At 40.0% G+C, this 117692-nt stretch overlaps 2 protein-coding genes across 4 annotated transcripts; one reads left to right on the top strand and one right to left on the bottom strand.

Moving 5' to 3' along the window:
* The first annotated feature begins 33328 nt into the window (after positions 1-33328).
* On the top strand, positions 33329-90717 carry LOC127454335 (histone-lysine N-methyltransferase SETD2-like). Of its 3 annotated transcripts, XM_051721459.1 has the most exons (23): positions 33329-35986; positions 37455-37487; positions 41773-41895; positions 44114-44135; positions 44317-48344; positions 48533-48664; positions 48849-48977; positions 49082-49205; positions 49353-49430; positions 49671-49768; positions 49860-50004; positions 50623-50757; positions 53190-53318; positions 53885-55636; positions 55724-55772; positions 56230-56485; positions 66654-67467; positions 81601-81726; positions 83480-83616; positions 83828-83939; positions 87404-87478; positions 87582-87683; positions 89080-90717. In XM_051721459.1, exons 3-23 carry the CDS (start codon positions 41867-41869, stop codon positions 89239-89241), a joined length of 8634 nt encoding a protein of 2877 aa, XP_051577419.1. In that variant the 5' UTR covers positions 33329-35986; positions 37455-37487; positions 41773-41866; the 3' UTR covers positions 89242-90717. The 3 variants fall into 3 exon arrangements, with proteins under 3 accessions (XP_051577419.1, XP_051577418.1, XP_051577420.1); XM_051721458.1 differs by lacking the exon at positions 37455-37487; XM_051721460.1 differs by lacking the exon at positions 37455-37487 and having other exon boundaries at positions 66669-67467.
* A 4577-nt stretch (positions 90718-95294) lies between these two features.
* On the bottom strand, positions 95295-115066 carry nradd (neurotrophin receptor associated death domain). The gene is made up of 6 exons (XM_051721490.1): positions 114627-115066; positions 108003-108135; positions 107103-107471; positions 103467-103680; positions 101437-101579; positions 95295-97800 (listed from the first exon to the last, which is right to left on the bottom strand). Exons 1-6 carry the CDS (start codon positions 114678-114680, stop codon positions 97487-97489), a joined length of 1227 nt encoding a protein of 408 aa, XP_051577450.1. The 5' UTR covers positions 114681-115066; the 3' UTR covers positions 95295-97486.
* Between the last annotated feature and the right edge of the window lie 2626 nt (positions 115067-117692).

The following is a 117692-nucleotide window of genomic DNA, read 5'->3' on the forward strand; positions in this document are numbered from 1 at the left end:
CATCGCCGCCAATGCCCGGCCAATAGAAACGGGCTATTAGACGGTTCAGTGTCTTCCTTTCTCCTAAGTGACCTGCCATGGGATTATAATGAGCCGCCTGGAATACCATTTCCCGACGGCTCCTTGGAATCAAAAGTTGGGTTGTATCCTCTTTGGTCCGAGTGTCCTGTGTCACTCTATACAACCGCTCATTTATAATTGCAAAATAGGGGTATGAAAGGGCGATGTTAGGCTGGAGTCGTTGACCATCGATGACTCTCACTTGGTCAAAGGCGTGTTTGAGGGTTTCGTCTCGTGACTGCTCCAAAGGGAAATCCCCCTCAGGGAATTCCCTGAGAAGGGGAGGGGCTGCAGTCTCTCCCCCTCTCTCATCATTATGACGTGGAGCTGTCGAGGATGGCCCCGGCTCCGCCTCCCCTGCCAGAGCATCGCACATTGCACATCTCCCTAACTTCATACAGGACCCATCCGCGACTTTCTTCCGGACTCCGACCAACCCGTTGCAGGATGGCTTTTTTTAAGTCTCCGTAGGCCAGGAGGCTCATCACTGGTAGTTGTTGAGCCGCGAGTTGGGCTTCCCCGGACAGTAGCGGTATGAGTCGGGCCGCCCACTGGTCGAGCGGCCAGCCCCAGATCTCGGCGGTGCGTTCAAAGAGATCCAGGAACGCCTCTGGGTCATCCGCCGCCCCCATCTTTTGTAACGCAGGCGGGGGTAACGGCGTGTGGGTGTCCGGGGTCGTGGCTGGGGATGCCTCCTGGCTGAGAAGGCTCCGGATCGCCTGTTGGTCCTCTGCTTGAGCGCGCATGAGCTCCACAAACCGGCGGTCTTGATCTTGCTGGAGCTCAAGCAGGGATTGCTGGTGGCTCCGATGTAGGCCAGTGAGGGCTTGGAGGATCTCCGCCAATTGGGAGGACTCTACGGGGCAACTTCCATCCCTCTTCAACCAAACTTCAGTTCCCAGGTTTTGGCACCAGTGTAGCACTTCTCAGTGGAAGGAGGAGGCGAGAAGCAGATTTCCTGATTCAGGTAGGCGTTTTTATTTTCCTCACTGCAGCACATACACACTCTCAGGGCTTTACGTTGTTGGATAACACAGTCTAAAAAACATCCACAAACTAGCTTACAAAATACACTCTCCACTTTGTAATAATAATAACTTTTGACTTCACAGTCCGTGCCCAGGCTCTCTCTCTCGTCTAACTGCTGTGTGGCTCTATTTATGCCGCTCTCCCCGTGCTCACTGAAATTAGAGACAGGTGTTAGACATAATTTAACTCAGGTGTAAGCGCCCTTACCGCTTTCTCTCTCTCCGGAGAGATGCTTGACCACGCCCCCGCTGCCACACTTGCCCATTTACATCTGTCACTAAACCCCCCATAAAGTGCTCTGTGCATTAAAATCCCCACACCAAATCACCCTATTTCTACTTTGACTCTCTATTTGCTCTAGTTCACTCTTTAATATCTTCTGACAAGGATTGTAAAAGTTTATTATTACATAATTTTTCCCCTCTACCCATACTTCCACAACCACATACTCCCTATCTACTCCTCTACCTACCACTCTATAAGGTAATCCTTCTTTAATCAAAGTGATACAACCTCCACCATTACCCTTCTCGCGATCCCTTCTCTCACTCACATAACCTTTTATAACAAAATCAAACCTGGGCTTAAGCCATGTCTTTTGTATACATAACACATCTGGTTTAATTTCCATATCATTAATGAAACCTTTAAACTCCAGCCCATTAGCCAAAAGACTCCTCGCATCATTACAACTATTAACCAAACCACAGTTCTTGACTTGCCTGTGTATCCGTCACCAGGCCATCCCTAACAGTTTCATACCCTTTCACTCCTAATAATTCCTCAGCTGCTCTTTCTTTTTGGTATTAACAATTTTTTATTGATTCCAATCATAAAACATACAAACACAATATAAAATATGGAATCAATTATTCACATTAAACCCCTCCCCCAGAACATCCACCACCCCCACCCTACACAAACACGCACTACTGTGGTCACCAACAACTAGAACATAAAAATAATTACAAAATAATTAAAAAAAAAAAAAAATATATATATATATATATATATATATATATATATATATATATATATATATATATATATATATATATATATATAATAAAAATAAATTAAAAAAAACATAAAAAAAATATACACTTTAAAACAACATCAGTAATACACATACCCAACTAAACTACAAATCTCTCTCCACAGCCCCTCCCCGAGAACCCTCCAAAAAAGCTAAATAACTCCCCCACTTCCTGACAAACACATCCCATTTCCCCAGCCTTTTAAAAATCATTTCTTCAAACGCCGCCACCCGCCCATCTCCCCGCACCACTCCCTAAACGAGGGTGCCCCAGCCGAATTCCGTCCCCAAGGATGACTTTCCTGCCAATCATGACTCCGGCTAAGACCCAACTTTTTAAATGTCTATCCCCAATGTTGACAACCATCCCATCACTCAGGATACAGAGTCTGGGGCAAAATGAAAATTGAGTGTCCCAAAATTCAAAAATTCTTGGATTTTAACACATCCCCAAAAAACATGTGTTGTGTCCCCGTCTTCTGATTGGCACTGCCAGCAGATAGGTGTGTCTTTAAAACCTAACCTATACAATCTAGTGGGGGTCCAATAGAATCGATGCAAAATCTTAAATTGCATCAGACGGACCCTTGCATCTCTAGATGTAGACTTGATGCTTTTTAGAATCCTAGCCTACACTCCCTCCTCCAATACCAAATTTAAGTCTTTCTCCCATAATCTCTTGAGAGTTGACGAAGCTCCTTCCCCCAAACTCTGAATTAACAGGGAGTAATACATCGATGCCTCATGACCTTTTCCAAGAGCAGCAATCACCACTTCCAGAGTATCTGCCGCTTTAGGGGGGTGTATTCTACTCCCAAAAATAATACAGGTGGCACAGCTATAAATACCTAAAGAACTGAGATCTAGGAATCTTAAAATGTTGAACCAAATTTTCAAACGATCTCAACACTCCTTCATATAGGTCACCGAGTGTAGTAACCCCCCTCACAATCCATTCTGACCAACAGAAAGGGGACTTATTAATGCATAATTTTGGGTTCAGCCATATACTCGAGACTACATTTAAATAAATGTCCGAATTAAACACTCTGGACACTTTTGTCCAAACCGCGTACAAATGTGAGGTAACAGGGTGTGACTTAACTTCTCCTGTTAGTTTAATAGAAAGGCTTTGCAATGGCGAAATAGGGGCAAGGACCAGGGAGGGGCTCTCTCAGGTGGAAGCAACCAATGAGCCAAATATCTGAGACCGAATGCATAATAATAAAACAAAATCTTGGGTAGGTCTAGCCAACCTTTGTCAATCAGCCTATGTATCTAGTTGATTATGTAATCTGGGAAGTTTACCATTACAAATAAAGGTCTTCACTATGCTATCAAATTGCTTGACGTAAGAGAGGGGGACATGTACAGGGATAGACTATAGCAGGTAGTTGAATTTTGGAATACAATTCATTTTAATAACATTAACCTTCCCAATCATTGATAAATATAATGAAGCCCACCTACTCACATCACTTGAAAACTTTTTATTAAAGGGTCAAAATTAACTAAATAAACCACACAAATTTGATGGGAATAAAATGCCCAAATACTTAATGCCCTGTTTGGGCCACTGGAAGGCACCCGGTTGAAAAGCCGTTACTGCGCAGTACGCTGTCACAGCCAAAGCTTCGGATTTAGACCAATTGACTCTGTTTCCTGAGAACTTAGAGACGGAATTAATAATCCTGTGGAGGAAAGGCATAGATCTAATGGGGTCAGAGACAAATAATAAAATATCATCTGCGTAAAGCAAAAGCTTATGCGCCACACCTCCCGCCATCACCCCTGGAAAATCATCTTCCTTTCTTATCGCGGCTGCTAATGGTTTCAGGGCAAGACAGAACAATAATGGGGAAAGAGGGCAAGCCTGCTGGGTGCCCCTACCCAGAGTAAAATAATCTGAAATGAATCCATTTGTTTGTACCGCCACTACCGGGTGTCTATAAAGTAACTTAATCCATTCAATAAAAGTATTTCCAAACCCATACATTTCCAAAATCTTAAAAAGATAATCCTATTCTACCATATCAAATGCCTTTTCGGCATCAAGTGAGAAGGCAACGACCGGAGTCTAATCATTCGCCACTGACCACATGATATTGATGAAACACCTAATGTTATCAGAAGAGCTGTGGCCCCAAATAAACCCCACCTGATCTATATGTATAAGAGAAGTCATAACTTTACTTAATCGATTATCCAAAATTTTTGACAACATTTTAACATCTAGCTGGATCAGGGAAATTGGACGGTAACTCTTACTCTCACTTGGACATTTGTCCTTTTTAAGAATCAGACTGATCCGGGCTTGTGTCATGGTCAGCAGAAGCTTTCCATTCTTCAATGATTCCGTATGAACTTCTAACAAAAGTGGAGCCAGTTCTGTAGCATAAGATCTAAAAAAAATTCAGCGGCAAAACCATCTGGCCCAGGAGCCTTGCCTGTAGGTAAGGCCTTAATTACCTCGTCAAGCTCCTCCAAGGTTATCTCAGAATCAAGAGAATTTTTTTGCTCAGTCGTCAATTTAGGGAGTTCTAAAGGTTCCACAAAGTTTCTAAAATGTTCATCAGTAGAAAAAGATGTGGTACTATAAAGATCAAGATAGAATTATTTTATTAATATCAATGGCCGAGGTAAATATTTCACCATAAGCAGTTTTCACTGAGGGAATGGCAGAAAAAGACTCTCTCTGCTTTATATATCTAGCCAAAAGCTTCCCTCTTTATCTCCTGACTCAAAGTATGACTGTCTTGCCCTGAACAGCCAAAACTCCACCTTCCGAGACAAAATAGTATTATATCTGTATTTCAATCGGGTCAATACTCTGAGGCCATCAGATAACATTTGGCGCTTCAGCTCTGCCTTGGCACTTTTAACATTTCCTTCTGGTGTGGACGTGACGCCATGCAAGAAGCAGACGTGTGAGCGATGAGCTCTGTGCACTTTGCTAAATTTTTAATTATTTTTATGTTATAATCTGGTGAAATTTGATAACACCCAGTTACACATTTGCCCTTTGAGGCAAAACTTGGCAAAAAAGTCAAAATCCTCGGGCTCTGGAGACATTAAAAGACACTTACGTGTTCAGGATAAAAGCCCCGACAGGCTTACAGACCAGGGACTCGATTTGGATGGCGTGGCAGGAGAGGAGATCCAGCGTCAGTTGTCCAACATGTCAGTGATGTTGACGAAGGTTCTTGCTGACTTGGAGGATCTCGCTGTAATACGTCGATCGATTATGGCAATGGAAATAAAATTCTCTGAGATAGTTACAAGAGTGACTGATGTTGAGAGACAAATCGATTTTCTGGAATCTTCGGAGTGGGAATTAACCGCTAATCTGCCCGCGACCAAAGTTGATTTGGAACATCTCCTTGAAAAGCTTGAAGATCTTGAGAATAGAAGCCGCAGGGATAATGTTCGAATTGTTGGAATTCCTGAGCATGAGGAGGGCAGAGATATGGTGAAATTCCTAGACAAGCTTTTCACGAGTCTGCTCGACATAACAGGCCTCAAGCTGGAAATCGAGTAAGCTCACAGAGTCCCAGCTCACAGATTTGCTGAGGGAGACAGGCCCCGATCGATTCTGGCCAGATTTCTGAGATCATCCGATAAAGATCTTGTGTTGTGCCAGGCGAGGAGCAAAGGGAAGCTTTCTTGGAAGAACCAAAATATTTTCATGTTCCCGGACTTTGCGAGTTCGACAAGAGAGAAACACGATCGGTTCAAGGAATGTAAGAAACTCTTACATCAGCGAAAGATCATTTTTGCTCTGATGTTTCCAGCCAAATTGAGAATAGAAACGAAGGTTGGTCGCAAAGTATTTACATGTCCCAATCAGGCAAAGTCTTTTATTGAATCAATGGGTGAGTAAACCATTGGGTGTTTCTCATGTGAGTGGGTCGACTCGCTGGACTTACTCTGGCTTTTGAGGAGGCTGGGCATCATTTTGGTTTCTTTTTTCTTTTTGCGTTGGCTCCGCCGAGCGGCTGGAGCTTGTTTTGTGAATAACACTTTTCCTTAAAAAAACTTTTACATTGACGAAAGATTACTTTTGCATTGAAGTTCCCGGCCAGTTTGAGAGTGGACACTACGGATGACCGCAAAATATCTACATGCTCACACAAAGGATGTGTCTTTTATAAAGTTGACGGATTGTGTAAGTCATGGTGTACACTTTTATGCGGCCTCCGAGTGAATTGACTAGGATGCTGGTTTTGTTTCTTTTTGTATTGGTTCCGCCTAATGGCTGGAGCTTGTTCTGTTGAATAACACTCCTTTGGAACAGCTGTGGATTAATCTGTTCGTTCTTCGTGCTTATTCCTCCTGCTGGCTGTAGTTTGTTTTGTTGAGTATTTTTACAGGACATTGAAATGATTACATCATCCGTTGAACTCATAACAGCTGGCTCACTGAACATATCTGAACGGTTTTATATCAGCTAGAATTTGTTTTGTGGAAGATCACACCTTTGAGACAGTTCTGTGAATTAATCTACACAATCTTTGTGTTCATTCTTCCTATTGGCTGGGGTTTATTTTACAAAGTATTTTCTGTTATGTAATTTTGCCTCACAAATTTGTGAGGCAAAATTGAGCAATCCAATGGCAAAGTTGTTGTGGGGGCTCGTGGGCATTCATGGACCTTTTGAGTTTAGAGGGATTGTCGCCGGTTGGCACTTTCATGCGCAGGGTTAATGCGCATGTTTTTCTTTTTTCTGTTTGTTTTGTTGGGGGGGAAATTCGGGGTTTGATTGTTTCACTAATGGGGAATTTGGTCTGTATAATTTTGTTTTTTACACACAATTTATATTTTCTACTATATCAAAATGTCAGATGTTAATATGAGTGTACTATCTCTCTCCACATGGAATGTAAATGGGTTGGGGCATCCCATAAAAAGAAGGAAGGTTATTACTTTTCTTAAACGTAAGAAATATGATATAGTGTTTCTTCAAGAAACACATCTCTCACCGCAGGCAGCTGAAAAATTTGTGAAGATATGGGGTGGACATGTTTTTTTTAGTGCTGGCTCAAGTAAGAGCAAGGGAGTCATTATATTGATTAATAAACATCTACAATTCAAATGTCTCAAACAGACTAAAGATAAATTAGGGAGAGTCATTATTGTTCTAGCTGAAATTCAAGGGCAAAGGTTGATTTAGGCTAATATTTACGCACCTAACGCTGATGATCAGGGCTTTTTTATAGATCTTGAAGGGATGCTGCAAACCGCTGCCACCCCTCATGATATAATATTGGGAGGAGACTTTAATCTTTTGATGGACTCAGTCCTTGATTACAGTGAAGCAAAAGTGTGTAAACCTCCTAGAGCAACATCGACGCTTCACAGGATGTGTAAAAATCCTGTTTTTTTTATATCCAAATCCCTCATTTCATCTGTTGTTGATTGTTCAGCTGGAAACATCTTAGTCTCAGATCATGCCCTGGTGAGTTTAGAGATGTTATCATATACAGAGAAAAATAAATCATATAGTTGGCGCCTTAATGTGTCCCTTTTGCAAAATCCTGAATTCCAACAAATGTTAAAGACTGAAATCAGTGTTTACATGGAGACCAACTGGTCCTCAGTATCCTCTGTGGGTGTGGCTTGGGAGGCACTTAAGGCTGTTCTTAGGGATCGGATCATACAGTATGCCTCATTCATCAAAAAAATCCAAAGCACGAGAACTCGTGGAGTTGGAAGGAAATATTAAAAGTGCCGAGGCAGAGCTGAAGCGCCGTATGTCAGCTGATGACCTCAGAGAATTGACCCGATTGAAATATAGATATAATACTATTTTGTCACTGAAAGTGGAGTTTTGGTTAGTCAGGGCAAGTCAGTCATACTTTGAGTCAGGTGACAAAGCAGGGAAGCTTTTGGCTAGATATATAAAGCAGAGAGAGACTCTTTCTATCATTCCCTCAGTGAAATCTGCTGGTGGTGAAATTTTTACCTCAGCCATTGATATTAATAATGCCTTTAAAGAGTTCTATCTTGATCTTTATAGTTCCACGTCTTCATCTACTGATGAAGATATTAGAAACTTTGTGGAACCATTAGATATTCCTAAACTGACGATTGTGCAAAAAAATTCTCTTGATTCTGAAATAACCTTGGAGGAGCTTGACGAGGTAATTAAGTCCCTACCTACTGGCAAGGCTCCGGGGCCAGATGGTTTTGACGCAAAAGTTTTTAGATCCTATGCTACAGAACTGGCTCCACTTTTGTTAGAAGTTTATACTGAATCATTAAAGAATGGAAAGCTTCCTCCAACCATAACACAAGCCTGGATCAGTTTGATTCTTAAAAAGGACAAAGATCCATGCGAGTGTAAAAGTTACCATCCAATCTCCCTGATCCAACTAGATGTAAAAATGTTGTCAAAAATTTTGGCTAATCGATTAAGTAACGTTATGACATCGGGAGTACATTTATTGGTTGGATTAAGTTACTTTATAGATACCCTGTAGCAGCGGTACAAACAAATGGATTAATTTCAGATTATTTTACTCTGAATAGGGGCACTCAGCAGGGCTGCCCTCTTTCCCCATTATTGTTCTGTCTTGCCCTGGAACCATTAGCATCCGCGATAAGAAAGGAGGATGATTTTCCAGGGGTAGTTGCGGGAGGTGTGATTTTACGCAGATTATATTTTATTATTTGTCTCTGAACCTACTAGATCTATGCCTTGCCTCCACAGAATTATTAATTCCTTTTCCAAGTTCTCAGGATACAAAGTCAATTGGTCTAAATCCGAAGCTTTGGCTCTGACAGCGTACTGTCCACTAACGGCTTTCCAGCCAGGCACCTTCCAGTGGCCCAAACAGGGCATTAAGTATTTGGGGATTTTATTCCCAGCAAATTTGTCTGATTTAGTTAGTGTTAATTTTGACCCTTTAATAAAAAGATTTTCGAACGATGTGGGCAGGTGGGCTTCATTACATATATCGATGATTGGGAAGGTTAATGTTATTAAAATGAATTGTATTCCAAAATTTAACTACCTGCTACAATCTCTCCCTGTAGATGTCCCCCTCTCTAATTTCAAGCAATTTGATAGCATAGCAAAGTCCTTCATTTGGAATGGTAAATGTCCCAGATTGCATTTTAATAAGTTACATTGGCCAATTGACAAAGGAGGGTTAGGCCTACCCAAGATTTTGTTTTATTACTATGCGTTCAGTCTCAGACATTTGGCTCATTGGTCACTTCCACCTGAGAGAGCCCTCCCAGGTTCTGTATAGAACAGGAAGTTCTTGCCCCTATTTCGCCACTGCAGAGCCTTTCTGTCAAATTAATCGGAGAAGCTAAATTACATCCTGTTATCTCGCACTTGAACTCGGTATGGACTAAAGTGTCCAGACTGTTTAATTCTGACATTTTTTTAAATGTTGCCTCGAGCATATGGCTGAACCCCAATATATGCATCAACAAGTCCCCTTTTTGCTGGTCAGAGTGGACTGGGAGGGGGGTTACTACACTCAGTGACCTGTATGAGAATGGAGTGTTGAGATCCTTTCAAAATTTGGTTCAACTTTTTGGGATTCCTAGATCTCAGTTCTACAAGTATTTACAGCTGCGTCACCTGCTCTGTACTGTTTTTAGGAGTGGTTTACACCCTCCTAAAGCGGCAGATACTCTGGGAGAGGTGATTACTGCTTTTGGAAAAGGTCACGAGGCATCTGTGTATTACTCCCTACTAATTCAGAGTCTGGGAGATGGAACTTCAACTTCTCTTAAGAGATTATGGGAGAAAGATCTAAATTTGTTATTGGAGGAGGGACAGTGGGCTGGGATTCTAAAAAATGTCAAATCTGCATCCAGAGACGCAAGGGTTCGCCTCATGCAATTTAAGATTTTACATAGGGTCTATTGGACCCCCTCTAGATTGCATAGGCTTGGTCTTAAAGACACACCCACCTGCTGGCAACGTCAATTAGAAGATGGAGACACAACCCATGTCTTTTGGGGATGTGTTAAGATGCAGGAATTTTGGATGAGGATTCAGAGTTTTATGTGCGAGGTTTTGGCCTCTCAAATTTTATTTTGCCCCAGATTCTGTATCTTGGGAGATGGGGCAGTCATTAATTTGGAGTATAAGCACGTGAAAAACTGGGTCCTGTCTAGTGTTATGATCGCCAGACAGATCACTTTGAGGAGTTGGAAGTCGGCTGGAGCGCCCCCTTTTCAGGAGTGGTGTTCAGAGATGGCCAGAGTGGCAGCTCTTGAGGAGGGGGTATCCAGAAGACTGGGGAGTCTGGACATGTTTGCGAAGAAGTGGGGCAGATATCTGTCTTTTTTGGAGGGCTCTCGGGGAGGGACAGTGGAGAGAGAGGTGTAGGGGTTTTATGTGTGTGATTTGTTTTATTTATTTTATTTTTATTTTTTTATTAATTTATTTATTTTTGTTGTGTGTCTATGGTTGTGTGACCACTGGGGTGTTGTTGGGGGTCGGGTGGGGGATTGGGGGGGGGGTGTAGTGGGTGTTGTATATTGAATCTGTATATGTGTGTTCTGCTATGTATATATATTTAATGGTTGAATCAATAAAAAAAAATGTTAATCGAAAAAGATTAAAGTCTCCTCCCAATATTATATCATGAGGGGTGCCAGCGGCTTGCAACATCCCTTCAAGATCTATAAAAAATCAAATCAAAATCAAATCACTTTATTGCCACACAGCCATATACACAAGTGCAATGGTGTGAAATTCTTGGGTGCAGTTCCGATCAACATAGCAGACGTGACAGTGATGAGACAGTACCAATTTACAATAACATCAAATTAACACAGCACAATTTAAACATCTGATATACATATAATTACACTCAACAATATACAAATAATAACATACACTGTACAGTATACAATACGCACTATATAGATAAAAATTATTCAATAAAAATAAAAAATAAAAATATAAAAAAGTATATATAGTAGTATATATAGAATGTACAGTATTGTACTGTATTGACATTCAGGCTGTCGGTTGATAGTCAGTTGTTAAGAGAGAATATAATATAATAATAATATAATTTATGACAGTCCGGTGTGAGATATAAGAGTAAGGGTAATAAAGTGCAGTGCTGATGTATTTTGATCGTGGGAGATCAAGAGTTCAGAAGTCTGATTGCTTGGGGGAAGAAGCTGTCATGGAGTCGGCTGGTGCGGGTCCTGATGCTGCGATACCGCCTACATGATGGTAGCAGTGAGAACAGCCCATGGCTCGGGTGGCTGAAGTTTCTGATGATCCTCTGAGCTTTTTTCACACACCGCCTTGTATATATTTCCTGGAGGGAGGGAAGTTCACCTCCGATGATGTGTCTGGCAGTTCGCACCACCCTTTGCAGTGCTTTGCGGTTGTGGGCGGTGCTATTGCCGTACCAGGCGGAGATGCAGCCAGTCAGGATGCTTTCTACAGTGCAGGTGTAGAACCGTGTGAGGATGTGACGGTTCATTCCAAACTTCCTCAGCCGTCTCAGGAAGAAGAGGCGCTGATGAGCCTTCTTCACAACGACTTCAGTGTGGATGGACCATGTGAGTTCCTCAGTGATGTGGACACCCAGGAACTTGAAGATGCTGACTCTCTCCACTGGTGCTCCATTGATGGTGATGGGACTGTGTTCTCTGTCTTTTCTTCTGAAGTCCACCACAAGCTCCTTTGTCTTACTGACTTTGAGGGAGAGGTTGTGCTCCTGACACCAGTGTGTCAGAGTGTGCACCTCCTCTCTATAGGCTGTTTCATCATTGTCAGTGATCAGACCTACCACCGTCGTGTCATCTGCAAACTTAATGATGGCATTGGAGCTATGTGTTGCCACACAGGGGGAGATGTTGCTGCCTGTTCTAACCACCTGGCATCTGCTTGACAGGAAGTCCAGGATCCAGCTGCACAGCGAGCTGTTTAAGCCCAGAGCCCGGAGTTTCTCATCTAGCTTGGAAGGCACTATGGTGTTGAATGCTGAGCTATAGTCTACAAACAGCATTCTCACATAAGTGTTCTTTTTTTCCAGGTGGGAGAGAGCAGTGTGTATTGTAGATGCAATGGCATCATCAGTGGAGCGGTTGTTGCGGTAAGCAAACTGCAACGGGTCAAGAGAGAGAGGCAGCACAGAGCAGATGTAATCTCTGATTAGTCTCTCAAAGCATTTGCTGATGATGGGGGTCAGAGCAACAGGACGCCAGTCATTTAAGCAAGTTATTTTTGATTGCTTTGGAACAGGCACAATGGTGGATGTTTTAAAGCATGTGGGGACTACAGACAAAGAGAGGGAAAGGTTGAAAATGTCCGTAAAAACACCAGCTGGTTCGCACACGCTCTGATGACGTGGCCCGGAATGCCGTCTGGGCCCGTGGCTTTGCAGATATTCACCCGTCGGAAGGATCGGGTTACATCCGCTACAGAGACGGAGAGTGAACTAACCTCTGTAGCTTCAGCCGTGAGAGCTCTCTCCGCGAGGGTGGTGTTATTTCCCTCAAAACGAGCATAAAAAGTATTTAGCTCATCCGGGAGAGAGGCAGCGGTGTTCATGGTGGAGTTTTTATTCCCTTTAATGTCCGTGATGATGTTAATTCCCTGCCACATGCTTCTAGAGTTGGTAGTGTTAAACTGTTCTTCAATCTTGCTCCTGTACTGGCGTCTTGCGTTCTGTTTTTCGGAGGGCATAACTGGCTTGTTTATGCTCCTCCACGTTCCCGGAATTAAAAGCGGAGGTCCGCACATTAAGTGCCGTGCGAACATCGTTATTTATCCATGGTTTCTGATTCGGATAGATCCGTATTGTTCTGGTCGGAACCACGTCCTCCACGCACTTTTTGATGAAACACATTACGCTATCAGCGTAAAGCTCGATGTCGTCATCAGAGGTGGACCGGAACATCTCCCAGTCCGTGTGATCAAAACAGTCTTGTAGCGAAGAGTCTGATTGGTCCGACCAGCACTGGATCGTTCTGAGGGTGGGTGCTTCCTGTTTCAGTTTCTGCCTGTAAGCGGGCAGAAGCAGAATAGAAGAGTGGTCCGATTTGCCAAATGGTGGGCGGGGGAGGGATTTGTAGCCATCCCGGAAGGGAGAGTAGCAATGGTCCAAAACCTGGTCCCCTCGTGTGTTGAAACTAATGTGCTGGTGGTATTTTGGTGTGACTGATTTTAAACTGGCTTTATTAAAGTCACAATGAACGCGGCCTCAGGGTGCGCGGTTTCCTGCTCACTTATAATCCCATACAGATCCTTGAGTGCCCGGTCTGTGTCGGCTTGTGGCGGGATGTACACAGCAGTGATAACGACTGCTGTGAATTCCCTCGGTAGCCAGAATGGTCGACACAGAAGCATGAGAAATTCCAGATCAGGAGAGCAGAAAGACTTGATAGAATGTACGTTCCTCTGATCACACCAGGATTTGTTGATCATAAAACATACTCCACCACCTCTGCTTTTACCTGAGAGGTCTTTCGCTCGTTCCGCTCGGTGCACAGAGAACCCCGCGGGTTCAATGGCTGAGTCTGGAATCTCCGCAGACATCCAAGTTTCCGTAAGGCAGATAATGCAGCAGTCCCTCGTCTCTCGTTGGAAAGAGATCCGCGCTTTCAGCTCGCAGAGCTTGTTATCCAGAGCCTGAACATTTGCCAGTAGAATAGTGGGTAGCGGGGGTCAATTTGCGCAGCGTCTTACTCTGATGAGAACGCCGGCTCTGTTTCCCCTTTTCCTTTTGCGTTTCCGCGGCTGTGCTGCCCAGACAAAGGGCTCCACTTGCGTGTTTGTAAACAGCGGGTCGGCATTGAGAAATTTGAAGTCCGGTTTACGGTGTAAAATTGCTGAACCAATGTCCAAAAGTGTTTGTCTGTCGTAGACAATAAGGCAGACAACATCCAAGACAAAAAAACATAAGAATTGTGAACAAAACAAACAAAACACTACTATGTTGTGTCGGAGCTCGCAACGCAGCAGCCATACTCGGCGCCATCTTGAGTCCTTATAAAAGCCCTGATCATCGACGTTAGGTGCATAAATATTTGCCAAAATCAACCTTTGCCCCAGAATTTCTGCTAAAACAATAATGACGCTTCCTAATTTATCTTTACTCTGTTTGAGACATTTAAATTGTAGATGTTTACTTATCATTGTAATGACTCCCCTGCTCTTACTCGAGCCAGCACTAAAGAAAACATGCCCACCCCATATCTTCCCAAAATTTTCAGCTTCCTGTGGGGAAAGATGCATTTCTTGAAGAAACACTATATCATATTTCTCACATTTAAGAAAAGAAATAACCATCCTTCTTTTTATGGGGTGCCCCAACCCATTCACATTCCACGTGCAGAGAGATAATTCACTCATATTAACATCTGACATATTAGAAAAAATAGATTGTGTGGCAAAAATAAGATTATAAAGACCACATTCCAACATTAGTGCGACAAACAAACCCTGAACTTACCGCTGAACAAAAAAAAAAAACGGAAAAAAAGAAAAACGTGCATTAATCCTATTCACGACAGCGCCAACCATCGTCCAACCCTCTAAACTCGGGGGGGGGTCACGTGACGCACTTTGCTAGTTTTTTAATTATTTTCATGTTATAACTGGTGAGATTCAATACACCCAGTTACATATTTGCTCTTTGAGGCAAACATGGCAAAGAAGTCAAAATTCTCAGACTCTGGAGACATTAAAAGTCACTTACGTGTTCAGGCTGAGGCCTCTGATGGGCCTGCGATCCGGGGACTCGATTTGGAAGGCACGTCGGGAGAAGAAATCCAGCGTCAACTGTCCAACATCTTGGTGATGCTGATGAAGGTTGTCGCTGACTTGGAGGATCTCGCTGTAATACGTCGATTGATTACGGCGAAGGAAGCAAAGGTCTCTGAGTTGGTTACAAGAGTGTTGGATGTTGAGAAAAGGATTGATTATCTGGAGTCATTGGAAAGGGAATTATCCGCTAATCCACCCGCGTTCAAAACAGACCTGTAACACATTTTGGAAAAACTGGAATATCTTGAAAATATGAGCCGAAGGAACAATATACGGATTGTTGGAATTCCTGAGCATGAAGTGGGCAGAGATATGGTGAAATTCCTAGACGAGCTCTTCCCGAGTCTGCTCGACATAACTGGCCATAAACTGGAAATCGAGCGAGCTCACAGAGTCCCGGCTCGTGGATCTACTGAGGGAGACAGGCCCCGATCAATCCTGGCCAAATTTCTGAGATCATCCGATAAAGATCTCCTGTTGGGCCAGACGAGGAGCAAAGGAAAACTTTCTTGGAAGAATCACAATATTTTCTTGTTCCCGGATTTTGTGAATTCGACAAGAGAGAAACGCGATCGGTTCAAGGAATGTAAGAAACTCTTACATCAAAGGAAGATCACTTTTGCACTGATTTTCCGGCCAAACTGAGAATAGACACCAAGGACAGCAGCAAAGTATTTTTATGCCCCAAAAAGGCACTGGCCTTCATACAAACTATGGGTGAGTAAACCATCGGGCGTTTCTTATGTGAGTGGACTGACTTGCTGTTCAGTGAATCGACTGTCTAAGGAAGCTGAGCGCCATTTTTTGTTTCTTTTTGCGTTAGCTCCGCCTAGCGGCTGGAGTTTGTTTGGTAGCATGACATTCCAAGAAACTTTTGCATTGACGGAAGATCGTTTTTACACTGAAGTTCCTGGCCAGATTGAGAATGGACACTATGGATGACTGCAAAATATCTACATGCTCACATAAAGGACGTCTTTTATAAAGTTGACAGCCTGAGTAAGTCATGGTGTATTCTTTTTACATGGCCTCCGAGTGAATTTGACTCGCTCAATACACACTTGATCATCCAAGGAACCGGGATGCCTGTTTTGTTTCTTTTCGTGCTGGTTCCACCTAGCAGCTGGAGTTTGTTTTGTGGAGTAACACTGCTTGTGGACAGTGTTGTGGATGAATCTGTTCGTTCTTTGTGCTTATGCCTGCTGTTGGCTGGAGTTTGTTTTTGTGGAGTATTTTTAAGGGACATTAGAATGATTACGTCATCTGCTGCACTCATAACAGCTGGCTCACTGAACAATTGTTTGTCTGTCCGAGGAAACTGAATGGCTTTATATTGGCTGGAATTTGTTTTGTGGAGGAACACACCTTCAAGACAGTTCTGTGAATGAATCTACGTTCTTTGTGTTTATTCTGCCTGTTGGCTGGGGTCTGTTGTACAAAGTATTCTCTGTTATGTAATTTTGCCTCACAAAAGTTGTATAGAAACACCAGGCTTGAGCAATCCGATGGCAAAGTTGTTGCGGGGGCTCTTTGAGTTCAGAGGGATGGACGCCGGTTGGCACTGTTGTGCGCGGGGTTAATGCGCACGTTTTTCTTTTTTCTGTTTGTTTTGTTCGGGGGGAAGTTTGGGGTTTGATTGTTGCATTAATGGAGAATGTGGTCTGCATAATCTTGCTTTTGACACACAATTTATTTTTTTTATTATGTCAGTATGTCAAATGTTAATGTGAATGGATTATCTCTCTCCACATGGAATGTGAATGGGTTGGGGCACCCCATAAAAAGAAGGAACGTTATTTCTTTTCTTAAGTGTAAGAAATATGATGTAGTCTTTCTTCAAGAAACGCATCTTTCCCCGCAGAAAGCTGAAAAATTTGGGAAGATATGGGGTGGGCATGTTTTCTTTAGTTCTGGCTCGAGTAAGAGTAGGGGATTCATTACATTGATAAGTAAACATCTACAATTCAAATTTCTCAAACAGTTTAATGATAAATTAGGAAGAGTCATTATTGTTTTAGCAGACATTCAGGGGCAAAGGTTGATTTTGACTAATATTTACACACCTAATGCTGATGATTAGGGCTTTTTTATAGATCTTGAAGGGATGTTGCAAGCCGCTGGCACCCCTCATGATATAATATTGGGAGGAGACTTTAATTTATTGATGGACTCAGTCCTTGATCATAGTGAAGCAAAAGTGTGTAAGCCCCCTAGAGCAACACTGACACTTCACAGGATGTGTAAAAGTCTTGGTCTTGTAGATATTTGGCGACTTTTGAAACCATCTCGTCGGGACTATACATTTTTTTCATCAGTCCATAAGATTTATTCTAGAATTGATTTTTTTAATATATATATCTAAGTCACTCATTTCATCTGTTGTTGATTGCTCAATTGGAAACATTTTAGTCTCAGATCACGCCCTGGTGAGTTTAGGGATGTTGCCACACAAAGAGAAAAATAAATCATATAGTTGGCGCTTTAATGTATACCTTTTGCAAAATCCTGATTTCCAACAAATGTTAAAGACTGAAATCAGTGTCTATATGGAGACCAGCTGGTCCTCAGTATCCTCTGTGGGCATGGCTTGGGAGGCACTTAAGGTGGTTCTTAGGGGTTGGATCATACAGTATGCCTCATTCACCAAAAAATCCAAAGCACAAGAACTTGTGGAGTTGGAAGAAAATATTAAAAGTGCCGAGGCAGAGCTGAAGCGCCATATGTCATCTGATGGGCTCAGAGAATTGACCCAATTGAAATACAGATATAATACTATTTTGTCACGGAAAGTGGAGTTTTGGTTATTCAGGGCAAGACAGTCATACTTTGAGTCGGGGGACAAAGCAGGAAAACTTTTGGCTAGATATGTAAAGCAGAGAGAGTCTTTCTCTACCATTCCCTCAGTGAAATCTGCTGGTGGTGAAATATTTACCTCGGCCATTGATATTAATAATGCTTTTAAAGAATTCTATTTTGATCTCTATAGTTCCACGTCTTCGTCTACTGATGAAGATATTAGGAACTTTGTGGAACCATTAGATCTCCCTAAACTGACGACTGAGCAAAAAAATTCTCTTGATTCTGAGATAACCTTGGAGGAGCTTGACGAGGTAATTAAGGCCTTGCCTACAGGCAAGGCTCCGGGGCCTGACGGCTTCTCCTCTGAGTTTTTCAAATCTTATGCTACAGAACTGGCTCCACTTTTGTTAGAAGTTTATACGGAATCAATAAAGAACGGAAATCTTCCTCCAACCATGATGCAAGCCCAGATCAGTCTGATTCTTAAATTGGACAAAGATCCAAGCGAGTGTAAAAGTTACCACCCAATTTCCCTGATCCAGTTAGATGTAAAAAAAGATTTTGGAAAGGTATGGTTTCGGGAGTACATTTATTGGTTTGATTAAGTTACTTTATAGATACCCTGTAGCAGCGGTGCAAACAAACGGGTTAAATTCAGATTATTTTACTCTGGATAGGGGCACCTGGCAGGGTTGCCCTCTTTCCCCATTATTGTTCTGTCTTGCCGTGGAACCATTAGCAGCCGCAATAAGAAAGGAGGAGGATTTTCCAGGGGTGACGGCGGGAGGTGTGGCGCATAAGCTTCTGCTTTACGCAGATGATATTTTATTATTCGTCTCCAACCCTACTAGATCTATGCCTTGCCTCCACAGAATTATTAACTCCTTTTCCAAATTCTCAGGATACAAAGTCAGTTGGTCTAAATCCAAAGCTTTGGCTTTGACAGCGTATTGTCCAGTAATGGCCTTCCAGCCAGGGAATTAAGTATTTGGGAATTTTATTCCCAACAAATTTGTCTGATTTAGTCAGAGTTAATTTTGTTCCCTTAATAAAAAGGTTTTCGAATGATGTGGACAGGTGGGCTTCATTACACTTATCGATGATTGGGAAGGTTAATGTTATTATAATGAATTGTATTCCAAAATTCAATTACCTGCTACAGTCTCTCCTTGTAGATGTCCCCTTCTCTTATTTCAAACAATTTGATAGCATAGCGAAGTCCTTTATTTGGAATGGTAAGCATCCCAGGTTAAATTTCAATGTTACATGTTACGATTGACAAAGGTGGGTTAGGCCTACCCAAGATTTTGTTTTATTATTATGCATTCGGTCTTAGACATTTGGCTCATTGGTTGCTTCCACCTGAGAGAGCTCCTCCCTGGTTTTGTATTGAAAAGGAAGTTCTTGCCCCTATCCAAAAAATCACTTATACATATATATCAGGTTGGGTTTATTCGGGGCCACAGCTCTTCTGATAACATCAGGCGTCTAATCAGTATCATGTGGTCAGTGGCGAATGATCAGACTCCGATCGCTGCCATCTCACTTGACGCTGAAAAGGCATTTGATATGGTAGAATGGGATTATCTTTTTAAGATTTTGGAAATATATGGGTTCAGGAATACTTTTATTGGATGGATTAAGTTACTTTATAGACACCCGGTAGCGGTGGTACAAACAAATGGATTCATTTCAGATTATTTTACTCTGGATAGGGGCACCCGGCAAGGTTGCCCTCTTTCCCCATTATTGTTCTGTCTTGCCCTGGAACCATTAGCAGCCGCGATAATAAAAGAGGATGATTTTCCAGGGGTGATGGTGGGAGGAGTAGCGCATAAGCTTTTGCTTTACGCAGATGATATTTTATTATTTGTCTCCGACCCCACTAAATCTGTGCCTTGCCTCCACATAATTATCAATTCCTTTTCTAAATTTTCGGGATACAGAGTTAATTGGTCTAAATCTGAAGCTTTAGCTCTGACTGCTTACTGCCCAGTAACGACTTCTCAGCCGGGCAACTTCCAGTGGCCCAAACAGGGCATTAAGTATTTGGGCATTTTATTCCCAGCAAATTTATGTGATTTATTTTGAGCCTTCGAGGTTTTCGAGTGATGTGTGTAGGTGGGCTTCATTACATTTATCGATGACTGGGAAGGTTAATGTTATTAAAATGAACTGCATTCCAAAATTTAACTACCTGCTGCAGTCTCTCCCTGTAGATGTTCCCCTCTCTTATTTCAAACAATTTGATAGCATAGCGAAGTCCTTCATTTGGAATAGTAAGCGTCCCAGGTTACATTTCAATAAGTTACATAGGCTGATTGACAAAGGTGGGCTAGGCCTACCCAAGATTTTGTTTTATTATTATGCGTTCGGTCTCAGACATTTGGCCCATTGGTCGCTCCTTCCTGAGAGAGCCCCTCCCTGTTTCTATATTGAACAGGAAGTTCTTGCCCCTATTTCGCCATTGCAAAGCCTTTCGATCAAACTAATCGGAGAAGTTAAGTCACACCCCGTTATCTCGCATCTACACCTGGTTTGGACGAAAGTGTCCAGAGTGTTTAATTCGGACATTTATTTAAGTGTTGCCTCAAGCATATGGCTGAACCCTAAATTACACATTAATAAGTCCCCTTTCTGTTGGTCAGAGTGGATTGGGAGGGGGGTTACTACACTCGGTGACCTATATGAGAGTGGAGTACTGAGATCTTTTGATAATTTGGTTCAACATTTTAAGATTCCTAGATCCACAGATTACATCCCTAGATCCCTAGATTACAGCTGTGCCACTTGCTTTGTACTATTCTTGGGAGTAGTGTACACCCCCCTAATGCAGCAGATACTCTGGAAATGGTGATTACTGCTTTTGGGAAAGGTCATGAAGCATCAGTGTATTACTCCCTGCTAATTCAGAGTCTGGGGGATGGAGCTTCATCTTCTCTCAAGAGATTATGGGAGAAGGATTTAAATCTGGTATTGGAGGAGGGAGTGTGGGCCAGGATCATAAAAAGCATCAAGTCTGCATCTAGAGAGGCAAGGGTCCGTCTGATGCAATTTAAGATTTTGCATCGGTTCTACTGGACCCCCTCTAGATTGTATAGTTTGAGTCTTAAAGACACACCCACCTGCTGGCGGTGCCAATCAGAAGACGGGGACACAATACATGTATTTTGGGGATGTGTAAAGATCCAAGAATTTTGGTTGAGGGTTCAGAACTTTATGAATGAGGTGTTGAACACTGAACTTTCATTTAGCCCCAGACTGGGTGTATCCTGGGTGATGGGATGACTCTGGATACTGGGGACAGTTATTTAAAAAGTTGGGTCCTAGCCGGAGTCATAATTGGAAAAAAAATCATCCTCAGGGGATGGAAGTTGGCTGGGGCACCCTCATTTAGGGAATGGTGCAGGGAGATGGGCGAGGTGGCGGCGTTTGAGGAGATTTGGGGAAACGGGATTTGTTCGTCAGGAAGTGGGGGGGGGGTGTTATTTGGCTTTTTTGGATGTTTCTCAGAGAATGGCTGTGGAGAGGGATTTTGTAGTTTAGTTGGGTATGTGTTTTATTGATTTTGTTTGAATGTATGTCTTGTTTTTTTTTTTATTATTATTATTATTATTTTTTATTTTTTTTGATGATCTAATTGTTGGTGACCACAGTACTGCATGTTTGTGTGTGTGTGTGTGGGGGGGGGGGGGGGATAATGTGAACAATTGATTCCATTTTTTATGTTGTGTTTGTATGTTTTATTTTTGGAATCAATAAAATTGTTAATAACAAGCAGATTCATCCACAAGCTGTCCCGAAGAAATTATATGACACAAAACAAACTCCAGCCGATAGGTGGAACCAGCACAAAAGAAACAAAGAAGGCGCCCACCTTCCTCGGGCAGTCGAGTGTATGTTCAGTGAGTTAGGCCCACTAGGCAGCAACATGAAAATCACCAATTGGCTTACTTACTCCAATGTCTTTATGAAGGACAATGCTTGCTGTGGGAATGTAAATTCTCTACAGCCATCCTTAGTATCTATTCTCAATTTGGCCGGAAACATCAGTGCAAAAGCTACATTTCGCTGATGTAAGAAATTCTTGCATTCCTTGCATTGATCACGTTTCTCTCTTGTCGAATTCACAAAGTCTGGAAACAAGAAAATGCTGTGGTTCTTCCAAGAAAGCTTTCCTTTACTCCTCACCTCGTGTAACACGAAATCTTTATCGGATGATCTCAGAAATTTGGCCAGAATTGATTGGGGCCTGTCTCCCTCAGTGGATCTCCGAACCGGGACATTGTGAGCTCGCTCTATTTCCAGCTTATGGTCTGTTATGTTGAGCAGACTCGGAAAGAGCTCATCTAGGAATTTTACCATATCTCGGCTTTCCTCATGCTCAGGAATTCCAACAATTTGGACGTTGTTTTTCGATTATGATTCTCCAAATCCTCCAGTTTGCCCCCAAATGTGCTGCAAGTCTGTCTTGGTCGCTAGCGAGTTAGTAGCTAATTCCCTCTCCGATGACTCCAGATAATCAATCCGTTTCTCGACGTCCTGATTCTTGTAAACAACTCAGTGAATTTTGTCTCCATGGAAGTGATCAATCGACGTATTACGGCCAGATCCTCCAAGTCTGCGACGACATTCTTTGCAGACATACTCAACAGCTGATGCTGAATTTCTTCCGCCACACCATCCAAACTGAGTCCCTGGTCTGCGGCCTTGTCAGGGGTATCAGCTTAAGCACGTAAGTGTCTTTTCATGTCTCCAGAGCCCGAGGATTTTGAATTCTTTGACATATTGTCTTCATAAAACAGTTAAGGATCAGGGTGTATCGAATCTCACCAGTTTATGACATAAAAGTATTAAAAATTAGCAAAGTGCGCAGAGCTCGCCATTCACACGTCCGAACCTGCTCTTTATGTAATCTGAATCTTAACCGTCTTCCTTTCTGTCTGGGCTGTACAATTGATTACTTCTGCCATGAACATCAAAAAATAAATTTTACTCACAATCATCATACCTTCCAAGTCTCTTCCCTCCAGCCTTGAATTTCTTAACGCTTCATTAACTCCCCTTTGCACTACTCTCTCCTTTGTCTTATCTTTGGATCTTGCCTCAACTGCATTCACTGCTTCTGCATACGTTTTATTATTCCATGCTCTCTCTTTCTGTACCTCCACTGCTCTTTTCCTTACCTCACATCCTCCATACACAACACTATGAGCTCCACCACAATTGCAATATTTAACCCCCACTCTCTCTCCACATTTCCCATAATCGTGTTCACCTCCACATCGCACACATCTTTTCTTGGATATAGATACTACTGCTTCATGTCCATATTTTATTTGTATTTTTTTTATTTTTTTTATTAACATTTTTTATTGATTCCAGGACAGACAAAAATACATTTAACCACAAAATTATACATTAGGAATCAACTTAAAACCCTTTATAACCCCCCACCCCCACCCCCCGCCCGCACAATATAAAATAACTAAATACCCACATATAAACAGACACACAAATAGTACATAAAAAAAGACAAAGTTCAACATACAGGGAAAAAATTATAATAATAATAAATAAATAAATACATTAAAAAATGTGTCTCCCTCCACTGCCCCACACTAGGACCTCTCCAAATGAGACAAATAACTGCCCCATTTTCTGCCATAACTCGACAGGTTCCCCAGCCGTCTGGAAGTCATCTCCTCGAAAGCTGCCACTTTACCCAACTCGGTGCACCACTCACGAAATGAGGGTGCATCAGTTGACTTCCAACCCCTGAGGATTAGCTGTCTGCCAATCATCACGCTGGTTAGGACCCAGCTTTTCATATATTTATCTGCTATATTCAGGACCCCTCCATCACCTAAAATACAAAGTCTGGGGCAAAATGAAAACTGAGTGTCCAGTACATCACACACAAAATGCTGGATCCTCAACCAAAATTCCTGAATCTTAATACAACCCCAAAAAACATGGGTTCTGTCTTCTGACTGGCATCACCAGCAGGTAGGTGAGTCTTTAAGACCAAGACTGTACAATCTAGAGAGGGTCCCGTAGAACCGATGCAAAATCTTAAATTGCATCAGACGGATCCTTGCATCTCTAGATGCAGACCTGATGCTTTTTAGGATCCTAGCCCACTCTGCCACTCTAGGGGGGTGTATGCTACTCCCAAAAACAGAGCAGAGCAGGTGGCGCAGCTGTAAATACTTATTAAATTGAGATCTGGGAATCCCAAAATGTTTAATCAAATTTTCAAAAGATCTCAATACTCCACTCTCATATAGGTCACCAAGTGTATTAACCCCCCTCACAATCCAATCTGACCAACAGAAAGGGGACTTATTAATACATATTTTAGGGTTCAGCCATATGCTCGAGGCTACGTTAAAATAAATATCAGAATTAAACACTCTGGACACTTTTGTCCATATCGAGTGCAAATGCAAAATAACGGGATGCATCTTAACCTCTCATGCTAGTTTAATCGAAAGGCTTTGCAGTGGTGAGATAGGGGCAAGAACTTCCTTTTCAATACAAAACCAGGGAGGAGCTCTCTCAGGTGGGAGTGACCAATGAGTCAAATGTCTAAGACTGAATGCATAATAATAAAACAAAATCTTGGGTAGGCCTAACCCACCTTTGTCAATCGGTCTATGTAACTTATTGAAATTTAACCTGGGACGTTTACCATTCCAAATAAAGGACTTCGCTATGCATCAAATTGCTTGAAATAAGAGAGGGGGACATCTACAGGGAGAGACTGCAGTAAGTAATTGAATTTTGGAATACAATTAATTTTAATAACATTAACCTTCCCAATCATCGATAAGTATAATGAAGCCCACCTGTCCAAATCATTCGAAAACCTTTTTATTAAGGGGTCAAAATTAACTCTAACTAAATCAGACAAATTTGCTGGGAATAAAATCCACAAATACTTAATGCACTGTTTGGGCCACTGGAAGGCACCCGGCTGGATGTCCATTACTGGACAGTATGCTGCCAAAGCCAAAGCTTCGGATTTAGACCAATTGACTTCATATCCTGAGAATTTGGAAAAGGAATTAATAATTCTGTGGAGGCAAGGCATAGATCTAGTAGGGTCAGAGACGAATAATAAAATATCATCTGCGTAATGCAGAAGCTTATGCGCCACACCTCCCGCCGTCACCCCTGGAAAATCATCCTCCTTCCTTATCGCGGCTGCTAATGGTTCCAGGGCAAGACAGAACAATAATGGGGAAAGAGGGCACCTGCCGGGTGCCCCTTTCCAGAGTAAAATAATTTGAAATTAACACATTTGTTTGTACCGCTGCTAAAGGGTGTCTATAAAGTAACTTAATCCAACCAATAAATGTGCTCCCGAACCCATACCTTTCCAAAATCTTAAAAAGATAATCCCTTTCTACAATATCAAATGCCTTTTCGGCATCAAGAGAGATGGCAGTGACCGGTGACTGATCATTCGCTACTGACCACATGATATTGATGAGATGCCTAATATTATCAGAAGAGCTACGGCCTAGAATAAACCCCACCTGATCTATATGTATAAGTGATGTCATAACTTTACTTAATCGATTAGCCAGAATCTAACTGGATCAGGGAAATTGGGCGGTAACTTTTACACTCATTTGGATCTTTGTCCTTTCTTAGAATCAAACTAATCCGAGCTTGCGTCATGGTTGGAGGAAGCTTTCCATTCTTTAATGATTCTGTATAAACTTCTAACAAAAGTGGAGCCAGTTCTGTAGCATAGGATCTAAAAACCTCAGAGGAAAAGCCGTCAGGCCCCAGAGACTTGCCTGTAGGCAAGGCCTTAATTACCTTATCAAGCTCCTCCAAGGTTATCTCAGAATCGAGAGAGTTTTTTTGCACAGTCGTCAGTTTAGGGAGATCTAATGGTTCCACAAAGTTCCTAATATCTTCATCAGTGGATGAAGACCTGGAACTATAGAGATCAAAATAGAATTCTTTAAAAGCATTATTAATATCAATGGCCGAGGTAAATATTTCACCACCAGCAGATTTCACTGAGGGAATGGTAGAGAAAGACTCTCTCTGCTTTATATATCTAGCCAAAAGTTTTCCTGTTTTGTCACCCGACTCAAAGTATGACTGTCTTGCCCTGAATAACCAAAACTCCACTTTCCGTGACAAAATAGTATCTATATTTCAATCGGGTCAATTCTCTGAGGCCATCAGATGACATACGGCGCTTCAGCTCAGCCTCGGCACTTTTAATATTTCCTTCCAACTCCACAAGTTCTTGTGCTTTCGATTTTTTAATGAATGAGGCATACTGTATGATCCGACCCCTAAGAACCACCTTAAGTGCCTCCCAAGCCACGCCCACAGAGGATACTGAGGACCAGTTGGTCTCCATATAAACACTGATTTCAGTCTTTAACATTTGTTGGAAATCAGGATTTTGCAAAAGGGACACATTAAGGCGCCAACTACATGATTTCTTTTTCTCTGTATATGGCAACACCTCTAAACTCACCAGAGCGTGATCTGAGACTAAGATATTTCCAATTGAGCAATCAACAACAGATGAAATGAGGGACCTGGACACCAAGAAAAAATCTATTCTAGAATAAATCTTATGGACTGATGAAAAAAATTTATAGTCCCTACCGGATGGGTTCAAAAGTCTCCAAATATCTGGGGGTTTACACACTTTTGCTTCACTATGATCAAGGACTGAGTCCATCAAAAGATTAAAGTCTCCTCCCAATATTATATCATGAAGGGTGCCAGCGGCTTGCAACATCCCTTCAAGATCTATAAAAAAGCCCTGATCATCAGCGTTAGGTGCATAAATATTAGCCAAAATCAACCTTTGCCCTTGAATTTCAGCTAAAACAACAATGACTCTCCCTAATTTATCCTTAATCTGTTTGAGACATTTGAACTGCAGATGTTTATTTACCAATAATGACTCCTTTGCCCTTCCTTGAGCCAGCACTAAAAAAAACATGTCCACCCCATATCTTCCCAAATTTTTCAGCTTCCTGTCAAGCAGATGTGTTTCTTGAAGAAACACTATATAATTTTTCTTACTTTTAAGAAAAGTAATAACCTTCCTTCTTTTTATGGGGTGCCCCAGCCCATTCACATTCCACGTGTAGAGAGACAATCCACTCATATTAACATTTGACATTTGACATATTATAAAAAATAGATTGTGTGTCAAAAACAAAATTATACAGCCCACATTCCCTATTAGTGAAACAATCAAACCCTGAACTTCCCCCCCGAACAAAACAAACAGAAAAAAGAAAAACGTGCGCATTAACCCCGCGCACGACAGCGCCAACCAGCGACAATCCCTCTAAACTCAAAAGGTCCGTGAACGCACACGAGTCCCCACGACAACTTTGCCATCGGATTGCTCAATTTTGCCTCACAAATTTGTGAGGCAAAATTACATAACAGAAAATACTTTGTAAAATAAACCCCAGCCAATAGGAAGAATGAACACAAAGAACGTGTAGATTCATTCACAGAACTGTCTCAAGGATGTGATCTTCCACAAAACAAATTCCAGCTGATATAAAACCGTTCAGATTCCTCGGACAGACAAATGAATGTTCAGTGAGCCAGCTGTTATGAGTTCAGCGGATGACGTAATCATTCCAATGTCCCGTAAAAATACTCAACAAAACAAACTACAGCCAGCAGGAGGAATAAGCATGAAGAATGAACAGACTAATCCACAGCTGTTCCAAAGGAGTATTATTCAATAGAACAAGCTCCAGCTGCTATGCGGAACCAATACAAAAGAAACAAAACCGGCATCCCGGTTCCCCGGATGATCGAGTCAATTCACTCGGAGGCCGCATAAACATATATTCCATGACTTACACAATCTGTCAACTTTATAAAGACATCCTTTGTGTGAGCATGTAGATATTTTGCGGTCATCCGTAGTGTCTATTCTCAATCTGTCCAGGAACTTCAATGCGAAAGTAATCTTTTCATCAATGCAAAAGTTTCTTTAAGGAAAGTGTTATTCACAAAAAAAGCTCCAGTCGCTCGGCGGAGCCAACGCAGTTTACTCAGTCACTGATTCTATAAAAGACATTGCCAGATTTGGACACGTAAATACTTTGCTATTTGGCCGGAAATTGGCATACTATTTTCAGTTTGGACGGAAACATTAGAGCAAACGAGATCTTTTTCTGATGTAAGAGTTTCTTGCATTCCTTGAACCGATCGCATTTCTCTCTTGTCGAGTTCGCAAAGTCCGGGAACAAGAAAATATTATGGTTCTTCCAAGAAAGCTTCCCTTTGCTCCTCGCCTGGCGCAACACAAGATCTTTATCGGATGATCTCAGAAATCTGGCCAGGATTGATCGGGGCCTGTCTCTCTCAGCAGATCTGTGAGCAGGGACTCTGTGAGCTCACTCGATTTCCAGCTTGTGGCCTGTTATGGAAAAGCTTGTCTAGAAATTTCACCATATCTCTGCCCTCCTCATGCTCAGGAATTCCAACAATTCGAACGTTATTCCTGCGGCTTCTATTCTCAAGATCTTCAAGTTTTTCAAGATGTTCCAAATCAACTTTTGTCGCGGGCGGATTAGCGGTTAATTCGCTCTCCGGAGATTCCAGAAAATTGATTCGTCTCTCAACATCTGACACTCTTGTAACTATCTCAGAGAATTTTATTTCCATCGCCGTAATCGATCGACGTATTACAACGAGATCCTACAAGTCAGCAAGAACCTTCGTCAACATCACCGACATGTTGGACAACTGACGCTGGATCACCTCTCCCGCCGCGCCATCCAAAACGAGTCCTCGGTCTGTAGTCCTGTCAGGGCTTTCATCCTGAACATGTAAGTGTCTTTTAATGTCTCCAGAGCCCGAGGATTTTGACTTCTTTGCCATGTTTTACCTCAAAGAGCAAATGTGTAACTGGGTGTACCAAATTTCACCAAATTATAACATGAAAATAATCAAAAATTTAGCAAAGTGCGCAGAGCTGGTCGCTCACACGTCTGCTTCTTGCATGGCGTCACGTGACCCTACATGTCCATATTTTTGGCAATTATAACATCTTAATTGAGGGGGCTCATAGAGCCTCACTGGGTAGCTGATATTGCCAAGCTTGACCTTTTCCGGCAAAATTTCACCTTCGAATCTCAATTCCATGAAAAAAAATTCTACTACTCAATAAGACTTTCCACTCTATTTCCTTCTTTATTCATCAACAAACGTCTTGCATCAACTATAGCCCCTCCATTCAAATTACTTTTTAACTCTTCCATAGACACTCCCAACAGCACTCCAGTAATCACTCCACTTACCCATTGTTTATACCCTACTGGTTTACTGCTCACCACTTCCTGTTTACAAATGGACTTGATTCTCATTGCTTTGTCTTTCTATGCTTCATTGCAACATGCCACCATTAACGCTCCATCCTGTAACACTTTGGCAAATCTAATTTCTCCCACCATTTTTTTCAACTCCCTTGTTAGTGCAGTTGGACTCACCTTTTGCATGCCACACCCCTCCCTAAATCTCAATATCGTATTATACTCATCAGAATTCTCTCTCCTCCCTTCTCCTTCATTCCCACTTTCACCAGAACTACTTGACACTCCTTCCTGATGAGTTTTCTTCCTTTTGTTTATCCCTTTCCCTGCTGTTTTATCTCTATCACCCTCTTCTCTTGTCCATTCTACCTCCATTTGATCCTCAATCTCATCCGACTCATCTGCACTCACTTGTGTCTCTGGTCCAGTACTACCTCTTTTCTTCCTATGTTTTGTCATTTCCCACCGGTTCCTCACACATCTCTGCCGTCCTGTGTGTGCCTCAGAGCTTCCGTCAGCGCGGCAGTGTTTCCTATCGACTGAGGAAGCATAAAAAAACACCTCATCTGACTGATCTTTCTAGATCCAGAAAGTCTGCTAGTGATTAAAGGAATATTCAAGGTTCAATACAAGTTAAGCTCAATTGTAGCGTAATGTTGAGTACCACAAAAATGATTTTGAATCATCCCAAATTCTCTTATTTATCCCCTTTTCTCCCAATTTGGAGAAAATTCGGCACTTCTGAGACCGTCAATCTGCGCATCTTATCACATGGCTTGCTGTGCATGACACCGCGGAGACTCACAACATGTGGAGGCTCATGCTATTCTCCGCGATCCACACACCTTACCATGTGCTCCATTGTGGGCGAGAACCACTTAATTGTGACCACGAGGAGGTTACCCCATGTGACTCTACCCTCCCTAGCAACCAGGCCAATTTGGTTGCTTAGGAGACCTGGTTGGATTTGAACTCATGACTCCAGTGGTGGTAGTCAGCGTCAATACTCACTGAGCTACCCAGGACCCCCATCCCTCCTATTCTTTAAAAAAAAGCAAAAGTCTGGGTTCCAGTAAGGTTTCTTCCAATGGAAGTGAATGGGGCCAAATTTAAGAGGGTTTATAGGCAGAAATGTGAAGCTTATAATTTTATAAAAGCACTTACATTAATTCTACTGTTAAAACTCATGTATTATTTGAGCTGTAAAGTTGTTTAAATCATCTTTTTTTACAGTCGTTTTAGGGTTTGTTGACATCACATCGTCATGGCAATGGAGTTGTAAAAATGGCTATAACTTTAAACAGAAAAGGTTAGTAAGTGATTTTATCACACTAAAATCATGTTCACACACATATTGTTTACGTCTTGTGGCTATACCTTTGAAACAGTATTTGAGTATTTTAACATTTACGTTCACTTTCATTGTAAGTGCCTCACTGTAACCCAGATTTTTTTTTTTATTTTTTTTTTAATTAAAGGAGGGGCAAGTCAAAATAATTTTCATGATAATCAATATTATGCCACAAATGCTGTCGATTGAGCTTAACTTAGATTGAACCCAGAATATTATTTTAACTAAAGTCCCGTTTATTTCGAATCAATTCTACAACTCGATGATAAATGGATCATCTTATTCATACTGTTACAGAATATCAAATATGTGCTGCACTTTTGGGATATTTCTACATTCACTCGAAATTTTATGAACTAAGACCTTATCTATTTCTGCCTTGGTTATAATGGACACTCACATTTTAATGTCATTCATATTTGGAAAAACTTAATGAGTAGTTGAAATAAAACATTTATTGAATTCTTTTATTCAAAATCAAGACTTTAGGTTAAAATCTACATCATAATTGTCAAAATCTACATAAGGCTAAAGGTCCTGAGGCTGGACACTATTTCAGTCACCTTTTCCTTTAATTTCAGTGATGCTGTGTGAGACAAATACATTACATTTGATTTATTTTAATAAAATAATATATAAATAGCATGTTTAGTACCTAACTATAGAGGAATAGGGGGAAATAGTTTTAAATAGTTCTAGATGAATTATAACACATTACACCTCAGGACACTGCTCAAAGGGATAGTTCACCCAAAAATAACAATATTCTCATCTTTTACTCACCCTCATGCCATCCCAGATATGTATGACTTTCTTTCTTCTGCTGAACACAAAGATATTTAGAAGAATATCTCAGCTCTGTAGGTCCATACAATGTAAGTGAATAGTGACCAAAAGTTTTGAAGCTTCAAAAAGCACATAAAGGCAGTTATCCATAAGACTCCAGTGGTTAAATCTATATCTTCAGAAGCGATATGATAGCTGTGGATGAAAAACAGAAATATTTAAGTCCTTTTTTACCATAAATTCTCCTCCCTGCCCAGTAGATGCTGATATGCTTGAAGAATGTTAATTGCCAAAAACAAAAAAAGGATGTGACAGTTAAAGTGGAGATTGTTGGTAAAAAGGACTTAAATATTTATGTTTCTCACCCACACTTATATCGCTTCTGAAATATGGATTTAACCACTGGAGTCTTATGCTGCCTTTAAGCTTTTTGGACCTTAAAAATTTGGGACCCATTCACTTGCATTGTGAGGACCTACAGAGCTAAGATATTCTTCTAAAAATCTTTGTTTGTGTTCAGCAGAAGAAAGTCGTACACATCTGGGATGGCATGAGGGTGAGTAAATGATGAGAGAATTTTCATTTCATGTGTTCAAAGGAACACATATGTGAGAATGTTGTTTGTAGACTACAGCTCAGCATTCAACACTATAGTGCTCTCCAAGCTTGATGAAAAACTCCGGGCTCTGGGCTTAAACAGCTCGCTGTGTAGCTGGATACTGGACTTCCTGTCAAGCAGATGCAAGGTGGTTAGGATGGGCAGCAACATCTCCTCATCACTGACCCTCAACACTGGAGCCCCGCAGTGCTCTGTTCTCAGCCCACTCCTGTATTCCCTGTACACACATGACTGTGTGGTAACACATAGCTCCAGTGCCTTCATTAAGTTTGCTGATGATCTGACAGTAGTAGGTCTGATCACTGACAATGATGAAACAGCCTACAGAGAGGAGGTGCACACTCTGACACGCTGGTGTCAGGAGCACAACCTCTCCCTCAACGTCAGCAAGACCAAGGAGCTTGTGGTGGACTTCAGGAGAAAATACAGAGAACACAGTCCCATCACCATCAATGGAGCAACTGTGGAGAGAGTCAGCAGCTTCAAGTTCCTCGGTGTCCACATCACTGAGGAACTCACATGGTCCGTCCACACTGAAGCCGTTGTTAAGAAGGCTCACAGCACCTCTTCTTCTGAGATGGCTGAGGAAATTTGGAATGAACCACCACATCCTCACATGGTTCTACACCTGCACTGTAGAGAGCATCCTGACTGGCTGCATCACTGCCTGGTACGGCAACAGCACTGCCCTCAACCACAAAGCCCTGCAAAGGGTGGTGCGAACTGCCAGACACATCATCGGAGGTGAGCTTCCCTCCCTCCAGGGCATATATACCAGGCGGTGTGTGAAAAAAGCTCAGAGGATCATCAGAGACTCCAGCCACCCGAGCCATGGGCTGCACTAATTGCTACCATCAGGCAGGTGATATCGCAGCATCAGGACCCGCACCAGCCGACTCCATGACAGCTTCTTCCCCCAAGCAATCAGACTTTTGAACTCTTGATCTCTTACAATCAAAGTACATCAGCACTGCACTTAATTAATCTTACACTGGACTGTCATAAATTATATTCGCTCTTAACAACACACTGGCAACTGACTATCAACTGACAGCCTGAATGTCAATATAACACAATACAACCTACTGTATATTTTATATATACTATTTTTATTGTATACTGTGTATTCTATATTGTGTGTATTGTATACTGTACATTGTATATTATTATTGTATATTGTGTTGTGTGTAATTATGTGTATATTAGATATGTAAATTGTGTTGTGTAAATCTGATGTTTATTGTAAATTGGTATATGTCTCATCACTGTCATGACTGCTATGTTGCTCGGAACTGCGCCCAAGACTTTCACCCACCATTGCACTTGTGTATATGGTTGAGTGACAGTAAAGGGATTTGATTTGATTTGATTTTCATTTGTGGGTGGACTATTCCTTTAATATTTCATATCAAATATCCTTATATGCCATGTTTGCAAAAGTGCAATAAATTATGGTACAACCCACATTTTTTCAACCACATGGCTTTGAAAACTGGATACTTTATTGTGTCTGGAAAATAAATGGCAAGGAGGCAAGAGGATGGAAAGATGATGCCAATTTTATTAAATGGAACTATGTTGTAGAAATAAAAGTGTAGCCTAAACAAAGAAAAAATAAGATTTTTGACTAAGTTTATAAATGTCTGCAAAGAAAAGTTAACTAATGCATACATGGACAGAGCCCTGTATTCAGAGATACAACAAGAGATTACTGGCTTAGTGGTCAACTGTAAAGTGATTATTGTGAATACATTGTTGTCCTCATTTAAACCTCTTTGGGGCTTTAGACATGATAAAAGAGTTGTCCTGGTAATTATGGCCAACTGCCAACACTTCCCAGTAATTATACTGAGCTAAGATTCTGAGATGCTATATTCACAAAGATCAGTCAAAATGTTATAAGAAAGTATAGATCAAAATACATAAGAATAAACTAAAGCCAAAATAAAAATAAAGTACACTGATGACGTCAGTCCTTCAGCTAAAGATACAGGTTCGTCATCAAGTGGTAAATATTGAAGTATTCTGCTTACTGTCCCACTGTGAAATCTCACGAGGAAAGACCGAATGCAACATGACAGACATCCACATTTGAAGATATTATCCTGAAAAATCACACATAATTAATTTAGATTTACCAAACATAACAGGTTAAAAACCTACAAGCAAATGTGAAGTATCAAAACATATAAACAGAATTATAGTTTGATTTGCATTAAGCCACCAGATGGTACTGAGGCTCTGATCATAAAGTTATGTTATATAGTTATATGTGCATACATAATTGAGAACAAGAACAAAGAGATAAAAGAAGTCACTATCATTCTGAAATGGCAACATACCTGAGAAAAAATCATTATACAGACCAACTTGATAGGATTTATCAAGTGTGGAAAGAAAATAGACCTGCATAAAGCAGCTGGACTCAGCAGGGTGTTGCATAGTGTTATACAGTAGTTATGTAAAAGGCTCTCTCCACTTTCATGAGGAACCACTTGGAACAGTCAGGATGTTATTCATTGGACAGAACAGTGAGATAAAGACATAAAAACAGCTAACCTAAAACAGGCAGTTCACACTAGACATTTAAGTTAGTTAATTGAAAAGTTCGTCCTCTGAGGTGACTTCTATGTTCTCACCATACCCTGTGTATGTTCCACCAAAGTAGTCACAACACTGCCATTGTGAAGGACTGCATCCATTGTTCTATTGTGTGGCCACCCCCACATTCACCCTTTCTTTGTTGTTAAAAGTGACCTTTATAAAATTTGTTCTTACTACAGCAACATATCAAAATATAAGTATCTATCTACAAGGTTAATGTTTTGCATGTTCCCCTGGTGGCACCATCTTGGTAAACCATACAACGTGGGTCCCATCATATGCCAAATTGTTCCTTTTCCTCCATATGTTAGGGACACATCCCTTATGAGAAGAACTGTCTGTCTGTATCCAAAAGATGATTGGCTCTTTTACCTGTAAGGCGGGACTTCCTTTTCTACATCCGTTGACCACTGGGCATTCCAATTTCTCTCATTCATTTTAATAGTAGTGGCCAATTTCCGCTAAATAGTCTCTGGTTTTGGGTGAGAACAAACCAAAATGTAACTACTTTTTTTACTGTATATTTTGCCATTGCAGTCTCTAGGCACAATACTGACTGAAAGCTCGATTACACTCAGAATGGGCAGAGTGCTAGGTGGCGCTAGGAAGTGTAATCGAGTTTGAAATCATGAGACTGCAGATGTCAAGATTTAGTGTAAAACATTATTTACATTTTAGTCTGTTCTCACCCAAAACCAATTGGGTATCTTCAGAGGACATGGATTAAACCACTGGAGTCATATAGATTACTTTCACTGGCTTTATGTGCTTTTCAGCGCTTCAAAGTTCTGGTCACCATTCACTTGCATCCTATGGCCCCACAGAGCTGAGATATTCTTCTAAAAATCTTCGTTTGTGTTCTGCAGATGAAAGAAAGTCATGCACATCTGGGATAGCACGAGTATGAGTAAATGATGAGAGGGTATTTGTTTAGGTAAGATACTCATTCATTCTAAATTCCCAGTTTAACCCCTGGTAATCCTTGTGTTGATGCTGGACAGACCTATTGCTAAAGATTCGACACAACTGAAGGCCCATCTGGTTTCCACGTTGTCCGACAAGCAACATTACAACAGAAATGGCCTTTAGCTGTCCTTGTCGTACGTCCTCTCTGCATTAACAACGATTATTCCACATTGTCCTCTAATGAACGATATTGTAGTTTAACAAAGAGCCTCAAACCCGTCGGTTCGTCATTAGTCCCTCTGGACAGCAGCGCATGTCAATATCCTTCACGGCATGAGCTGCTGTGGCTCGGAGAGAGAGGAGGAGCCGCAACCGGTGCATTGCATATCGACTCAACTAGATAATCTGAGGTTGCCCCGATTGTCTGCTGCTGCCCACACCATGAAACAAAAACGATGGTGTACCCGTTAACCCGCTTCGTACTAAGGAAACAGTACAGAGGAGTCGTCTAATGGGATCATCGTGGACCGAGCATTAAATGAAAGCGTTTGGATTTAACTGTAGGCTGAATTGTGTTTACGAGAGCAGTTTGTTGGCCCTTGTGGATTTGACGTCTGTGTGGATGTTCAGGAAAAACCAAGTGAAAGAGGTTGCCATTATTGTCCTGAAAGATGGAGTGCTTCGCTGAATCGGAGAAGTACCCGAAGTGAGTATTTTACCGCTGCTGTGCGCTTTTTTGGCACACAAAACATACCCAACGAAAACCTACAAGCACTACATAATTTATCCAGTTTGCCATTGAGCTTCCTAGTTAGTCCTTACCCTGCTAACTCGCTGACCCAGCGTTTACGGTGACCCCGGTTCATTGTTTAAGTGAATAAACCACATGTCAAATTGTATTTCGGACTGTACAATTTAAAACATAGTAGGTCGATTGTAAAAGTAAACAAAGAGGCTAGTTTATAACAGATAATCAAAAGCGTCTCAAATGGTAACCACAGATACAGCTCGCCCTGCAGTTAGCCAGCGAGCTTGAAGGAAACTACATACAAGGACCGATCAATAACACATCCATTAAATGGGTGCAATGATTAATTTAGATTCACCTTAATATTCATATGTTGTTCTACATGCATTATCAGTCTGAAAAATGGAATGCAACGGATTGTAGTGTAAAAGTGGATAGTATTTTGTGGAAACACAGATGTAGAGGCCTCCGTGGAGGCCACAAATCCACGAGGTAAAGTTTTCAGCTCCCCGCGAGTCTGTGCTGGAGGATCTCCGAGGTGCCATCACTAATCAGAGATCATTTCTGCATAGTCGAGGACCGTGCTATTGGAGAACCAGAGATGTCGACATCGTATAGTTGTATATGATAATAATAAAAGCAACATCTGACTATTGTCGACAAAATATCGCTGTTATCCAAACAAATGTCACCCACATGCGAGTCATTTCTGTATGCCCTGCAGCATGCTCTCATTTGTCTGTTCACTTTGCCATAACATGTCGAATTAAACTTTTGGTTCACTGTAACCAAGTTTCAGTACCGCTGAAACATAAGTCAGTCATTAAAATACATTTTTGGTATGTATGCTTCATTTATGTCATAGCACCAAACATCCTTATCGATATTGTGGCTCCAGGTCACGCAGTGTCTTTTACCTTTCACATTTGAGACAAAAGGCTGTTTGTCCTGCTTAGGCAGATAAGTGCTCTTCCCTCCACTTCTGACTGTTACTACAGGAATAATGTTCGGGGATTAACATTATTTTTTTTTTTTTTGGCTAACTGGCCACTGTGGCTAGTGGTATTTCAAAGTCACTAGCCACTCAGTATTTTCACTGGCCAAAATCCCCCGTCCACAAAAAGTGATGAAACTAAATGGAGACTGTAACTGCATGCATTTGTTTTGGACATTTTATCTGATCAATAATGCAACGAGTTCAGCAGGACACAAGCCGAATGATTTAAGTCATCTCTTAGAATATCTAAAGGCAAACATGACCAGTTAACTGGAGTAGTAGGACAGAACAGGAGGGAAACTTTGTCAATAATTTGTCCATTGGTCTATGATAGTCCAGATTTGAACCCCTTTAACATTTAAAAATGTACTTGCATTGTAATGTAAATGTTCTTCCATTTGTTTTTGTTTTTTTGTTTTTTTTTTACAGTGGCATTTGTGATGATAAAAGCCATTGTTACAGGTAAGACCATGGATGGCTCAACATTACTGTGGTTAGGCGAATACAGATACTCCTCCTAAAAAATAAAAAATGGTATTTATGAAAAACTAAGAGCCTAAACATGTTTAGAAACCTTTAACTACAACTTTCACAGTTAATTAGATGGAGTACAAAATGGATAATAAACTGAGATGTTAGGTAGATTAAACTCTGTCACTATTTACTTTCATTGCATCATTTTCCATGAATGGAAAAATACATGAATCTTTTTTTTGTTTTTGTTTTTCATTCATGGAAGAATGTTCTAAGGGTTTGGATCAAGATAAAGGTGACTGAATGATGACAGAATAATTATTAATAATAAAAATTAAGTCTTTTAGATTCACCCTAATCAATTTAATATGCATCTATACTAGTTACCAGTTAGTGTTACTGCAGTAAAAACATTTTAGTTTGGCTTATAAGGTGTATTTAAAAAAACTTGTAATCAATGTTGCTGCAGGGCACACTGTTGTCTCTTGTCAGTGCTGTTTATAATATCAGGGCTAGGGGCTGTCATGATTATGAAATTATGCTGGTGATTAATTGTCAAAGAAATACTTGCAATTATGACAATTAATTGTCTGATTTAGGGCTATGCCGATTAAAATCTCTTAGGGCTTTCACAATTAATTGTCATACAAATGGTCATATTTCTTGAGGTGTATGCGTGCTTCATACCCCCTAAGTCCTTTTTACATATTTAACTTCTCATATATAAATCAAATAATAAAATGGAGATATAAATTAGTTCCTTTTAAGGCTTTAAAAACTGAGAATGAAATGAAAAACTATGTTTAAAATATCAAAATATTTTCAAGTACTTCAAATATGTCTCTCTTTTTGGTCAACTTTTGTCTTGATCCATTTTACATTTACACAGTTGTTTCTGAAACCCAGCCAACCTGTATAGCAATTAGGGCTGCATGATAGGAAAAATGCGATATGCGATAAGCTGTTGGAAAATGTGATGTGCGATACGATATTCCTATGAGCGCATGGAACATCAGAACCCCCACCACCCAAATAAACTGAAGTTCATTGAATAAAAAAAAGACCCGTCTGTCCCAGAGATCTCAAACATGTCTTTTGTTCCAAATTGCATATAATTAAACATGTCGAAATATATACCTGTATTCAAGATCCATTCTCTAAAAACAAGTCTAAATATCTTATTTGTTGCTTCTCAGGTAGATGTATCTTATTTTAAGGATTTTTAGATATTTTAAAATATTAAATATTATATTCAACATTCTCCAGTGATTTTTTTTTCTTCTGCAGTATAGCTCCTAAAGCAAATGTAAGTAAAAACCAACCAAAAAAGACAAATCTAAAAATGTTTTTTTTTTTTGCATTGTATTATTATACATTTTTTTGTTGCATTGTAAAATGGGCTCACACTACACCCTCTCACAACATGAAGCATTTACATGTTTCCATTGACCCCCCCCCCCCCCAATGTGACTGGAATTTGAAGTGTGCAATAATCGCGGTTGTCTCAAATAACTACGGTTATCTCAAATAATTGTGATCGGATGGTTATTTAACAATCACGACAGGCGTAATCAGGGCTGTCCAACAGTTTGAGAGGTTCGACTTTCTTTTATGTAGAGCTTTTTACTAGATTGTTCTTTGTAGTGCCCAACTGATATATCAGTCGGCCGATATTAGCCTTTCACCGATATATCGGTATCGGCGTATATTTTAGCGATATGCGCCGATATGAAAACTTTTTTCAGAACATATAATGCAGAAAACAATGCTTTAGAATTGGTGTCATAGAGTAGTTTGTCCAGCAGAGTGTGCTCCGACTCCATTGTTTACAGAGCTGACTGAACTGATGGTGGCTCTGCAGACAGGGCGGAGTTAAATGGTGCAGATTTGAGCGATCTCTTTTCCTTAAATTACTAACTAGTGTGTGAAATACAAACTGGAAAGTTAATAAAAAAATGACCCCATCGTTTTATATAACTAATATAACGTTAACCTTGTCACTGACAACCATGTCACTCATGTTTATCACATCTGTTTGCTGTTAGTCAGCTATAGTTTGTCAGTGCAGTAAGTAATATACCAGATTGAAAGGTAAACATCAGAGCATCTTTTTGCAGCTCAGCAGACAACGGTGCGGTGGTGGATTGTGTGTGATGTGTTGATTTCATGCTTTGCTGTTACCTAATTGGTGAGACGCAATGCTGGAAAGTAAATAAAGTCCATCTTTTACTCTCCGTGGCAACGAGCTTACAGCTAACTAGCTAACCACGTAGCTACTTTGATTGTTGTCAGCGTGTAAACATGTATTCACTAGGGATGTGCGCTACGACTAATTTGACTGTCGTTTAAACAGAAGTTTTGTAACCGGCTAGTCGACTAGTCTAAAGAGAAACCAACCTTCAGAAAACAGTAAAAAATAAATAAAATAAAAAAAAAATTTATGCGACCCATTTAAAATACTTAATCTATTCCAAATCCGATGCTAAATTCTGCTGAAAAGGGGGATTTATCTGCGATGAGCTCACCTTGAATTATGATCATTGTACATTAAATATAGAACATGACACGCATTCACTGAATCAACGTTAGCGAATATTTAACAGACAATTGAATGAATATTGCAGGATCAATGGAACAACCCTAAAAGCCTGTTCTAAAAGGAAATCACCAAGTAAAAGTTACTTAACATATTAAAACAGTCAGGACATTTTTGAAAATAAGTAACAGGTAGACTAAGCCAAATCTATGAGAGAGAAAAAAAAAATGCGCTGAAAAGTTGCGCATATTTCACAACGTGCAGTCGTGCATTAACCATTGATCTAATATGACAGCTGTTCAGTAAAGAACCTTAACCAATAACAGTTACGATGTAAAAAAAAAAAAAAGTAGCTATAGGACAATAAACCTAATGTATTCTAAACATGACATGCACACAGAATAAAATATAGTTTAACACGATAAGCAGTCGGCACCTCGTTGAAAATAGCCTTCTTAATCAGCAGATTAAAAAAAATGGCATACCTAGCCTAAAACAGTTATTTTCTAGGCTACTTACTCAAAAGCATAATTTTTTGGATGAGCAAAATTAACACGTCGACATGGTTCAGTGAAAGACGGGACTTGACTCACCTGAGGCGGCTATCCTGCGCTTGAAAAGCCCGCTCAGCAGAAAAATAACGTACAAGCATGCACAGATGTAAAGAAGACTCAAATGTGAAAACATCCTTAGGGACTTTCAAACATTTGGAAAGCCGATTCCCGCACCACCGAAGTGATTTATAACTACTTTGCTGAGTTTGCTTGTCTAGCGAGAGGACATTTTCCTGCACGCGCCGCGAGTGAGAGAGGGAAGAAGCACGCGCAGCCTGAGGTGAAATTAAACGAAAAGGTCTGTTTTCATTCCAGCTCAAAAATGAGCTATATCAGTCACCATATCGGTAATCGGTGAATTTTCCCTCTCTAAAAATCGGTATCGGTTTCAAAAATCCCATATCGGTCGGGCTCTAGTTCTTTGTAGAATTCAAATGGGGCACATACGTTTTGTGGTCTCTGTTGGCCGCCACGATATCGAAGCCCGACTGAATCACGCAAGTTTCTTTCTGCGGTGTCCCAGACCCAGAGCTCTGGCTGTATCTCTGGAGCACGCTGATGTGTGCTGCGATGGTTCGTGCGACACCACGCCTCATTCTCGCCGCTGAGATGCGCGTGTCAGATCATATTTATTATAAAACGCTGGATGCCAGATGAATACAATTAACTTTGCTTCGGCAAAGTGACTAGTAAGGGTGATGGAGTTATCCGCCACTGCCGATTTCTACCCTCATATGGCGGGTGTTAATGTCAAGCCCTGATAATGTTACTGCTGACCATTTCAACTGGAAGTTTTCTATTTCCCCAAAGCATACTACATTTGATGCTTGTAACCATTATTTTTAGCAAAGCATTATAGATTAAAGCATCATATTACTTTAGCTGCTGAAATGTTCCAGTATTTTTTTAAAGGTGTACCGCAAAATATCGTAAGTGTTGGAGGTTGTGGCTCTAGTGTGAGGTAGCCTAGAAATTAAAAGCATACTAACTTTAGGATTAACATTCAAACACATGCATATATGGGAACATGCAGTGGGGTGTCTGTGAAGATCATTGTACTAAAGCAAATAATTGTACCTTTTATCAATAACACCCTGGATGCTTCTGTTGATAAATATGGACAAAGACATTTGTGTTAGGAAATGTGCTTTGACTGATTGCAATTGTTGTCTTTTATCCGTAGGTGTGATATCACATCAGAGAGCATTCTACTCTGAGTTGGTTTGCCCAAGTGTTGCAGCTTCCTTCAAGCTGCTCTGCATCTAATCTGCCTCAAAATGGATGCTTTGGTGAATCCTGAGCTCAGGTACTCCCTCAAGGGCAGCAGATCATGTCATTGTTGAGTGGGAAAGTGTCCAATATACCATTTGCTGAAATTAAAAGTGAAATGTTGTTGATGGAAGAGAGGCTTTGCAATAGGGGGACACCGCTTTTAGAATGGTTTGCTTCAGTCGTGTGCATCAGTAAGCATAGTTATAATTGAAGAATTTGATGGCAAATTTGGCATATGCTGATATATCTTTAGCTTTTGTGTCAACGGACAGAATGCAAGAATGTTAAGCCATGCTTCACTGCGATACTAATCCTGCTTCTCCAGTGCCAGGCTAAATTTGGTTTTGCACCATTGAGGGATTTTAGATAACCAGGCACTTGAATATAAATTATATATATAAGTTTATGATGGATTGTAATTGCATGACTCTTTGATATTTAAAAAAATTTCTTATATAAAAAGTATATATTTTGAATTATAAAATTTAAAAACATAGGAAGAGTTCACCAACATTTTTTAATCTTTGTCATTTTGTCAACCTCATGTTGTTCCACACCCTTATGGTGAATTGCCTTAAACATAAAAGGCATAATGTTAGAATTAAATTTAATTGTATGGAAAAAAAAAAGAGCACTTTAATATTTTTTAGAAACTTCTTTTGTGTTCCACTGAAGAAGGTCATTCAGGTTTGGAACGAAGTGATAGTGAGGAAATGATTACATCATTTTCATGTTTGGGTAAAATAACCCAATAAGATGTGTGGACTGCCGTATTTATCAGTAGCTGTATCTGATGTTTTCAACAAAGCACTTCTGATTAGAATAGGCAGTATCTTTGTTTTTACTCACTTTTTTGCCATTTTTAGCCTATATGTTTGACTTGCATGAACATAGCTATATTTGTTTTCAATGATTGTCACCCAACAAACAGTTGTTGCTTTTTGAGAAGTGTTCATTATTTGCCAATGCATGAAATGAAATATTTCTTTCTTGATATGAGTTAATTTAATGCTACCAATGAGAATTATGGAAATAAGTTTAGTCATAGCATTGTTGCATTAGAGTGCTACAGTCTGGTTCCAGAAGTAAAAAGCCCATTAAATTTTTCCATAGACTAATTGATTTTAAATAACTTACAAACATTTTAAGACAGACCCACCGTGAGCTCCGAGATTGTTCATTGATGGTATATGCTTCTGTTGAAGCCATCAGTCTGCATTATTTCAACTTAATTGTTTAAATATGCTTGATAGCCGAATTCATGGTAAGCAATTACATTACCCATGGTCCAGCAGAGAGAGCTTCACCAATCAGAGAACCATGGCCAACAAAGCCCATGAAACAAGCAGAGGAGCGACTGTACGTATCAGAATATTTTGCAGTAAACGTAAAATATATTGTTTCAATACTTATAATTGACAAAATAAAATCCTTACATTTATTCCCATTGTTTTATTTATTTAAATTGTATCATTCACAATGCTTCATGGAATTGTAGTTTGTACACTAGTGCAAGACGGAAATAACACAGTCTTGTACCTTTGTCTTTTTTGCCTCAAAACAAAGTTTGTAATGTTTTGAGTTACCTCAGAGCTGGTTGCTTTGGTTCATGGCTTAAAACAGTTTTATGGAGGATTTTATGAAAAACCTATGCAAAAAATGAATGGGGAAATATACTTTCAGAACCCAGACAGCTGAAAAAGTGGACGGGCACTATTGCGCTCTGTTGTAGAAGTGGGTCAAAAAGTAACTTTTCATTCACTCTATTATACCTGATTCTTGATGGTGCTAATAAGATGTTGGGTGGCCATGATAAAAAAAATAATTGGGGTCATGGTAGATTGAAATATTGCTTATAGATATGACCAATATGAATGGCAAGGTCTGTTAAACCAAAATCATTATAAGCCCCTCCCATTACTACTAATATTATTGTGGGGTGACTCCAATATAAAGGTCAGAGGGGAAAAAAGGATTGTCAGAGGAACATGTAGCCCTGTTGTCACATTATTCAAGTTTCAAATGAGAACCAGCAAACTGCCTGCTTTTTTTGTATGTGTGAAATAGTGCATGTTATGAAGCAACAAGAAGTCTTTATTTCATAGACTGCTTTAACTGATAGGCTTTGACCTTTCAAGAATAGATAATGACATTTTTATCACAACAGGATTTTAATTTTCTTGGTGATTGTTTAAATTGGCTTAATTAAAGTTCTGCTTTCTTTCTTTCATGCTGTTCATGTATGACAACAGAGAAGATGTAAATGACTGTTCGGTAGGTCTTTAAATTCAGATAAATACACACACATACACAGCACGAAACACAATGTTTAGATAAAAAACACTTGTAACAAAAATCTGTTCTATACACAATTCTTATTTGTAATATTGAACTTTATAAATTTTCAGCACTGGTCATGAAATGCTCATTGTCTTCACCTTTTTTTAATCAATAGATCAAGGTTGAAAACCTTGCGAAGCAAGTCATATTCAAAGGCCTTGCCCCTAGGGTCATATTGTCAAACCATTTTCTGCATAAAGGAACCAAGGCAAAGGTAAACCTTGAGGAACAGGGCCGACAGAAAGTCTCCTTCAGCTTCACGCAGATTAAGAAACCACGTCAGAACTTATTTCTACCCCCACCAAGCCCCGAGAAATCTACAAGTGAACGCTCTTCACTGCAAGCTGGGACCTTAACCACTTCCGATCTAGCAGGACATAGCTATGAAACCAAGAATGTGGACACACATTCTCCTACAGTGGGCGAGTCTCTGACAACACACCCCTCAGTATCCTTCCCAGTCAAATCAAAACATGATCTTGGAAAGATGCATTTTAAGAAACAGATCCTCGGTGTGACTGTTGTTGAGGATAACTTGATTGTCAGCACTGAGTCAGCAGAAATTTCAGAGCCAGCAGTCTTAGAGTCAGACAAAATTAGATCTTCAGCCAAGGCTGAAACTGAAACCATATTGCAACAGTCTCACAAGAACTCTGTCATTGATAATTTTTCTGATAAAGTTCTGAAAGAAGGAAAACCTCAGGATAAATTAGACTCATGCCTTAAGGGTTCTGTTTCTTCCCAAATTAGAAAGGAAGATGCAGATTGTTCCATTATATCTGAGCATGAGGATGGCAGAAAATTCCATCCCCGATTTGACAGCACTCTTCCAGGTTCAGAGTCTGATGGGGATTCAATCCGGACATCCTCTAGCCAAAAGTCTAGTAGTCGGAGAAATATAGTAAAAACTGAATGCCAGAGTAAAGAAACCAAAATATCCTATAATTCAAAAATGGAGGAGTCTGAAAGATCAAGGTCTGATAGGAAAGAAGACGACAAGGAGTCTAGTCGTTCAAAGGCTGAGCGTGACTCCAGGCACACATCATCAAGATCTTCTCGTTCTGACAGAGACAGAAGAAGGACCAAAAGTCGGTCACGGTCTAGATCTCGAGGTTGCAGAACTAGTTCTTATTCCAGATCTGAGAGATCAAGGAGTGACAGACAGTTAAGGTCAGATAGATCACATTACCATGATTCTGAGAGGAGGTTCCATAGAAGTTCTCCACATCGTGAAAGGAGAAACTCGCATTCTCGAACCGATGGCCGGTCTCGTGATAGCTCTGACTCTGAGGACGACCACAGACGGGCAAGGAATCGAGGTAGTGACTCAAGCCGCTCCTCCGCTTACTCTAGCTCACAAAAAGACTCAAAATCATCTTCTCACTCCAGATCCCACAGGGATTCAAAACCCACAGATTGTTCTCGAGTCAGAGAACAATCGGAGTCGGACAAAAGATCACAGCATTCAAAATCAGAACGATCTTATAGACGATCTGGTGGCTCCGAATCCAATAAAAAGAGCTCTCCTGAAGCAGAAGTTGTTGACAGGAAATCCAGTGCCCACTTGAAATTGGAGATCAGTGCTAAAACCTCTAATTCCAACTCAGCTACCTCATCACAAACATCTGAGAAAAAGGTCCAGAAAAATAGTGGCAGCTCAGACTCTGATGAAGATCATAGACAAAAATCTCAATCACAAGGGTCAGAGAGGTCATTTGGATCTGGTACTTCGTCCTCCAGAAAAACAGATTCAGCAGACAACAAGACTTTAAATAAAGTAACTGGAACAGAGAGACAATCAACAGACAGATTAAGTAATAATACAAAACAGTCACAGTTAGTCTCCAGTCAAGTTGTTCCTCAGAGGGAATGCAGCAGAGTTGGTTCTGAACCTTTGTATGATAACTGCACTAATTCTAAACACAGTTCTCAACCAATGCATGAAGATTCACACAAACTCAATTTGGTCACAACTCAAACTGAGCATCAACATCCAAACCAAGATCTTAACAGTTTTGGAAAGTCCACAAATGTCCCTGAGAGTCATAAGACAGTTGAGACATTGAAGGAATCAAGTTCTATGACAAGTAAAAGTCTGAAAGTTGGAAGTTTCACTGAGATTGATCTGCCTGTAAAGCAAATAGAGACTCGTGTCCAGAGAGATGCTCTGACAGAAGAACAGACTCAGCCATTTTGTGCAGGTCACACTCCTGTTCAGGATTCTGTAGAATCACTGGCAGAACCTCTTTCTGTGAAAGAATTAGCACCTGGAGGATGCCTGAAATTAAACACTAAACTGGATGGGTCATCGCTAATCATTAGTAAAATTAGTACATCTGTCACACCAAGTTCTAAATCTTGTGAAAAAGATTCTAAGCAGCTCAGTGTGAATCCTGAACAACCTTATAGTGAGAATTTGAAAAGAGATTGTAGTTCTAAAAAATCACGATGGGACATTGTTGGTCAAGATGCTTCAGAATCAAAATCTGATGATCAAAACTTAGTGAGTGCAGATGTTACTTCTATGAAAAAGGTCATTTCAGCGAAGAAAATAGAGTGCAGCAATGATGCAAACCCTGATGAACAAAAACAGGACTCTGAAGTACATTCTAAAAAATCTATAGAAGAACACAACAGAGACATCGCCTCTGTTGAATTTAGTGAAACAATAAGTTCTCATCCATCTGACCTTGGAACCCAACATAATCAGGATGAACATATTGTCAAACTGCTTGTAAATCAGGCTGTTGAAATTCCTAGTGATCATCTTAATGAGGAGCAAATCAATGTAGACAAACCTACACCTGAAACTCAAGACCCTGATCAGTTAAACCATCATGGTAAATGCGAGGACAGTGACAGTGAAGATTCTGACTCTGATTTAGATGATGGACAGGTCTCAAAGCGGTTGCAATCTGTGGTCGTTGTGCCAAAAAATTCAACCATTGCTCTTGAGAACGACGTGACTGAACCATCTCCCGGAGCCTCAGTATTCCCTGGCCAACAGCAGCCAACTGCTCAAATGGTTGGCACAGATGAAGACATCAACAGGGAGTTTGCTTACGAATTTAACTCTCAGCCAAAGCTTGAGGAATTATCTGCTCCACTCATTAAGGCCGGTGAACAAACAGCAATGCAAAGTGCAGATGTTAAATGTCAATCTATGTGCTCTGCCAATGTGTCGTACCAATCGCAGAGCAACATGGTTGACAGCACCAGCCATTCAGAGGCCACCAATCCTCATGTGGACAAGAACTGGAATGCCCAAGAAAGACCAAATGTCTATGCCCAGATGAGCCAAGCCTCTGTTCAGAATTTTGAGAAAACATGCAAGAAACTTAAATTGGCTCACCATCAGTACCTTGAAAAACTAGATAGTTGGAATGGAAGGAAAGGAGTTAAACAGCTGTATGGGAACTCTGATGACTTTAGTGATGGGAAGGTTTATAACTTGGGCTGGGACTTTAACCAGTCAGAACAGCCCAGCAGCACATTTCAGCAACCGGACAGCAGTCATGGCACCGAACGCCTGCCAAAGCCAGGAATTGCTCTTTTTGAGAGCATTCACAGACAAGGTCCATGGGCTCAGCCTACGATCTCTAAAACCAGCAGACCATTCAACAAGTATGTGCCTTTTCAGTATCATGATTCAGTTAACCAGATCCATCCAGACTCGCTGACCAGTGACCACGATGAGGACAGTGAGGGAAGGATCATGGGTATTAAACGAGGATCTGTCTTATCTGCAGACCCTCCAGGGTCATCCCCATTTGTTCAAGCCCATGAGATAAGTAGCAATTGTAGCTTCACCACAGAGAGTCAGAACATCTCAGAAGCTCCTAGAGAAGACCACCAAAAGCCTCATAGAGGAAGGGGCCCTCCCAAGAAGAGACGTCAAGACTTTGAATCAGAATCGGATAATGAAGCAGAGGCTGGCCTAACCAGTAAAAGGGAGTGTTTGAATGAGAACTCAAGGGGTGCGAGAGACAGTAAGGAAACAATTGAGCAAACTCAAGTGGCACAGCGGCCACTGCTCAGTCTAAAAAACTTCCAGGACCCATTTGTGTGGAGGGAAAAGGCAAAACAGAAAAAGATGCCGCCTTACTTTGACCTCATTGAAGAGAATTTGTATCTGACAGAACGGTGAGTATCTATTTTGCCCTTTTGCAGCGAAGCAATAGTTTTAAAAGGTGCAAGTCAGCAAGTATAGACTATATATTAAACCTATATTAAACTTGTTTCTGCAATTCACCTATCTCTTTGAGCTTGTAGATTTGTTCATAATTTGATGTTTTATATGAAATATGAAAATCTGTTCTCTGTCTCAACAGCAAGAAGAATAAGTCTCATCGAGACATCAAGCGAATGCAGTGCGAATGTGCCATCCTCTCGAGAGAGGAGCGTTCCCGAGGAATAATGGCATGTGGAGAGGACTGCCTCAATCGGCTGCTAATGATTGAATGGTACATACTGTGCTGCCACATCATAATATTTGGTTTATGGATAAGAGGCCCTGTAGAGAGACATTATAATTAATAAATCATTATACTTGCTAGTCTTGTATTACTGACAGATTGCGATTGTTGAAACTGAAATATTCCAGTTATCATTTGCAGGATGATCATGATTCTTTTTGTTGTTCTCAAGCTCTTCCCGGTGTTTAAATGGAGCATATTGCTCCAACCGACGCTTTCAAATGAAACAGCATGCAGACTTTGAGGTCATTTTGACGGAGAGCAAAGGCTGGGGCTTACGAGCAGCCAAAGACCTACAGCCGTAAGTACTTCTTGCTTCAGCTAAAAAGTGCTTTTTTAGATGTAACAAGTTCCTTATGTCCTTAATATATAACCTGGCTTTGCCTTCTTTTTTTTTTTTTTTAGGAACACCTTTGTTTTAGAATACTGTGGAGAAGTTTTGGATCACCGGGAATTTAAGGCACGGGTGAAGGAGTATGCTCGAAACAAGAACATTCACTATTATTTCATGGCTTTGAAGAATAATGAGGTGAGCCAATGTCATTGGTGCAAGGACTGGCAATTAGATGTATTACGAACAATATTTTGAGCACTTCACCCTTTCTCAAGAAATAAGCTTAACATAAAGAAGAAAAAAAACACTGACAAACTTCTGTGCTTACATTAATGTCTGCAGATCATTGATGCCACGCTGAAAGGAAACTGTTCTCGTTTCATGAATCACAGCTGTGAACCCAACTGTGAGACTCAAAAAGTAAGTGATATGTTGCCGTGAATTTGAAAATAGTAATTTTGAATGTGATGAGCAATGGTTTTCTTTACGATAAATGTGTTAAAAGATAGAGGTTGTGTATGTGCAGTATGAGCTATTATTGCTCAGCAGAGCATAAAAGCATGCTCATGAGTTTTCTTGGCTCTTATATCACTTGGTCAGTAGAGCCAGAGCCACTGTTTTCCATGTTAAATCTTTGTTTTGCACGTCTGTTGTTTGCAGTGGACTGTGAATGGCCAGCTCAGAGTTGGCTTTTTCACCACCAAAGCTGTTTTAGCTGGGACAGAGCTCACTTTTGATTATCAGTTCCAGAGATATGGGTAAATGATTCAGGCTTTTCATTTTTTTTTTAAACAGCTGTGCTTTTCCAAAAAAAAAATAATGACACCTCTTCCTTCCTATGTCCATCAGGAAGGAGGCCCAGAAATGTTTCTGTGGGGCTCCTAGCTGTCGTGGGTTAATTGGTGGGGAAACTCGGGTCAGTGTGCGAGCAGCAGGTGGGAAGAAACAGAAAGAACGTTCACGGAAAAAAGAAACTGACAGTGGCCTTACCACGGTGAGCAAGTTGCAGTTATTTATTATGCTTTGTCAGCTATCGGAAATAACGAGGAAGTCAGACAAAATGAACCCATACAGTGGCTGCAAGTGTGAAAGTCCACTACTCTGATATCTTTCATGTCTAAAATTGTGATTTGTTTGGTAAACATTGGTGTTTTAAGCAAAGAAAAAAAAGGTTAAGTTGGACACAACACATGGCCTGCCTCATTTTCAGACAGCCGTTGTAAGCTAGTGTTTACTTTAAAAGCCAGCAGTACCAAAGGAATGATTCTTTGGTTAAATTAGGTCAGTTTTGTTCTTGCTGCATGTTAATTGCTCTGAGACTTTCAGGGCCTGTTCTAGTCTACAAATAACACAGCTAATATTCTGCAGGCAGTCAAGCTAATCTCACTTTAATATTTATGGCTGGTTTGAACTAGCACTTTCCACTCTTCAGCTGAGCTACAGACCTGCACTAAGAGAATAAAAAAATATGGAAACATCCTCTAAATATGTGAAATTGAGTGATTGGAAATCAGCTTATGTTACAGTCACTTAGTGTTTGTTTGAGGATAGAGTTGGTTGATTTTATCCTGTCTTGCTGTCTGTGTCTAAACTGGCTAATGTTGTTCTGCAGTTGGATGAGGAGCTGGAGGCTCTGCAGGAAAACGGAGAAGGCTTATGTGGAGAGAAAGATGTAATCTCACTCTGCAGGCTCATGGTGCGAGTGGAGACGATGGAGCAACGACTCACCTGCCTTAAACTTATCAAGGTAAATTGCAACAGTGACACACTGAAATTAATCAGATTTGTTACATGGGTACTACACAGCATTTTACTGCTAGAGAAGATATTGCTTGTATATGAATATAGTGTTAAGCATTTAATAAGGCAGCTGCTATCTGCACCCTGGTGCAAATAAAGGTAGATACTATTTACACCCCAGTACAAATAGTGGCAATATTATTTGCACCCCAACCCTGTTAAAACATTATTGTAGATTCTGTTTGCACACTAGTGCAAATAGTGGCAGATACTATTTGCACCACTAAATAATTACTAACATTATATGGGCATCACTGCGTTTATTGTGTTTATTTAGAGTCCCAGAGACACCCTACACCTACCCATAAAACTAACCCTTACCTTACAAAAATTGACCATGGTTTTACTACAGTAACCATAGTATCAGCATGGTATTTAAGTAAAATCATAGCAACCACAAAATTAAACATGGTTACTATATCACCATATTACTGTAGTAAGAGTGTAACAACATTGTTATTTGCATCAAATCAATGGTTTCTGCCAAAAAACATGGTTGCTACAATATTACTATTAAGCATGTAACCATACACTAATTTCATGATACGATCTAGAAGCCTCATGATACGATACGATTATGAAAAAAAAAAAAGAATAAAAAACCAAGCCCACAATTTTTTTCACTTAAACTTATTCAAGGATTCAACATAAATGTATTTTATTTTAAATGTTAAGTGACACAAGAGTGTCTTACATTGGCAACAAAATGCAGATCTCTATAATAAAGTAACATAAACAACAGCACTGCATTTATCAGTAGATTGAAACCATTTTCATGTTTTTCTTGAGAATAATGAGTTCGTCTACATTCAAGTTTAATTTGAATAGCACTTTTCACAATACACATAGTGAGCAAGCTAAAGCTGACTGTGGCAAAAAAAAAAAAAAAAGTCCTTCACATAGTTAGTGGGGAAAAAAAACCCTTAGAAGAACCTGACCTCTGGCTTTACGCTACATGTACATAACACAATATTATTTAGCGGTTTGAGCTAAAATCGATCTCCACATGTAATTTTTTTGCCCCTTTTCCTGGTTTCACTTTGCATGTAAACTATAACAGTCTTACTGACTTATCCAATGCACGTAAGTGTTGTGCTCATTAGAGGTCGACCGATAGTGGATTTTGCCAATACCAGTAACTAAAGTGGTGGATAGGGCCAGTAACTGATTAATCTGCCAATAGTTTTAAAAATACATTTTTAGAATTTTAAAAAAATGTCTTAGGCTTTCCTTACTATGATGGGAAATGAATTTACAAAATTATAAAAAACGTTACAAAATTAATACAATCCCAGAGCAGTTTATTGTTCTACCCTAATACTAATCAGAAAAAAAGAAAAAAATTGTGCATAATGCAGGACTTTTAACTATAAAACACTTGAAATACACTGAGGACTCTTATTTTGAAAAGGCTAGAACCCCACTAGAATAATGACTTAGAATAATGAAAATAAAAACTAAACTATCTGCATAGATTTTTTCAGATAACCGATATATCGGTCTACCTCTCGTGCTTAGCCATTTACATTTCAATGTCAAAAGCAGAGAAAAATAAGTCTCATGTAATCGTGGGTTTCTTACGTTGTCTATTTTTTTTTAAATGCTGGTTTTTGATAGTTATGAGCATCTTGCTGTGCATGTGATCACGTTCAGTGTCGGGTGGGAGAGGCTGGCTGTTAATTGCAACTTGCTGCTGCTGTTTCTGCCTCACAAATCCACTGATTTGCGCAGTAATGTTGCCGTAAATAGTGACATGTTTGATGTACTGTAGCACCGGGACATGACACCTTTGTTTGGCAAATTTTACAAGCTGTAACTCTACAATCTTGTCGTTTGCCATCGGTCTTCGTGCTCTCCACTCGCCTATGTAGACTAAGTGCTCTGTATTTCTGTGAGCACTCAGCACCGCTTCTCTAGGGAGGAGACTGTTTCGCAGCTCCCAATGTTGGATTGCTTGGTTTTTAATCATACTTATGTATTTTTTAATGTATCGTACGATACATATCAAATTCTGAGTGTCGTACCGTATGTCACAATTTTTTTTTTTTTACATCTTTAATTACTATAGTAAAAGTACTATAAGTAGTATTAAAGAAAATATTAAGAGAAGAGATGGGAGACAGAATTGGAAAAGAGTGCGACAAACACGGAATCGAACCCCAGGTTGAAAAGGCACTGTCTCACCGGTGTTATGCCCCACACTATTGAAGTGTGACACTCACAATGCAATTTGTTGTAAATTTCTGTTTCCAATAGACGATTAGGGTGCAAATAGCTGTGCTGTGTGATAGGTGTTATTTACACCTGGGTGCAAATAGTCACTCTGATTTAAAAAATGCTGAAAACCAGTCTTACCAAGTTGTTTCCATATTTCTGCAGAATACCCAGAATCCCTTGTGTCTGAAGCAGTTTTTGGATCACCATGGCCTCTCACTGCTATGGATATTTATGGTTGAACTTTCTGAGGCTAAAAGCAACTCTGTAAACAACATTAAACTACAGCTGGAGGTGAATGTTTAACATGCACACACTGAAGGGAATTTCTGATGCACATAAAACACCTTACCACCAAGGAAAATCTTAGGCTGCTAGCCATTTCTGTGTTAGTACTATGAAAGCACATTTTGGAAAAATTTGGAGATTTTGTAAATTGAAATGTTTTCTTATCTTCCTGGATGGTAGGTTACTCACTGGTGCCATCAGCTGTCTTATAGAATGGCTGTTCACTTGAATCATGAAAGGTCTTTTGAGAGATACATTTCTGACCTTCAGTGTAAATTAAATTTAAAATCAGGCTCTCATTTAGAGCCTGAAGTTGGGAAAAACACGTCTTTTTGTTTAGAGTAAACAGGATTTTTATAACTAGACTTTAATAGCCATTCGAGGAAGATGCTGGGAGATCTGTTCTGTTGTAATTCTACATCAGTTGCAAGTAAAATTGTTCAGAATGTCATTTTCCTGGAAACCTCAAGCAAACTTAAGAAATTCGTAGTAGCCTGATATTTTGGTTAATGCAGCTTTATTGTGATAAAGGTGCTATCTCTTAGAGCTTTTTTCTGTCGCATCATCCTCAGATAATGAAAGCGCTGGCAGTCCTGCCCATCTCTACGAAAAACATGCTGGAGGAGAGCCGTGTGCTGCAGTTTATCCAGCGCTGGGCTCAGAGCCGGCCACTTAGCCAACCTGCAGAACAGGATGGCTACTCCAGTGAGAGCACCTCACGTGCCCAAACTCCACTCAACACCCCTGATGGCCCACCAGCTAAGCTGGCCACTGAGATGGATGGAGACACTCCCAAGCGGGCAGTCTACCGTAGATTGAAGATTATCAGTGAGAACAGTGTGGATAGTGCCCTTTCCGATGCCAGTAAGGCTTCGGATGGGAAAGAGGAGGAGGAGGAAGAGGAAGACATGGAGGATGAGTCTTCACAGTTGGAACCCACGATGGATAGGTCAGAGAAGGTGGAAAGCTTTGAAGCACCTGCTGAGAGTCAAGCCAAGGTTGAGCCCGTGTTGAAAGAGGAAAAGCCTGAGGATGGAGAAATCACACTTTCAAGGCCCGAAGTAATAGTTGGTGAGGAAGAGACACTCAACGCACAAGAACCTGAAGAGCAACTGCTCTGTAAGAGTGAGGAACAACCCTCCACTCAGGGTGATGAGAAGCTGGTGGAAGCGCCCAAGAGTCAGGAGCTGGTGGAAGCGCCCAAGAGTCAGGAGCTGGTGGAAGCGCCCAAGAGTCAGGAGCTGGTGGAAGCGCCCAAGAGTCAGGAGCTGGTGGAAGCGCCCAAGAGTCAGGAGCTGGTGGAAGCGCCCAAGAGTCAGGAGCTGGTGGAAGCGCCCAAGAGTCAGGAGCTGGTGGAAGCGCCCAAGAGTCAGGAGCTGGTGGAAGCGCCCAAGAGTCAGGAGCTGGTGGAAGCGCCCAAGAGTCAGGAGCTGGTGGAAGCGCCCAAGAGTCAGGAGCTGGTGGAAGCGCCCAAGAGTCAGGAGCTGGTGGAAGCGCCCAAGAGTCAGGAGCTGGTGGAAGCGCCCAAGAGTCAGGAGCTGGTGGAAGCGCCCAAGAGTCAGGAGCTGGTGGAAGCGCCCAAGAGTCAGGAGCTGGTGGAAGCGCCCAAGAGTCAGGAGCTGGTGGAAGCGCCCAAGAGTCAGGAGCTGGTGGAAGCGCCCAAGAGTCAGGAGCTGGTGGAAGCGCCCAAGAGTCTGGAGCTGGTGGAAGCGCCCAAGAGTCAGGAGCTGGTGGAAGCGCCCAAGAGTCTGGAGCTGGTGGAAGAGACCAAGAGTGAGGAGCCGTCAATGAGATCAGAGTTCCAAATTGAGTCTGTGACAGTGGAAGAACGCTCTGAAGTCATGGACGTTAAAGATATGGAGGACATTAGTAATGAAGATGTAGTTGCTGAGGTCCAGGTGGAGAATGCATCTTCTGAACAAAGCAGCTCAGCAGAGCACACAAGTAGCACCAGTTCAGAGATGACCACCACACAACCAGATGTCATAATGGAGAGCATATCCTCTGAAGCCACAGCTGTTGCCATAGAGAGCACACCCACAGAATGTCCAGCTGTCTCCGTGGAGACCACTCCACCTGGTTCTGCTGCTGTTTCTATAGAAAACGCATCCTTGGAGGTTGGCAGAGCTGCTGTTTCTGCTGGGGCTTTAGCCGTAGGAACTTTGGCTGTTCCAGCAGATGGTGTTGCAGTGGGGACACCCTCACAAGATGAGGAGGAGGCCCTATCTGATGTAGAGAGCGAGCAGAGTCAGGAGCCACAAGTCCGGGCTTCTGATATCAGTGACATGGCTGCCCGTCTGCTGGAAAGCTGGAAAGACTTAAAGGCAAGATTTAAGATTTCTTAAAAGTAGGCAAGCATGTACTTGATTGTGTTGGCTTACAAACAAACTGGCTGTTTCTCCCCCTTTCAGGAGGTTTACAGGATACCAAAGAAGAGCCAGGTTGAAAAAGAGTCAAATGGTAAGTCAAGAATGTATCAAACTATTACCAGTTTCATTTGAACAATATTTAATAAGTGATGCTCTCACTATTACTATTGCTTATATTGACAACCCCCTAACCCTAATTATTAAAGGGATAGTTCCCCAAAAAATTCTCACCCTCATGATAACTTTCTTCCTTGGAACACAAAAGGAGATGTTAGGCAGTATAGTCTCAGTCACCATTCAATTTCATTGCATCTATTTTCCATAGATCAAAGTAAATGGTGCATTTACCTGGTGCATAGCTAGGGACCAGAATAACACATGGGGTGGATTCTTTTGCAATGCCCAGGCACCCACGCATAACACCTTAGCATAATGATTTTTGCATGGGCAAGCACCACTCATGTTTTCTTGAAAAAAGAGATCATCCAAGTTTTTTGTTGATATTAGCTCAGAGTTGTTCTGTTCCATTATATGTTTCCTTTAAACAGATCGCAGTCGAGATCGTGAAGCACTGATGACCCCTCGGACGCCTTCGAGCAGTCGAGAGAGAGAGCGAGAAAGAGAGAGAGAGCGTGATCGAGAACGGGAAAGAGACTGGGAGCGTGAGCGGGATTGGGACCGGGACCGTGAGCGGGATGGAGAGAGATCGACCATTCGCAGTGCAGATAGGAAAAGGCGACGAGGCTCCACTTCCCCTCTACCGCCTTCAGCTTATGAGAGGAGTAACCGCAGAAATGATGACCGGTAATATCTAAAGCCAAAAAAATCAAATACAGATAACACCATGAAATTTTCCCATTTAGAGATTTTAAAGGTTTAATATTTAACCCAATATTGAAAATTCTGTCATCATTTTACTCACCCTCCTGTCATTCTAAACCCGCTTGACTTTCTTCTGTGGAACTTAAGTGTTTTTTTTTTTTTTTTTTAAGATCTTAAAGTATTGACATTAAAAGGAGACTGGGACTGTCAAGCTCCAAAATGAAAAAAAAAAACAAAAAAAGCACCATAAAAATTAATCAGAGTTGTCCATAGAATGTGCTAGATATAAAGTTGAGATTGCTTTTGTAAGGTACATCATTGTCATCATTGTCACTTTCATTATTTTGAAAGGGAAGGCTTAATGTTCCATAGAAGACAATTAAGCGGGGCTCAAAGCAAAAATGCTACCAAAAATGCCCCGAAATCAAAAATGAGTGGGCAAAAAATGCCCTCCTATAACATCTGATATAGAGTTGAAGTCAGATGTTTACATACACCTTAGCAAAATACATTTAAACTCAGTTTTTCACAATTCCTGACATTTAATCATAGAAAACATTCCCTGTCTTAGGTCAGTTAGGATCACTACTTTATTTTAAGAATGTGAAATGTCAGAATAATAGTAGAGAGAATGATTTATTTCAGCTTATATTTCTTTCATCACATTCCCAGTGGGTCAGAAGTTTACATACACTTCGTTAGTATTTGGTAACATTGCCTTTAAATTGTTTAACTTGGGTTAGACGTTTTAGGTAGCCTTCCACAAGCTTCTCACAATAAGTTGCTGGAATTTTGGCCCATTCCTCCAGACAGAACTGATGTAACGGAGTCAGGTTTGTAGGCCTCCTTGTTCGGACATGCTTTTTCAGTTCTGCCCACAAATTTTCTCTCGGGTTGAGGTCAGAGCTTTGTGATGGCCACTCCAATACCTTGACTTTGTTGTCCTTAAGCCATTTTGCCACAGATTTGGAGGTATGCTTGGGGTCATTGTCCATTTGGAAGACCCATTTGCGACCGAGCTTTAACTTCCTGGCTGATGTCTTGAGATGTTGCTTCAATATATCCACATAATTTTACTTCCTTGTGATGCCATCTATTTTGTGAAGTGCACCAGTCCCTCCTGCAGCAAAGCACCCCCACAACATGCTGCCACCCCTATGCTTCAAGGTTGGGATGGTGTTCTTCGGCTTGCAAGCCTCACCCTTTTTCCTCCAAACATATGATGGTCATTATGGCCAAAACAAAATTAGTTTCATCAGACCAGAGGACATTTCTCCAAAAAGTAAGATCTTTGTCCCCATGTGCACTTTCAAACTGTAGTCTGGCTTTTTTTATGGCAGTTTTGGAGCAGTGGCGGCTTCCTTGCTGAGCAGGCTTTCAAGTTATGGCGATATAATACTTGTTTTACTGTGGATATAAATACTTGTCTATCTGTTTCCTCCAGCATATTCACAAGGTCCTTTGCTGTTGCTCTGGGATTGATTTGCACTTTTCACACCAAACTGCATTCATCTCTAGGAGACAGAATGAATCTCCTTCCTGAGCGGTATGTTGGCCGCGTGGTCCCATGGTGTTTATACTTGCGTACTGTTGTTTATACAGATGAACGTGTTACCTTCAGGCGTTTGGAAATTGCTCCTAAGGATGAACCAGACTTGTGGAGGTCCACAATTGTTTTTCTGAGGTCTTGGCTGATTTTTTTTTTTTTTTCGATTAACATTTTTTATTGATTCAACCATTAAATATACATAGCAGAACACACATATACAGAATCAATATACAACACCCCAGTGGTCACACAACCATAGACACACAACAAAAATTAACAAATTAATTTATAAAAATAAATAAAATAAAATAAATAAAACAAATCACACACATAAAACCCCTACACCTCTCTCTCCACTGTCCCTCCCCGAGAGCCCTCCAAAAAAGACAGATATCTGCCCCACTTCTTCGCAAACATGTCCAGACTCCCCAGTCTTCTGGATACCCACTCCTCAAGAGTTGCCACTCTGGCCATCTCTGAACACCACTCCTGAAAAGGGGGCGCTCCAGCTGACTTCCAACTCCTCAAATTGATCTGTCTGTTGATCATAACACTAGTTAGGACCCAGTTTTTCATGTGCTTATTCTCCAAATTAATGACTGCCCCATCTCCCAAGATACAGAGTCTGGGGCAAAATAAAATTTGAGAGGCCAAAACCTCGCACATAAAACTCTGAATCCTCATCCAAAATTCTTGCATCTTAACACATCCCCAAAAGACATGGGTTGTGTCTCCATCTTCTGATTGGCATTGCCAGCAGGTGGGTGTGTCTTTAAAACCAAACCTATGCAATCTAGAGGGGGTCCAATAGACTCTATATAAAATCTTAAATTGCATGAGGCGAACCCTTGCGTCTCTGGATGCAGATTTGACATTTTTTAGAATCCCAGCCCACTCTCCCTCCTCCAATAACAAATTTAGATCTTTCTCCCATAATCTCTTAAGAGAAGTTGAAGTTCCATCTCCCAGACTCTGAATTAGTAGGGAGTAATACACCGATGCCTCATGACCTTTTACAAAAGCAGTAATCAGCTCTCCCAGAATGTCTGTCACTTTAGGAGGGTGTAAACCACTCCCAAAAACAGTACAGAGTAGGTGGCGCAGCTGTAAATACTTATAGAACTGAGATCTAGGAATCTCAAAAAGTTGAACCAAATTTTGAAAGGATCTCCAATCCATTCTCATACAGGTCACCATGTGTAGTAACCCCCCTCCCAATCCACTCTGACCAGCAAAAAGGGGACTTGTTCATGCATAGTTTGGGGTTCAGCCATATGCTCAAGGCAACATTTAAAAAAATGTCAGAATTAAACAGTCTGTACACTTTAGTCCACACCGAGTTCAAATGCAAGATAATGGGATGTAACTTAGCTTCTCCGATTAATTTGATAGAAAGGCACTGCAGTGGCGAAATGGAGGCAAGAACTTCCTGTTCTATACAGAACCAGGGAGGGGTTCTCTCAGGTGGAAGCAACCAATGAGCCAAATGTCTGAGACTGAACGCATAGTAATAAAACAAAATCTTGGGTAGGCCTAGCCCACCTTTGTCAGTCGGCCTATGTAACATATTGAAATGTAATATGGGACGCTTACCATTCCAAATGAAAGACTTTGCTATGCTATCAAATTGCTTGAAATAAGAGAGGGGGACATCTACAGGGAGAGACTGCAGTAAGTAATTGAATTGTATTCCAAAATTCATTTTAATAACATTAACCTTCCCAATCATAGATAAATGTAATGAAGCCCACCTTCCCACATCACTCGAAAACCGGTTTATTAAGGGGTCAAAATTAACTCTAACTAAATCACACAAATTTGCTGGAAATAAAATCCCCAAATATTTAATGCCCTGTTTGGGCCACTGGAAAGCACCCGGCTGGAAAGCCATTTCTGGGCAGTACGCTGTCAGAGCCAAAGCTTCGGATTTAGACCAATTGACTCTATATCCTGAAAACATAGAAAAGGAATTAATAATTCTGTGGAGGCAAGGCATAGATCTACTGGGGTCAGAGACAAATAATAAATATCATCTGCGTAAAGCAAGAGTTTATGCGCCATACCTCCCGCCACCACCCTTGGAAAATCATCCTCCTTTCTTATCACGGTTGCTAATGATTCCAGGGCAAGACAGAACAATAATGGGGAAAGAGGGTAACCCTGCCGGGTGCCCCTATCCAAAGTAAAATAATCTGAAATTAGTCCATTTGTTTGTACCTCCGCTACTGGGTGTATATAAAGTAACTTAATCCAATAAACGTACTCCCGAACCTGTATATTTCCAAAACCTTAAAAAGATAATCCCATTCTACCATATCAAACGCCTTTTCGGCGTCAAGTGAGATGGCAGCGACCGGAGATTGTTCATTCGCTACTGACCACATGATATTGATGAGACGCCTGATGTTATCAGAAGAGCTACGGCCCCGAATAAACCCCACCTGATCTATATGTATAAGTGATGTCATAACCTTACTTAATCGATTAGCCAGAATTTTTGACAAAATTTTACATCTAACTGGATCAGGGAAATTGGACGGTAACTTTTATACTCGCTTGGATCTTTGTCCTTTTTAAAAATCAGACTGATCCGGGCTTGTGTCATGGTTGGCGGAAGCTTTCCATTCTTTAATGATTCAGTATAAACTTCTAACAAAAGTGGAGCCAGTTCTGTAGCATAAGATTTGAAAAACTCAGCAGCAAAGCCGTCAGGCCCCAGAGACTTGCCTGTAGGTAAGGCCTTAATAATCTCGCCAAGCTCCTCCAAGGTTATCTCAGAATCAAGAGATTTTTTTGCTCAGTCATCAGTTTAGGGAGATCTAATGGTTCCACAAAGTTTCTAATATCTTCATCAGTTGACGAAGACATGGAACTATAGAGATCAAAGTAGAATTCTTTAAAAGCATTATTATTATCAATGGCTGAGGTAAATATTTCACCACCAGCAGATTTCACTGAGGGAATGGTAGAAAAAGACTCTCTCTGCTTTATATATCTAGCCAAAAGTTTTCCTGCTTTGTCCCCCGACTCAAAGTATGACTGTCTTGCCCTGAATAACCAAAACTCCACTTTCCGTGACAAAATAGTATTATATATATATATATATATATATTTCAATCTAGTCAATTCTCTGAGGCCATCGGATGACAAACGGCGCTTCAGCTCTGCTTCGGCATTTTTAATATTTCCTTCCAACTCTACGAATTCTCGTGCTTTGGATTTTTTGGTGAATGAGGCATACTGTATGATCCGACCCCTAAGAACCGCCTTAAGTGCCTCCCAAGCCACGCCCACAGTGGATACTGAGGACCAATTGGTCTCCATATTTCAGCCTTTAGCATTTATTGGAAATCAGGATTTTGCAAAAGGGACACATTAAGGCGTCAACTATATGATTTCTTTTTCTCCGTATGTGGCACCACCTCTAAACTCACCAGGGCATGTCTGAGATTAAAATGTTTCCGATTGAGCAATCAACAACAGATGAAATGAGGGACTTGGATATTAAAAAAAAATCTATTCTAGAATAAATTTTATGGACTGATGAAAAAAATGTATAGTCCCTACCAGATGGGTTCAAAAGTCTCCAAATATCTGTAAGACCAAGATTTTTACACATCCTGTGACGCATCAAGGTTGCTCTAGGGGGCTTACACACTTTTGCTTCACTGTGATCAAGGACTGAGTCCATCAAAAGATTAAAGTCTCCTCCCAATATTATATCATGAGGGGTGCCAGCGGTTTGCAACATCCCTTCAAGATCTATAAAAAAGCCATGATCATCAGCGTTAGGCGCATAAATATTAGCCAAAATCAACCTTTGCCCTTGAATTTCAGCTAAAACAGTAATGACTCTTCCTAATTTATCTTTAATCTGTTTGAGAAATTTGAATTGTAAATGTTTATTTACCAATATAATGACTCCCTTGCTCTTACTTGAGCCAACACTAAAGAAAACATGTCCACCTCATATCTTACCAAAATTTTCAGCTTCCTGCGGGGAAAGATGCATTTCTTGAAGAAACACTATATCATATTTCTTACGTTTAAGAAAAGTAATAACATTCTTTTTATGGGGTGCCCCAACCCATTCACATTACATGTCGAGAGAGATAGTACACTCATATTAACAACTGACATATTGATATAATAAAAAATAAAAAACTGTGTGTCAAAAACAAAATTATACAGACCACATTCCCCATTAGTGAAACAGTCAAAACCCTAACTTCCCCCCGAAAAAAAACAAAAAAGAAAAACATGCGCATTAACCCTGCCCATGAGCCCCCACGACAACTTTGCCATCGGATTGCTCAATTTTACCTCACAAATTTGTGAAGCAAAATTACATAATAGAAAATACTTTGTAAAATAACCCCCAGCCAAAAGGAAGAATGAACCCAGAACATGTAGATTAATTCACAGAATTGTTTTAAAGGTGTGATCCTCCACAAAACAAATTTCAGCTGATATAAAACCGTTCAGTTTCACGGATAGACAAACAAATGTCCAGTGAGCCAGCTGTTATGAGTTCAGCGGATGACGTAATCATTCCAGTGCCCCGTAAACGGCACAAGTTCCAGCCGCTAGGTGGAGCCAACAGAAAAAGAAACAAAACTGACATCCCGGTTCCCCGGATGGTCAAGTCAGTTCACTCGGAGGCCGCATAAAAGTATATACCATGACTTACTCAATCCGTCAACTTTATAAAAGACATCCTTTGTGTGAGCATGTAGATATTTTGCGGTCATCCGTAGTGTCCACTCTCAAACTGGCTGGGAAATTCAATGCAAAAGTAATCTTTCATCAATGCAAAAACTTCTTTAAAGAAAGTGTTATTCACAAAACAAACTCTAGCCGCTAGGCAGAGCCAACGCAAAAAGAAACCAAAATGACGCCCAGCTTCCTCAAAAGCCAGAGTAAATGCAGCGATTCAGACCCACTCATATGAGAAACATCCAATGGTTTACTCACCCATTGATTCAATAAAAGACATTGCCTGATTGGGACATGTAAATACTTTGCGACCGTTCTTCGTTTCTATTCTCAGTTTGGCCGGAAACATTAGAGCAAACGAGATCTTTCGGCGATGTACGAGTTTCTTGCATTCCTTGAACTGATTGCATTTCTCTCTTGTCGAACTCGCAAAGTCCGGGAACAAGAAAATATTATGATTCCTCCAAGAAAGCTTCCCTTTGCTCCTCGCCTGGTGCAACACAAGATCTTTATCGGATGACCTCAGAAATTTGGCCAGAATCGATTGGGGCCTGTCTCCCTCAGCAAATCTGTGAGCTGGGACTCTTGTGAGCTCGTCAATTTCCAGCTTGTGGCCTATTATGTCGAGCAGACTCGGGAAGAGCTCGTCTAGGAATTTCACCATATCTCTGCCCTCCTCATGCTCAGGAATTCCAACAATTCTTACATTATTCCTGCGGTTTCTATTCTCAAGATCTTCAAGCTTTTCAAGAATACGTTCCAGATCAACTTTGGTCACGGGTGGATTAGCGGTTAATTCCCTCTCCGAAGACTCCAAATAATCGATTCGTTTCTCAGCATCCGACACTCTTGTAACTAACTCAGAGAATTTTATTTCCATCACCGTAATCGATCGACGTATTACAGCGAGATCCTCCAAGTCAGCAAGAACCTTCGTCATCATCAGCGATATGTTGGACAACTGACGCTGGATTCCTTCTCCCGCCGCGCCATCCAAATCGAGTCCCCGGTCTGTAGGTCTGTTGGGGCTTTTATCCTGAACACGTAAGTGTCTTTTAATGTCTCCAGAGCCCGATGATTTTGACTTCTTTGCCATGTTTTACCTCAAAGAGCAAATGTATAACTGGGTGTATCGAATTTCACCAAATTAAAAAATGAGAATAATAAAAAATTTAGCAAAGTGCGCAGAGCTCGTCGCTCACATGTCTGCTTCTTGCATGGCGTCACGTGACCTCCCCGTCTTGGCTGATTCTTTTGATTTTCCTATGATGTCAAGCAAAGAGGCACTGAGTTTGAAGGTAGGCCTTAAAATGCATCCACAGGTACACCTCCAATTGCCTCCAATTAGCAGAAGCTAATTGCCTAAAGGCTTGACATCATTTTCTGGAATTTTCCAAGCTACTTAAAGGCACAGTTAACTTGGTGTATGTAAACTTCTGACCCACTGGAATTGTGATATAGTCAATTAAAAAAGAACCCATCTGTCTGTAAACAACTGTTGGAAAAATTACACAGTAAGTGTTATTTCCTAATTGCTTATGCCTTAATAGTATAGAAAATGGCTATTATTCCCCACAAACTTTGCTTTTGTAACCAGGACAGTGATATTTTGAAATGTACCTATTTCCAATGAGAAAACGGGCAAATTTGTGTCTTCGTTCACATAAAGTCAGAAAAAACAACATATGAATCCAAATTAACATGTATTTATGCTAAAATAATATAAAAATGACTACAAAAGATTTAGAAGGGAGTCGTTTTTCGAGATTTACGATTATACTGTAAATTACTTTCACGAATCAGCCCCCAAATATAGTCTCCCATCATGTTCTCGTTATACTGTCCTTGGTAGCGGCATTCAAAGTCCAGTATATTCTGATGGAAGCGCTCACCTTGCTCCTCCGAGTACGCTTCCATGTTCTCCTTGAATTTATCAAGATGAGCATCAGGGATATGGACTTTGAGGGATTTCAGAGGTGGAGCTGAGGAGATAAGCCCATACTACCCCAACCAAAAAGACCTCAACGACTCGATTAGAGATCTTGGTCTCACCAAGTCCAATGCTGAGCTTTTGACGTCTAGGCTCAAGCAGTGGAACTTGTTGGATGAAAGTGTGCAAGTCGCAGATCAGAGGAAGTGTCACCAACCTTTTTCCAGCTTCTTCACCCGTCAAGATGGGCTCTGCTTCTGCCACAATGTGACCAGTCTGTTTGAGGCAATCGGAATCGCCTGTAACCAGAATGAGTGGCGCCTCTTCATTGACAGCTCATCCAGGAGCCTCAAAGCCATGCTACTCCATAATGGTAACAAGTACCCGTTTCTTCCTCTGGCTCACTCGGTGCACCTCAAAGAGGATTACAACAGCATCAAGACCTTGCTGGGTGCCTTGAATTATGAGTATGGCTGGGAGGTCATAGGAGACTTCAAAATGGTGGCATTCCTGATGGGTCTCCAAGGCAGTTTTACCAAGTTTCCCTGCTATCTTTGCCTTTGGGACAGCAGGGACACCAAGGCGCACTACCACAGGCGGGACTGGCCACAGCGGACCGAGTTCTCTGTGGGGACGAACAACGTCAAGTGGGAGCCACTGGTGGACCCCTGGAAGGTGCTGATGCCACCACTGCACATCAAATTGGGCCTTATTGAACAATTTGTCAGAGCTCTAGTTAAGGAGTCGGCAGCCTTCAAGACTTCTTCCCTAAGCTGTCTGAGGCAAAGGTCAAAGCCAGTGTCTTCGTCGGACCACAGATAAAGAAGATCCTGGAGTGCAATGATTTCACCAAGAAGCTCACTAGTAAGGAGAAAGCGTTTGCAACAGCTTTGTCGCAGTGGATCGGGGCTTCCTGGGCAATCACAAGGCCGAAAATGTGGAGTTGGTTGAGACTCTGGTGAAGAACTACGGCACAATGGGCTGTAGGATGTCCCTCAAAATCCATATCCTTGATGCTCATCCTGATAAATTCAAGGAGAACATGGGAGCGTGCGAACGTCGGAGGAGCAAGCCGAGCGCTTCCATCAGGATATACTGGACTTTGAACACCGCTACCAAGGACAGTATAACGAGAACATGATGGGAGACTACATTTGGGGGCTGATTCGTGAAATTGATTTACAGTATAATCGTAAATCTCAAAACTACTCCCTTCTAAATCTTTTGTAGTCATTTTTGTATTACTTTATTATAAATACATGTTCATTTGGATTCATATGTTGTTGTTTTTTTCTGACTTTATGTGAACAAAAAGACACACACTTGCCCATTTTCTCATTGGAAATAGGAACATTTCAAAATATCACTGTCCTGGTCACAAAAGCAAAGTTTGCGGGGAATAATAGCCATTTTTATACTTTTGAGGCATAAGCAATTAGGAAATAACACACTACCCAGGAACAAAAATTGTGTTACATAGTGTTAATCGTGTCATGCACAAAGTAGATGTCCTAAACGACTTGCCAAAACTATAGTTTGCTAATATGAAATCTGTGTAGTGGTTAACAAATTTGTGTTAATGGTTTCAACCTAAGTGTATGTAAACTTCTGACTTCAACTGTAGTTCTTAATATTCTATTATAGTCCTAGTTATACGTATTGGCATAAAATATAAATAAATGTTGATTTAATTCTGAGGGTAGAAGTAATCGTTCTCAATCTTGAGAATTTGAATGAATTGATTAAATTGAGGTATTTCACAAACAGATGAGACAGCTTATGTTTTGAATGGTTAGAAAAAAATGCCCTCAAATGTAAAAAATGCCCCTGAAAATAAGTTAATTTATGGTTTGGAACAACATGACCATTTTCTGTTCCTTAAAGAGGCTTTAATGAGATCTTCCATGGTTGAAAGGCTGATTACTGATCACTAGACCCTTTTAAATTTTCACTAGATTATCTTCCTACAGTTATGAACAGGCCAGCAGCAGCAAGAAGAAACTGCACTCCAAAGAGTCTCGTAACAAGCTGTCGACAGAGGAACGTAGAAAGCTCTTTGAGCAGGAAGTGGCTCAGCGTGAGGCCCAGAAACAGCAGCAGCAGCAACAACAACATCAGCAGCAGCAGCAGCAGCAACAACATCAGCAGCAGCAGCAGCAACAACTGCAGACACTTGCATTCCACCCACTGGCCTACACCTCCAGTCCAAGCTTCATGGCCTACCCACCTGGATACCCTATCCAGACCTATGTGGATCCCACCAATCCCAACGCAGGCAAAGTGCTCTTGCCCACACCTGCTGTAGAGCCTCTCTCTCTCTGTGTCACCCCAACTGCTGGTGGTGCTGCTGTTACCTTTGAACAAACACCTACTCAACCTATAATTTCAGATCTAGGTCTAGCCTCACCCTCTTCCACCACCCAGGCCGTACCTACCTCCAGTTTGGCACACATCCCTGCTTCTCTGGAGCTTTCATCAGGCACACAGACTCAGCAGTTTGTCCAGCCTGCTGTGCCTACGCAGGACCTGAGCTTAGCCGTCCTGTCTGTGCCTGTGCAAACAGCCAGTCCACAGATCCAAAATCAGCAGGGCTACACCACGCTCTGGGACCCCAACACACAACAAGCAGTCACGGTGCAGACGCAGCCGACCCAGCAGTATTCCACCACTGCACAGCCTCAGACTGCCATCTACTACCAGGGTCAGCCCTGCCAAACCATCTATAGCATTCCTGCCGGCTACCCACAGACCAACACTCCTGTCATACAGGTAGGACACCACCAGTGCATTCCTTTCTGATTATCATATTCTCATTGAATTGTCCCATAGTGGACTAACACTATAGGGTTTTCAATGCTGATATCTAGAGGGCAGAGTAGTCAGAATTGCTAACATTAAACAGGTTGCATAACATTCACACACACACACACACACACACACACACACACACACACACACACACCCTTTTCCACTGAAATGCTGGTGCCCAATCTGAAACCATTCCACATGCTTCTACCAAAGAAAAGGCCCATTCTGGGCCAGAAAAATGGTTGCTATTAATCGATTAATTTATTTTGTTGTGTATTTAAATAACTTCTGATGTTACATTCAAGCCAGTTTGTGATGGCTTAAAAAGAATATTACAAAAAACATAATTATTTTGAATGTTAAAATATGTTCTTTATACTTGGAGTAAGACTCGTAAACAAAGACCATTATGTGCCATTTTTGTTGTGGTCAGGTCATGCAGTAACATAGACAGTTGCTTCTAGAAGTCGACCGATAGGATTTTGGATTTTGCCAATACCGGAAACCAAGGTGTTGGAAAAGGCTGGTAACGGCTAAAATGGCCAATAGTTAAAAAACAACTTTGTTTTGTCTTTTCTTGCTATGACAGACAGAGGTTACAAGAGTCCAAGCTGAATAAAATCGAAGATGCATTTGATTGTTCTACCAAAATCACAATAATAAACAGAAAAAATGAAGAATTGGTATATAATGCAGGAGTTTTATCTATAAATGAGCCCGAAACACAGTGGTGACCCTATTTTTAAATGACGGAGACTTGGCTCTGTTACAATGCTCTATATGCAAATATTTACTTAGTTAAGCTTAGTAGAGCTGAAAATATTCACCAGATGAAGGGTTCTGTGTACATATGTTTTACCAGATAAGGTTGAAAGGGGTCATGACATTTTTTTTAAAATAATTTTATTTCTTCCCTGAGGTCCACTTATAATGTTAGTAAAGGTTTTTTGCACCAAAACCGTCTGAAATGCTCTGTTTTAAGCTGTCTGGCCCTTTAAGTCTTCAATGTAAACGGCCACTGTTGTGATTGGCTAACATCGTGCTGCCCTTCCAATACAGCCATATTTGAAATGCAGTCCAAAGAAAATGAACAAACTCCACACAGCATTATATAGCTACATTTCAGGGTTAACACGACTTACACAACTAACACATCTGAATTTATCAAACTGTTCACTCAAGCACAGGAAAAAATATCAGTCATGACATTTGAAACATTCGTGAATGTCCAATTTTAACTGCCCAATTTTTCAATAACGTTCATTCCTTTGCAAAGCTTGAAACATATTGTGACTGTTTCACAAGCAATCCACGCTGATATGAGCCGAATATACATGCAGTCCACGTTGAAATGTCCTGAATGCACAAATGTAATACTATCCACAGGGATGTTGGGTGTTTCAACAGGCCAAAGCAGAGGTGCTGGTCTTCACCAGAGCGACATCTCACAGTTTCCTGGTTTGTTTACACAAAGGACTGCATGTGTTTCTCCCAGTCAGTGGCACAGCAGAATGAGACACGTTTAAAAGTTGTGCTTGTACCGCTCTTAAAACGTGGCACACATCGCCTGTGTTGTGTGGAAATGCATCAGTACGATCAAAGATGTCCATCTGGTGCGGTTTACAAAAGCCCAACAATTTAAAATAGCACAGATGGGAAAAAACGGTCCAGGACGCCTTCAAAACAGCACAACAATAAGACAGCAAACAGCAAGATGAAACAGAATTGGGGGGGGGGGTCTCCTTTTTAGAGTTATAACTTGACATTGTGTCTTTTAAAAGTGCCATGAGAGGCATGATAACGGTCAAAGCATTTCTAAAAAAAAATGTTTGCTTTGCTGGCCATATATGCAGTGAGATTCATGTTAAATTCTGAACACACAAAATAAAACTCACAGTTATAACAGAATGCACTGGGTGGCGCTGTTGAGTGTGGACACAAGTTATCACATTTGATGTGCAAACCGTTCTGTCAGTACGTTTAGATGGGCACCAAAAAGCGGGTTATTGCGAGAATGTGGCTTACTGCGAGAAAGCTGGGCTCCTGTTTAAATGTACTGTATAAGCGGTGTACTCTTTACTCCCGTATATGTGCAACTCCTCAGAAAGTAGCGTCCCTGTTGCAACGTAATCCCCACGACGCTTCTATAAACAACAAACATGGCATCTGAGAAAGACTTTGCTAGCGGAGGGACATTCCATCAATTAAACTGGTGTGTATAAATGAGTATAGTTTATTGAGCATATGGATATGCTTGTTTTTCTCAATAAAAACATGACATGAGATACAATATAAACATAACTATTATATGCCGAGTGTTTATAGTCATCCTGTACGTTAATTGCATCAGTCTACTTTATTAGCAGTTTCTTTTTCTTCACTTTGCATGAGCTTAAATGCTTTCATTCTGTACTTTTTTGTTTTCATGCATTGCTTGTTTAAATGTCTTCAACAAAAAAACCACAGGACATAATATAAGCTTGTTTTTTTTCTAAATGGTGATGCAACCTTTGACTAAAAAAATAATTTTACAATGGCTCTTTCTCATTAATTACATTTTTCATTTAAATAATAGGCTATTAGAGTATTAGTTTTTTATGCACTTAAATATTCGAATACCAAATTATTGATGAATGCCCATCCCTAATTTAAATCCAGGTAGGCACATGAAGGTGTCCAGTGTAAGTCCACTTTGGTTGAATCTCTCATGACAGGCCCATCTCTCTCCTCTTCACCTGTGTGACTGACTGAGCATCAGTGGGCGTGGCCAGGGGTGCAATGATGGAAATAGCCATTGATGTCTTGCTAAAGAGGGAGTCATATGCAGATGTATTTGGTCCTTGTGACGTCACAAGTTCAAATTCCAAACGAGCCGATTTTGTAGCTTGGTTTAATAAATGCTAGGGCTGCCCCCTAATAGTCGACCAAATGTTATTCGATGAGAAGAGTCTTGGTCGACCAAGTTTTGATTGGTCGGTTGGTCGCAGAAAAAAACAAAAACTCAACAGGAAACCAACGAACACCGGTATTACCGCTGGTTTGACGCTAGGTGGTACTATGGGGTAATTTTCATTAAGCAGGGTTAGGGTTAAGCCTACACATTAAAGCAAGACACCTTGATTTCAAACTTTGAACTTTATTTTTTTATTTATTTTAACTAAAAATTAGAATGAAACTGGAAAAAAGTTAAGTGCACTTAAAATGTGTGTTGAACTTTTTGAAAGATGGCTTTACAGTATCTCTTTGGAAACTAACCTACTTCATCTGTGTATTCTACCAGTTGTGTATTTTGTCGTCCGGCAAAAATACATCTTGTGTGTGAATAAATTCATTTTGTTCCCTCCTTCACGATATATATATATATATATATATATATATATATATATATATATATATATATATATATATATATATATATATATTAGCAATATCCAATTACATCGGCAACCGCTGGGCTGAGGGATCGGTGAATATTCTGCTTTGGTGATTTTTGCATTGAAAATTTAAATACATTTCTAAATTCAAATTGCACACCAAATGAAACGAAAAAGCAATTAAAATAATGAAGTGATAAAATATATATATATATATATATATATATATATATATATATATATATATATATATATATATATATATATATATTATACACACACACACACACACACACACACACACACACACACACTGTGTGCCCAATTATTAGGCAAGTGAGTATTCTGATCTTATTGTTTCCATGCACATTTTCCAACTCCAAACCATATATACTTGAATGCTTATTGGATTCAGTCATTTTCAGGTGGTATGTATTTGTGTAATGAGGGAGGGTGTGGCGAAAGTGACTAACACCTTATATCAAGGTGTGCATAATTATTAGGCAGCTTCATTACCTCAGGTAACACGACCACCACTGAATATATTCACAAGAAGAGGTTTTATGGACAGATGAAATGAGTGACTATTGATGGACAAGATGGATAGGCCCATAGCTGGATCACTAATGGACACAGGGCACCACAGGTGCCAGTAAGGTGAAGGAGGGGTACTGGTATGGGCTGCTATCATTAAGGATGAGGTAGTTGGACCTTTTCAAGTTGAAGATGGACTGAAACTCATCAGCAAGGGCCTCAAAGATGCCCAAATAATGACTTCCTCGCCTGACTTAAATCCTACTGAGAACTTGTGGGCCCTTCTCAAATGTGAGATTTACAGTGAGGGAAGACAATACACCTCTTTGAACAGCATTTGGGAGGCTGTGGTTGCTGCTTCAGGGAAAGTTGATCATGAACAGATCAAGAAACTGACAGACTCCATGGATGAAAGGCTAATGGCAGTTATTGAAAAGAAGGGTGGCTATATTGGTCACTGAATATTTTTGAAAGGCCAAAAACTTTAATTGTCATTTTGTGTTACTTGTTGCATCTACTCTAAAAATTGAGATTAAACAATTGAGTTGGGAGAAATTATTTTTGTAATTTAGTTGCCTAATAATTGTGCATACTTATATATTACCCTGAGAAAGACAAAACTCACTTTTCACTCACAATGAACTGCTCTGTGGAAATAAAGCAAACTGAACTCAAAGCACCTCCTGAGCCGAGATGTCTGAGGTCATTTGCAGCATTCTCATAGACGATACTGTCCTTGCAAAAAAAAAAAAAACACTTCCGTATCAGCGCGTCATATATGCGCTTTTCTGTCATCTGTTCTTAATATAATAAAGTGTTTCTTCTAGCGCGTGTCTGTGTCTGAGCAAATTATTTGTAATATTAATTTGATAATAATAGCCTAATAATAATAATAATTTAATACATGGGAAAACGAGCCAAATATCGTCTTGACATGGTCAAAGGCATCAGCTATTGGCGATCACTCTGACCATCGTCGATCCCCGAGATATTGTCTGTCGGCACAACCCTAATGTGTATTTCTCTCTATAAATTAACAAAATGTTCAGACAATGTTTCCGACACATTCAGAATCATTACCGCTTTTGCCGGTGTCGCTGCGGCTCGCTACGTGTGTGCGCTTGTAAAATTTATATTTTAAAGGCTCATTATTACGGTTTAGTATTTCTTTGTAATTTAGCACAGTGTTAGCAATGTTATTTATAACATTCTCATCCCTGGAACTCGAACCATTTTCTGATGCCCCCCAAAATATATATATTTAAGTAATTTAATTAATATCATAAACGTGCGACGACTAGTTGACTAATGGCTAAACTAACGACTACTAGTCGACTAGGAAAATCTTTGGTCGGGGGGCAGCCGTAATAAATGCTCTTTTTCTATTAAGGAGGCTGTTTTCAGTTCTGAAAGTTACAGTATGTTTTTATAATACAGTGACCTCTTAAATGTCAAAAAATGTTATTCCTCATGTCAAGACCCTTTTAATGAGGAGTACGGTTTATTATTATTCACAAGATATGAAGTTGGAGACATGTATGTGCTGACGTGGCACATTTAGTGTTGAATTGAGGATAAAAAAAATTGATGAATGTTGTCAATTATGACAAATTTAGATATGTTATACTGTAGAACCAAGCTGCTCTAACTGTAAAATCATCCAGTGCCGACCACAGAGGAATAATAATTTGTAATCGAAATGGATTTTGGTCAGTAAAACCATCTTGGGCAAGGTTCACAGACAGGGATACCATGATGTGAGTTTTTGACGGTTAGTTTACCATCTGAGAAAAAATTGTGGTTAACCAGTTTTATGTTTATTTGCAAATGTATTATTTACTTATGCAATAGCACTGAAGCAAAAAAGTTGTACCATAATTAAACATGTTTGTGGATCTTAGGGATATATGCAGCTCTACAATAGTAAAACCGATAAATACACAACAAATAAATAGAAGGTATATAATAAGAGACGTCCCAACATTGGGCACAATGGCACTTATGCGGATCCTAGGCGCAGAATGATGCGCTTCAATGTAACGAATGCTTGGAGTCGCGTCAAAAGTGCATAACTGTAGGATTATTGTAGGTGTGCAACATGTAGTTCACGGCATCCAACAGTTTCTTTCTTGCGAAACAGTTTATTAAAACAATCCGTTGTCTGTCACACATCCCACCATAAAGAATCTGCAACAGACTCCATCAAGGCTCGACAATAAGGACTGCCCAATGGCCCGGGGCCAGTGTAAGAGATTTGGGCTAGTTGGAAGAACAGTCACTTGCCCAATTGGGCCAGTGCAGCATTTATACCATTAGTGCAAGCAGACAACACGCGAGAGAGCACAAAAATTACACGGAGTGAACACAGTCTTCTAACCAAGAACTCAGAGACGAGCGAGCGCAGTTATATTTAGCTCGCAAAGACGGGTGAGCACGTAGTATACTAGAAGCGGCAAGGCACAGTCACGTGACCGCACAAGCGTGCAGACACTTAAGCGTGCTCTGCTAGAACTGTCCTCACTCTTTTCCAAGTGTCTTAGCAGCATGAACCAATGTGTAGAAATTTGCAGGAAAAAATACCTCGCTTCATGAATTTCGGAGTGGGATTGCACGTCTTGCACAACATTTCAAGTATCCCGCACGTTTCATGTTCACAGTGCGGGAAATTACCACATACTCTATTTTCGGTTTAACATGCTGGTAAAATTAGTAATCCTCACATTGGAACATAAGAAATCAAGAGTTTCTTTCTATTAGATTGTAATAGATCCATTTCTCTCCGTGCAGCGTAGATGCTGTTTAACGTGTGACAGCGTCCAAAGGCCAATTCAAGGCACATACCATATTAAAGATGTCTGCTCCTGCTCTATCAGCTCAAACATGCTTCCACTGTGGCTCCGATGAATATCTCGCAAACGCACAGAACTGCCCCGCTGCATCTGCTAAATGTAACAATTGCAGTAAAACTGGACATTTTGCTGGAGTCTGCCGTTCTGCTCCTCGTTTAGTGCATCAATCAATTCAATCAATTGTATTTTTATAGCACATTTAAAAACAACACATGTTGACCAAAGTGCTTCACATTATAGCATAAACAGATCATATACATACAGAATGTAGAAAATACAATAACACATAATAAAATAAGCAACCCACATTAAGCACAATTAAAAGCAAGTGAAAAAGGTGAGCCTTCAAATAAGACTTAAAAACATCGACTGATGTACAGGACCTGATATGTAGTGGAAGGCTATTCCAAAGCCGTGGAGCCGCTACTGAAAAGGCCCGATCTCCCTTTGACTTAAGACGGAATTGTTAAAAGTAAACTCTGCGAAGACCTTTAGTAGTCTAGAAGGTGTGTGATGCTGAAGGAGATCCATAATATACGGAGGAGCCATCCCATGTAATCCCTTAAAAGTAAATAATAAAATCTTAAATCGAATCCTAAATTTGACTGGAAGCCAATGAAGAGATGCTAACACCGGAGATATGTTGTTGTATTTTTTGTCCCAGTCAGCAATCTGGCAGCAGCATTCTGGGCTAACTGCAGATATGACAGTGAAGTAAGAGAAATGCCACAGAGCAATGAATTGCAGTAATCTAATCTTGAAGAAATAAAAGCGTGTATAACAACTCCATGTCCTTAAAAGATAAACAGGGTTTCAATTTCGCAATGTTCCTTAATTGAAAGAAACCACCTATGACCACAGAACTGATGTGTTTATCAAGCTTTAAATCAGGGTCAAAAATTACTCCATGATTCTTAACTCGGCTGTGTAATTTAAAAGCAAAGGAGCCTAAATCAATAATCATGTGGTTAGTAGAGCCAGGTGGACCAAACACCATCACTTCAGTTTTTGATTCGTTTAGGTGAAGAAAATTCATTTCCATCCACTTTTTGATATAATTTATACAGCAGATAAGGGAATCTAATGCAGAGTTGTCCCCAGGCTTTAAAGGAAGATAAAGCTGGGTATCGTCAGCATAACAGTGATAGGAAATATTATGCTTTTGACAGATTTGGGCCAAAGGAAGCATGTATAGAGAAAATAAGACTGGGCCCAAGATTGAGCCTTGGGAAACCCCACAGGTAATGGGAGCCGGGGAGGATGAGAAGTCCTCTAGTTCAACAGAAAATGTCCTATCTTTAAGATAAGAGGAGAACCAGGGCCTGGGTAGCTCAGTGGTAAAGACGCTGGCTACCACCCATGGAGTTTGCTAGTTCGAATCCCAGGGCATGCTGAGTGACTCCAGCCAGGTCTCCTAAGCAACCAAATTGGCCCGGTTGCTAGGGAGGGTAGAGTTACATGAAGTAACCTCCTCGTGATCGCTATAATGTGGTTCATTCTCGGTTGGGCGCATGGTGAGTTGGGCGTGGTTGCCGCGGTGGATGGCGTGAAGCCTCCACACGCACTGTCTCCGTGGCAGCGCGCTCAACAAGCCACGTGATAAGACGCACGGGTTGACGATCTCAGACAACTGGGATTTGTCCTCCGCCACCCGGACTGAGGCGAATCACTACGCGACCACGAGGATTTAAAAGTACATTAGGCATTCCAAATTGGGAGAAAAAGGGGAAAAATCCAAAAAAAATAAAATACAAATAAAAAGATAAGAGGTACCATTTAAGAGCAGTCCCCTGAATCCCTGTCCACTGTCTTAAGCGCCTCAAAAGGATGTTGTGATCTATGGTGTTGACTGAGATCAAAGAGAACTAAAACTGCATGACTACCTGAATCAACAGCCAGCAGCAGGTCATTAAATACTTTTAAGAGTGCAGACTCTGTGCTGTGTTGTGCTCTAAATGTTGTGCATGCGATTGAATTACCAGAGGTCTGTATTCTCCACCTGCCTGGACCAACTGACCGTCTGCTGTGTGATGTGGCCATAAATGTTTCACCTGCTGCTGCACCCGTGTCTCTTCAACTCACAGCTGACTCTGGTTCTTCAGTGTCCATTTTACCGAAGCAGTTGTATGAAAAGCATTTCCAGAATGTACCCTTACAATCTCCTGCTGTCCGTTTGGTTACTTATTCACAAGAACCAATTCCAGTGCTAGGATGTCTATCAGCAACAGTGTCTAACACTGTGCTGCCGCCACCACAATCTGCTCTAGTTTGTGCCCTCTCCGTTCCTCAATCACAGCACACTGCATTGGGCTGTGTGAAAAACTTCACACACCGTGAAACTTTCTGACTCTGTAATTAAGCCGCTTACCTTTCTCTGTGAGAGATGCTATTTTGAGAGATGCTGAACTGATTCTTCTCTGTGGGTCTCTCCGATTTAAGAAATCGGGGAGAATCCGCATGTGTGTGGACCTGCGAGGGCCCAACAAGGCAGTTATAGTAGATAGCATCCCATTGCCACACATGGACGAAATAATGACATCATTACGAGTTGCAACTGTGTTTTCATCTATAGACTTACAACTCCAATTCCGAAAAAGCTGGGACAGTATGAAAAATGCTAATAAAAACAAAGGAGTGATTTTGTAAATTATATTCATCCTTTGCTATATTGAAAGCACTACAACTACACATATGATGTTTTACCTTTGGAATTGCATAGTTCTTTTTGAAAATGTACAGTAATTTCAAATCAGATGATTGCAACATGCTCCAAAAATGTTGAGACGGGGCAATTTAAGACTAACAACAATTTGACGAGTTGAAATAACAAGGCGATGTGAAACAGATGTTAAACAGGTGAGGCAGTTGTGTCATAATACTGTATACTGTATAAGGAGCCTCCAAAAACAGCCTAGTCCTTCAAGAGCAAGGATCGTTCAAGACTGATGCTTCAGCAAATAATCCAGCACTTTGAGAACAATGTTCCCCAAAGACAAATTGGAAGGATTTTGGGCATTTCACCCCTCTACCGTGCACAGTATAGTAAAAAGAATAAAGGAATCTGGTAAAATCTCAGTGCGTAAAGGGCAAGACGAAAACCAATTCTGAATGCGTGTGATCTCTGATCCCTCAGACATCACTGTCTTAAAAAAAAACAGCATTCATCTCTAATGGATATCATGAACATGGGCTTGGGATAACTTTAGTAAACCTTTGTTAGTCAACACCACTCACCGCTGCATCCACAGATGCAAGTTAAGACTTTACTATGCAAAGCAGAAGCCCTACATCAATAAGGTCCAGAATCACTGCTGACTTCTCTTTCTAAAAATCCACATTTCAAAACGTTTTTGAAAACCAAAGCTGTGTTATCTGGGCCACCCAAGCTGTTATTAGCATCAGGTCCAAAAGCCAGTGTCTGTATGGGCCAGGGAGAGTCAGTGCCCATGGCATGAGTAACTCGCACATCTGTGAGAACACAATGATGCAGACAGATATGTACAAATTTTGGAGCAACATATTCTGCCATCCAGTCTTTTCCAGGGATGTCCCTGCATTTTCCAGCAAGACAACTTCAAACCACATACTGCCCAGACTTCAAGTGCATGGCTGTGTAAGCAGAGAGTGTGGGTGCTAGATTGGCCTGCCGGCAGTCCTGACCTGTCTACAATTGAGAATGTGTGGTGCATTATGAAGCACACTGTACAGCAACGAAGACCCCATGCAGTTGTGTAGCTAAGGACCTACATAATGGATGAATGGAGGAAAATTTCACTTTCTAAACATTACAAACTTGTGTCTTCAGTACCAAATGCACAAAATTAATTGTTAGAAGAAATGATGTTTCACAGTGGTAATCACTCAACTGTCCCAACTTTTTTGGAGCATGTTGCAATCATCTGATTTGAAATTACTGTACATTAAAAAAAAAACAATGAAATTCACAGTGTAAAACATCATATAATGTGTAGTTGTAGTGCTTTCAATATAGCAATGGGTGAATATAATTTACGAATCACTCCCTTTTTGTTTTTATTAGCATTTTTCATACTTTTTCGGAATTGGTGTTGTAGAAAGTGCATATCATCAGGTACCTTTACATGAAGATAGCCGAGACCTTACAGCTTTTATTAAACATGAGGGTATCTTTAGGTTCTGTAGGGTACCTTGTGGCTTGGCTTCTGCCCGTCCGCCTTCTAGAAGATGATGACTGTCATTCTAAAAAGACTTCCGAATGTTGCTAACTATCTTGATGACGTCGTCTGGGGCCGCTCACGATAGGAGCATGATCAAGCGCTACAGGATGTGTTACAGTGTCTCAAAGATGCTGGATTGCTGATGAATGAGTCTAAGTGTCAATTCAGAAAATGGAGTCTGCAGTTTCTAGGACAAACAGTGACTGCACAGGGCATTCCCTGGATCACCAGGATCACCTCGCTGCAACAATCGATGCACCTGCACCATCAGATGCTGTTCAGTTGCGTTTTCTGCTGGGACTCCTCTCCTGGTACAATAAATTCATTCCCAACTTTGCTACAGTAGTGGCGCCTCTGCATGCATGCCGAGAGAGTGGATTTTACTGAAGAAGCTCAATAAGTTAAACAGCTACTCGAACACAGTCATGCTCTTGCATTATTTGACCCTGAGCTGCCAGCTCTCATCTCCACTGACTCATATGATTATGGATTGGGCGCTGTCTTTTCACAAATACACGCTGATAATCATGAATGTACTGTCGCATCCGCATCCAGAACGCTCACCCCAGCAGAACGAAAATACTCCACTGTTGAAAAAGAGGCTCTGGCATGTGTTTGGGCAGTTGAAAGGTGGACATACTTATGGGGTCGCAGATTTACTCTGCGGACTGACCATCAGGTGTTAACTATGCTGCTGACTACAAAAGGGACTGATAGAGCTGGCATGCGCATAGCACGGGGGGGCTGCTTATTTGCTCTTTTGACTACACTGTTCAGTACAGTGTTCGATCTCAAATCTACACTGCGGATTGTTTTTCACCTGCCCCTGCCTCTTCTACTGAGCCAGATATGGAGCCAGAGTTTGTTGCCTTACTGTCCACTGCTCTGATCGCCATATCTCGTGAGGAATTTGCTGCTGCCTCTGCTCGCTGTTCTAAACTCTCTGCACTGCGTACACAGATTGTACGTTGTAGGCCTCCTCATGTTGCTTTGGATTCTGATTAGCTCGTACTAGAAAACTAAGACATGATTTCAGTGTGCAAAATGACTTTTGTGTTCAGACGTTCTCGGCTGGTGGTACCTAAAGAACTCCGTGAGACACTAGTTAGCATTGTGCATGAAAGCCACCAGGGAATTGTAAGAACGAAACAATGCTTGCATGAAATCTATTGGTGGTAAACTGTGGACACACTCGTGGCAGATAAAGTTGCCGCCTTTCAGCTGTCTTTCTTTGGATAAGAGTGCCAGACCCTCTGCTGTGCCACTCCAGCCCGTTCCTTTGACCTCTGCACCCTGGGAAAAACTGGCGATAGACATGGTTGGACCATTCGAGACTGCTGCTTAGGATTGTCGGTATGCCATGACGCTAACAGACTGTTATAGTAAATGGCCCGAGGTAGCCATTACTGCATCTGTTGCAACAAATCAAGTGACTGCATTTCTCACATCTGTCTTCAGTAGACATGACAACCCAACGACTCTAGTTAGTGACAGTCGTCCTCAGTTCACTTCACCTGAGTTCACTGCATTCCTGAGGGAAAGGGACATTAAGCACATTTGTACATCGATCTATCACCCTGCTGCAAATGGAGCTATTGAACGCTTCCACTGAGTGCTTAAGTACAATTCAATCAGCCATTCTAAAATCAGCACCATGGAAAGCAACAGTGACTGATTTCCTCCAGATTTACCGTGCTTCACCGCATGCTATGACAGGTGTTTCCCCCTTTTGAGTTACTTCATGGAAGGAAAATGTGCACACATCATCAATGTTCTTTTTAATCCCCACCTTCTTGCCATGAACCTATACAGATGCATAAGTGTGTTTCTGCACGGCAAGATGAAATTAAAGCTCGCTTTGATCACCAACATCGAGTATGTCATTCTTTCAAAAAAGGGGATAAAGTGAGCATAAAGAAACCAGTACATGTTCCAAAAGCTCATCCCAAATTCACTCCTCCAGTTGAGGTTAGAAAAAAAGTTGGCCCTTACACCTACCTCTTGGATGATGGAAAGAAATGGCATGCATCATGTGTTGCTCCAGTACCAACTAATGCTCTAGATAATGGACTGACCACCACTGCTGAAACTTGCTTTCATCTCGCATTCCATTGTCTGGAAATTCAGTGTCTTCTGATGCTTGTATGCATGAGAAACATCTGAGATGTGAGCCTAGTTGGCTAAAGGACTATATACACTAGTTAAAGAAATTAACATGGACTTTTACAGCATACACACACATACGAACATTCAAGTACTGTCATAATGTCACTTACATGTGAAATTATTGCTTAATAACAAATGTAATGTTCTTTATTTCCATTTCATGCATTATGCAACTACAAGAAGAATTAATTTAATTGAGAGGGGAATATGTGGTGTCCTTACATTGAATCACTGCTAGATGGCACTCAAGCTTTTCTGGTTGTAGTTAAGCATGTGAGAAGAGAAGAGTAGAAGTGATGCTGAGCATGTGTATGTTGCAGTGCTAGTTCTGAGCACTCATTAAAATTCTTAAAAGGATGATCCATCTGATTTACCAGCATGGTCTCCTCTCTCAGGGATTCATATGTTTATCATATTCAGACAATAATCAAATCTTTAACTCGGTGACTAAATCTTTGATCCTGCTTGTGAAAACCCATCATTTTCTCCACAGAACTCTGCTTAAAAGCACGTATGAATGGCAGGACGGCTGAGGTTTATATGATGTATTTATGAATTTATATCTGTAAACCTGCTCCATGAAAATACTGTCCTTTAATCTGTCAACAACACCTCACAAATAAACCTGTGGACAATGCAAAATAAAGGGAACATTGCTTATAGCAGGTGATAATGACTAAAGTTGAAATTTATTGTTGAATAAGTGAGTAGTATTCGGCTGGTCATGTGATCATAACATGGCAGCCCCCATGTGCGGACCCACTCCATGTAGAATAAAACTGCTTTTATAAGGTTACTGATATGACTGGAGTCTTATTTTTAATGTGAGTGGTCATGATTTCCTACATGTTTTGCAAAATTACAATTCATGTCTTTAGGAGTTAAACTTTTTACTGAGGAAAAAATTACTGAGTGCACCTTTAATGTTAAAATGTATCACTACTTAGCATCTCTCTCGTTTTTGGGTGTACACAGACATACACTGAGCCAGCCGCCAGCTACTTGCATGGCCAGCCGGTGTACACTGGTCATCAGCAGGGTGTGGTTGTACAGCAGGGAGGCACTGTCACAACAATCCTCACATCTCAAACAGTTCAACAGGTATGTAGCTCATACCTTCAACCAGAAGGAGGTGCCATTATACTTTCTATCTCTCACTCTTTCATCGTTTTTAAAGCTTTTCCTTCTGCTTAGAATATACCCTTGTAATTTGAAAGACTCACATCGTTCCCTACATTCACCAATGAAAAAGGATTACTTTTGTAATGCAGAAATGTGCCAGATTGGATTTTTTTTGTTGGACGCTTTTAAAGCCGTTTACTGTATAGCAATAGGCTGAAACGATTAGTTGACTAAATTGTCGCAAAAATTTTCCATTTATGAATAGTCGTTTGATCTCATTTAATGCAACATGAGATCATTTGAAACGCTAATGATGGCACACGAGAGCAGCGCTAGAGCTCGCTCTTGATTGAGGAGAGGCAAAAACAGCTCACAGTCCAGACTCACTCCAGACTTTACAAACAGCTGAAGGTGATATAGATCGCAAAGTATGAGGGGAAATATAATACAAAAATTCAAAATAAATAAATAGAGAAGCAGTGTCATCGTGAAATAAAGCATACCTGGCATTCTGTTTTGAGCAAATCCTGCAGGTCAGAGCATCTAAAAATGAAAAACCCCGGCATTATATCTTTAATGCATCCTTTATTAAAGTTCAAATAAGGAAGCGAGTTGTATAAATGAGCACAAACTCCGAAACTGGTATTTCTCTGTGTGGACAGAGCCGCTTATGAGTCACGTGAAAAACAGCGCGAGAGTTTCAGACTTTTCCCGGCTGATACATCTCGCGCAGAGACACTCATCCCTCGTGCGTGCTTGCCGCAGCTAGATTATAACGTGATGGTATAGTGAATCATAATATATGTTGCAGTGTGTATCCTATCATGAAGAAAATCGGCGATTCATGCTCTTAAGAGAGAGTTGTTTTTTGTGAGTTAAAGATAAATCAAAATCAAGCGAACAAAAAGGTGAGAGGGTGTAGTCTTAGCTATTATACAATGCAAAATAAAAAAACACAATGCATTTGTATTTCAATATAAATATCTAAAACTCCTTATGTACATTTACTTAAGTAGCTATAATGCAGAAGAAAAAAAAAGTATTGGAGAAAGTTAAATATAATATTTAAATATTTTAAAATATCTAAAAATCCTTAAAACAAGATACATCTACTTGAGAAGCAACATATAAGATATTTAGACATGTTTTCAGAGAATGTATATTGAATATAAGTTTATTTTGAAGTATAAACAAGTGAAAATACAGTTATATTTAAGATACATTCTCTTAAAGCAAGTCTAAATATCTTATGTGTTGCTATCTTGTTTTACGGATTTTTAGATAATTTTAAATGGAAAACAAGACAAAAACACTTGATAACAATAGGATTTTTTTGCAGTGAATTTTTTAATGAATTAAACAAAAACCAAAGTATTTTTTTCCCCTTGTAATTCAGTGAATGTCATTTAGAGGTATTTTTAAAAGATGATTTTGTCCTCTATTGTTAGTAAGCATGTTTAATACAACCCTTTAAGTCGAGGCACAAGCTGAATATTCAGTTAAGAGCTAATGATTAATAGTTGCAATAATCGCCCGAATAGTTGTTCTAAAAATCGTTTGATTAGTCGATTTATCAAACTAATCGTTAGTTGCAGCAATACACTCTAATAGCAATATACTTTACTATACTGCACCCAAACTCTTCCTAGGTTGCTTTGTAATTAGTAATTTATATAGGCAACAGGATTCCAGTAACTTCAGAATGCTGACTATGAATTGTTATTCACCACAGGAAATGATCGTACCCAACAGCATTATTGACCTTCCGCCCCCCTCTCCACCCAAACCTAAAACCATTATCCTGCCTCCCAGCTGGAAGGTGGCACGAGATCCGGAGGGCAGAATATATTACTACCACATCATCACCAGGTATGAATGGCCCTTATTAAACAAGCTGTCTGGACCTCATTAAAACTGAAGCAGGGGGCAAGAATTAAACCTCCCTAATCACTTAAAGTAGATGATGTCAGCATGGATTAATCTAATGAATTAAGTCAGTACAGCAAGACTATGTCTTCCAGTGTGGTTTTAGATGATATGACTTGGCAATGAAATGTAAGTTGTGTTCTTTCTGTTTCAGGCAAACACAGTGGGATCCTCCTAGCTGGGACGGGACTACAGAGGAGGCCAGTGTGGAACACGAGGCTGAGATGGACCTAGGGACGCCCACATATGATGAAAATCCCTCAAAGGTGTTAACCATTACATGAAAACAGAATTTTTCTTGCTCTTTAGAAATTAGATTTTGATGTACTTTGTGGACATACTGTGATGTTCACAGTGCTAAGCCTCCTCCCCAATCCTCCCAGTCTATTTATGAAGCTTCAGAAACAAGTCATTTAAAATTTGTTAAAATAAGTTGTGATGGTGTTGATGTCAGAACCATGAGCATGTTAACATAAGGTTGCCCTACCCATGTATTCATATCAGTGAAATATTCAGTATTTAGCAGCTTGGTGGGCCATTGTTACTCATTTCACATGCAAAGTTAACCAATCATAGCAGAGGTCATTATCATGTATAATTATCACAGCCTGTTTAAAGGGAAGGTCAACCCTAAAATGAAAATTCATAATTTACTCACCTTCATGCCATCCCAGATATGTATCACTTACTTTCTTCTGCTGAAAACAAAGATTTTTAGAAGAATATTTCCGCTCTCTAGGGTGAGAACAGACCAAAATATAACTCCTTTTTCACTGTACATCTTGACATTGCAGTCTCTAGACATGATCATGATTTTAAACTCACTTACAATTCCTAGTGCTTGACGCACACACTGAGTGCTAGATGGCACTATAGGAAGTTTAATAGAGTTTGAAATCATGAACGCCATGGAGACTGCTGTCAAGATGTACAGTGAAAAAAGTTACATTTTGGTCTGTTCTCAACCAGAACCAACTGGATTGCTTCAGAAGGCATTGATTAAGTCACTGGAGTTGTATGGATTACTTTTATGCTGACTTTAATCTCCTTTTTGGAGCTTCCAAGGCCTGTTCACCATTCACTTGCATTGTATGGGCCTACAGAGCTGAAATATTCTTCTAAAATTCTTCGTTTGTGTTCAGCAGATGAAAGTCATACACATCTGGGATGGCATGAGGGTGAGTAAATGATGAGAGTATTTTCATTTTTGGGTGAACTATCCCTTTAATTGTCAAAAAGAGGGTCAAAATGGTCATGCAAAACTGTTTTGGTGCAAGAACTAAAACTCAGCAAAAAAAGAAACATCCTCACTTTCATCTGATTTTATTTTCAGCAAACTTAACATGTGTAAATATTTGTATGAACATAAAAAGATTCAACAACTAAGATATAAACTGAACAAGTTTCACAGACATGTGACTAACAGAAATGGAATAATGTGTCCCTGAACAAAGGGGGGGTGGGGGTTGGCAAAATCAAAAGTAACAGTCAGTATCTGGTGTGGCAACCAGCTGCATTAATTACTGCAGTGAATCTCCTCTTCATGGACTGCACCAGATTTAAAAATCTGTGAGATGTTAACCCACTCTTCCACCAAGGCACATGCAAGTTCCCGGACATTTCTGGGGGGAATGGCCCTAGCCCTCACCCTCTGATCCAACAGGTCCCAGACGTGCTCAATGAGATTGAGATCCGCGCTCTTCGCTGGCCATGGCAGAACACTGACATTCCTGTCTTGCAGGAAATCATGCACAGAACGTGCAGTATGGCTGGTGGCATTATCATGCTGGAGGGTCAGGTCAGGATGAGCCTGCAGGAAGGGTACCACATGAGGGAGGAGGATGTCTTCCCTGTAATGCACAGCATTGAGATTGCCTGCACTGACAACAAGCTCAGTCCGATGATGCTGTGACTCACTGCCCCAGACCATGACGGACCCTCCACCTCCAAATCGATCCCGCTCCAGAGTACAGGCCTCGGTGTAATGCTCATTCCTTCGATAAATGCGAGTCCGACCATCACCCCTGGTGAGACAAAACCGCGACTCGTCAGTGTAGAGCAGTGAAGAGCCAGTTCTGTCTGGTCCAGTGAAGGTGGGTTTGTGCCCATAGGCGACGTTGTTGCTGGTGATGTCTGGTAAGGACCTGCCTTACAGCAGGCCTACAAGCCCTCAGTCCAGCCTCTCTCAGCCTATTGCGGACAGTCTGAGCACTGATGGAGGGATTGTGCGTTCCTGGTGTAACTCGGGCAGTTGTTGTTGCCATCCTGTACCTGTCCCTCAGGTGTGATATTCAGATGTACCGGTCCTGTGCAGGTGTTGTTACACATGGTCTGTCACTGCGAGGACGATCAGCTGTCCTTCCTGTCTCCCTGTAGGGCTGTCTTAGGTGTCTCACGGTACGGACATTGCAATTTATTGCCCTGGCCACATCTGCAGTCCTCATGCCTCCATGCAGCATAACAAAGGCACGTTCACGCAGATGAGCAGGGACCCTGGACATCTTTCTTTTGGTGTTTTTCAGAGTCAGTAGAAAGGTCTCTTTAGTGTCCTAAGTTTTTATAACTGTGACCTTAATTGTCTACCGTCTGTAAGCTGTTAGTGTCTTAACGACCGTTCCACAGGTGCATGTTCATTAATTGAACAAGTATGGAAAACATTGTTTAAACCCTTTTCAATAAAAAAGTAAAGTTATTTGGATTTTTACAAAATTATCTTTAAAATACAGTGTCCTGAAAAAGGGACGTTTCTTTTTTTGCTGAGTTTATAAGTTGACTGCCCCTTTAAAATGCATATTGAATTTTCCCCAGTGGTCACAATCTCATTCAGATTGTTGTTTGAGTATACAATAAGAATACATGTGAATTTAGTTGTGAAGGTGCCACAAGCGCTTCAGAGTTAACTTTAGTGCACACATGTACTGTAGAGCCTGTGATTGGCCATGACTCTGGATAATTGAAGATGTTGCAGCATAGAATGGTTCACAGCTGGGGCGCATCCACATAGAGAAAAGCTATTTGGAGTTAAGAGGAAAACACTTGGTGTGTGTGTGTGATCACTCAGATTTGCCTGTTGTTTCTTTTCTTTCCTTCCTCCTCTTCTATCTTTGTTCTCTTTTTTCTTTCTTTCCTCTTCTTTATTTTTCTTCTCCCCTCATCCTTTTCTTTCTTAGGCTTTCTGTAATGTTTTTTTCTGGCTCTCTTTGATGCTAATCAAACCCAGCTGTTAAAACTGCATTCATTTATGTGTGGTTTTTTTGTTTTGGATTTGAACTTTGCAAAATCTCTTTTGTCTTTTCAGCAATGATTTTTCCTCTTTCTTCTTAGACTTCAAAATATCTTTACTATGAATTAACTACAGAACTTTTTACAGATATCGTTACAAAACACTTATTGTCTGTTGTCAGTATTTTAGCATTTCCTCTGATGTACACTAGTTTGGCCTTGATTTCTTTTTGCAGCTGTGGGACAATAAGTAATGACAGTCTTAGCATTGATTCAACATCATTTTCATCTCATTCATAGTAAATGAGCTTCCTAAGGACTCTCTTGGAATTGCAGTATGTTTAAGGTTGTTCAATGTAGGATTTAATCTAAGAATGTTTTGCACTGGGTGGAAAAGAATAAATCAATCTCTAGATTAGATCCACTTAAGAGTATTGCATCAAATAAACTGTCAATGTTTTTATGTGAAGTTTCACACCATGGGTTTTTGTTTGACCCATTTCCACAGTTCTCTACAAAGACAGCTGAGGCAGACACATCCAGTGAGCTAGCCAAAAAAAGCAAAGATGTCTTCCGCAAGGAGGTGAGTTTGAGATTCCCTCTGGATTTGTACCGAATTATTATAGCAGTAGCTCATGCAGGTCCGGCTCCTCTAACCTGTCAATTTATCCTCCTTATCTTTTCAGATGTCACAGTTTATTGTGCAATGCCTTAATCCATACCGCAAACCAGATTGCAAGCTGGGCCGTATTAGTAACACAGATGACTTCAAACATCTTGCTAGGAAGGTAATGCTTTTGTGTGTGTGTTCTTGCCTTTTATATACTGTGTGTGTGTGTGTGTGTGTGTATATGTATATGTATGTGTGTGTGTGTGTGTGTGTGTGTGTGTGTGTGTGTGTGTGTATATATATATATATATATATATATATATATATATATATACACATACACACACACCGATCACCCACAACATTAAAACCACCTGCCTAATATTGTGTAGATCCCCCTCGTGCCGCCAAAACAGTGCCAACCTGTATCTCAGAATAGCATTCTGAGATGCTATTCTTCTCACCACAATTGCAGAGCTGTTACCTGAGTTACCGTAGACTTTGTCAGTTCAAACCAGTCTGGCCATTCTCTGTTGACCTCTCACATCAACGAGGCGTTTCCATGTGCAGAACTGCCACTATGGCAGCAGTGCATAAAATCACGCAGATATGGGTCAGGAGCTTCAGTGAATGTTCACATCAACCATCAGAATGGGGAAAAAATTTAATCTCAGTGATTTGGACTGTGGCATGATTGTTGGTGCCAGGTGGGCTGGTTTGAGTATTTCTGTAACTGCTGATCTCCTGGGATTTTCACACATAACAGTCTTTAGAGTTTACTCAGAATGGTGCCAAAAACAAAAAACATCCAGTGAGTGGCAGTTCTGTGGACGGAAATGCCTTGTTGATGAGAGAGGTCAACAGAGAATGGCCAGACTGGTTTGAACTGACAAAGTCTGCGGTAACTCGGGTAACAGCTCTGCAATTGTGGTGAGAAGAATAGATGCAGGCTGGCACTGTTTTGGCAGCACGAGGGGGACCTACACAATATTAGGCAGGTAGTTTTAATGTTGTGGCTGATCAGTGTGTATAATAAAAACATTCTTTTTAAATATATATATATATATATATATATATATATATATATATATATATATATATACACACACACACACACACACACACACACACACTGGCAGCCAAAGTCTGGATTAATGTACAGATTTTGCTGGTTCGGAAGGAAATTGGTACTTTAATTCACCAAAGTGGCATTCAACTGATCACAAAGTATAGTCAGTTTTTTTCAAATGGTAATAGTAATTTTTCTAGTTATTAATATCCTGACTATACATTGTGATCAGTTGAATGCCACTTTGGTGAATAAAAGTATCAATTTCCTTCCATAAGAGCAAAATCTGTACATTATTCCAAACGTTTGGCCGCCTGTGTGTGTGTGTGTGTGTGTGTGTTATGCAAACAAACTCAGACCTGGACAATCCCTTGTATAAACAGTTAATTCACTGAAGCCTTTCATTATGACCTCATTACTGTTGCAGTGACCTCATGCTCACAACTGATGTGTGTTTACCTCTCTAATCCTGTATATGTGTGTGCCTCTGCCTGTCTGCTCGCAGCTGACTCACGGTGTAATGAACAAGGAACTGAAGTCTTGCAATAACCCTGAAGATCTTGAGTGTAACGAGAACGTCAAACATAAGACCAAGGAGTACATCAAGAAGTACATGCAAAAGTTTGGCTCTGTGTACCGGCCCAAGGAAGACACGGAGCTGGACTAACTAGGTTCAAGCAAACACAGGAACCTCCTGGCAACTCTTTTTCAACTGACACCACCGACTCTGAGTGGCTGGCCCGAACAGTTTTTGGTGCATCCGGCAGGATGGCTCCAGAGCAAGCTGTTTGTTCCAATTACTTTCTAACCATGTCCTTAATGCTGCCTGAGCTGGTCTGCACAGGGATGGTTTTATGATGAGATATGCCTTGCAGCCCACAAGCAAACAGGAAACGGCTGCGGTTTGAAGTGCAGAGGACACACCGAAGGTGCTACACAGACTCCTTCCCAGATTTCATGATCTTTTTAGTCTATTTAACACTGTCTTATGGCAATGCATTCAGTCTCGTCACCTTGACAAGGCGAATAATCTTCAACTCCATTATAGATTATTGTTCTTTGTGAGATGACTCGTGAAGAAAGACAAAAGAATAAGTGGACCATTAAAATACTTTTCCCCTGCCACCTCACTCTGTTACTGTAGTTGTGTTACCAAGGGCTTTTGTAAGTTTGGCTGCTCTGCAAAAATGTCCAGATCTTCACTGATAATAGTCGAGGATGATGAAGGAATGCCATGAACTTCTGGCCTCGCAGTTCAGACAGATGCTAAGGATTTTGTAATGTCTCAGAAGTGAACCTATACATGTGTCTGTATTCTCCTCATCCAACTACCCACATAACTGGTTGTCTTGGTCTCACTGGCCAAGTGTTATGCTCAACATTGTTTTTATGATTTTTAGACTATGGAATATAATTACGTGGAAGTGTGCAGGTATGTAATCTAACCCCATTTTCTCTTGTCCCTTTTTTCCTCTTGACTTGGGGGGGAAGGTTAAGTAGCAACGATATTTTATTAAGGTCTTTCACACTGTTTTTACTTTAGCATTTTTATTCATGTCGGAAAGGCATATGTGAAGCCCTCCAGGAAGTTTGTAGCTTATTTCTGTGGCCCTCATGTAAGGATTGATCAGGTTTACTGTCCCATAAGCTCTCGCTATTAATCAACTCATCCCACTTTATTAACCTGCATTAAATCTGTTTCCAAAACATGTATTATATTTCTTTATATGTGAATATATTGAGAGTTAGTTTTTGAGACCATTAGCAGAGACTTTGTGAAAGGACTGTGGGGGTCCATGATTTCTTGTGTACATATGTGTAATTATACCATACCGGAAAATGGGATTAGATGGACGTGAATAGATCAGAGTCCTCATTCCCATCAGCGTGGCTCCGGTGTTCCTACGGTAAGCAGGATTCCACACTCTCCCACTGCTCTGTATGTTGGGTTGGGTTTTAATGGTGGGGGTGTCATTATCTTTTTTTTTTTCTCTGTAGAAAGACTTTGGATCTTTTTTTTTTATTTTTTTTTTTATGTATAAATGGGAGTCTCACCCCACTCCACTGTAAGTACTGTGCAAGCACATTGTCATACTGAGTGTAAAAACATTTTAAGATAAAATAAACAGTTTTCTAAAGATAAGTCTTGGTTGTCTTGTTACCTTATGCCTCTATGTGGTAGAAATGGTGTCCATACATAATCATTAATTTGAATGTTGTGGTTGGTATCGAGCCACAGTTCAGAAATCCAGCGTTCTGGTGTATACACTTAAAGTCAACATGAAATGGCTTTCACTGTCCGTTTTACTTCCTCAATGTGACACATTTCTGAGTGCAACAGTATTCCATTAATAAAAAAAAAAGTTGTTTTTGTGGTAATCAACATTATGCTACAAATGCTGTCGATTGAGCTTAACTAGAATTGAACCCAGAACATTCCTTTAAGAATGTAAAAATGAGGTCAATTTTGATTTCATGTTAACTTTAAATCCTTTTTCAAAGAGGACCCCTCGGGTGACTGCCACCACAGTGCTCAGTGCTACAGCAGCGATCTGGCTCCAGTAAACCAGAGAATCAAAGTGGTGCACTGCTTTCATTAGAGGCTCTTCCATGGCTCAGACTGCCTGCATGGTGCCTAAACCATCTAAGCAGAGCTCTTTTCCCCTCCTCTCTAACTACCCCTGCTCTGTGTTGAGCAGAGCTCCAAGGGCATTCCGCTGGGCTGCTCCAGACCGCAGTTAAGCAGCTCCTTCTGGAGTACGTGACGGCATGCAGAGCCGCCCAACTCCCTGCAAACCCTCTGCTCTCACTTAACAAAGCAGTCACAGAAATCATTAACAGATTTCAGGGAGATGGAGAGGAAAGGGTAGGAAATGAAGACTCCTGAGCTGTGAAACCTCTCTTCAATGACAGCAGGGCTTATTGTCCTTTCTACCCCTAGCTTAATCCTTAAGTTTCTTTTAGTGCAGCTCTTGAGCCTTTGATGGCATTGATCTTTGCTTCTGAACCCCTAAGCTTCCACTTAAAGAAAAGTTTAGGTCTCAGTTCCATTACAATAGGCATGAATCTGACTTTAGAGCCTTTTTCTGCCTTTTGAGAGCCTTAAGGCCTTCATTAAGGCCTTCATTTAGGACAAAATCTGGCCAAAAAGGTGTTTTTGCATTCATTTCAGGTGGCACACGAGTGAATGGGCACTTGAGACTATTAGAGAAGATTTGATTCCTTTTGTAGTCATCATTTTTATTTGTATAGCGCTTTTCACAATACACATTGTTTCAAAGCAGCTTTACAGAAAATCATGCATTAACAGAAAATGAAACTGTAATATCTATAAAGTCTTACAGTCATCATTGTGTAGTTTATGATTGTAAATTATGTAAAAAAAAAATATATATATATATGTATATATATGTATATGTGTGTGTATATATATGTATATATTATATAATATATAATATATAATATATATATATATATATATATATATATATATATATATATATATAATATATATATATAATATAATATTTTTATATATATATATATATATATATATATATATATATATATATATATATTGAACCTTTTCACAATATTCTAATTTTCTGAGATACTGAATCTGGGATTTTCCTTAGTTGTCAGTTATAATCATCAAATTTAAAAGAAATAAACATTTGAAATATATCAGTCTGTGTGTAATGAATGAATATAATATACAAGTTTCACTTTTTGAATGGAATTAGTGAAATCAACTTTTTGATGATATTCTAATTATATGACCAGCACCTGTATATATATATATATATATATATATATATATATATATATATATATATATATATATATATATATATATATATATATATATATATATATATATATATATATATATATATATATATATATATATATATATATATATATATATATATATATATATATATATATATATATATATATATATATATATATATATATATATATATATATATATATATAATTTATATGTATATATATATATATATATATATATATATATATATATATATTTATATGTATATGTATATATATATATATATATATATATATATATATATATTTTATATGTATATATATATATATATATATATATATATGTATATGTATATATATATATAATATATATATATATATATATATATATATATATATATATATATTTATATGTATATATATATATATATATATATATATATATTATATATATATATATATTTATATGTATATGATATATATATTTATATATGTATATGTATATATATTTTTTATATGTATATGTATATATATATATATATTTTATATGTATATGTATATATATACACTATATTGCCAAAAGTATATCGCTCATCTGCCTTATAGACGCATATGAACTTAAGTGACATCCCATATCTTAATCCATAGGGTTTAATATGACGTCGGCCCACCCTTTGCAGCTATAACAGCTTCAACTCTTCTGGGAAGGCTTTCCACAAGGTTTAGGAGTGTGTTTATGGGAATTTTTGACCATTCTTCCAGAAGCGCATTTGTGAGGTCGGACACTGATGTTGGACGAGAAGGCCTGGCTCGCAGTCTTCGCTCTAATTCATCCCAAAGGTGCTCTATCGGGTTGAGGTCAGGACTCTGTGCAGGCCAGTCAAGTTCTTCCACACCAAACTCGCTCATCCATGTCTTTTTGGACCTTGCTTTGTGCACTGGTGCGCAGTCATGTTGGAACAGGAAGGGGCCATCCCCAAACTGTTCCCACAAAGTTGGGAGCATGGAATTGTCCAAAATCTCTTGGTATGCTGAAGCATTCAGTGTTCCTTTCACTGGAACTAAGGGGCCAAGCCCAGCTCCTGAAAAACAACCCCACACCATAATCCCCCCTCCTCCAAACTTCACAGTTGGCACAATGCAGTCAGACAAGTACCGTTCTCCTGGCAACCGCCAAACCCAGACTCGTCCATCAGATTGCCAGATGGAGAAGCATGATTCGTCACTCCAGAGAACGCGTCTCCACTGCTCTAGAGTCCAGTGGCGGCGTGCTTTACACCACTGCATCCGACGCTCTGCATTGCACTTGGTGATGTATGGCTTGGATGCAGCTGCTCGGCCATGGAAACCCATTCCAAGAAGCTCTCTACGCACTGTTCTTGAGCTAATCTGAAGGCCACATGAACTTTGGAGGTCTGTAGCGATTGACTCTGCAGAAAGTTGGCGACCTCTGCGCACTATGCGCCTCAGCATCCGCTGACCCCGCTCTGTCATTTTACGTGGCCTACCACTTCGTGGCTGAGTTGCTGTCATTCTCAATCGATTCCACTTTGTTATAATACCACTGACAGTTGACAGTGGAATATTTAGTAGCGAGGAAATTTCACGACTGGACTTGTTGCACAGGTGGCATCCTATCACAGTACCACGCTGGAATTCATTGAGCTCCTGAGAGCGGCCCATTCTTTCACAAATGTTTGTAGAAGCAGTCTGCATGCCTAGGTGCTTCATTTTATACACCTGTGGCCATGGAAGTGATTGGAACACCTGAATTCAATTATTTGGATGGGTGAGCGAATACTTTTGGCAATATAGTGTATATATTTTATATGTATATGTATATATATATATAAAATATATATATATAAAATATATATATATAAAAATATATATATATATATATATATATATATATCAGTGAGGTGCATCGCAGTTCAACCAGCAAGTAATTTCAGTGAGGTCCATCCTAAGTCTAAGGTTCAAGCAGTGGCATATGAAGTATCCCATGTCTTATGGTTTGAGTTGGCATCAGTTCATCTCCTGAAGTCCATCGTAATAGACCGAAGTGATGTCTGGCTGGCATCGGCTGCGTTTAGTCGTCATCACTCAGAGACACATAGCAGTGGAGTCCAACACCTAGCAGGAACAGAGGTGGATCTGGCAGGCTCTGGTAACTTTGGGATATGAATCTGAATGAATGAACCTCCTTTTGTGGATTTTGATATTCTAGGAACTATTAACAGGCCAGAATTTTGCGATTGTAATGAATGTGAAGGAATATAATGTGGTAGAAGGTCACTTAATTACTGCGGTGCTAGACCATTCAAAGCTTTGTACGTAGTTAACAAAATTGTAAAATTAATAAGAAATTTAACAGGTAGCCAATGTAATGATGATAAAATGGGGCTAATATGATCATATTTCTTGGTTCTAGTCAGCACTCTGGTTGCCGGTTAGAAGTTTTCCTAAAAGTTTGCTCAGGCGAGCTGTTACGAACCACCGAAACGAATGCAAAAACACCTTTTTGGCCAGATTTTGTTCTAAATGACGTCATGCCCCTTTGTTCTTCGATTTTGTATGAAGTATATCTGAGCCTTTATGGTTCAAAGAGTTTTTCAGGCAAATTTTACTTTGCTTGGAACCCTATGGCTTTCAAAAGACAGAAAATAAATGATCATCAAAGGAATAGAGCTGTTCAGGTTGTAGTCCACAAACCAGGAAGAGAATTCAGCATGGGTTCCCTATGTCTTTTCCTATGGGTTTTTCTAATGTAATTCAATACGGCTTCAGAATTCACGTTTGAGGTATAACTGTGTAACTTTCCCAATGGAAAGATCTAAAGATATAAACTTGCAATTACGAGACTGTTTTTATGAAAAATAAAGTCACAATTGCGAGATACAATGTGAGGACTTTTATTTTTTATTCCGTGGCAGGAACAAGGCACCATACAAATTGGACACTTAAACATAAATAACCATTATCTGTATTGTTTGTAAAAAAATTAATAAAAATAAACTATATCGTCGACTCCTACTTCCCACGGAAATTAGTTAAGTTCGTCTCCAATGTTAGGGAAATAATTAATACTCATGCTTTAATATGTGCTTCCCTGTTTTTAAAGTTGTACCTACTGCCCTGACTATGGTCTTGACCACAGGAAAAGTACAGATGAGAACATTTAATATGCAAACAAAGCATGCTATTGTGATCGCTTTTTAAACGTCAGAAAATTCTGACTGCCAATAAACTGCTGTTTTTGGTTAGGTGTCGAGTTGGCATTAACACACCATTACTTTGACTTTCGAACAGATTTACACATCTTGCAGCTCTCTCTTGCCAAGCTGAGCAATTAGCCCAGAAAAAAGGCAGCCATTGACATGCCTGAACAACTTCATCTGGCTATGGTTTTAAAGTAAAACGCACACAATTTTTTTTAGAGAATGTTCTCTTTAAATGGACAGGAGGGGCAAAGAGACATGAGTATTATGAGTAAGAGAAAAGAATGAATCAATATCTGAGGTCATGGAACCACCTAAGAGCCGGAGACTAACCCAATGACTTGCTGTTTGGGTTAACGGTGCCAAAAAGGCCTATGAAATAAAAAATCCTCCCAAGTTCAAATCCTTAAAATTTCACCTAGCACTGAAAACATGTTCAGGGTTATAAAAAGGCCACTTCTTTGCTCACACAATTTATTTATTTTTTTAAAAATACAAAGACACCTATACACATATTTCATTAATAAAAAGAACAAACATAAGTGATTAATGTTATGAATATGGAAAGCATCTACACTCAACCAGAACTCAGCACTCAAATATAGAAATGATCGTAAAATACATGCATTGAGGGGTAAACCCAGCAAAGCACAAAACGGAGCATTCAATGTAAAGGCACGAGAAGTTTTTGCCCTCATGATGTAATATAAGCTGTGTAGGCTTACGTTGCTTATAGGTTGCAAACCAGGCACTCATGTCTATGTGCTGCAAAAAAAAAAAAACATTTGTCTCATTTTCCAGTAAAAATACCTAAACTTCCTTAAAACAAAAATACATTTACTCGAGAAGCAAAATTGCACAAAATATTAAGATTTATTTTCAGAAAATATATCTTATTTATCTTGTATTTTTCTTTATTATTCTTTTCTTTTATTTATTTCTATATATAATTATTATTGTTATTATCATTTTGCTTGTTTTAAGCCTATATCTTACAAAATTTAGAGAGGTTTATGCTGGAACTAAGAAAAAAAAAAACTATTTGTCAGTGAAGTAAACTTAATAGTAAACAGATATTCTAAGAGAACAAGACTTCTAGAGTGAATTTATCTACAATTAAGAATTAGACATTTTTTATAGAAAAACTAGACAAAAATACTAAAATAATTTTTTGATCAGTGCAGACTGATCTACCAAGCATAAAAACCAATCATAATCATTCACTCTTAAGGCACCTCATCAGTATATTTGTTCTTCTCAACATACAAGTTCTTCCTGCAGCTCATTTAGTGGTTTTCCTTTCTATCTGGAATTCATAACATGCCTCACAGTGTAAGCTGACCTTGACAAGCCACTGTATCGAAGCTGAATACTTTGTTGACTTGTTCAAATGGCAGAAGCGCTGAAATATAAATACAAAAGCATGACAGCACTGCATGCACGATGCTTTCTCTGGCACTATGAGGCTTTTCCACACAAATGGAAAACTGTCATTCATGAGGCTGCAGAGCTTAGAGAGCAGCTCACGAAAGTTCATGTTCTTTGATATCAACCATAGCTGAAACCACAAGCACCCAAAACACTGACAAAGAGAGAAAACGGAGTTAGTTTTGACACTACAAAGCATAAACTGTCTTTGGATACTGCAGGAAACATCTAGAGCTTGAGCAGAAATTAATCTGAGGTTGAAGAACATCTTAGAAAGCCTGTAGAAACAAAATTCATAAGTGAAACATTACAATGAATACTAAACCTTGTTATTATTTCTAATCCCGATCTTCAAAGTCTTAGTGCACGCAACATGGCATTCCCCTTCGAAATGATTGGGGTTTGCACTCTTCCTCTGTAATTTTAGTGTCTCTTTCACTTTCATGAAGCGGTAGAAATATATTCAAGTTTTCAGACCAGTGACACTCCTTGAGAGGGGGCGGTGAGGACAGTAATGACATCCGGCCGCCCAATGCGGGTGAGAGCGGAGCAGAGCAGGCCCAATGTGGAGCCCTCCTGCTGGGCCCAGTCAGTCAATAAGGTGTGGATGGGGTCCTGGCCCCGTCCAAACATGTCCACACGCTCTTGTTCGTAACCAAGCGTGGTAGCCAGCTGCCTCCAGCTCCGACTGCCGCTCTCCATGAGAAGTCGCTCTACCTCCTCCTGCCTGACGGGGGGCAGGTTCACGTAAAGCCGTGTGTCTTGTTTGCTGTCCCGTTTACTGCCTGCCAGAGTGTGAAATTGAACAAATTCCTAATCAGTCGTTTATCCAAAGCAAATTACAGTACATTTATTACAGGAACTCCTATGGGAATAGTTCACCCTAAAATGAAAATACTTTCATCATTTACTCACCCTCATGCCATCCCAGATGTGTATGACTTTATTTCTTCTGCAGAACACAAACAAAGATTTTTAGAAGAATATTTCAGCTCTGTAGGGCTATACAATGCAAGTGAAAGCTCCAAAAATCACATAAAGGCAGCAAAAGAGTAATTCTTCTGACTCCAGTTGTTAAATCCATATCTTCAGAAACTATATTATAGGTGTGAATGAGGAACACATAAATATTTAAGTCCTTTTTTTTTTTTACAATAAATTCTACTCCCAGCCCAGTAGGTGGTCATATGCACAATGAATGCGAATCACCAAAAACAAAAAAGGAGAATCTAAAAGTGAAAGTAGAGATTTATAGTAAAAAAGGACTTAAATGTTGATCTGTTTCTCACCTACACTTATCAGATCTCTTCAGAAGACATGGATTTAACCACTGGAGATTTACGGATAACTTTTATGCTGACTATCTCCTTTTTGGAGCATTTGGAGTTCTTGTCACCATTCACTTGCATTGTATGGACCTCCAGAGCTGAAATATTCTTCTAAAAATCTTCTTTTGTTTTCAGCAAAATAAAGAAAGTAATACACATCTGAGATGGCATGAAGGTGTGTAAAAGATGAGAGAATTTTCATTTTAACTTGAACTATCCTTTAAGGGCATATTAGTAGTGATTGTACAAAAAAGTAGTGTTGTCAGTCGATTACATTTTTTAATCACGATTAATCGCAGATTTTAAAAGTGCTGAATTTGTCACTATATATACTTCTTTTCTTGTCAAAATTCATTTATTTCTGTCTTAGGAAAGAAAACAAAACAATATGTAGCAATATAATGCTTTATTAACATTTTCCAAACAAAGCGGTGCACAGTATAAAGATAAAGACAACGCCAGTACCGAGTGCCGCTTTGAACTCACCATGAAATGCACTTGCAAACGAAAATTTCTCATTCTGCGTTTTGGTGATAGTTAAGACTTGATGTGCTTCTGTGGTAATAAAAACGTGCCTTACAGCTCCTTTCTCCATCATTTTATCACTAACATGGAAGCACTGTCAGAGATTCTTTTATTTAATGAGATAACCTCCGTGGCTCTATCATAGGAAATAATGCGGCGGTCAACAAGCATGTTAAGACAGTTCAGCCCATTGAATGTCTATGGGACCGCCGCATTATGCTGTTTTATGCTAAGCCACAGACTGTATATAAAGATGGACGACGCGTCTCCACTTCCTCACACTGTACAAAAATGAAGCCAAAATATCCCGGAAACGGGCGCTGCCATCTTGCACTGATGACGTCATTTGGAGCCAGAGTCTGTGCAGTAGTGATCGTGGGGTGGAGCCGCAGTATCTTTAGACAGAGTATAAATCAGATTTTTACCAAATTATTTTCTAAAATAAAAAATAATTAGTAACTGCTAGCTACCAATCACCTGCTTTTTTCCACATAGCTAACGTTAGATTGCTTGTTGTCTTAGCTAGCTTACTAATACAATTAATTTACTGATTAGCTAACAAAGCACAAATTTTACTTACAGAAAAAACTGCAATGATCCATTAGGTTGGTTAGTACAGTTTACTGCAGAACAACTCATTTTGTCGGTTTGAAACAGACAATCACAGTTATGGAAAGTTAAAAGTTAAAGTTAACGCTTCATTTCCTCCCTACGTTCCCGAAAAGAAGTCCACAGGTGCCTCTGCGACTACTTCGCTCAGAGAAGCTGTCAATCACAGCTGTCAATCATGACGCCACACCCCCTTTTTATATAATCAACTAACTAATTAAAACAAAACTTATCAGAAAACACTTGAACATACAATCAACATGATAAGAACCACCTAAAATGACAGAAACCATCTTTGGGAAAAATTTATTTGAGGTGTACTTTGATTTTTTGTTTGGCTCATGTCCCATTCACTAACATGGAGGGGGTGGGGTTTATGACCTATACTGCAGCCAGCCAGCAGGGGGCGATCGAGATGTTTTGGCTTCACTTTTGGGGAGCTATCATGTCGTCCATCTTTATATATAGTCTATGTGCTAAGCTTGTAGGCTCCATCTGTAGAAGGGATCTGGTGCTGTGGCGTGAGTCAGTGTAATGACTCCAGGCAGACACATTACAAAGTTTCCGCCCTTCACACCAGTGTTTATGCTGTATTAACGGTAAATGCATTAATGGTGATTAAAAAAAATTAACGCGTAATTCTGACAGCTCTACAAAAAAGCTTTGTTTTTCATCTTAAAAGTAATAAATATTAGAAAAGTCTGATATGTGCAGTCTGGTAGTTTTAAAGGGAGGAACACTGGTCCCAAAATGTATCTGGGCCGGTTGCACCAGCTATACGCAAGTTACAACTTAGCCTAGCTGTGGTGTAAATGGGCACTAAGTCACACTTTACGCACTACTAAATATTTGAGCGTTGCACCATTAAACTTAGGTAGAATGTAACCCTACGTATCAACTAAATATTTACGAAAGCCTGCGACCAGGAGTAACGGATGGAATACAAAGCAGAATCACTTAATTACATCAATGAGCTCATGTTTTGCGTGACAGGCTTCAATCCTTTCGACATATATGATGATGTTGCATAACACGTGTTTAAATTTTCGGGAGAAAACATTATGTAAAAAAAACTTACTCAGCATGAAACCGGTGCACTATCCTGTGTACACCACCCGGTGTCAAGTTTCACATATACAAAATATATAAGATATTAAAATGAATAAATGACTATTTTTCCAGCCTGTTGTATTAGTATTTATTTATTGCCCCTTATTCATTTTAGATACAGTTATTAAATATTGTTATTTACATAGTCTAAATAGCCTATACCATTAATGAAATCTTGTTTTATTACATATCATATTTTAATGGGGATATAATTTATTATAGCTGACAGTTACGTGAGAAAACGAGGTTTGAACATCAACAGTAACAAGATAAAACTGAAATTCACGGCTTTTGAATACTTCTGTGTACAAATTTGAAGGCTGCTTATTAGATCAATTTAGGTAAATGTCATATTATGCGACTACGCATTACTTTATGGAGAGCTTACCAAGTCTTGCCTTAAGAACAGGTGGTGCAACCAAATTAAGCACTGACTTAATTACAAACTAACTAGTAGTTACTAAGCCCTTAGTGTGAACTTTACGTCCCAACTTAAGTGAGACCTTACGCACAAGCTGGTGCAACCCGACCCTGGACATTTAAGCTAGATTTAAAACGTATGAGCTTCATTGCATTAGATGCACAGTTGAAGTAGACATGTTCCACTACTGTATGACAGTGTCCAAATACATTTTGTCTTAATTTTGATCAACATACCTATTGCTTTAACATGTAAAACCCAACAACAAACAAACTGTATGTGCTTGTGCTATCTTTCCTTAAAATATATGTCACTTTGTTTGATATTTTGTTATGTATGTAATGACACTCATACATTTTAAGTTTGGCTTAAGTGTTCAAATAATTTTTTAAGTCCACTGTATCAGTGTTTAAGGTCTTCTTTTGTACCTTTGCTGGGCTGGCTGTCCTGAAGGCTGTGAGAGTCCAGGAACACACCACTGTCACTGTGTAATTTCTCTCCCTCTCCAGCATTGTTCAACTCTCCGACCCGAGCTTTTGCCAGAGCCTGCTTCTGCTGACAGGACTTCCAGCTGCATACAAAACACAAACCAATGGGTTTATCATCGGACAGTAAAATCGCATCCTAACTGCAAGAATGACATTTCACTTCATAGACAGTTTATAGTATAGCAGTATGTTCTTAAACTGGATGTAATTTGCTGGTAATCAAAATGAATCAGAATGCTAAATATACAGTTTGAGCCTCATTTGTGAAACACAAGCAGAATTGTGCAACCATTTAAATGATAATGGTTTACTGACTTTCACAGAAATGTATTCTGCTTGTGTTTTAAGAATGACGTCCATTGTGAATCAGTACATTAAAGATGCTGTAAAAAGTTTTTGGCAGTTGTGAAAAATGTTGTAAAGTGAGGATGTTTTCAAAACCAATGTCATGAATAATTTCTATTTATCAGTTAACTTTATACAAAGAGCAGTAAGCGTAAAAAAAAACAAAAAAAAAATATTTGGTGTGACCACCCTATGCCTTTAAAACCAATTCACCTTAGTACACTTGTGCACAGTTTTTCAAGGATTTCAAGGTTGTTAATAGGAAATTGATATTTCCTATTGACACACATATACTGTATATTGAAATACCATAAATAAAATCCTGACAGAGATATCAATGAAATAGATTTCCTGGAAATCATACTTGTCTCTGTTTCTAAACCACATGCGACTCGGCGTACACATGCGTGGACGTTGTATTTTGGCTTTGCAATACATAGTTTAAATTCATTTAAACAGACTGATCTCAGTTCACGTGACGTACAGTCATGTGACAAAACAACAGTGCTGATCACAGCAGAATTTGTCTTTAGGAGAAACAGCAACAAAACTACATCTGGTCAGAAACCTAATTCAGTTTTTACATTGAACCCTGTTTGAGTCAAAAGATTAGAGTCTCTAGTTTCATTTGATATGCCATTTGTAAAATTTGAGTGATTTATTGCAAAATGCCACTCCTGTGCATTATCACACTGAGAATCAATGTGTTCATCCAAAAGCTGAAAAATTTAGCTTTCAAAGGCTCTATATGGAGTTGAATATAAGGTGCATTTTGAATTGTTCTGAGACAAGTGCAGCCAGACAGCACACTGAAGGTTTAGTCATTCACTAAATAGGGATCAAGGGAGCACCCTAAAGCACTCTATGCAGCTAAGTGCATTCAATCCAAACTTTATCAAAAGTTCAGTTTCAGGCTGCAGATGATATTTGAACCACTCAACAGGTTTGGTAGACATGGGACAATGGTAATAGATTCAGAATTTATAATTTATAATTTTAACATGGTTGGCAGTGATTGGATGATAATGGTCATTACTTTGAATCAGAATTAATTATGACAATTTATGATGAAATGTCTGTAACGTCTCTAAAATATGAATAACCAACACTCCTGGAAACATAAACAATTTGATTTTAAAAAATCTGACTTTCTATAGCTTGGTATTAATAAAACATTCACAACTTAGTCCCACATATGTTGCCATCAATCTTTGGGAAAACTATTTGCAATTAAGAAATTTTTTTGCATGTTTATTAGATGCTATTAGTTACAAATCAAAAAGGGAAATGGAAAATGCACACAACAGTCACGCTCAGGTTTCTTGAGGTTAAAAAGCAGAAAAAGAATCTGACAATGGGACACTATTGTTTAATCAATCGGAAAACTCGGAGGCACCTCTCAATGCCTGTTAATCATTTTGCATGTTTGGATTTGCTGACATCAGGTTTGCTGGCATGTCTTCGGGAAGCTGGGTTTTGAAGAGAGTGCATTCAGTGGCTAAGTCTGGTGGAAATTAGTGCAACGGCTTACATTGCTTACAGCACTTTCAACAAATGACTAATGACTATAAGACTTCAGTCAGTCTTAATTAAGGTTACTTTTTCAAACTGTTTTAAGACCTCACCATTTGTAGGCGACATAGAACAGGAGACCTAGCACCACTGCAGCCAGTACAGACACATAGACCATGATGTTGTTGCCTCCCTGGTCCGAAGGTGTGAGTCGAGGGGCTTCTGACCCTGGAGCTGTGCTGCTCCTGTTATCAGTTTCCTCACTCAGAATCGGCCAGCGGGGGAATTCAGAACTCTCTGGCCGGGACAGGATGTTGAGGTCTTTTACTGCAATAAGGGATTTAACAGAAGAATTGACTGTTTTGACCTTTACATACATTAAACTATTAGGCACATACATATACAGAGAACGGATGGCACAAATGGTGTAAAACCTGAGCACGATTGTGATTTGAGAGCTCCAGCAGAGAGGACAGTTTTCAGTAAATAACAGCTGTTTGGTCTGTTTCTCAAACAAATCTATCATATGGCTTTCATTAGACATGGGATATAGTGCAAGAGAAGTACAGACTACTTTTATCATGCTTTTCTGTCCTTTTTGGAGCTTGAAAGTTACTGGTCAATGTATGTTTTAGTTGAATTGACAAGAACACTCATGACATTCAGCCCAACATCTCCTTTTCCATGAAAGAAAGGAAGTCATACAGGAATGGAACAACATGAGGTTGAACTGACAAATTTGTAATTTTTGGATGAAATATACCTTTAAAACTGAATCTGGCATTCAACATGTTTTGATAACCTCCAAAATGGGTTACAAGTTTAATGACTCATTAGGCTTATTACCGCAGTCTGGACATTTGAAGTAAACTCAAGTACACCCTAGAGCATTTACACACCTTAATTCTAAAAAACACAGATGCTTTAACATGCCTAGCCTTAAAATGAAACTCACATCTGACACACATCTGCTGTGAGTCTGATTAACACATCTGACAGACTAAAGTACCAGATTGTAATGTTGAAAATTGTGGAATGGTCAGAAGGATTCATGCCTCCAACCCTATATCCTAAAATAGATCCTGCACCCACACACACGCACTGTCACACAACTGCATGCATTCTTTTGTACACTCTCTCTCTCACACACACCACAGGCAGCCTACATGGATCAAACACTCGGTGTAACTGCCCTGACCTCGACAGGTCGAGTGACTGACTGATGACTACACCCTGCAGGGAACAAAGAGCAACGTGGGCCAGCTAGTCAACTGGTTTCCTCCAAACAGCATTAACACAACTCAGAGTGAGTTGTATAGTGATTCAATGAGGACACGATCCTCTTGAAACCTCCAGTCTATTGTGGCTTCTCCCAAAAGATGGTTTCTACTCAAAAAGCTTTATACACTGTGCATGTAATTTTTGTGTATTTAAGCAATTCAATGAATGAGAGCATGCAATGAGTGAGAAAATGTATGAAATGAAATGAGAGCATGCAATAAGAATGTAAAAATAGGAAACATTTGATATTTTAAAGATCTAAATTCACATTTAGAGATGTAAAACTATCTCTGTGATACTAAGGTCACTCCAAAAATAAACCTATGCAAGGTATTTATTATCAAATATTAGATCAGATCATGTGCATTAGATCTGGATCTGAACTGTATTGTTGCTTAGCTCATAAAAGGACAAGAAGAAAGTCTTAAGTGAATGCTGTATTTTCTCAAATGCACAAAGACTTGAGAGAAGTGTCTGAGTTTAAGCTCTCTCTGGTTGAACACACGTGTCTGCCACATGTTAGAAATCTAACCCATATACGCACATACACAGTTACACACACATAGATATATACTATTAGATATAGCTCTGCACATACTTCATACAAGACAAAAATCCTTCATCTTGGATGAAGAGGTAGATATCAGAGTCATGATCTTTTGGTAGTGGCCTGGAGACCTCTCAAGATCACATAAACGTGGCCTTGATCTGGGTCTCGAGGGGTCTTGTCTTGGTCTGGATCTCGAGGGGTCTAGTCTTGGTCTGAATCTAGGTCTCGAGGGGTCAAGTCTTGGTCTGAATCTGGGCCTTGAGGTGTCTAGTCTTGGTCTGGGTCTCGAGGGGTCTAATCTTGGTCTGGATCTGGGTCTAGAGCGGTCTAGCCTTGGTCTGGATCTCGAAGGGTCTAGTCTTGGTCTGGATCTGGGTCTTGAGGGGTCTAGTCTTGGTCTGGATCTGGGTCTTGAGGGGTCTAGTCTTGGTCTGAATCTGGGTCTTGAGGTGACTAGTCTTGGTCTTGATCTGGGTCTCAGGGGGTCTAGTCTTGGTCTGAATCTTGGTCTCAGGGGGTCTAGTCTTGGTCTGAATCTGGGTCTTGAGGGGTCTAGTCTTGGTCTGGATCTCGAGGGATCTAGCCGTAGTCTAAATCTGGGTCTTAGGGGTCTAGTCTTCGTCTGGATCATAGGGGTCTAGTCGTGGTCTGGATCTAGGTCTTGAGAAGTCTAGTCTTGTTCTGAATCTGGATCTTGAGATGCCTAGTCTTGGTCTGCATGTGGGTCTCAGGGGGTCTACTCTTGGTCTGCATCTGGGTCTCAGGGTGTCTATTCTTGGTCTACATCTGGGTCTTAGGGGTCTAATCTTGGACTGGATCTGGGTCTTGAGAAGTCTAGTCTTGGTCTGAATCTGGGTCTCAGGGGGTCTAGTCTTGGTCTACATCTGAGTCTTAGGGGTCTAATCTTGGACTGGATCTGGGTCTTGAGAAGTCTAGTCTTGGTCTGAATCTGGGTCTCAGGGGGTCTAGTCTTGGTCTGGGTCTCGAGAACTCTAGTCTTGGTCTGAATCTGGGTCTCAGGAGGTCTAGTCTTGTTCTGGATCTGGGTCTTGAGAGGTCTAGTCTTGGTCTGGATCTCTAAGGGTCAAATCCTGGTATGGATCTGGGTCTTGAGAAGTCAAGTCTTTGTCTGAATCTGGGTTTCAGAGGGCCTAGTCTTGGTCTGGATCTGGGAATCGAAAACACTAGTCTTGGACTGAATCTGGGTCTCATGGGTTCTAGTCTTGGTCTGGATCTTGAGAAGTCTAGTCTTGGTCTACATCTGGGTCTTAGGGGTCTAATATTGGTCTGGATCTGGATCTTGAAAAGTTTAGCCTTGGTCTAAATCTGGGTCTCAAGAAGTCTAGACATTTAGTCAATTAGCAGACGGTTTTATCCAAAGTGACTTAAAAATGAGGAACATAGCAAGCAATTTGTCTTGCAAAAGTCAACAATATCTTCAGTATCGCACTGGTAAGTTCTCAGAGTAGCTGGAGAAGTATAGAAGAAAGACCAAATGGTCTTGGTCTGGGTCTTTGGTCAGGGGGTCTGGGTTTTGAAGAGGCTTGGTCTTGACTCCAACTTAACTATTGTCTTGGTCTGAATCTAGGTCTTGAGAAGTCTGGTCTTGGTATGAATCTGGATTTTGAGAGGACTAGTCTTGGTCTGGATCTGGGTCCCGAGAAGTCTAATTTTGGTCTAAATCTGGGTCTCAGGGGGTCTAGGCTTGGTCTACATCTGGGTCTCGAGATGTCTAGTCTTTGTCTGGATCTCGAGGGGGTTTGTCTTGGTCTGGGTCTCAGGGGGACTGGTAGTGGTCTAAGTCTGGGTTTTTGAAGGGTTTGGTCTTTACTCCAACGCTGTAAGATGTGCCCATTAACCTTGATATACCCAACAGAATGTACACAAACACACGCTGTACTACAAACAGAACACTCACCCATACAGACAGTGTCAAATTCAGGCATGCAGGGTCTGATCTCCACCTCATCGTCACTACAGCGTGAACATGGCACACATGATTTCCAGTCGCTTTTCTCCTTTGAGTAAGTTCCTGGTTTGCATCGTTCGCAAACAGTATTTCCCAGCGGTCCACAGGGCCGAACCATTCCGCTTCCATGGTTGCAGAGAGTGCAGGCTGCACAGAGACCATCTGTGCTGTTAGCCTCCCGCCACAGGAAGAAATGCTCACCGCAGTCACAATGGGTATCCTGAGTGGGAGTGCAGCGTGCCAGTTCCAGAATTCCAACAGGGCAGCGGGCACACAGCAGACAAGCTGAAAGGCCCTCTGAATCTGAGAATGACACACCTAAGGAAGATTTGTGCAACATTTATTAATAATAAAGGCATAAACATTGGCAAAGCAACAAAAACTCAACCAAGACAATGTTCACATCTAAGTATCAATCATAGGGGTCTTCAACATAAGGTCTGCGATCCCTAGCGGGTCTGCCAATTATTGTCAAATTAATTAAACAAAAATTTGATATTTTGTTTATTTCAACCAAAGCTGAAGAAGTTACAGTTCAGGTAAATGTTTAAGTGTCTCTCCCATATTAAAATGTGTATATTAAAATTAAAATGTCATGAACATCAATAATTTGAATGTTAGCACCATAACAATGTATGTAAATAAATTAATATTGTACTATTCATGTTATTATAGGCCAGGTTTAAAATTAACTCTAAATTGTATATAATATGTATATATGTCACTCTATATACAATGGGGTCCTTGGCCTGAAAAAGGATGAAGACCCCTGATCTATCAAAATAAAACATTTAAATGGAAAAGAGTAAATTCCTTTGAGAGCCAAGTTTATGTTTCGGAAACACTCACCATCTTGACATGGCTGACAGTTAGTGTCTTCCTGACCACACCTGGCTGCCAAACCAGTGCCTGCCGCACACATGCTGCAACATTCACCTGTGTTTGTGAACTGCTTACTGGCACAGGCCTCACCAATAGCCACCTTGAAAACACAAAAGCACACGTCAATGCCAGATTCACATTAACACACCAGAGCTAAAAATAAAATTAAAGGCGATTTGTAGCATCATTTTGCCCTCAGTGACTCAAAAAACAATACAACTATAGGACACAGAATGACTATTGTGAGGGTTTACAATCTGAATCATTGTGTTACTCCTCTTAGTCTCAATATTTGATGTCTATCGAAGAGATAACCAGAGCAGTAACATGAACATCTACTGATCTTCAACCAAAGAATTTAGTTGAGGAATTGATGGGATTGATTTGGTGGTGGAACGATTTACAAACTAATTCGCATTTTCCCACTTTATTTTCGGTCTTTTTCTATCTATAATCTCTATTTATATTGTTTATGAGTCTTGTATTTACATTTATTCATTTAGGGGAGACTTTTATTTAAAGTGACTTCCAAATGAGAATAATACAAGCAGAAGCTATTAATCTAAGGAAGAACTTGACTAACTAACTAGCATTTCTCAACTTTTTGCCTCTCTTTTTCAATTTATAATCTTTATTATCTGTATTTTTATACTTTTAGGATCAATAAAAAAAAAAGATTATAAAGTACTAAAGAACAAATGCCTGATACGTTACGCAGTTTGGACTTGTGGTCAGAAAGATCAACTTTGTAAAAACCTGAGCTTTTATTTGAAGGAGAACTTGCCATATCATTTAGTTTGCACACTGACTTGTGGAGAGGAAATGGTACACATGCGGAAAGGACATTATGTTCTTTCCCTCCAGCACAATTCCCTGTGATTTTGCATTAAATGAATCTTAAGCATTTAAATTGTGTTGGGCTTCCTGCGAAAGCCAAAAGTGAGTTTAAAGAGTGAAGAGATATTCAATGCAACTTTCTTTCCAGTTTGAGTCTAACTGTAAACAGGCAGTGACATTGTAATAAAACACACCCTTTCACACAACTACATCAATCAGATATCAAAGAGAGTCATTAAAGGATGTTTAATAGACTCTCCTGTCTTCTTATTCATGGGAATGGGACATTGTGTGCATCTGCAACCATTTCAAACAGATGCATCGGTAGTGGGGAGACCGGTGTGGCTTGGTACCTCAGGGGAGGGTGTGATGTGTCTGTTTGGGTAAAAGAGAAGCCTTTGAAGTCCCCCCCACCCCCCCAGCTCTACAGGTGTGTTAGAGGAGGTCAGGACTGCGGCATCTTAAACATGCATATGTGTAGGAAAATTACCCCTCACACACCCCCTCTACTTCACATCTGCCCCCTGGGGCTCTGACAAGAGCCAACAGATGCCTAACATGTAAACCTCCTTTCAAAGAGGGAAAGCAAAACCGAAACAGCCTCTCTGATGTCTCCTTTTTTCTCTCTGATCTCTGTTAGGGAGCATGTGTAAACCTGTTGAATGAGCACACGCACTCATAATCTCATAGAAACACCAATACACATTTGTACACACCATTCCACAGGGCAAAAACCCTCACTTTGTAAGTCAAGGGAGAAGCTGCATTCTGTATTTCAACCCCACCAGCCAGTTTTACACACCACTTTGCAAGGTTTAAGAAAGAGGAAAAGCTGAATAGTAAGAAATTAAAGTAATCAAATGTTCAAGATTCAAGAAAAATTAACATTCATTACAGAATTTATGTTTGGTGCTTCCCCCCTCTGCTAAAATGACAGCATGCACTCGAGCTAGCATGGACTCCACAAGTTTGTTTTAAATTTGATAATCCATGTTATCAGCAAGATTTGAAAATGTCCCAAAGAGCATCTTGTGTGCTTCAATGGAAGGAAATCTGGCCTTTTGTACTGAGGTAACATCAATGTCAAACATTTGCTTAAATTTGATTAGTGATCTTAAATATGTCTTCTTTTGTTTTGTCATAAAAAATTCTAAAAATGGTACTTGTTGCTTAAAGGGGTTGTTCACCCAAAATTAAAATTCTCTCATCATTTACTCCCAAATGTGTTTGACTTTCTTTCCTCTGCTGAACACACACACACACAAAGATTTTTTGTAGAATATTTCAGCTTAGTAGGTCCAAACAATGCAAGTGAATGGGTACCAAAACTTTGTAGATCCAATAGCGCATAGAAGCAGGATAAAAGTAATCCATAAGACTCCACTGGTTAAATCCATGTCCTAAGTCCTTTTTTACTATCAATCTCAGTTTCACTTTCACATTCTTCTTCTTTTGTTTTTGGCTGTTCGCATTCTTCGTGCATATCACCACCTACTGAGCAGGGAGGAGAATTTATTGCAAAAAGGACTTAAATATTGATCTGTTTCTCCCTCACACTTATCATATCACTACTGAAGACATGGATTTAATCACTGAAGTCATATGGATTACTTTTATGCTGCCTTTATGTGCTTTTTGGAGCTTTAAAATGTTGGTACCCATTCACTTGCATTGTACGAACCTACAGAGCTGAAATACTCTTTTAAAAAAAAAATTGTTCTTCAGAAGAAAGGAAGCCATACACATCTGGGATGGCATGAAGGTGACTAAATGATGAGAGAATTTTCATTTTTGAGTGAACTTTCCCTTTAAGTCGAAATGGCTAACAGGAAATGGAAAATTGAAAGATAGACAAAGAGAGAGAGAGAGATTGCTGAGCTCTACCTTTGGAATTTTCTGTGTTCTTATACGGTTTTTAAAATTTTCCAAACACCGTTAGCTGCGGGAGAAATTTGAAATTCTTAATGACAATATCACACCATATAATTTTTTACCCAAGTCATGACTAAATGCCACGTACAAGAAAAGACTTAATTATATATTACCTAGTAAAAACATTTGGGCTGAGCAGGAATGTAGAGGGGAGAGCATGCACAAAGACTTCCAGTCTCTGGGCTCATTCCACATAATGTTGCAAGATTGTTAATGCATATGAATGAAGCCACTTCACCCAAAACAGTCTCACACCATTGATCTATACACCAAAGATCTTGTTCTGCCTTCTTAGAGGATAGAGCCAGTCTGAATGCCACAGCTAGTGGAACAGCCTATTTTGCCAGTACAAGACCAACAAAGATTAGATAAAGAGTTCAAAGAGAAGAATTTGTTATATGGCTTTCCAAGTCACTTAATCTTAATGGAATCTACACATGGGCGTTTCTTCAACTTTGGACAATTTTATGTCCAAGGGGTTGACTTTTATTAAAAACTTTTTTGTTTTTGTGATAAAAGGGTCACATTAAAATGACTTTTTACCACTCCTTTGTCTTTTATTTGTGGCACTTCCTTTTTTGCATGGATTTTTTTTTTTTTTTTTTTTGATAGTTTTAGCCATTTAGCAGGTTCAGACTTTCAAAATATGGATTGAAAATCCATTATAAAACTACAAATTATTATTAGACGTTGAAAACTATGATAATCTAAACAAACAATTTCATTATTTGTGAGAAAATTATTTCTATAATTTTTTATACAAATTACAACTAAAATTAAGGCTGTCCCATAGTTGTGGCGTCATTTTCACCACACCAAAAAACTTGCCCCTAATACAGTAAAATTATTTTTTTCAAACGTAAGTGTACTTGTTGACCAAGTTGACAAAAGTGTCAGTAAAGAGCATGCTTGAGATGAAATAACAGACAAGTTATGTTTGAAGAAAACAAATAAATATCAAGAAAATATCACGTGTAAGCAGAATATTTTTATAAAGGCGTCTTTTCCAGTCCAGTTGTAATTTTGCCAAATTGTGCAAAAAGTGTGAAAATAATATTTAATTGTGTCTATTTAGGATACCTAAAATGTTAGCTATGAAATTAGCCATGGTAAAACAAAGGAGAATAATAATAATAATAAACGTTACAAATTTAATTTCCACCACAGAATTTTATTAACCCTTCCCTGGACTTGTAGATCTTTCAGACCCATTTAAAACCGCAAGACTACAGAAGGGTTACACAATACAGAACATGAGATATGGTGGAAATGACACTGTGGTAGGAATTTTCATGGCTTTAAGAAAAAAATGACAAAAATGTCATAAATCTCCTGTGATGCATGTTGGACATTGTTGACTCGTGAGTGTTTTAATGAGAATTTACTTTCTTCAAGTCTATAGGGCTAAGTGCCCAAAGTGGAAGAAACACCAATATACGTACATCAGTACATAGACAAAGACACTTAAATGTATGTGGGTGTACATGATACTGTGGCCCCAAAAAGTATTGATAATTTTGGACACTTAAGGTACTCTTAAATATGTCTGGATGTCATTTCATTACACAGTATACAAAATATCAAACCAAGTGGCGTCAGCTAATAAATGATGCTAGACCTCTTCTCAAAACGAATTTCCCTTTTGTTTATCTTGCCGTTTTATCTTGTCATATGACGCCAGTTCCCCTCATGTTCACACAGGCATCCCAACAGAGTTAATCACATTAACAATGGATATGTTCTACAAAGTTTGACAACCTAGAAAATGTCCAAAAACTGCTTGTTTTAATTTTTGTTCAGTGTTTTTGCAAAATATTTATTTATTATAAATTAAATGCCACTTGGTTTGAATGTTGTGGTATATTTTATTATATAATGCAAAGACATCCATACATTTTTAAGTGTGACTTAAGTGTCCAAATACATTTTGGGGATGTCCATGCACAGAACACACATACTGTATATGTTTGCTGAATGATGAGACCTTTCTTGAGTCCAGGGCTTTAAGACGAGTGAGTGAGTTTTGTAAGGCTGGTCTGAATGATGAGCACATGAAAGGGGATGTGAGCCCCAGGAGGCAACAGTGATTGACCCCATTCACCCCCACCAGCCACACAGACATCCACTGAGACAGAGCTTCCACTGATACTGAAAAGACTGACCGCTATCTTATCTCACTACAGCAAACAGTAGCAGAAGTCTGCCAATACCACACTGACGATCACGCATAGATATGTTTCACACAAAACTCCAAACGGTGATGCTAAATGCTAAACATGGCCTTGGGCATGTAAAACTTCAAGATCATTTACACGAGTGTCGGTTAGCAGATGGAGATAGTGGGTTGCCCCATCAAAATGAGTGGGAAATGAGAGGGGTTAGAAAAATGAGGTTGGGAGTTCAAGAGGAAACCACGATTTTGCTCCCACTGAACGAACTAAAGTGAAGTGGCTAAATGGAAAGTCAGATTACTGAGCTGCAAATTTTACCCCCTTGCTCTCCACAGACCAAGAAAAAATGCTGATAATTACAATGCTCCGGATATCCCAGGCCCCAGCAGTACTTAAGCTGTGGTTGCTTATCAACCAAGAGACTTGGGGTGGGGTGGGGTGAGCGTTTGGGGGGATTGGTCTACAGCCAACCCTGGCTCCCCCACAGAATGTGTGAACACACCAGGAGACATGGAACTGGATCAGGGCCGTATCATTTAATGCATTAACAACCACTGACCTAAAAAAAGACGGCAAAATCATTAAGCCAGAATGTCTCTCACTTGGGTTTTACATAATTCTGTAAAAGCACAATCGGAACAAACAAATTATCTGTTGTTTTGTGATTAACTGCTTTTATTTAGAGTGACAAAACAGTCTTTAATTCTGGTATTTGGTTTAGCCTAAAACAGGAGTAAATCATGGGGCCATTTGGCTCTGCTTTGACTATTCTGCAGGGTAATTTGGAAAACAAGACAACACCAATTCAACATATATCTTTCATGTGTTTTTTGTTAGTAAGTATGTGCATAATACATGTTTTTTGTGAATCGTTCAAATGCTAGTTCTAGTTCAAGGAATATTCCGGGTTCATTACAAGTTAAACTCAATCGACAGCATTTATGGCATAATGTTGATTACCAGAAAGAAAAGAAAAAAATATCTTTCTTTAAAAAAAGCAAAAATGGAGGTTACAGTGAGGCACTCACAATGGAAGTGAATGGGGCCAATTTCTGAAGGGTTTAAAAATAGACGTGTGAAGCTTATAATTTTATAAAAGCACTTAAAATGAATTCTTCTGTTAAAACTTGTTTATTATTTGAGCTGTAAAGTTACGTCGTCATAGCAGCGAAGTTGTAAAATTGGATATAACAACACAAAAAAGGTTAATAAGAGATTTTATCACACTAAAATCATGTTAACACGCATACTGTTTATGTCTTGTGTCTTTACTTTTGAAACAGTGAGTATTTTAATGTTTACAGACTGGCCCCATTCACTTCCATTGTAAGTGCCTCACTGGAACAGATTTTTGCGTTTTTTTAAAAGAAAAAGAGGGACGAGTTGAAATACATTTTTGTGTTAAACAACATTGTGCCACAAATGCTGTCGATTGAGCTCAACTTGTATTGAACCCGGAATATTCCTTTAATAATAATTATCTTTAACATTCTAAAAATTTAACAGTGAGTAAAAATACAAAGTAACGTTGGAAAATATTTTCAGTGCTAATACGCATTGAAAGCAACATGAACACAAACAAGAAGTTATGAGTCAATGTCAAAAATGCTTTGTAAAAATAAAAATAAAAAATCAAATAAGGAAAACTCACCTTCACGCCCAAGATACACGAACAGAGTAGAAGTGCTTGGATTGCTCCCTTCATCTTATCAAGACTTTTTCGAGATATAATAGGAGTCTTTTGTGCTCAAAACTCAGCGCACAATCCACAAATGTTCACAACCATAAAGCGTATATGGCAGGAAAGTTGTAAAACATCTACAGTCACTGTTCCGTGTGTTTTGTGCACTCATCCAGATCTCAATTGTCTTCTTTTCACACTAGTTTCCCCCGACACTTTCACTCGAGCACTCCGTGAGATGACTGGCGATGTAACTGTAAATGCGCATAATCCCCGTAAGATCTTTAAAACGTTACTGCATCATCTCTCTCCTATGTTTTCTTGACAGTAAAATCAACTTGTTAGTGTTGTTCCATCACTGAACTGCTCTTGTGGTCATGGTCAGCTGTCGACTAAATAGCTTCTGCTGAAGGGGATGGTAATAAACCCCCTAAAATTTCCAACACCCATTTTCTAAACGCATAGGAGTGCTGTGATTGGACAGGCTGGCGCATGATGGAGAAAAGCTGACCAAATTCTGTGATCATTGCATTCTTGTGGGAAGGGAAATGGGAATTCACAATGCAAATAACTGCCTCACAAAGCTCAAACATGGCATGATTTCAATAGGATTCAGCCTCGTAGACCAATGTTGTGTGTGTATATATATATATATATATATATATATATATATATATATATATATATATATATATATATATATATTAAATTTCTTGTAGGCTCCTTTCATTTCTTGTTTCTTTTAAATTGGTTCTGACTTTTGTTTTCATAACTTCAACATTCCTTGTTACTCACAAAAATTTACCATAACCATAGTTGCCGTGGTACACAGCAGCGCCATCTTTGTTTCAGGAATGACAACGAGGCTGTGAGGGATAGACGAGCTGTCTCTTCAATGGGTTGTACAGTTTTTTTTTTTTTTTTGGGATCGTTCTGCTGACGAAACATTGATAAATAACTTTCCAAGGAATTTCAGTAGACAAAACAATTCCATACAATATGAGCTGTGACAAAATTAGATGTGATCTAGGAGCTTTTTGAAAGCTTTACACAGTCCATGTCATTGAAGGGATGGTAAGTCTATCCCTCACAGCCTCGTTTTCATTCCCGTCATAAATCCAAGATGGCGCTACTGTGAATGATGCGTTCAAGTCCCCCTGGGAAGTTCTAACTTAGGAGGTCAGAAATCCTAAATACGACGTGATGTGCAGTCAAGTGATTTTAGTTGGAAAGAACAGACCCGTTTTGCAATTTCATATTTCTTTCTTTCTTTTTTACATTCTAGCGTAGGCTTTTTAGCACCAGTGCAACAAAATAAAGAGCAAAGTCAATCATTAGGTGTGTAATTAATGCTTTATCTACTTATTTTATCATTCTTCTGCATCCACGTATAATGTTGTGAAATATTGTTTTGTTGCAAACAAATGTCGCTGCATAAACCAGCTAAATGAGTCTTATTTTCTGGCTAAGTTTTATCGTTATTCATCATTAACAGTACAAAAAAAACGCATGCAAACTAAACTGCGCAGTCAGAATCAGTAAAACTGAATTATTACCAATAACAATTTGCTTCTGCCATTTTCTTAAATTGGCACACCCCCAACTCTGTAAATGTCAGGCCTTGAAGAAAATCCTGAATTTCCCATTCGTAATTACGACTTTGTTGTGCCATTCATGTGCATTCAACTCGTAAATGATCATTCCGACATGACTTGAATGCACCATAAGGTCTATACAAACTACAGTCACTGTTACTAAACTGTGCTTATAAATAAATAAATCCATTGGAGGCTTGTAACTATAGTATTTTGCTGTTCACTATGGTTACCAAGATAAATTACTGGTAAATCGGTATTAGCATAGATTAAAATTCACATCTCAGTCAAGGTTTGAGTTAGTTTGGGCCTTATAGATAAAAAGGGACACAACAATAGTTAACCTTATTCAGATCTGAGGGATTTCTGAGTGAAGTCGTAAAACTTAGCATGGGGTCTCGAGACATCAGAGAACAACAGATGGAGGCTTCCCTCGCATACAATTATAGTAGCATTTCAAAGAACGACTGCAAGAAATGAAAAAAAAAAAAGTAGTGAAGAAGAGATGGAGTAGGGCAGGCTATTCAATTAATTTGTCAGCAATTTGTTTAGCTTATTTCTTTCATTCTAGGTTTGACAGAGAATGGCTGACACAGGGAGTAGTAAATGAAAGCAAATATAACGGCCCCTAGAGTGCTTATGTCTTATTCTTGTCCTTTCTATCTTTGATCTCATGAATTGTTGCCAAATTCAATTTTAAGATTTTGGATGTTACCAAAATCTTTAAAAAATATTTTATTGTACACTGTAGCTACCATGGAAATGTTGGTAAGGCCAAGCCTTACCAAAATTTCCATGGTAGCTACAGTTTACAATAAAATACTGTAGTTACAGTTATTACATTACAAAAAATAATGGTAACTTGGTATTGTAACTTGGTAGTGTAACTACTGTCATAAATAAATAAATAAATCTGAACTATTTTTAGGTACTGTTTACAGTAGCAAAGCTACTACCGGTGTTATGGAAATGCAAAGACAATGGTAACCTATTATCAGGGTGTGAATTTGCAGATCACAGCAAAGAAATAGTAAAATTTTAATACAAGACGATGCCACGGCCTGACGGAGGACGGCAATGCAAAGACAGATTAAGGGGGTGGGAAAGACTTGGGGGTTATGTGGTTGTTTGCAGGTTGTTGTGGTTCAGGAACTACCCAGACAACAAGTGATTGTCAGGACGTTTTAACTCATGTCCCTCCCCCACTTCTTTTTGGGGTTGGAGGGGAGATGTCTGGTTCGACTAGGAACAAGGTGTCAAGCCCTCCTCCCATTGTCAGCCACAGAGATCACAGCTGAATTGCCACCATAACCACCAAATCTCATCTCCTTTCTGGCCTGGTGCATGTAGTGACTGGAAGAGGCGCATTCCATCCCTCCATGCCAGAGCTGACCCCCCCTCTCCCCCTGTCGTCCACTCAAATGTACCCCTTGGGGTGTTT

Source organism: Myxocyprinus asiaticus, chromosome 16 (assembly GCF_019703515.2).
Source record: "Myxocyprinus asiaticus isolate MX2 ecotype Aquarium Trade chromosome 16, UBuf_Myxa_2, whole genome shotgun sequence".
NCBI classification, from domain to species: Eukaryota; Metazoa; Chordata; class Actinopteri; order Cypriniformes; family Catostomidae; genus Myxocyprinus; species Myxocyprinus asiaticus.

Coding starts and splice junctions, on each gene's coding strand:
- LOC127454335 (XM_051721459.1), top strand. CDS start 41,867: ATGGATGCTTTGGTGAATCCTGAGCTCAG. Junction 49,206..49,352: donor TGGCTTTGAAGAATAATGAG/GTGAGCCAATGT, acceptor TAATGTCTGCAG/ATCATTGATGCCACGCTGAA. Junction 50,005..50,622: donor CTGACAGTGGCCTTACCACG/GTGAGCAAGTTG, acceptor GTTGTTCTGCAG/TTGGATGAGGAGCTGGAGGC.
- nradd (XM_051721490.1), bottom strand. CDS start 114,680: ATGAAGGGAGCAATCCAAGCACTTCTACTCTGTTCGTGTATCTTGGGC. Junction 107,472..108,002: donor CTGTCAGCCATGTCAAGATG/GTGAGTGTTTCC, acceptor AATCTTCCTTAG/GTGTGTCATTCTCAGATTCA. Junction 97,801..101,436: donor GGACAGCCAGCCCAGCAAAG/GTACAAAAGAAG, acceptor ACACTCTGGCAG/GCAGTAAACGGGACAGCAAA.